Raw genomic sequence first — 129,214 nt, 5'->3', positions numbered from 1 at the left:
TTAGATAATAAATAGTTTCTTTCTAAGGATCGTTTTGTTTTCTGTATGGCCTAAAATTAATTTATTTGCTGTGTATGCATTGCATGACTATCTCAGATGAATCTTCTGTTTGAAAAAATTCCCTTCTAGACAGCCTCTTTATGAAAGACTACAATAATGATTTGTGCATTTTCACTTACCAATGTCTCAAATGTGACTGGACCATTGATGAATTCTGTGTTAAAATAGACTGAATCAAGAAAAAGGGTAACACCTTTCAGTACGTTTTTCTCCCAGTATCCCAAAACCAAACCAAGACTTGTCAGAAGTCTCTCTGCTCTGTTACATCTTGAAGTGGTTTTTTCCCCTTCCCTGTGTTAGAGAAACTTCTTTTTCACAAGTAGCTGGCTGATTCAGACACAGTGTGCTCTAGGGTTTCTGTTTAGAGCTGGACATGGAGAATGGCTGTTCGAGGGTCAGTAAGCCTGAAGTCAGTGGAAATCAAAGAAAGAAAAGAAAGAAATAGAAGAAGGGGAATAAAGGAGAAAGAAAGAAAGATGGAAAGAAAGGAATAGAGGAAAGGAAAGGAAAGGAAAGGAAAGGAAAGGAAAGGAAAGGAAAGGAAAGGAAAGGAAAGGAAAGGAAAGGAAAGGAAAGGAAAGGAAAGGAAAGGAAAGGAAAGGAAAGGAAAGGAAAGGAAAGGAAAAGGAAAGGAAAGGAAAGGAAAGGAGGAAGGAAGGAAGGTCCCATCTTGCAGTGGCTTTTAATCTAATTATGATCTTGAATTGGAAAGCTCCCACCGACTGGATTTGGTCTAAAGGATTTGCTGCTTCTGTTTGCCTTGCATCGAAAGCTGCAGGTAAAAGCTAGAGGGCAGCAGACATCAGCATCTGTGGAGCATGAAGAGGGTACTCATTCGCTCCAGAACCAAGAGAAATCATGTCATTCCCCAATATTTGTTGAAAGGAAAATGGCACCAACCCCACTGCAGAAATCATCCCTGCCCAGGGATTAAGTGGGCTTCTTTTGGCAAGATTACAGCGGAGAAGAGGATGGTAGTAATGAGGAAAAGTGGGTCTTAGTCTTGCTGTTCTTTTATATACAATTCCGGGCAATTCAGCCTTTCCAGTTAACCAGCATGCTGCCCTCTGAGCTTCAATTTTTATAATTTACAGATTGGCAAGAATTTCTGGATGGGCCTTTTCTCCTTGAAAGAGACCTGCTGAAAAAACCTACTGCTTCTCTCAACAGCTGCAGTTTGTTCCTGCATCTGTGTCTTACAAACCCAATTCATTCAAGTGATTGGTTGCTTAACACCCCTTTGCCCTCACCCCATTTTTTTTTACTTAGCAGACCCGCTTGCTTGGAAGTCCCATTTGAATTGTCCCAGAAGGCTGTCATTGCTGATATGTTGTGTTTTGATCTGACAGATGGGAGAAAGCAAAAGCTCTCTCTGCCACAATGCCCTTTGGAAGTTGTCATACCCCTTGTGTTCTCATACCCCTGGTGTGTTCCCATTTGTGCAGGTACCTTCTGATACACAGCTACGAAGCTGTGGGGTCATCTTGGATGATGACTTTCAGGATTTATCCTTTGCAATAATTTAATATCCATTTGGTATAGCAACAGTGCTCACTGTTTAAATTTACTGAGATGTTTTGCTTGGCTTTTATGGTGCTTCTTGTTTTGCTGTTAGTACGTTTTTGCACCCTCATCTTCATGGTATCAGTGGACTGAAAATCTCATTCCCCACCACCATCTCTTTTGGGGTTGATTTGCTGAGAAAACTTATTCCTGCATTGCAGTTACTTGTTTGCAGTATTTTTCTGCATCTGTGCTCTGCAGGTTTTAGATCCTGGATTCAGGTTTCAGATCCTGGATCCAGGTTTCCTGCACTACCATCAACTCTCTTAAGGTAGATGACTTCACACCTACCTCAAAATTCTAGCTGGAGTATAATGATAAACAGTGAAGCTGTTAATCTGTTTAAAGACTAGTAAGAACAACTTATAGTGCTTATTCTTGGGGATTTGGACCTTTATTAATCTCTAGGAGTTCTACTTTGACTTTTGTTTTGCCTTCTGGATTAAAAAACAAACCCTGTCCTCTTAGAAAGTTTTATCTGTGAGCTGTTAAGCATCTGTAACAGCTAGGCCCATCAGTTCATGTAGGAAATATCTGGTATTTGTTAGTACCATGCAAACACAACCAGGTGCACTTTTTATCTCTTAACACCCCTTGCATAAATGACCTTGGAAGAGATGTGCTTGCTTTACAAAGCAGCGTGCTGAAGTACACGCAGTGGGAAGGGAAGTGTTGGAGTGTGTGGTGGCAGGAGCGTGATTTGTGATGGCTGTGCTGCTGAGCAGGGAAACCTGCCCTGAGCAGGAGCCCCTCCAAGAGCCTCTATCCCTCACTGCCTCTTCAATGCTTTGTAAAACAGCAAGATTAGGAATCATATAAAAGTCAATTTGACAACAGTGAAGGCAGCATCTGTCAACTCTATGTCATGGAGGCAAAAAAAATGGTTTTGCAAATTCTCTGCCTGTCTCCTGCTGTAGATGTTGTAGGCCCCAGTCCCTGCTTTGTGAGGGGGAGTGCAGTGCCCTGCCATGTTGGTGGTGCATGGCACCACTGACACTTTTTTTATGAGCAGCTTTTTCCTCACTGGGTCACTGAAAGCAGCCAGTGATGCCTCTTTCTTCCTTCCTCCAAGCAGGGCCAGGTTTGTGCAGCCAGCCTGGAAGCAATTGCTTCTGCAGTTAGCTACAGATACTTGAAGTCAAGCACTTTCCTGCTGATGCCTTGTGGTAAACAACAGCCACTGAGGCACAGCAGAGGTGTTTTTTGGGGTGGTGAGTGAACATCCTTTGGCTGCACCAGGGTTGATCCCAAATGGCACCAAGCACTGTCAGGATCCTTTGTAGCTCAGCATCCCCTCTGAGTTTGCTCCACTGGCTCCAACATGAGTGTGAGGTCCTGGTCACTCCACACCACCCTGCCCTGTGGGTCTGTGACCCAACTCATTCACGGTCCAGCTTCCCTGAACACAGGTGTGGGACTTTGCTCCCTGTATTTTGTGCTGTAAAGCTCGGTTTTAATAAATGTAAATATCCCAAAGACTGCCCAGCACAAAACCAGCACCCTTTCTGCTCTTCCAGTCTGCCAGCTCACAGAGGCAGTTTCTTCCAAGGTTGTCTTTTTTGATGACCATCAGTTGTAATGCAGTGATGTGTGCTGTCAAATGGGCTAACTTGGATATTTCTCTCTTTATGTAACAGAAATTACCTGTCAATTTTTTCTTACTGGCATGTGTTTCCTTTGACAGCCTTGTCCCATGTTTGGTTGACAAGGAGGCAAGAAATCAATTTTGTTTTTTTATTTAGAAATAAATGCATTATTCCTAGAGCCCAGACTAAAATGTAATACATTTGACATTTCCACATAGAGGCATATTACTCCTCACACACACTGCACTTCACAAAGCAAGAGGTGTCTGAGAAGAAGGAAACCAAATGAAAGTGAGGACTCTGGCTAGTACAAGCTTCTGGTGAGCTGTAGTTTCTCAACAACAGCTGTAAAATGGACTGAAGACCAAATCAGTTAGTGAAGGGAAAATACATAAGGAGAGAAGCCTTTATGGGGAAGAAATGGATCTGGGTGGATCCCATATGTATGGTAGGGGAGTTCTGCTCCATGGGACCAACTCCTTGCTGGAGTGGTCCGTGCTTTTCTGTGGTTTTCTTTGCCTTTCTCAGGCTTGTCTCAGTCAGGGCTGTTTTCAGCCATGTCCATCCTTCCCTGCTTCTTTCTAGTCCCCAGGCTCTGCAGGAGAGATCTCCCTTCCCAACAGGCAGCATGGGAAGGAGCAAACATTTCTTTGTTCTGAGTCTGTCCCTTCTGCATCTCTGTGCTAACTTCCCAGAGGCCAGAAAATTGGCCTGCCACTCTGTGGGAGCAGCTTCCCTTGTCTCAGCTGCCTTTTCTCACAGGCTTGCTCTGGAGGAGCAGAATGCTGTGGGCAGGTGGATGAGATGATTTTCTGGCACAGATACAGCTTTGCCAGGTCAGTCCAGCAGGCTCTGCTGAGGTTTGTTGAAGTCTGTGAAGAGGTAATGCCTACAAACCTCATATGAAGTCCAGGGCTGGGAATGCTGCCTGACTTGGCAGAATTGAAACCCTTGAATAAGAGAATGTTCCCTATGCTGTGCTCAGCTGCTGCAGGAGAGGGGGAAACTCAGTCTCTCCCCACATTCCTCTTCTTCTGTGGCTGTGGACAGCTTGTGCTTCCACAGTTGTTCAAAACACAACTTGTCTTTGGGGTGTATTTGCACAGCACAGACGAAAAGCAGACCTGTACTCAAATTAGGGAACTGATTTCCTTGTTAAGATGGGGAAAATTTGTTGCACAGGAGCCACACATTTGTTGGGCATATGCTTCCCTTTATAATCAGTTTAGCTGCAAGCTGGGCAGTGGTGGTATCCTTGATTTATAGCAGACACCAGGTCATTTTTGTTCCTTTCAAGGTTTCCTGAAATTGCTTTGCAACCTCTGCAAAGCTTCAGAGTGCAGAAACATTACGCAGAATTACACAGAGTACTCTGAGCTGAAAGGCCCCCACAAGGATCATTGAGTCCAACCCTTAAGGGAATGGCCCAAACAGGGATTGAACCCACTTGCAGAGGCCTGGTGTGTTTGGATAACCCCTGATACAGCAACAATCCTATGGAACTGTCACAGGCTCTGTGAGATGACGCCACAGCTGAGTTTCTGAGAGCACTCTGAGTCACAGAGCTCACTTGCTTTTGCTGTGGTGAAATGCTGCTCCTTGTCATGGGGGATGATGTTAAATAAGTTCTGGAGGGGGAAAAAGGTTACTTTTATTCTTTCTCTGCCTTTTCTCTCTTACTCTGGCCAGAGTAGCTGTCACTTCTGATACAGCAACTGCACCAACCTCTGCAGGGATGTGAGTGCCTCATGTTGCAACAACACACTGGTGCTGGTTCTTCCATTCCAGGTAAATACACCCTCCCATCTGGCTGGCATTCCTGTCACTTCATACTGGTTTTAGTGATTGCCAGTGGTTTAGTGATGCATCTAAAACCATCTCAGGCTGGTTCACTGTGCTGAATTTGGGCTCTTTGCTAAGGACAGTGGTATTTGATGGAATCTCAGGTGTAGGACACCTGACTTCAGCCCACACTGAAGGCTGACCTTGTGGATACATCCCTGGTTGCCTGCAGGGGACATGCTGGGGTTGAGGGAAAACACTGAATTTCCTCTCCTGCCCTGCCTGTGGGCCCTAGGACAGTGTCCATGAGGGGCCATGGGGAGCGATGGAACCTCTGCAAGGGCTTTACATGGCCTTCATATCTTGGGAAAAAATTGACCCAGCCCTTCTTAAGGGTTATCTATTTTTAAGATTAGCTCACACAGAGGTGCTGTTCAAACTTTAAACAACTTCAGTGTGAGCTCATACAGGCTCATGGCTGACAGTGACACACTGCGGTCGAAGCATCTGGCTCCCTACCAATCCCTGGCAGCCTGGATGAGCCCCTTGGCAGAGATGTTCATCACAGACAGCTTCTGAAAGAGAAATAAATGAATCCATCTGGTGAATTCTGGCTGGGAGAAGGAAAGGGAAACGGAGGGAAAGCAGACAGCATTATCTGTCCTCCACGGCAGGGGAAGGAAGATGAAGTCCAAAAGTGGAGATAGAAGGAGCAGGGACTCATTTTCAAAAAGGAGCAGCATGCAGATGGGGTGATCTGAGGGGAAGATGAGGCAAGTGGGAGGCAGGACAGAGCTGTCAGCCCCACTGTCCTCTCTGAGGACATATGCCACCCCTATCCTGGGTACATACCCTTGGAGTTCTGCTGTTCCAGGGGACCTGGAAGCCCCCAGCCTCTGGGAAGGAAACTGAGATAATGTGTAGGGCAGCTCTGATCCTGGCTATGGGGAACTGAGGACATGGACTCTTGGACGTGTGCAGCCCCAGGAAAAACAAAGCAGTGTTGCTGCTTGGAGCTGCTGCAGGAGGAGATTCCAGCCTCATCTCTGTTAGGTACTTCCCAACCTGGACAGCCATTTTCTGATCCAAAACTGGCTTTCTTAAATACTCTGGAAAACTTAGGCTTTGGTGGCATGCTTGAAGATGTGTGTGGCCCACAGAAGCACTGGATGACATCAGCCTTAACGTTTTGGGTCACCACAGTAGGGTTCCCACAGTAGGGACACTGAGCAGAAGACAGCACTGCTTTTGCTTCCCAGTGTTCTGAGGCTCAGTTTGAGGTTCCATCAGTGACGTCTGGGCAGGCACCAGAGATCTTTGGTCCCTTGATATTCACCCAAATGTTGCAAGCCCTCATCTGCCCTGTCATGAAAAGCACCAAGCCTGCCTCAGCAGTAAACAACAATGCAACAACTGGACTTGAGCCTGTGGAAAATGCTCTGCTTTTCCTGATGGGAAAATCTTTTAACATCTACTGGTACCAAGAGAACAAGTGGTTAAATTTTATGTCTGCTCCCCAACTCCTCAAATGCAAACCTTTTCCCCACTTGCAGTGTTTTCCCCCAATTTTCTTCTGAGTTCCAGGACATCCCCACCAAAGCTCAAGTGCAGCATCACAGGCAACCAGGAGCATATACAACAGTAAACCAGTTTGTACATAGTTCCCTAAAGCAGTGAAATATACTTCTGGATACTAATTGTATCATAGAATTGGCCTATTTTGGCAATGTTAAGCCTGCTCCTAAATCAGATAGGAAGTGGCACCCCAGGGATGCTGGGGCTTGTTCCCATCAGACTCGACAGATCCAGGGCCAAGACCATGTTTGTTGGTTTAACTAATTCAGAGCAGTTTGGGCCATTTTATACCTATTTGCTTTCCCTCTTACTTTGTATAATCCCTTTGTTTGCTGAGACAGCCTTAGGCTTTGTGTTTCCTGTGGGAGTGATGGAGCACAGTGACAAATGGAATTTTAAGGGGAATGACTGTGGGAAGGAAATGTGTCCCTGCACCTCTCTGTTTGCCAGGCCAGCTGCACATGGCCCTTGGAGACAGCATCACTCCAGCAAGTACAAGAGCAGCTTCAAACTTGAAAGCTCTTTGTTCACATGAGTGCAGCAAACCTGTCTAAAACATTCCTTCCTTCCTTCCTTCCTTCCTTCCTTCCTTCCTTCCTTCCTTCCTTCCTTCCTTCCTTCCTTCCTTCCTTCCTTCCTTCCTTCCTTCCTTCCTTCCTTCCTTCCTTCCTTCCTTCTTCCTTCCTTCCTTCCTTCCTTTCCTTCCTTCCTTCCTTCCTTCCTTCCTTCCTTCCTTCCTTCCTTCCTTCCTTCCTTCCTTCCTTCCTTCCTTCCTTCCTTCCTTCCTTCCTTCCTTCCTTCCTTCCTTCCTTCCTTCCTTCCTTCCTTCCTCCTCCCTTCCTCTCCTTCCTCCCTTCCTCCCTTCCTTCCCTTCCTCCCTTCCTCCCTTCCTCCCTTCCTCCCTTCCTCCTCCCTCCCTCCTCCCTCCCTCCCTCCCTTCCTTCCTCCCTTCCTCCCTTCCTCCCTTCCTCCCTCCCTTCCTTCCTTCCTCCCTCCTTCCCTCCCTCCCTCCACCCATCCACCCATCCACCCATCCATCTCAGAGCTCTGTCAAATTTCTGATTTTCTATCCTGTGATTTTCAATGTAACTACATGCATTCTGTAAAAAAGAGACTATCTCACCATGCTTCCCTTTTTATCATCTGGTCTCTGTGCTTTTCTTTTACATCCCTGCCTCATTTTCTCTCTCCTTCTGGTCTGCTTTCTCTTGTATCTTATAGGCTTCGTGGTATGGAAATTACTTCTGAAATACTCAGTGCTATTTTATTTACAGCATCCCTGCTTACACAATCCAGTACTGAATGGCAGAGACAGCAGTGCCAGGCCTGGTTAATGCTAAACACCCCGAACTTCATCTATTTCCTAAACCTTTGTTCTGGTGGGGAGGGAGCATTAACAAGAAGGCACTGCAAGCTCACAGGTGGGATTTTGCTGCCTGTGTTATTCTGCCAGGCGTGCAAGGGGGATACCTTTTAACAGGGATACGACGACTTTCCCAAAAAACCCGACCATTTCAATGGAGTCTGCCAGCAGGGCAGAAGCCTGCTGCTGCAGCACCTGCTGCTGGGCAGGAGCAGCCCAAGCCTGGGGCTCCCTGCAGAAATGCAGGCACTCCATGAGCAGCCTGGGAGCAGCAAGCTGGAGTCCTGGCTGAGAGGGACCTGCCTTGGACACCCAGCACACACAGAGCAGAGCACAGCACTGCCAGGGCTGTCTGTGGCAGGGAGGGCACCCTAGAAAAGCGGGCTCAGGGCAGCAGCCCACCAGGGCATTTCCCTCCTTCCTCCACCAGTCTTGTGCTTCGGGTACCTATGCAATTGCTTTTGGGGAAATTTCTGATGAGCAAGTGTTTCACCCCCAGTGCAATTTAGCAGCAATTGATAAAAGAAAAGCCATTATCAGGAGACTGCAGGCATGCACAAGCAGTTCCATGGCCACATAACTATGTGATAAAGCTTTTTTCCCTGCTTTGGTCTACATACACATACGGAGATTACTGTTCATAATAACTTGTCCAAATCCCCCCCCAAAACCAGCTGTTTCTTTATGATAACTGAACATCTTAATGTCACCTCCCAGCAAAAGCAACCTGACCGAAGCCTTGCAGACAACTGCTCTCCACCGGTATGAAGCTGATAGGAAAAGAAAACCTTATGTGTATTCAGTGAGATAGATTTTTTTCCCTGTCTTTAGATTTTTTTTTAGTTTTTGTTCAGTGATTCAGAGTTACAGACTCTTTAATGGATAACTGGTCATATTTTTAAAACTTGGAGAAGACTTGGGTTCAACTTTGCTGCTGAGATCTCTGAGCTAGCTGTTGAATTCTGTTGAATTTATCTGGGCAGGCTGGCTTGATGGGCTGAGGCTCAATAAGGCCAATGCTGGGTCCTGTATTTTGGCCACAGCAGCCCCGGGCAGTGACACAGGCTTAGGGAAGAGTGGCTGCAAAGTGGCCCAGCAGAAAAGGACCTGGGGGTGCTGGTCAGCAGCAGCTGAACGTGAGCCAGAGTGTGCCCAGGGGGCCAAGAAGGCCAATGGCATCCTGGCCTGGATCAGCAACAGTGTGTCCAGCAGGACCAGGGCAGGGATTGTCCCCTCATACTCAGCACTTGCATGGCTTTACACCTCAAATCCTGTGTCCAGTTCTGGGCCCCTCACTACAAGAAGGACATTGAGTTGCTGGAGCACGTCCAGAGAAGGGCAGTGGAGCTGGTAAAGGCTCTGGAACACAACTCAGGAGCAGCTGAGGGAGATGGAGTGTTTAGCCTATACAAAAGGAGGCTCAGAGGGGATTGTATCACTCTCTACAACTGCCTGAAGGGAGAAGTTAACAGAGAACTAAGGGCAAGCATGGACAGTGATGCTCTCATAAGAGCAGTGCCACATCACTGATTTTGGTCCAGATTTACACCACTAGTGCCAATAATGTAACAAGTAAAATGTACAGAGGCAATGATCCTCCACAGAAAACACTGCTGCACTGCTGCAGCTTCTTCTAGCTCTTCCTCACAACTAATCTCCTTCCTAAGTTGTACAGTTGAAATTTCCCATTAAAATCTTTTGGAGCAGAATTAGTGAGTTGATTTTTGACTTGCAGTGCAGTGTTATGCAGCATGAAGTCCTGGGCATAGTCCAGCACATTTAGTGATGGATCTTGTTTGTGACAAGGCGGGTTTATTTGGTGTATTATTTGCAAATGCAATGCACAATGTGGAGACACACTGCTACCAATTACCAATCACTGCTCATCTATCCTAAGGGAAGTGATCTGGGATATCACAAGTTTTACAACAAGTTGTTAATATATAAGTAAAAGACCTTATTTGATCCTGTGGGATCAAACAGGGCTAAGCCCAGAGACTGCTGTATGCAGCATATGCTTTCCTAAGGAAATTAGTGAAACTGCCCAGGAAAGTCCCCTTCATGATTACAAGACCAAGTGCTAAAAGCATACGCCTCTTCTTCCACGGCTGTTAAGGTTGGTGGGTGATTTTTTTGGCGTGCATCTTCTTGTGAGACTGTGTTTTGTAAAATCTCGTTTATGAGAAAACCATTTTAAAACGGTGAAGGCTGTCTGGGAATTTTACCCATTACACCTCCCAAGAAGTGCTCCTTCATTCTCCGTACTTCGTGGTGCTTGCTGGCTCTGTTACCAAAACTCCAGGTATCCCACAATAAGACAGTTATGAAACACCACATGCCCTAACAAATGTCCATCCTTTTGCGACTGTCCCGAGAGAAGGAAGTTCCCTTCCTTAGGCGAGAATGCCTGAAGAAGCGCGGGCTGCAGCCTCAGAAGCTGGTGGTGTAGTCGTGCCTTGTGCTGGTCTCTGTGTAGCCCCCAGCGTCCTTTGTTCCCGTGAGAGCCCTTTGTGCAGCTCGCCGTGGCAGCAGCAGCCTGCAGGCTGCTGCCCTGTACTTCTTGGAAACGAGGTTGTAGAGGACAGGGTTGATGGATGCGCTCAGGTAGAAAAGCTGCAGGGCGAATATGTTAAAGTACTGGGAGAACAGCATCGTCCTCATGTCCCGGGTGTTTATAAATATGATCCTGCCAATGTGGAAAGGCAACCAGCAAATTACAAAGGCCAGAACCACCACAGCTATAAGACAAAATAACACATGCGGCAGTTAAGGAGTGAGTTAACTTTTCAACCATCCAGTAAACTAAACTTCACATGGCTGATTCTGCAGGTTCTTCTAACTGATAGAAATGATATACAGAAATAATGGCATTAAATTGTTGGAAAAACCATGAAAATGGGAATAGCATCAAGTCTGACTGTTAGTCTTTGAAGTAAAAGGTAAAATTTTAAGCTAAAATGTGAGATGAGGTTTGCTGAGAAAAATGTGAACAACAGTGGAGTAACATCTGTATAAAAATATCAGGCACTACAGAAATCGCCCCTGGTTATGTCTGTAATGCCACATATGAGACAGGAAAACAAAAGTCAGAATGAGGAGTTTTTGTGGAAGCTCCACAGCAGCTCCAATCGCTGCAGAGCTGTTGTTTAACTTGCCTGCATCACCGAAAAAGACCCGGGCTGCACCTCAGTCACCCAAGCTCCCCCAGCATTTGCTCTATTGTGACGGGATAGTATCTAACATAAAGACTTCAAAGTGTAGTTGAGCTATTGATTTTTTTCCACTAAAGCTTTTCATGCATCCCCAGACCATTACTTCTGGAGACAGCTATTTGCCTGGATGGATCTCTAGCCTGAGTCACTTCAGCTGTTTGCCTGGTCCTGTGCTGCATTTTAGGACAATGAGAACAAATACAAACCCTCTTGCGATGGCAGCACAGCAGGAGCAGATGAGGAACAATTACATAAGTGTATTGTTGTATCCATACTTTTAATTATTTTTGTTTATAAATGCATGTAACTAAAACAATCATTTGCAGAGCATCCTCCAAGTTTCTCACAACTTAAATAAAAGGGATGCAGCCAAAGAAAGTTTTGTTCTGAAAAACACCACACATGTAGTGGTGCAGGATCTTTGAGATAAGGGGGCACTGGTCTCATTCAGTGCGTTCTGAGATCATGGATATGGGTGTTTCTGTTGGAAAACCTTGTGCCTACTTCAGTGTAAGTACCTTCCTCAAATAAGTTGGTGAAATTCTCTCAGGTTTATTAGTTTCTTTCCTTTGTGCAATGCTATTTCCATCCAGCTGATTACACTCTCAGTAAAAGAAGTCTCCCATGTGACATGTAAAAACTACACTAAAGGTAGGCAATAATAATAATTGAGGCTTTTTGTTTTATGTTCCATAGTCTATAGCTGTATTTCTTTTTTCTTTCCCTTCAGATTGGTCACTATTTACAAACATTGAACCCCCAAAGCAGACTAAGAACTCTAACTTTCCAGAGTCTGATGCTGGGTTACTGAATGTATGACTAAGAAAGTGAACTAAAATTTATCAGCATCCTACACCTGTAGGAAGTACTTTGGTATTATGGGATTTGTCTCCAAATAGCTCGGAGGGGCTAAGTTACTGTTTTTCAGCTTCCTTGCACAGTCAGTGGATTTACTCCTTGGAGAGCTACAAATGACCACTATGAACTTAGTTTTCAGAAGCAGAAATTTTCTATGCAGAGGTGTTGCTGCCAACTGGAAGAGACTGATGATGTTACCACAGTTTTTCTGAAATTGCAGGATGGTAGCCTGTACTTGATTCTGCTTGGTAAAACTCAGGAATCGAGTATTTCTATGGAAGGCAGTCGTGCTGATGGATGTGCAACGCCACGCGGGTGAAGCCTCAGTCGGGAGGGAGTGAAATCCCTGCCGCGGCATTCCCGGGAGCGTGGCTGGGATGTCCCCCTGTGCTATTCCCTATCCTGAACGGGAGCTTCAGCCCTGCCATGGGCCCCCAGCCCCGGTCCTTGCCCCAGCCACAGCCCGGGGGGATGGCAGCGGGACTCACCCAAGATCCTGACAGTCTGGCGGTGCCCCTTCTCCCGGAGCAGCGAGCTGGGGCCCCGCAGGCGGGTGTTGCTCCGCCACAGCTCGCGGCCAATGCAGCCGTAGAGGACGCTGAGGCAGGTGACGGGCAGCACGAAGTAGCAGGTGGTGACCCAGAACATGGTGGCCAGCAGGCCGGACTGCAGCGCCTGCGGGGTGGGCTTGCACTCGCGGCTGAAGTCAGTGTGGTTGTCGGGCTGCTCCACGCCGACCAGGAAGAAGAAGGGGCTTGCGGAGAGCAAGGCGAAGGCCCAAAGGACGCCGATGGTGGCTTTCACCCGGCGCTTGGTGACGACCACCTTGGCCTTGAGGGGGAAGCAGATGGCGAGGTAGCGCTCCACGGTGAGGGCGGTGATGTGCAGGATGGTGCAGTAGGTGCAGCCCTCGCTCAGGTAGTGCGAGAGGCGGCACAGCAGCTGCCCGAAGATCCAGGGTCGGGAGCGCCACAGGCGGTAGAGGTCGAAGGGCAGCCCCATGAGGATGAGCAGGTCCGAGACGGCCATGCTGCCCAGGTAGAGGTTGGTGGTGGTCTTCATGTCGCGGTAGCTGCGGATGACCAGCACCGTGAGGACGTTGCCCGCCACGCCGACCACGAAGAGCCCCAGGCAGACGGCCGTGATGGGAACGAGCACCCACATGGGCAGCGCCAGGCACAGCCGCTCGTCGCAGGGCGGCCACGGCCACGGCCACTCGGGCTCGCCCTCGCTGCCGTTCCCGCCGCCGCGCCGCATCCCGCCGGGGCCGCGCCGTGCCCGGGGCAGCGCCGCTCCTTCCTCGGGCCCGCCCCGCCCCGCCCGCGGCTGCCCCGCCCGCGCAGGTACCGCGCCCCCGGCCCGCCCCGCGGAACCGGCGCTCAGCCAGCCAGGGAGGGGAGGAGGGACGGGAGAGGGGCGGCCGCGGTGCGCGCACAGGACTGACCACCAGCAGCGAAAAAGAAGGTACTTTTATTGTCCACAGACTCTTAAAGATACTTTGCTACATCGTTTTATGTATTTTCTATCAGACTATACAGGTTCGTCTTCATGGAGCCCGACGTTGTACAACCGTAAAGTGATATGTTTGGTAGTGTATCTATAGCGTTTTAAAAACTTTAGAGTTTCTCTTTTTCTTTTATTTATTTATTTATTTTTGGAATGTACAGTATATGAGGTAAAATTAAGATTACATTAAAAACTGTCTTCAATGCAGTAATATGCACTGAGGCTCAAATGGCAAATACACTATTAAATGACTATCAAAAATAGGAGCTCATTTGAATTTTACTATGAAAAACGTAAGTCACTGCAGGCTGCCTGCAGTAACAAATCTTACCGTTTTAGACATTCAACCATAAGAAATCTCTGGGCTGTGACACGCAACCTCATTTGCACTGCCAAACATGGCACTTTTAAGAAGGTTCTAGAAAACATCAGTTATCGCGGTATCCTGCGGGAAGGTATCAGCCTATACGTACAAATGACAAATTAGAAATAAAATGTAAACATACAGTACATTTTAAAGACAGATCGTTCTTGCCACGTGGAGGCCAAGTTCTTTGCCATTTCTTCTTTTTTTTCTTTAAAAAAAACGAAACTCAGCAACATTATTCTACAGCACAGATCATTGGACGTATAAACAATTACAATACATGCCCGTTCTAATATAAGAGAAATTCTTCAGAGATCTTCAAAGCACAAGACAGAGGTTCCTTTTTTTATTATTATTAAGACTGACAGAAGTGTTTAATACTATTAAAAATGCTAAACTGAACACAACTAGAAGTCATTAATGATCCACTATCTTGTAACTCAAATAAATTAAAAGTAGCTAATTACAAAGTGTATAACAAATAACATAAGTGTGATGAGACAAGGATTTTTTTTAAAGATAGTTTCACTACAAGCTTTGTGTCACTGGCAATCATTGACATCTAGCAAGATGTTCAATGGGATACTTGTTAAAATTCAGTCTGGTCATTCAAGAACTCACAAATGCAAGCTCACAAAACATTGATGAGTTATGCAATTGCAAAGTGCTCTAATGCAACATTAACTACATGCAACCAACAATTTGGTACAGTATCCAAAGAGACATTACATTAAACATTAGGATCTCAAGAAAAAAGCAGCTTTAAGTTTTCTGGTGCAAATTACTACACTTCGTCTTCTGATTTGGTGCCCCAAAGAAAGAGAGAAGAAAAGAAAAAAAGGAAGGGGAAAAAAGAGAAAGAAAGATAGAAACAAAACAAACAAAAAAAGGCAGTGCTTATTTCTGGTGGATATGGCAAGTGAATGTTGGGGAAACAGCAAAAATTCAATAATGAATTTTATCTCAAAATTCTGTTGACTAGCCAAAATCAGAGGGCACAGACATCTGTATAAACTGCATCCAATCAAAGGTCAACTTTGGAAATGTGTTTTCCAATTTAAATAACAAATCTAAGAAGTTCTCTCACACTCTCCCTTCTATATTCAGAAGAAGTAAAAGAGTCATTTTTTTTAAGTAAACACCAAATCCTGGGGGTAAGATAAACCACTTGTGCCATCTCCTTGTAGTCTTTCGAAAACATCTACTTGCAGTGAAGAACTCCACATTTATCAGATAAGAAGCTTCCTTCATGCATACTCTTCCATCCAGTTTATTATTTGCTGCCTGAGAAAAGCCCCTTCTGTTTTTCAGCATAAATCCTGCTTCCCAAATAATTAAGACAAATGAGGAGGTAGAAATACAGCGCTAAATTGCTTTCACAGCATCAGATTAATATTGTGTACAGCACAAGTTTGTTAGTGTAAGTTTTAAATGCGATCTACACATTCTTCCCTGTTATGTTAGCAACCCTTAGAAGTGTGGGCCAGGAAATCACCTTTACACTTGTGTTTACTGGTCAAACCCTTTTCCTTAAACACTGCGTGCCTGCCCCATATCGAGTTTGTACTGCATGAAGGCATATAAAGAAAAGATTATATTTCTGTGGCTTGCATTTTAATAACATGTGTCAGCCTATACCTACGAGTAAGCATATTAAAGTGGCTGAGAAAGTTTGCATCAGTCCCAATGCCGGTGCAAAATGCCTGGTTTTGTAAAAGCAAGAGAACAGAATTACTTTTAGATTATGAGAAAGTAAAATGTAATGGGCAGCATTATAAAATAGATCTCTTTTCTTCACTTTATGACGAAGTACTGAATGATAACAGCAATCAGAATGGAAAAGATAGCAAAAAGTGCAAGGATGACAGCAGCACACACTTGGTCGCTCTGTGACCATTGTGTCCTTGTGGTTTGCACAGTGTCCTTGTTGGTGCTTGCTGGAGGCTCAGTCCTCTGAGAGATGAATAGCACTGGGGCGCTGTAGGGGCCCACCAGGTCCTGGTGAGCCGTGGCCTCTTGGCACTGGCGAATGGCACACGCGCGGAATCGGTATTCACAGTTCAGCTGCAGGCCTGTGTATCGGAACGACCAGTCCGGGCCCTTGTAAATCTGGAAATAAGGGGGGAAAAGGGACACTTCAAGTAAAAAAGTACTGTATACACACATGTATCTTAGTATGGTTTTGCTTATGAAGGTGAAGGTAACTAAAAAGGATGACAACTCACCAGTGTTTTCACCCATGCAAAGAAAAATGGACAAAAAGCTCAAACACACAATTTAAATACCAGATAAAGTCTCCAGTTATTTTGGTGAAACACAAGAACTATGCTTGCTTGTGTGGAGTGATGAGTACACATCAAATAAAGTCTGTCACAAGCCCCAGCCTTCAGGTGTTTTAGTGACCACTCACAATGTGATGCAATATACAATATTGTATCATGGGATTTTAGGCAGTTAACTCCATGTCAAGCCAATTCATTACGTCTAATCCAATCCAATGTACTTTGTTGTAGTTATCTGTATTTAAAATATTATGATTTATCCCAATAAACACTGGATCAGGAAAGCCACAGAGCCCTCTTTGTGATTTTTAATTTCATCATATTCCCAAGACAGAGATAACTTGTGAGGGTGCTTTTCAGAAGTGTCTCAGTTGGCAAGTTAACATGAGTTCACAATGCTTCTGCATGGAATCCCTATTTTAGTGAAATCTAAACTCCAGTTTCTCAAATTAATTAAATTTGCATCTATGTAAAGGTTCTGTGAAAGTCAACAAAACCTCACAGGGGTGCAGTTATAGCTACTTCAATAGTTAGGGAGGATGTGTGAGCAGCACAGTGCAATTTGATTTCTCTCTTTAAACCCCTTCACCCTCCCACCTCCAAATATCTGAATTTGCTTTATTTAACTGGAAGCACGATACAGAAATATCACATCATCAGGAGCTTTCCCTACAGTTACCATACTATTAGACAGTATCCTGAAAATGCACACTAGAAATGTAAAGAAACAGGAAATCCCTTCTGATTCTGCTGTTTGAAGAGCTCTTGCTGCGCCTGAGGCACAGAGTTCTCTGACAAGCTGAGCTTTACTGAAATCTACAACCTAGAGCCTTTTCTCTCTGAGGCAGGGCAGGCCATCAGAAGTGCAGCTTCCTCAAAATTCTGCTAATGTGGCTCATGCATTTGGGAGTGAGCAAACAGGCCACTGACACACACCCTACTCCAGCTATGCCAGCCAGCAGGGGTTACCATCCTCAGCTGCTTGTCCCCAGTGCCTTGCCAGAAGTTGCCTTCCCCTCCAGTGTGTTTCCTGGGCTATTTATACGGTTGCTTCCTAACCCCTTTAAGATCTTTGACTGATGTATACAGCTCAAATAGCACATTATTAACTTATTTTGTCTGTAGCATGGAGGGAGCAGTGACAGGAGCAATTTGGATGACAGATCAGGAAGAAGGAGGAGAGGACAGTGAAGTTTTGGCAGTGAAATAGCAGGGAACAGCTTAGAGCAGACTTCCAGGCAGCTTATTTCTTGTCTGTGTCAAATAAAATTGCCACCATCATGTCTAAGTGTCTTAAAGGCTGTTTTCATACTGTTTACTTCTTGATTGTTCCAATTTTAGTTTCTGCAAATTAGTCTTTTTGTTTTATTCTAATTTACTATGATAGACTGCTCTGCAGAGGCAAAAACAATCACACACCTCAGCCTACTCTGTTACTGCCATATTCAAAGAGCCAACTTCATTATCTTGCCCAGGCCATTTGGCAACACACACTGATAATCAAAGTGTGATTTGACTTGGTGTCTAAGGGCAACACTGACCTCACCTCAGGTACCTAATGTTGCATTTACTATGTGGAAGTTACAAAAAAGACTATCCACATAGCAAGACATCTGGGTTTATGGTTCATCTTTTACTGAAAAATTTCACAAATGGCCATAATAAACACAGTGTTGCACTACAAGTTATGAAAATATTAAGGCCCGTAATCTGCCAAAACACAGGTGAAATTATTATTTTATTTATTATTATATTTAATTTAATTATTAATTAAATAAATATAATAATAAATAAAATAAAATAAATTTAAATAAGGAAATAATAATTTAATTTAATTAATACTTATTATTATTATTTAATTTGAACTATAATAAAATGATAACATACTACAATTAACTGTTTCTGTCCTGGAAGGAAAGTTCCTTAGCTTAATATGAAACAGTTTTCAAGCCTAATTTCATGCCAAATATCAGGCAGTTTAAACTGTGAAGCAAAAAAAACCCAAACTGGGAAGCAAAATTAACACTGAATGCAGGATAATTTGTACCTTGCCATTTCAAACTGCTCCTTTACTCTTAGTGTAAAGAGAACCCTTCGCCCCTTTTCTCCTTAGTGTCAATTCTGTACCATTAGGTAAAAGATTTCTTTTTGTCAGTTGTTCCATCAGTGGATGGCTTCCTCACCACTTGATGTGTCAAGCTGTACTTAGTGAACATCAGTGTAACCCAGAGAGGCTGTAATTTAGTGCAGAATCTCCTTCTGAAATGAGGGAGATGGGTTTAGGAGATATTACCTTATATTATTTAGTAATAAAAAAGTTGACACTGTGACTAAAACCATGCTGGAACACAATAAGCTTTACTAAATCTGATCTCAACTAGTTTTACTAAACTAGTTATCACAAAGAATAATCCAAGAAAACCACAATAACTTAAACACATCATACCTGTTTGAATTCTGAGTCTTTTCCCACCATGACCTGAAGACAGTAGATGACTGGATCACCCTTCATGGGCTGCAGAACCTCCCATGTGATTTCACAAGTGTGATCATTTATTCTCTCTATCCTTGGTGCTGAAGGAAGGAAGGAAGCATGAAAATGACAGCTAGCTCTGCTTTCCCCATCACATGTCATATTCCAATATCTTTAAAATTATATATTCTACCTCCTATCTTATCTCAGAGAAACAAAAGATTCAGATTCAAATTTATTCTTCCTCCAGTGTTTTCTGGAGCAGCAACTAATAATTCATATAGGCCTCTCTTCCTAGTTTAGGTAACACCCAAGAGAAAGCAAATAATGTACTAACTGTAAGTACAAAAATGTACTAACTGTAAGTCTGCATCATATACCAGAAAAACCCCAACAATACTTAAAATTATTCTAAACGTGCTAGAAAGCATTTTCACCTTAACTTGCCACTCTCCTGGTTAGCAGGAGAAGTAAGTACAAACTCCTTAGGTCAAAGAATGCATAAACTCCAAGTTTTCCATATTTGGAGTGAACATTTTAGGCAACTACATGAAAGAAGCCTTCTCCCACTATCCCCACCTGCACTTGAAAAGGGCTTAATATTCTCAATATCCCAAATACAACATAATATCAAAATCAACCTGCTATCCTCCCACCCCTCAAATGAAAAAAGAAGCACTCTTACCTTTCAAGGCAGCTGGAACAGATTTGGGAGTAGTGAAAATATATTCTTGAGAAAGGGGACCTTCACCAGCTTCATTACATGCCTGAATACAAAATTTGTATGATGTTGACTCACTGAGTCTTTGAACTTTGTATGTATGACATGGTCCTCTGTATAAGGATACAAACCTGAAAATGGAATGAGCAGCTGATTTTGAACACAGACAAGGACTTCTGAAGCAGTATTGTCTTGAAATGTGTTCCCATAATTTCCCAGAATCTAATGAAAAGCCCAGAAACACTTATTTCACAGTTAAACAGTGTTCTGGCTGCTATAAAACAGTAAGCTCATTTTCCAGGGGCAAGTTTTTATTTCTCATGTCTTTGAAATAAAAATCTCTTGCAAAAAGAACACTACAAATTCTCTCTTACCAAAAATGTTCTTAAGCATTTTAAGGAACTATTTTGCATTTGAAACAATAAGAAAAGACAGCAGTTGTGTCTCTCAATGAACTGCATTTTTTGCCTGCTTGGCCATCTATTCCTCCAACATCTTTAGCTTTTCAAAATTAGGTAACTAGATTGTAGCTATTTGCCCCTTTTCAACTCTCCCTTACGACACCTAAAAAATGTGCCATGGATCCAGTTGCTTTTGTACATCACTGTTGGAGATGGTCTCATGCAGACCTGCACAGGAGGGCAGAGTCACCCTTGTAGTGCACACCCAATCTGTTTCTGGGAGTTTTGTACACTGGCCACTGTCCTTCATGTGACAATTCTTGCACAAACTGATCATGGCCGCTCTTGTTTGATTTTTAGTCTTGGTGTCCCCAGGACACAGCACAAATTTCTCTCTTCCTGCAGGAGTTGTCATCTACTTTTGGCTTTTTCTTGTCTTTTAGATTAAAACAGATGGTACCTGCACATGATCTAGTCTTTAGGAATGAAAATGAATTTCCTTCCACTTAAATAGTCTAATTTATTTTCCTCCTTACAGCACAGCAATTTCACATAGTGGATCTCTTTTATCTTTTTTTTTCAAGCTAAAGCTGCTCATCATACATGAAACACTTTGTAGCAGGACTGTTTATTTTACCATTTGGGCAAGGGTTCTTTCTGTACCAGCTCAGCTGACATTCTATTTAACATGAGACAAGGAATCCCTCAAAATAAATGGTATCAATTTCCACTAAAATAACTGCATATAAGGCAACAGGGAGTAAAACATTTATCCCTTCTGATATTAAGTATATAAAATTTACAACACTGATTGGACTTGTTACTTTGACAAAATAATTAACCAAAAGTGAGGGAGAAAACTTGCTGGTACAAAATGCAGCATTAAACTCTTCATGTTGAACTGTAAGTAAAAAGCAATGAAGTTTTTTGTCTTGCACTTCTCAGCACAGACCCTAGAGCCCTTCTTGTCTTGCCAGAAGAGATGATCTCCTACATCTGCTGTAAATTCACCAAAGCATAAAGGAATTTTGCCCTTTGCTGCCATCTCCCAAGCATCAGACCACAGCAACACTGGGCAGATTAAAGCAATGCCAAAACCAACCTTCCATTTTTATCCTCCATTTGAAGGTGGTAGTGGATGGAGTCAGTTAATGCTTTTGCAGTTCCCTCTCCCCACTTCAGCTTGAGAGTCTGAGAACTGTATGCAGCACATTCCAGGCGAGGTGGATCTGGGGGGAGAGGCTTTGTTTTCAGTTTTATGGTGTGGCTGAAAGGACCCGCTCCAAGACTATTTAGGGCTTGAATTCGTACCCTAGCATTTGGAAAAAGAGAGAATAAATTAACTTGAAATTAGATTCTAAAAATAACTGTCATTAAATAGAGAAGAATGGTACTATCTACAATAAAGACTTTTATCAATATTGTGCTTTGATAGACTGTCAAGAATATGCAGGTATATCTCTTTCTGTACATTTTGAGGAGCTGGCTTGATTAGAAATAAGAATACTCAAAGTAAATTCACATTAGTGAAATGATTAAAAGCTCTGTGAGTTACTTCAAGATTGGTCCACCTTTCTGACTGTGCAGGCCTCAAACCAAAATTTTGATAGCCCCACTGCAGTGATGAGGGAAGGTCAAAAAGCCCACCCCAAAAAGGGACACCATATCTGTGACTGCTTTATCAGGTGAGATCAAGGATGACTATCAGACATTTTTATGGACTTTTCTGAACAGATCCTATTAGTGTGAAAATAAAGCAATGGTATCCAGCCACCTCTCTTGCTGTATCCACCAGTAACACATCTCTGGGCACTTGCAAACACAAGCCCCCTTGGGTCTGCCTGCAAAGTGTGAGGGGGAAACCAGAAGTCACCAAAGGACACAAAGTTGAGGAAGCTGTAGAACTTGATATCAGGGATAAGGTAGGGTTTTGTTTTTTTCTTCTTGGATACTACAAGGAAGACAATGTACATTAGATTTGTAAGTAAGAATTAAAAGACTTAGCTAAGAAATTTATTTCTGAAATGGAAAAAGCAGAAAACAGAGGCTCTTTACATATTTCAGAGGTAGCCACAGGGAGCAAAGTGTGTCTAATTTAATTTTGCAGACTTAACATTTGCTTGTCCAAAATAGTATCTAGGTAACTGGAAAAAAGTAATCACACTAATTAAATTTTGAAACAGTCAACCATACAACTGCAAAATGTGGAAACACAAATGTGCATGCAGGCTAAAGAATAAACATTTCTCCTTCACTGCAGTAATTTTTAACATTATGCTAATTTATTACAGCCCAGAACTAAGGTTAATACATGCAATTTTTCATTTGCACAAGGAGTTGACAATGTATTCTATTAAAAAAAACTTATGTGGGCAGAAGTATCGACCTATATCTGCAATGGGAATGACTCTTTTTTTCAGTCTACTGACACACAGAGCAACAGCTCTTCAGATTGCCAGCATTATTGTTAAATAATTATAAGGCACAAAGAAACACTGTATTCTCACATAAAAACATAAAACAGTAATTAAGGATTCAGAAAACTGCACAGCCACATGATATCCTAATTATACTGAAATCAGAGTGTGTTAAAAGTCTGACTTCAGTGGGACTGCCATTCTCCTTTTACACTGAGGAAATGTATTTGTAACAGAGATGTAGTGCCTTCAGGAAAAGCTACTGATTTTTGCATTTATATTTTTCAGTAACTCTTGGACTGAACATAAGGGATGATTTCAGCAATCATCCCTTGATGATTCTTCAAAAGAGATGCATAGCTGGCTGATTTTTCAAACTGATACTGTTCATGCTGACTTCCACTTTTTCTGAGATAAGGCACTGTGAGCTGTCATTAGATCAGACTGGGCATAGTCCTTCCTTGGATGGATTTTACCTTTTCAAACAAAGAAGCAACCAGTCCAAAATCAGTTATGAATCTGAATCTGTGATGTGAATTCAGTTAAAATGACACATTACCAGACAGATACAATACTGCAATAAACTAACATAAATTATTTTTTGGAAGAAAATTAAAATAGCACGTCTATTTAGGATGATCATCATTACAAAACTTCTTTTTGCTCCATGGCTGTGCACTAATGTGTCTCTGAGAGTAATAATGAAGACAATAAAAAAACCCAAGGAAACAAAGCATGTGCTCTTGTGGAAGAAACAGTAGGCTGTCAAGTAGCTGTGCATCACATACCTGTAGGTAGTATCTGGCTGTAAGCCATCTAGAAAATAAGTCAGATCCTTCCCAACAGTTATTGGCTGCTTATCTCCAAAGTCTATGCTGTAGCCAAGGATTTCAGATCCATGGTCACAAGGTTCTTCCCAGCTTATAGCAAGGCATGTGGAAGGAGAATAGTGTGGACTTTCAACTTCATCTTCACTTAGTCCACGAAGACAGGTCACAACTGCAGGTACAGAGGCTGGAGTCATACATGCCACTACTTCACTGAAAGGGCCTGCACCTGCAACATTCACTGCCTGCAAATCCAAAGCAGACCATGTTTATACGGCAGAGTCAATTCCTGTTTCCTGATTTCATTAACAGTTTTACATCTTTACCTGAACCCTGCAATAGTATATAGTGGCAGGCAAAAGCCCTTTCACTTCACAGCTGAGCCCAGGCCCACAGTAGGAGATTTGCATGCATCCTTCCACGCCGCCCCACTCCAGTCGATACTCCGTGACATCAGCTCCATTACTCACTGGCACCTTTAAAATGGACAGCAACCATTAGAAGCTAAATATACTGACATAAGAGAAAAAAATCAACAAAACTCACCACATCTATATTTTGTTTTTGTTCTAGAGGAGGCTTACACTCTCATTTCTTTGCTGATTGTTAATTTAGTACAATACAAATAACAGGCAGAATCTGATACAAACTTCAGGAAGTTCAACTAAGACAATTGCAAACACAAAGTCCTGGACTGCTACAAAAAAGTACAGGCTGAGGAGCAACCTATAACAAAAAAAAAAACCTGTGTGTCCTGGAGAGAAAGTTGAATAAGAATCAGCACTGTATGTCTGATGAAGGTTAACTACATATTGGTTGTTTTAGCAAATGAGCAGCAAGAAGGGTAAAAGGAATAATGATTCCCCCCTACTCAGCACTTGGGAGGTTGCATCTCCAGTACCATGTCCTGTCTTGGGATCCCCAAAAGGAGATGGACATTGACAATTACTGCATGACTCTGTAAAACAGACATCTAACATCACTCAAATTAACTCTACCTGAATGTTTTATGGTATTTTTTAAAAAAGGCTTTGCCTTGTAGATGTGTAAGGAGGGCTCCTCTGACATTCCTCCAGTAGGAAGCATGAACACTTCTTTCCAGGTAAAGCAGTTTAATTTTTTTTCTGTACAGTTCTGTAACTCAGATACTTCAGCCCATCTCTAAGCCACTAAAAAGCTGTGTTTAAAGAGTATTCCCAGATAGAATCTTTCTTTTTACAAGCTTAATTTTTATCTATTGCATTTTTTAAAATCAGATATCTAAATACTATGGGTTTATAGGAAGTCTGTGAGGCTTTTGCTACATTATTACTGATGTAATTATATAAAATTAAATCAGATTATAAAACCAAGAAGCGCACAATTAACTATTGTATTATGTGGATACATTGTCTCTGAGGAACTATAACTATGTTAAAGAAAAATTTTAAGAGAGACTGCATCACTCAGAAATGCAGAGCAGCAGCTGTGGCAAAGCTTTTAAACAAAAGAACACAGTAACATCCAGTACCTGCAGCCTGCCCAACTTACTGCTGCCTTATAATGGCATGATGAATGACTAAAGTTTTACCTACTGGATAATTAGGTAAGTCTGCTTACAAATAAAGTGATTAAAACACAGTATTAGACTTTTCAAGCTGAACTCAAAAATGCAGAAGACCATTATGTTAAGACAGGTGTTAGCATGGCACTCTTACCTCCCATGACACCTGAGCACAGGCAGCAGATCTGCACGCCACTTGAGGGGGCTTGCACTGATCTGGGGGTCCAGGTGCTGTAGTTATTTCACATTTTTCTGAGTAAGGTCCAAACTGTTAAAAAGAGAGTTGATACAACTACATTGTAAAAATGAAATTACTACTTTAAATAAAAACAGTTTACCACAGTAGGGACATGTAACTGCAACCTGAAACATTGTATTATTTCTTTATAAAATAAATTTCTGTGGACTGTGGATTCAGGATTTATTTCAGTATCTGACTATTGTCCAGAACAGCTGTAAATTTTTCTTCACTCCAGCAAATGCAATGTGAATAAATTTGACACTTTAAAGGTCTCTTGGGAAAACCAGGGAAGTATTCTATCCAAAGCCTTGTTCTGAAGTTACATGATGGCTGCACTGGAACATAAACCAATTGGTACTGCCTATTTATACCTATGTAAAAGAAATAAAGGATTCAAAAACTGCTGAACAATGAGCCATTCTTTGCAGGGTGGAGGGAAGATAAAAGTTAGGACAGTGCTTTAAAGGCTTAAGCTGCAGACCTCTCCACAAAGTGTCAATGCACCCTGACAGTTTTCAATGGAGTGTACATTATTGAACAAATCAGGACATTGGGTACATAACTAAAAAGCTTGTTCTACAGCAACAATTGATTTAAACACATTTAATACTCCAGAAAGGGAAAATAGTCTTGTATCTGATAGAACATGTACTCAGAAGTTAAACTAAATATAAAAATGGAGAGTCAGGAAACACTAATTATTATGTTCTGAACATCAACAGCTGTAAAAATAAAGGTCAATCAATTTAAAAAGCTGCATACAAAAACAATTTGCTACCTTACTTCACCTGAGAATAGTGAAGTTGTAACAGTGCTTTAATAAAGTACTTAGCATTTCCTAATGATTTCCTAATATTATTTTTCAGATAAAAGACATAATTAGCTATTTTCTCTTCCCTTCATCTAAAAATCCCCTTCATTATAAACTGATGTTTAACTGTCTGTTCCCACACAACAATAAGCTATGTGACCCAAATGATTCCACATTTGGAAATCCTAATTTTAAAATTACTGTTAAATGCTTCATTTGAAATAAAAAATCCTTAATAGTGATTGCAGTCTCAGTAATGAATTTCATTTCAGACTGCCTCCTTACCCCAGCCTTGTTAGCTGCTCTCAGTCTGAAGCTGTACATCCTCCCTGGAAGAAGGCTGCCCACTGTGCATTCAACATCAGAACCCTGGTAAACCTCTCTGTGTTCATCATTTTCTGCCTGAAACATTTCCAGACCATAACAGGTAATGGGTGAACCACCATCTACCTGAGGCGGTCCTAGAAATAAGAAAGACAGAAAAGCTCATTTAATTTTAACATGTAATACATTTGGATCCCTTACAATCTCTAACACTTGCAATAAAATTACCCCAACGCAGCTGAATTTCTCTTGCTCTTGGTCTGCCCTGTAGCCTTGGAGGCTGGCATGGACCAGGAACCACTGCTGGTGTCTGCACCAGTAAGGAATCAGTCACCTAAAAAAGAAAGATAGATTAATGAAGTTATCCAGGCCAAACCAAGAACTATCAGCTATGCCATAAGTAAAGGCAAACACCTCAGTCAGAAACAAGATCATCCCCTTTTTCAATGACATCTTCAAATATGTGAAGATATTGAAGTGATCTAGTATGTATTTCTCATAAGCCATGCTAAAATAATCACACAATATGCAAAATTTGCTTTTGTATTTGGGTACACATGCAAGGACTAGAATTATAAACAATGGCTAATCATCAGTACAACCTAGTACAGATGCTTGAAATATGACTTATTCAATGTAAATTCAATCTATTTTGCATCAGACTGCAGTCTAATGAGTTCTAAACCCTTACTCTAAGGGTTATGTACTTTCCATGGTAAAACCTCTCAGAAAGCAAAGTGGGCAGAAGTGTCAACCAGAAGAAATTAAAAAAAAAGATATTTTAACTTTTTCATTGCTTAGCAATACCTAATGAGCAACAAGTTTCCACCTCTGATTTGAAGTTTGGGCAAAAATTACCTAAGAACATAACACATGCAGCAGATGGCACTGACTGTTCTGGCTGCAGACAGAAGTGAGCAGAGACAATGAGGGGTTATTAGCTTCAGCTTGATACAGAACAAATAGGAAGTTGGAAAGCCTTCAGGTTTACAGAAGAAATGAATCTCAGAATCTCATTTCACAACTGGTTTCTATGTGTGTTCAAGAAAGAGTGGACTGGATGATCTGCTGCTTTTCAGCTCCTTTGAATATATTGTTGCACTGAACAACTGCTGCTACTTAAAAGTTTTGCATATGTTAATGAGAAGCTGCAGAAGAGTTAATTACATCTTCATAGATCTTCTGTTGATTTCTGACACCTTCAGAAAGTATAAGAACTTTCTGGAAATTATTTTCTCTTTGGTACTTAAGGTTAATTCTAAAATCATGGGGTTGGGCTGTAGGGAAGTACAGAACAAAAGGCAGAACAACAATCGCCAAAGACTTGTGGACTGATGACTGGGAAAGCACTGCAAGCCAAGCCAGCATTGAAGGAGTCCAGATTTATTCTTAAGGCAAGGTGGCGGTAGTCAAGGTTATCCTTGCAGGAGACTTCTGTGTGGAGGAAGAGCACATACATTTCATGTCACAAGGCAGGGCTGGGTAGAAATCACACACACCAAGAATGGAAGGCTTTAAGATTTTTGTGAGAGCAGCTTGACAGGAAAGCCCTGCTGGAAGTCTGCAGAGAGCCAGGGCTGGCTTTGTTATACATGTTGCTGAGAAGGCAGAGCAAATACAGCAAGATATTTTGGCACTGGCAGTTGAACTACACCACAGAACTGACAGTGCACATGTGTGTGTGTGCAATGTGTGTGTATAAAGGAGAATAGTATGGCACTGCAAATTGTGTGGGAATACTGAAAAGCATCTAAACATTTTAACTGTGCTTGAGAGAGCAAGGGAAGCATAACCCTGTAAAGCTTGAGTGAAGACTTCTTCCCCTGCCTGCTGGGGTAACTTGGCTACTCAGACAAATAGGAAATATACTAAATTCATAGAATCACAGAATCTTCTGAGCTGGAAGGGATCTACAAGGATCATTAAAGTCCAGCTCTTGGCCCAAGAGAGCCCCAAGAGTCACACTATGTGAGAAACCATTGTCCACTTGCTTCATAAACTCTGCTATGCTTGGTGCTGTGACCAATTCCATGGGGAGCCTTTTCAAATACCCTCCTTAAACTGCTATACTGGGAGAGGCCTTAATAAATAACATTGTATAAATGTATCACATAGGAAAAGTATCTGTTTCTGTAAATAAGACTATCATGTCAAACAAAATATATCAGGAAAGAATACTCAAGTATTTTTCTTTAATAAATGAGCAGAAACTCGAACCACTGTGCAGCAATACTGGAACTTCTCTGATGTTCTAATTATGGCTATTTTGTTAGGCACTTCTGCACAACATTTGCTTAAATATCTAGTAGACCAGATTTTCTTACAGAGAGAATTTTATTTAATAAAAATATTAGCTGATATTACCGTGCTTTGTCCTCCTTCCCCAACACAATATACACGTAAGCGGTAGGAAGAGCCCGGATTCAGCCGGTCACACACATGTTCCCTCGCGGCTCCGCTGTATATTGTATCCCACTTGTTCCCTGAAAGGTTAGGAATAAGCGTGCAGTGAGCCAAAGTGCAATTTGCCACACTTCAGTACCAGCCACAGCAGGTATCCAAATTTCACTAAAATAAGTGTGTGCCTGATGTTTATGAAAAAAAAAATAGAAATTGAGACTGGTTTGAATTTCCTGGAAGATTCTATAATAATACACGTAGATCTGCTGAAGTGAAATAGCTTCCTTATTTGGGATTTACCTTAACTAGAAAAGAACTTACTTGGTCATCAAGCACATTCAACATCATTACCAAATAAACAGGAAAGATACAAAAGTAAAATTTTTCATGGAAAACAAGCTTCAAATTACATTATCATTTTGCAGGCTGTAACTACAGTTTGCAACTGGTGAAGTTTGCTCCTGTGTTCCTGAATGGCCCAGAACAATGTGAAATTCTGATTCCATTATTTGCTACTCTTAAATCAGAAACTCTTGAGCACTCTGTCTTTCTTTTTAAGATATTAAGCAGGGAACCTGGGGACTTTTAATGAAATCTCCAACAACTCGATACACCACAGAATTTAGAAGGCTGGGAATGAAACGTAATGCACAGCTCACTAAATCTGCATGAAAGGCTTGGGCGCATCATTCCAAAGTGGTTTAATGTGGACACGTGACAGAGGGGAAAGCAATAGACAAACAGCCTGAGGGGGCTCCCATCATATCTGGGGGCAGTCCTCTGTCTTAATCTGACACAGCACTGAAGAAGTTTAAACTCTCATTTTTGATGCAACTGTGTTTCTGAACTCAATAAGGCTACTTAACTAGATTTTTAAATAATTTAGCAAGATAGGTTTATGTCCAATTTGGAAATTCTGTCAGTTTCCTTTCTGTATGAAAGAACAGAAAAGCAAATAGCAGAAAGTTACCCCAGATGCGTCATTGTTCTCTTTTAATAGTGATAAATGGAGTACAAGCTTTTCTTTCATCAGCCATGCAGACAACAAAGCTACATGTCCCTGTCTTCTTGCCCTAAAATGTCTCAAGTGTGTCATTTCATTTCCAAAACTGAATAGACCTAATTAGTAAGTTAAACAAAAAGCATCTCTTGCATCACAGAATTTTGTGGCATCTCTCTTTTCTAAATCAGAGAAAAAGAACTTCCTATGTACAAGCATCAATGTGCCTCTATTTTCTTTTTGATGTCAGTCCCTGGCAATAACTTTCCCAGTCATAAAACACATTTTATTTCTTCCCACTTGCACACAGAGACAGGAAAAAATCCCCACACAAGTGAATGCCAACGTATGATCCTAATACTTACCACTTGAGCCTTCAGACATTTCCACAACATATGTATGTATTGCTGCTCCCCCATTGTCTTTTGGTGGATCTATAAAAAACAGCAATATTCCAACTAAGTGAGGTAAGTTAAATGGCTTTATAGCTTTTGGGGAGGATTTCCCAATGGCAAAATCAACAGACAGCTGGAGATGGGTGCTTATTTAGACAGAGAGCATTAGTCCAGGGCAGAAGCAAATCATTCCAAGCCCTGTTGTGTGAAAGCCAGCTCTCAGCCCCTCTGAACACTCCACACAGGAGAAGGGACAAGGGAATCACCCCTGGGAGATGACACAACAAACATTTCAGTCTTAAGTGCCTGAGCATGGATTCAGGGTCACAGACTCTAATGTAATTTGGACCATTATCATATGGATTTGAACATAAAAATATTTTGAAATTTAAGGACAGAATTTCAAAAACCTAGCTATTTTGGGACAGAATAAAATAGTCAAGAGCTCTACACTTAAGACTTATCTCTTAACTTCTAATATATCACTAGAAATTGAGTGCACTATCTCCCCTGGTACAGTATTCATGTACAAGATACAAATTTACAGAGCTTTCTTTGACATATTATCCTAATACTGTTTCTCAAAGATGACTTAGAAAACAGCAAAATTAAAGTAATGTGAAACAACATTTTGAACAAATATAAAGACAGCATTATACTTCAACACAGAAGGGTACTCCTGCCTAAACATCACATTATGCTTGTGCTGGATGAAATTATGTTGGCTCTTAGGCAAGGGTTATGTATCATAAAATGCCAGCTGAATAAAATGAGACTTAGATGGCAGATAGCACTTTTTTGGCTGGAAGGAAATTATTCCAAATGGAAAATAAAATTGTCACGATAATTACCACATAGAAAGAGCATTACTGTTCCAAATAAAGACAATTAACAGTTTTAGATATAAATTGATATTTTAGATTGTTTTTGATACACAAACCAGGTATTTTCAATAACTTAATACATTATGCATCGTACATAAAAGATCAAGTATCAAGTCCTGAGGTAGCAAAGCACTCTGGGAAGATACAAGGCTGGACCTGCTGAGTACTATTTGTACTCTTCAAGTAAGTTTCTTATTACTGATGCTAAAGAATTAAAAGCATTATTAAATGGAAATAGGTGAGAAGTGACAATAAATGTAGTATTTTACTGTTTGATTTTCTGCTAAAGCACTGCATGGCACAGTACTGTTTAACCTTCTCCTATTTTACAGCATAAGGCTAAAAATTCCTGAGCTTAAGGAAAAGTTTCTCAACATCCTTAGCAAATAAAAATTTATCTCTCAAAACCATATAGCTTGAACATACAGATTGAACTTCAATCTTCTCTTTCAACAAGAATCCAGAATGACATGCAACTACTTTTTGTGCCAGGGAGACAGAACTTAGTACATCAATTAACCACACTTTTTGAAGAGTTGCAGTCCTCTGCAATAACAGTCCCTATCACAGTGAGTATATTATTTTTCCCATACAATTAGCTGTACTGCCACACTAAGTATTTTGAGACAGTATTTCTCAGTATAAATGGATCATATTGGCTCAGTTGACTGAAGTGTTACTAAAGTAAAGCCTGACCTTCTGTATAAAAAATATTTTATATATATAATATATATTAAAAATACAGAAGAAATACTCCAATTAGAGCCGGAAAACATTCTTACCCCAGATTATTTTAAAACTCTGTGCATGAATTTTTCCTTTCACTGTGGGTTTTGAAGGTACTCCAGGTTTATCTGGACAAGTAATGTACTCCACTGTCTCACTTGGACTGCTTTTCCCTTCTGAGTTATAAGCAATGACCTGCAAATATATATGAATTACTATAAACACATTGGATAGTGGTATGCTATTCAATGTTTATGGTAAGGACAAATTAATTTATATTGTATATATAGACAGACACATAACAATTAACACAAACTAAAGTTATTATACACATTCATTTTACATTTTCCTTAGTCCCATAGTTAAACAATCACTATACTGAAAATATAAATGCATGCAAATTGCCAGAAAAAACCAAATCGTTAAAAAAATTCCTCCCATGCTAGTACAGCACCTTCTTTTACAAAAATACTGAGATAGAAGTAGTATTTATATGGGTAAGTTGCATTAACAACAGCAAAGGGATTTTTTAAACTCTTCAGTTCCAAGGATCATTATGGCAAAGGTTGTCATGAAAGTCATGTGAAGGACAAGGAATTATATTTGTCAAGGGTAAATTGTGTTTAAACAACCTGAGTGCTTCCATGATGAAACAACTTGCTTAACAAATGGGGGAGAGCTGGGGACATCACCTAGCCTAATTTTAGTTTGATCTCCACAACATCTATGTAGACAAGCTTAAGATAGAACAGATGGACCACAAGATGGCTGTAGAAAACCTGAGAGAATGCCAGGCTCAAAGAGTGTTGGCTAATGGTTTGAAGAAAAATTAGCAGTGGCTCATGAGCGGATTTCCTCAGCAGCCAATCCAATGTCAGATTCTATTCATTATCCTTAGAAATGATCTGGATGACAGGAGTGAGTGATGCTCCCACATTTGCATATAGCACCAAACTAGGAGAAGACAAACATATGCTGGAGGGAAGAGCCACCATACAGACTTTGATAGGCTGAAATATTGCATGAACAAGAACTGGATGAGCTTTGGACAAAGATAGAGTCTTGCACCTGGGATGGAACAATCCCAGCACCAGTGCAGTCTGGGGTCTGACTCTACCCAGTTCTTTTTTCAGCTCTGCTAAGCAGGATATTGGCATTTGAGTAGGAGCAAGCCAAATTAATCAGCAAAGCATACTGGCAGTGGCAAAACCAAATTGTTTCATGGGCTGCATCAGTAAGAATTTACCCAGCAGAACAAAGGATTTAATTATGTCATTTTACTCAGCACTTTTAAAACCATCCTTGGAATACTGTGTCCAGTTTTGGTCCTCCCAGTTCAAGAGACACTGGGAAACTGGAAAGAGTTCAGAAGAGGGACAGCATGATGATCAGAGGATTAGAGAACCTGACATTGGAAAAAAGCTTTGTTTTATTCTGCCTGAGTAAAATGAAGTTTTATTGGGAAGGATCTAATCACAGCCTTCCAACATCTAAGAGACATTTACGGAAAAGATGAAGACATTGCCTTCCAAAGGATCTGTAATGACAGGACAAGAGCCAGCAGACACAAAGTGTGTTAGAGGAAATTCTAGCTGGATATAAGAAAAGAAATTAATTACCATTAGAACAGACAGCCCAAAGAAGTGGTTGAATCATCCTTGCTGGAGTAGTAAAATCTAAGCTCAACAGGGCTGGGACAGGGTTGAACTGCCTAAGATAAGGCCTGGCTTTTTACACAAATTTGACCTAGATGATCACTAAGAGTCCCTTCCAACCTAGATTCTTCTGTGATTCTAGGAAAACAAATTCTTGCTACTCTTTACTTTGTAGTTTAGTTTAGTAAAAAGCTAAACCACCTAGGAAAAAATAAAAAAGGGGAAAAGAAAGAGGTTTTTTCAGCTTTTATATCTGTTTTAAAAATGAGCAGAATCTAAATGATAGCAGTGATGTTAGCAGACTGAGAAGAGGAAATGCAAGCTAACATGTCTCTCAGACATTAAGTCTCCCAATACAGTTTACAGGATTAATAATCATCTGGTTGTCTTTGTGCCCTTACAAATCAAGTTAAACAGGCAGTTAGCATTTACGTATTATAATAAGGTTTCCAATGGTTATAAAGCTTCTTTCAAAAGCCTTAAGGAATATTACTACTAATTAAGTCTTTCCCCTGTATAATAAAAATTAAAGACCTAATCAACATAACATTTGCTTCTCCTTTATGTTCCATGAATGCGTGAACAGACTTCTGTTTATTGTTTTGCTAATAAAAATAGGGTATAAACATTGGAGTTTATTTTAATGAGAAACTTAGGATGTTTAAGCAACTATACATTTACTAGTAATGAGTATAAATCATGTGTAGTATTACTTTCAAAGGAAGACTATGTTCATGTCCTGCAAAAGCTAGTTTCAAGAGAAGTAGCTACTCTTTAGTTCATGTGTAGCCATAATAGTGCTAGAAACATACTGTATATTTGAAATTATTTAAATACTAAGTTATGCAAAAATCGCAACAAAATCATATTCAGAAGTGCAAAATATCATCTGAAAAGGAGTACTTACATGCTTTAGTGTTAACTCAAAACAAATCAACCAATGCTTAAACTATTGCCACTCATATTGCAAAGAGAAGCTGTTCTTCAATAGTTCCCAATTCTTCCTTAAGTATTTTACTTAGTATTCTTCCTTAGTATTTTAGGTATATGTGTGACAACAGCTATCAATATTTTTCACTTGCAGACAGATGAGGTTATTCTGACTCTGCCTCAAATTCCACCAGAAGAAGTGTAAATTGAATATTAGGAAAAATTCCTTCACAGGAAGAGCAGTCAATCATTGGCAAGGCTGCTCAGGGAAGTGGTTGAGTCATCACCCCTGGAGGTATTTTAAAGACGTGCAGATATGTTGCTTAGGGACGTGGTTTAGTGCTGGGTTTAAGAGTTGGACTTGATCTTACAGGTCTTCTTCAACCTAAATGATTCTGCAATTCATACTGTCAGACATGTCTTCAGCTTTGTTCCAAAACCCAAGCAAAGACTCAAGAGTAACTGAGAACATAGAATAGCCCAGGCTGGAAGGGACCTGAAAGATCATCTGGTTCAACCCTTCAGGGGCAAGTGAGCCTAGAGGAGATTATCTAACACACTCTCCAGTCACATCTTGAAATCATCCAGTGGTGAGGATTCCAGTACATTTCTAGGGAGGTTGTTCTAGTGATTACATCTCACTGTAAGAAGAAAATTTCTTTCCTCTACCAAGATGAAACCCCTTCCAGTGCACCTTGCAACTCCTGCCCCCTGCCATCTCAAGGGGGCTTCCTGTGAAGGGAGAACCTCCCTCCTCTCTGTAGGTCAGGCTTTAGGTACTGGCAAACTGTGATGAGGTCCCTCTCAGGCTTCTCCAATGAGCAAATACGTAATTCCTTTAGACTTTCATTAAAGGGCAGGTTCTCCAGCCCTTTTATAATTTTTGTGACTCTCCTTTGGACCAACTCCCACTCTGCCTGTCTTTTGTGAATTGTGCAGATCAGAACTGGACACAGTTCTCCAGGCATGATCTGACACAAGCTGAATACAGGGAAGATCTCTTATCTCTGCTAGCAAGGCCACTGCTGAGTCAGCCCAGGATCCAGTTTGCCTGAAGGTCCCTTTCAGCAAGGTTGCCCCAAGCCTAAAGTGGGCTCCTTGTTTATTCCAGCCCAGGTGCAGAACTTGGCACTTGTCTTTGCTGAACTTCATACTGTTTTTGCTACCTCACTCTTCTAGCCTGTCCAGGTGTTTCTGTAAGATAGCTTTGCCATCTGATGTGTTCATCTGACCACTCTGTGTGGTGTCACCAGCAAACTTGCTGAGGGTGCTTTCAATCCCCTCCTCAAGATCAGTTGTGAAAATGAACAGCATGGGGCCTCCTATCCCTAGGAGCTCCTAATTCAGACAGGCTGCCAGACTGACTAGAAACCATTGATCACCACCCTCTGAGCGTGGCCTGTTGGCCAGTTTTCTATTTGTCTCACGTACCACCTATCCAGTTTGTGTCTTGCCAATTTGGCCAGGGAGAAGGCTGTAGGAAACTGCTGAATGCTTGCTGAAGTTCAGGTAAAGAACATCCCCTGATCTCCTTGGACCAACTGGAAGTGTTACCTTGATGTAGGACATGATCAGTCTAGTCAGCCATCATTTACTTTTGGTGTAGGCTATTCCCAACTGCCTGCTTTGTCTGGTTTGTAGTATTTCCTAGGAAGCCTTTTCCATTTATTTTCCAGGGACTGAAGTAAGATTAATGGGTCTGTAGCTCCCTGGGTCCTCTTTTGGGCCCCTCTTGTAGATGGGGGGTATTACATTTGCCCTCTTTCAGACATGAGGGATATCCCTTGACCTGCACAACTTTTCAAATGTTATAGATAGGAGTCTTGCAGCAATGTCAGCCACTTCTCTTAAGATCCACATACGGACTGTGCCCTTCCAAGACAGCAAACTCCAGCCTTGTCACAGCTACCTTATTGATGCAATCACCTTTCTAAAGTCCTGTACCTTCTCGGTGATATTTTTCATGGAGAACTCCTCACAGCACAGACTTCTTCCTCTGCTTGTTGCTGCTTCTTAGTCAGGGCTCCTTCAAAGCTCTCCCTGACTGAAAAGCCCACCCCCTTTTGTCCTAGTTGCCTTCACGAGCCACAGCTGCTGCCCAATTAAGGACTTTGCAGTTGTAGCCCATTTAGAACAACTAGGATTGGGGCACAGCCACTTACACAATACAGATATTTACTAGGACTCCTACTATACCTTATGCTGTGATCTGGGGTCCAGTTATGCTGGTAAGGCAGAGGCAAAGAAGATACTGAGAACTTCTGCTTTATTGGCATTACTAACTTGCCTCTTTGCCTTGTTTAGGAATGGCCTCTGTATGTATTCCTTGAGCTTCTACTTCTCACATATCTGAAGAAGCATTTTATGTCATTCTTGTTATCTTTGGCCAATTTCAGTTCTAGTTGACCCTAAGCTTTCTTTACTTCAAGTCTGCCTGTCCTGGCGAAGTTCTTGTAGTCCTTGGTGGCTATTTGATCACCTTCCTAGGGCCAGTATGCTTCTTTCTACCTTTTAACCACACCCAAAAGCTCATAGTTTGGCCAATTCTTCCCAAACTAGAAGTTCAGCCCTCAAGCTTATTAGAACAGGCTCTGCACCACAGTAATATGGATGACTTCCTAACAATTTTTTTTTAATCAAGGCTGCTCCTTACCCAAACACCTCCATTGTGTTTACTATCAAAGAACCCATAGCTACAATAAGTAATATCACCCATGAACATGAAGCAAATCAGCCAAATAAAAACCCCTGGCTGTTAAGAACATGTACTTTTAACTTGGAATTTCAAGACACCTGCAACTGTGTTATACCCTTGCAGAGGTTCTTATTGCTTCAGCAGAAAAAATAATCAGGTGTTCAGCTGACAGTTTTAAGAGATTGAAATTGTGAGAAACTATTCTTTTTTCCTTAAAAAAGGCCCTCCCCACTTCTGAGTCAATCTCAAACTTGTCCGGTGTCCAAACATATGAAAAAAATCTTACCCTAAATTTATATTTTGTACTACGCCTCAAATTCTTCACCGTGTAGGTAAGATCATCACCATCATATTTTGGCTTGAAACCATATCCCTGCAGAATTAAAGAGGATTATTTGAAACATTATCTTTGCATACCAGAGGATCTAACATACTTCATACAAATAAATTACTGTTTCAAACTGTAATTATTATGCTTCTCTGACAAAATAATAAGAGCACCTTCATTGTGCAAACGAAATTTTTTTTAAAGCAGTGCAAATTCATTAACCATTTTCCAATCAGGAGAGGAAAAAACATCAGTAAGAAAGACATATACAGTGCCACTGGAAATTTTACCTAACACTTTCAAAGGGTAGAACAATACTGATTTTAAAGCAAATGTTGTTAGTCTGAAATGAATCCAGAGGGACCATACTTCATGATGCAATTGCTTTGCTCCAGCTCTTACAAGGCTTAACTTGCACACACAGATTCACAAATTTATAACCAATTTAAAAGTCTTTGCTGAAATGGGGCTTAATAACACTAAACACAATTAAAAGAAGAAAGCTAGGTGGCCTGGCCACAGCAATGACAAGTCATTAGCTTAATTTCAGAAAATACAATTCCTTGTAGAATATTCTAGCAAAAATAATCATTGCTACACTAATACAATAATGTATCAAACATAGTGAGAATAAGTATTCTAAACTTACTGAGTTCTCATCCTCCATCTCTAATATATATGAGATTCCTTCATCTGATGGTGTTCCTGAGGGTTTTGTCCATTGAAGGGATAACCAAGTAACTCCAGCATTAATCAGCAAAGGACTTGCTGGTGTGGTTGGGGCAGTGCCTGAGGTATGATACAGGACTTCTTCACTAAAATCACTGTTTAAAACAGACAGTATGTAAACTAACTAGACACAATAATTAATAGCTAAAAACCAAAATTCTTACTAAATACAGCTATGACAGTTTCTTGGATATATGCACAATGGAAATTGCAAGCTCTTATATGCATACTTGCCCATGAGTCGGTCAGTAACAAAATATCTGAACAAGGTTAACATGTTCATAATTGAAAGATTCCTTTGTATGATATAATTAAAATGTTTTGCTAGCCAAAACGTTTTGCTTTTTCATATTAACTCAGTATTCTAAAACACTAAAGCTCTATATGCAATAATATACTAACACCACAGTGTCCTTCCTTTTCAAAGTGAAAACATGAAGGCATAAAAACATTTAGGCAAGACTTCAAAACAAACTTTGCTGATGTGTTCTGAGCTTACTATGGTTTCTCTAGAGATCCATAAAATAATAGAACAGTCTCATTCAGTGGTGAGCTACTTTTAGAGATGATAAAAATGAAAGTCTTATTGCAGAAAAAGAAGTAGAGTGTATACCTGTAAATCTCCTGACACAACTGTTACCCTTATCTGATTGAGATTAGAATCACCTTGTGGTGAAAATACAAATTACATATAAAGAGCTACTGTGAAACAGGGGGATGCAAAAGTCAGTGAACAGGTAGCATGCTTGCCCAGATAGCCTGACATGCATCCAGCTACACTAAAAAGGCCCACCTGCTCTGAGCTGGCTTTGCTGCTTTACATCAGATCTGAAGAATCACAAGCCTAAAGCCAGTCTAGTTTTTTTAACCATATGAAACTAATTTAAAAAATGTAATTTTAAACTAAAATCTTAGGATTACCTAAGTAACTATCAGGAAGCCCTGAAAATAAAACCCTCAGTGTAGCTTAAACAAAGATACCAGTAAAATATCTCATGTGTTTTGAACCCCACTTGTCTGAAAAATCTCAATAAAAAGATAACTCAATTTCAATTTCTCTCTTACTCTACCTATATTATAGTGATGCACATGTTATCTTTTTGGTCTGCATTGAGGTATTTTTTGGCATTTAAAGGAAAAAAATCTTACAGACAGCATATTATCAAGAGTGTTGACAGCACAGAAAACAAAGATATTGTCTGTGAGGACTGCCAAAGAGACGTGCAGCAAGAAGGGAAAAAGTAAAAAACAAGAGAAAACTTCCAAATTTGTGGGAACAGTAGTTTATTTTCTTGTAAGAAGTTACAAGCAAGAAAACTTCTGGAATGGAAATCAGGTGATACCTACAATATATTTACTAAAAAAATTAAAATTTTATAGGGAGCCTGAAGAAAGCATGAAGAGAGGTTAGATACAAATAGTATGTGTAACTCTTTTCAAAACAAACTATTGAAGGAGTCACCTTACAAGCAGATATAAGGTAAAAAACCCCACATCTTAAAAAGATTTCATCTCTAAACTTGCCTGAACCACTCCAAAATACACCAAAATGCACTAAGAGTTCCAGCCATAGTCATATTTGAATAACTATTAAACAATTCCCTCAGAAGTACAGTACTATCTCTGAAAAAAAAAATTATTTTTCCAGTTTTCTTTAACCATTATTTCATGTAGGTTAGAATTAAATTTAAACATTATTAACTTAGAGATAAAATATCTGTTCTTCTTGGTAAAATTCTTTAGACAAAATTCTGTCTCCAGATGCCTAATGTTCTCAACACTCTTCATAAGGGATAAACAGGCACTCTACACTAATAAATATTATTTCAAGAGACTTCTTAATTAAATAATACCACAAAGACAATAAAGCACATCTTCACAAGGCTATGAAATACTGATTTAAAAATCTATTCAGTGTGATTAGTTTAAGAAGGGTACTTAACCAATCAGTGTCTTCAAAGCTTACGCTGGAGGAATCTGTAATATGTGCAGCTATTCCTACAGGGTACAGCTACACTCAGATGTAAAAGGGGGACAGGAAGAGAGCCCAAGCACTGGATCCTGCTTAACTGCCAGCTCCCTCCCTGTCTTTATTTTTAACAGTTCCAACTGAATCTCAACAAGACAAACTCCAGGAGCAACTCCAGAGAATAATTAATTCCAGGAACATCATCCAGAAGTTAGTAATGTAATAAAGACTACTGGAGCACACCAAAAGTCATTCTAGTCACTACAGTGTCCTCTGACAACAGCACAAAGCAGGTACTTAAGAAAAGACATAGGAACAGGCACCTTATGCAATGCATTCCCTGAGTACCCTCCAAAGCTTCCTTACTTAGCTTCAGATCCTCTGAGCCAGCTGTATTTTTCACATACCAAATAGTCTGCAGCAAATTCCTTCTGCCCTGCATGAATTATGACCCTGAGTCTGGCTCCCTACTCTTTACACTGTCCTTTAACACTGGCCAGTGAGGCAGTGTTCCTTCAAGCACCTCCTTCTGCCAGATAAAGGAAACATGGCACACATCCTCTATCTCATGCTATAAGACCACTTTAGGGAGCTGCAGCAGACTGTTCATAATATTTGAATTTATAAAAGAAACACAAAAAGCAATTTTGGTGGTGAGAGAAGCTTCATTTTTATGCCCCACAGGAGCTCAAGGTCCAAGTGCTACTAGGTAGCATGGACGCCAGGAGTCTGCTGTAGACGAGATGAGCTCTGGCAGTGTGATTGTTAGCCAGATGCATCTACTTTGCCTGATCACCAAGAAGCCCACTCAAGAACTAATGCACCCAGAAATGTAAGCATAACTTCACAAAACATTTTTTTCCCAAGTTCTTACTTGTATTCTCCACTGAAGTTGCATGTCATTAATTCAAAAATTCAAAACAAAGTTTGGTGCTCTATAACATCTGAAAAGTAGTAATTAAAAGCATGAACCACATATCCTAAGCATTGATAATAAGGGCTAGAACTTCCAAAGAATTCTTTGATATGGCAATGTCATATTCTATCTGTTTCCCAGGGTAATAGGAGACTAACAGACAGATGAGAGGACAATATCCCAATAGCACAAAGGCTATCTGCAAAAAGAATAATCCAATCACATACTGTGATTTAACTAAGCAGTTGGACTAGATGATCACTCTAGATCTCTTCCAACTGAAATATTATATATTTTATATTCCTTTTCAGACCATTTGGACAAAAGACCTTTTTCTTTAAATGCCACCACATGTTTTTCCTAAAGTAGCACACACATGGATGCATATGCTTTCTGTATTTAGGTATGTAATAGCATTTACCTCATTCCCATGTCATTTTTGGCTGCTAGCCTAAAGGTGTACCCCATTGCTGGTGATAGTTTAGTGATCCTGTACTGCTTCTGTTGACCGTAATAACACTGGCAAAACTCTCCATTTCCTTTTCCCTAAAAAGTAATAAGTTAATCATATTATTGACCTTAATACATATGCATCCATCAATTAAAGTACATACAAACATGAAGTAAAATTCTTTTCTGAAATTAAATATAACTCAAGAATCTCCATATGGTGAGGCAGTAGCATATGAAACTTTGTACTAAATTAGCAGTTTTTTCCTTCCTTTCCATTTCCCAGCTCCTTGGGGCTGAAAGAATAAAAGCCATGAATATACTGCACCTCTACCATCTCAGGATAGCTGTCCAGGTAGAGACTGTAAGATCATTGCAGGGCCATAGTTGACCCACCCACTTATTAAAAAAGAATGACTGCTACAAGAGAATGACCTTTCCATGTCAGCTCTTGAATATGGTATTGGACTATGAGTGAAAAAGCCACTATTAAGAATGGCAGAATCATGCAATTAAGACACTTTTATTTTATATCCCCCGAAAAAAATCACTGAGCAGTAACTGTAATTTAATTGCTTCAGGAATTACATTATTGTCACATGCCTCTAATCAGAAATCTTAATTTTCACATAACTTAATGTGCACAGTCACATACAGCTGCTTAAAAAAACCAGAAGACTAAAAATACAATAGAATAACTTGCTTACTTCATCCCATTCTAAAAGGTAACTGTGGATTTTGGAACCATTATCACAAGATGCCTGTAACAGGAAAACAAGGAAATTAGAATTCTGACTCGATACAAGACCTCTTAAAATGCATGTATGGACTAAACCATAAGAAGAACAGTGGAAGACAAGTAATGCTCCCCTTATACAATTGTTTCACTTGCCAAGACATTCCTAGTTTAGTCGCCATACAACAAATGCCTGTTCCATGTTTATGGTTTTTTTCCTAATTTAGTCCTTGAAATGCATTGGGTACTGCACTCAGTAATTTTAACTTGAAAGACTCCTGCTTTTCTGTGAATTCTTCTCTTTTTACTCAAGTCCACACTTAACCCAGTAAATCTATTTCCAATCAGGGAACTGTGACTCAAATTAATAAGTCTGACAAAAATTTTCAGTTTCAATAAAAGGATATTTTATTGATAAATCCACAACAATTCTGATGAGTTTAAAGTATTTCTTTTAAAGGCTGTAAAGCAATCCTTACCTTCCACTGAAGAGTAAGAGAATTTTTGGTCCGATTAGTTATCCTGGGCAGATTTGGAGCATCAGGTTCACAACTTGCTGTGGTAAAACTCTCTGTTTCTGAAGGGCTCCCCTTTACACAGTTGCATTCTACTTGGACTCTAAAGTAAAAGAGAGTCAATAACATTTTGCTTCAAAATCTGTATAGTTTCCAAAGAAAACCAAGCATTTGAAATTAAGTTGCTGCCTTGCTGCTTCATTATTAAAATATCACTGTTATAAATAAATAACTGGGGGAAACATCTTGGTCAATAAAAGCAATAAGAAAGAAAAGAGTTCTTTACTTCGGATGTACATCATTACCATTGGTCGGCTTTAGTCTCACAATTATATTTGAAATATGTCTGTTATTAGCTGTACTTTGGTTGGAAAATAATGGTAGCATTTTGCAGGCTCATTATCTGTTGTAGAGACATAAACTTATATTATGAATAGTTCTTCTGCAAGTGCTTTCGTCAGATGAGCACAACGAAGCTGTTGATGTATTTTCAGAGTATCCTCTGCACTCAAATGAGTGTCCTGCTGAGTGTGTTCACCTTGTCCTTTCCTTTAGTAAGGCTATGAATTAGCTCTCCACATACTTCAAGAGTGAATTTTGCTTCTGTCTCAAAGAGATATGGCTTGTTTTTCAAAAGGCTTGTCTCCGAAAGGAAATACATGACGATCGTCTGGTCTGCCCCTGTCCCCCAAGCCGTGCAGCCATGTCTTGCCTCTTCTTTGGGTCAATGGCACATTACTTTCTTCTTATTCATCTGCTCCTTTGGGAAAAAACCCAAGCCAAAACTCTCCAAAAAACCCATTCCTCTGACTATCAATGTAAGATCTGAGTTGTCAGCTTAAGAAGATACAAAAATCCTGATAATTTTTTGATGCATGAACAGCAAATCACAGTAAATCTGGCTTTAAAGATTTCACAAACAGAGAGAAGACATTCAAACAGTGACTAAAGTTGAACACAAAGTTGTTTGTGCTTGTATATAATTGCAAGGATGTAATATGTCAATTATCTTGGTGGTTGAGTCGTTCCAGTCTTTGTTGATTTTCTGCAGTGTTCATACTGGCAGAATTCTGTTTAGGAAGAGCTTGGATGGCCAAGCCACTGATTCTCATGTTCTGTCTACAAACAACCAGAATTAAGCAAGAAACAATATGAATGCAGCCTGATAGAAGAGCACTTACAAAAAAATTAATTCTATGCACTGACCCTAATGCTCCACGAATTTTTGACTTCAACTTTGTTGGATAAAATATACCTAAAAACACTAAAAACAGGAACAAAATCACAGGTAAACACTTCCATAGGAAAGAGCTTAGAGCCAACTTACCATTCATCCTTCTCCTGACCTTGTGCTCCAGGCAATATAGGGGCTCAAATTAAATGAGGGGTGTGATAAAAACAGACCAACCCTCTTCTGCTTTACGTTTGACAACCAAGACAACACACTGGAAAACAGCTCTGGGAGATGTAGACCCCTTCACACCTTCAAGTGGGAACCTAGCTCTCCTAACTTGAGCAAATGTCAAAAAGGCTATTGTACAAGGCAAATCCTACCCTAAATTCGATGTGGAAGGAGGCAGAACATTGTTAACTGGGACCCTTCTGTTCCCTGTGCTTCCTGCTAGCTGCCTCTAAATTGCTTCCCTTGATCAGTACACAGGGATCCTGGGGTTCTCCACACAGTCAAGAGAGGCAGGACATTCAGTCATGCCTAAGAAGGTACTCTACACTTGCCATTACCACCTGAAAAGGCACTTCTTTTAAGGAGGCCTTCATTTCTGCCTTCACAATGTTATTTCTTTGTAAACTGCTGTATTCACACTATTTTTTTTTCAACCAAGCATCACAGAGTAGTTTGGGCTGGAAGAGACCTTTAAAGGTCAACTTGTCCAAACTCTCCTGCAATAAACAGAAAAACATCTTTAACTAGATCAGGCTGCTTAGAGCCCTGCCCAATCTCTCCCTGAATGGTTTCCAGGGATGGGGCATACACCATCTCTGGGCGAGCTATTCGTCTTTTACCACCCTCAGTGCAAAAAATTACCTCCATATATCTAGTCTAAATCTACCCTCTTTTAGTTCTAAACTATTATCTCTTGTGCTATCACAACAGGCCCTACTAAAATATCTGTCTCCATCTTTCTCACAGGCCCCCTTTAAGTACTGAGATTTTTCCAGGCTGAACAACTTTTGTGGCCCTCCTCCAGAGCTACTCTAGCAGGTGACCATCCTTCTCATGATGGGGATCCCAGTGCTAAACATGGGACTACACACGGGTGGAGAGCAGAAGGGCAGAACCACCTCCCTCACCCTGCTGGCCACGCTCTTTTTGACGCTGCCCAGGACACAACTGGCTTTTTGGGCTGCAAGTGCACATTTTCAGGTCGTGCCCAGCTCTCTATCCACTAGTACCACCGCATCCTTCTTGGTAGGGCTGCTCTCAATTCCTTTATCCTGCAGCCTGTGTTGATACCAGGGCTGCCCAGACCCAAGGGCAGCACCTTGCACTTGGCCTCATTGAACCTCATGAGGTTCCCGTGGCCTCACTGCTCAAGCTTGTCCAGGTCTCTCTGGATGGCATCCCATCCTCCAGGTGTGTCAACTGCACCACTTGGTGGCTGAGACTGCAACTGCTTGGTGTTTTCTGCTGGAAGCTCACTCAATCCCACTGTCCATGTCACTGATGAAGATATTCAAGAGCAGCAGTCCAAGACAGGCCCCTGTGGGACACCACTTGGTGTCACTAATCTCCATCTGGACATTCCATTGACCGCTATTCTGTGAATGTGACTGACCAAACAACTCCTGATCCACCGTGAAGGATGTGTGGGACCATCTCAAAGGTCTTACAGAAGTCCAGACAGCTAACATCTGCAGACTCCTTGTCCATTGAATACAAGTCACTTGTTCATAGGCCACTTGGTTCTTCAGGCAGGACTTGCCCTTGGTGAAGCTGTGCTGGCTGTCCCAAATCACATCCTTGTCCTTCATGCGCCTCAGCATGGCTTTTAGAAGGATCTGTTCTATGATCTTCCCACACACAGAAGTGAGGCTGACAGGTTGGTAGTTCCCACAGTCTTCCTTCCTAACCTTTGAAAAAATTGGTGCAGTGTTTTCCTTTTTCAAGGCACACAGGACTTCACCTGGTTGCCATGATGGAGAGTGGCTTGGCAACTACATTAGCTAAGTCCCTCAGGACTCTGGGATAAATCTCATCTGATGCAGACTTATGCAGGTTCCTCAGATGGTCTCAGACCTGATCTTCTCTCACTGTGGAGGGACTTGCCTTCCTCAGTCCCTGTCCTGCTGCCCATCCACTGGAGAGGTGTGAGAAAAGAAGTCGCCAGTGAAGGCTAAGGCCAAAAGGTTAAGTACCTCAGCCTCTTCCTCACAGTTACCAGTTTTCCAGTTGTGCTCGTTTGGCAGGATACACTTTCTCTGACCTTTGTTTCTGGCTGACAAAGCTATACAAGCCTTGAGTCTTTGCATCCCTTGCCAAGTTCAGCTCCAGATGACCCTCTAATGTTTAAAAAAAAGAGGGAAGAATGACACCTAACCACATCTTCCAAATCCTCTGCTATTTCTTCTGACCTACTGAAGTAGTCAATTCTGCTAGAAGGGCAGAACTACACTGAGCTGGGGGCACATTTTTGTCACGCATATGGGGTCAGGTTTTCTGATCTCCAGGAGCCAAGCAAAAGAGCAAGATATGACTTTCAGGTGGCCAAGCAGGGGGCATCTTCCAGGGCAAGGTACTTTGCTGCTTGTGGATAATTGAAAAGCAGCATCTGTGCCTGGCTCCAAGGACAGAAAAAAGTGACTGTGCTAGCATAAAGAAAAGACCATGAATGTGGAATGAATGTACACCAATCTTGTCTTATATTGTCCAAAATGGACTGAGCGGTCAGCGAAGTCAAAAATGTTGATTGTGACTCAAAAGATGGTGAGAAGTTTTTAAGACCATCTCTGAAGACTTAGGCAAATACACAATGAAACTACTAAAACATTTCCACTGAATTTAATGAAGAGAAAGTGAGATACTCACTTTGCATGGTAATCAGTTGCTGGCCTGAGATCATTTACAGTAACTTTATTTTCTTCTCCACTGGAAAGAGATACAAGTTTGTTTTAAAGACTGCTTCAGAATTTCACACATTTATAAAAAAAGACATTTATCATCTAACTCAACATACCTTCTATGAAATGTATTTGCTAAGAGTTTGTCTTTTGCTAAATATAGCAATGTGTAAATGCATTTATCTCTGAATTTTAGAGGTTTCTTGTGTTATTCCTGTTCTTTTGCCCTGGTGGTTTCGAGGCACTTTTTTGTTTGCTGCTTTCTAAAGAGTAGCAATTATTTTCTTCTTTCCTTAGTAAGACAAGCTGCATGTGCTTCCTTGTATGCTATTACTCAAAAAAAAAACATTGAAGTACTGGAGCACACAGCAGCTCAGCCCAGCCTGGCAAAAACCATGATCTAAAACTCCACCTGACTGCACACACCTACTTGTTAGAGCCTAGGAAACAAAAAAGGCACCAAAATAAGATCTGTTAGTCTGCTTTTGTTGACATCAGCTTATCTTAGCAAAGATAATTTCTCTGCTGCTAGTTTCTTGGATAGGAATACTCAACTTTCAATTGCATGAAATCCATGGAGGGCGACTAAGATAAAACTAGCTAGATACACAGGTTTAAAACTGTTAGAGAACTCTTTATCCTTAATTCTATATTTTACTGTCATATTTCTCCAAATTGCAAAAAAATGACTGAAAACCATTGTGTTAGGAATGAAACAATTGAAGAGTTTTGTTGGCTCTGCTGCTGCTATGAGCTGAGTTCTGTGTGAATTTGCCTTTTTTTTTAATATAATAAGACTGTCTCCTATCAAGATCAATATTAGTGAAGGGAGGGATAACCTTACTGGGAGGAGGAGGAGCATGTGCTGACATAAAATTAACAAACACAATTTATTTTTCTTACTACTTGTATGCCTTACTATGTGAGAACTCAGGGGTGTCTAGTGCAGCTGGTTGAAATACAGCAAAAGTGGCACTAAAATATGCCTCCAACATGTAAAAACAAAATCTTTACATTCCAGTTGATGGCAGAGACTTCAGAATGAATGAAACAAATTCTACTGAAAAAAGGAGCTAATTTCAAACCAGAAGTTTCACAAAACTCCTGATTATTTAACTTTCTGGACAACAAGCAGATTTTTAATGAGGTTTTAAGCCACATATTTCAATGCAGCAGTGGCTAAATAAAAATAGCCAACACCTACATGTACACAGTTTTGTACTTTCCATCTTTTCCAGTACTTGAAATCATCACTTCATAAGTATAAACCTCTGGTGTGTCATTCTTGTCTGTGTCTTCCCCAGTATCACTGGATGGAGGGGACCACATCAGCAGTGCTGTTCTTGCCTGAATATCTGATACCTGTAGAAACACAAAGTTTTGAGATCTCTGCCATTTAAATTCTCTTGTATCTAAATGTTACTTTGCAACAAATGATCAAAGAAGAGAAAGCAAAATCACATACTGTTAGCAAATCAGAGTATTTATACTGACCCAATATCTACTAACTAGTTTTTACAGATGAAATCACGCTGGAAATGCAAGGAATGCAATGAGGAAAACGCAAAGCCAGGCAGGGGGCTGAGGGCAGAGACACCTGTCGGTACATAACGCCACCCAGTGGGCTGCTGAAACAAGGACCAGAGCATGGGCCAGGCACAGGGATGGCAAAGCACATCCCAGGACAGCAGGCACTCCATTAAACCATGCTTCTGGCACCTTTCTCTTGGAATTGACCGGTACCATGACTTTTTTAACACTTTCTTGTGTCTTATGAAATACAGGGAGATGAAGGGATGTTCACAAGGTCCCTGTACATACACATAGAGACAATATCCTGAAGAATTTCTGTGGTCATGTTTGCCTGAGCACCCCACCCAGTGCAAAAAGGCCTGGATAAGAACAGTTGGTGTGACAGAAATAGCAGTATAACCAGTGTGTGTGACCTCTAGCTATCCAACAAGTGGTCCCAGCAGACTAATCATGCTAAAGGGCAATGACCCTCAGGTGGGCTAAATGGAAACAAGAGAATCACAAGGTGCTCCTGAAACAGAGAAGTCATCAGCTTTAGAAGTGCAGAGGTAGCATGAAAATTGGTAATGGGAGAGGTGGGTAAGAGATGCTGGAGAGGAACAGAGCCATGATCAAAATCTGGCCTAACAGTGTGAGAAATTGCCCTGGCAAGCACTGCTGTCTCCATCCAGGCCCGATGGATGCTGTGCACCCCAGTTGGTGCAACAGCATCTTAAGGCACAGCAGGCATGGATTTGCAGCTCAGGTGAGTGCATGTGACCTGGTGGAGAGCCCTCTCAATGGCCTGTGGATTAGCAGACTGTAGGGAACAACAGATTCTAGGGAACAATGCAGTCACTCACAAAGCTATTGAAGCAGCCACGTCTTCCAAAGGAGATACATGACTAGGGGCACCCATACTCCCAAAAGAGTGAGCACTGTCTGAAACCCATATGTGCTGCAAGGGGCTGAGGATGCTCGTATGCTTGAAGGTGAGTGCACAGGTGTGCATGCAGGTTTAGGATCAGTTATGGAAGAATGCCTAGAAATTTGTGGCTGTTCATAAGTATTGCACATCTGCTATTGTGGTTTATATGTTGCACCCTCCTGCTGTTTCCAATAACTTATAAGAGAACTCAAAACACATTTCATTACATGAAATTACTAGTTTTACAATATGATCATAGTGTATGTCTATTTTGGGAATAATTGCTTTTGAAAATCTATTACCAGAGTATCAGAATCAAAAAGCTATCTTGACAACTGGTGCTCTCAAATTGCTACAATCTACTAAAACTAAACTGAATAGGTCAGCTTCAAGAACGAAGCAGAGAGGACATGACTTATTGACAGCAAACAGAAAGGAAGAAAAATCACACTATGTGAGCCTCAGTGTCTTGGAAATAATGTCACTAAACTGTTATGCACTAGCAGAACTGTACATGATATCCTAAAAGGGATCAAATGTTGGTATGACTAAACATGGAAGTTTCTCTTTAAAATCTGGTAAGAAAAATTCCACTACTATCTTGATGCAATCACCAACTAGATTAACACCATCTATAACTGCTGCAGAAAATTCTAGCATTTCTGGAAGTCTCTGGAGTTGTGGGAAGCATCTGACAAAGCTCCCTCCTGGACAATCTTTACCTCACCCTCCTCAGTTGCAGCAAGTGGCAGGAGATCCTGAGGGAAAGAAATTCTCCCTCAGGTTCTCCAAGGACCTACTGTACTTCAGGACTATTAGATTTATTTTAAGATGATCTGTTCCTAGGTTTAGCTACTTTAACAGCTGAATTTTTTCCCTTAGTGTCCAGGCAGTGTCTCTCTTACAACCAGCTGAGCCTACTAATCCTAGCCACCATGGAATTGAACAATAAATCTCTTCCCTTCCTTTTGCAGTTGTTTCTCATGCATTTGGAGACTACTAGCATTTGAGTTTCTCCTCATCTATAAAATGTGATAATTCTCACTGTTCTCCTTATCTCCTACTGATTCACTTTCATTAGTGCTTTGCCCAGAACTGCCCAGAACAGCCCATCTAATACTTTGCTAATGCCAAACTGCCACCTGACAGATTAGATTTCCTTCATACATAGGATATTTTCTACCTCTCTGAGACATAAGGAAAAATAAGTATTTTTGAAGAGCCAAGATTTAAGATCAGAAGAATCCACTACTGTTATGTGCTCTAAGGCACTTGGGAGTGGCTTTTTCAAAAAAACTTGGCATTACTGATTACTTTGTATGCTTATGCAAACAGATGCAATGGATTCTGGTTGCAAGTCTGAACACTATGTGCTTCTGCAAAGCACAGTATAATACTTGGGTCAGGCTCTAGCACTGTGGAAACAAGAGGTGAGCACGTCTTCATTAGCAATCCAGTTTGCCAAAGTGAATCTCCTCATAAAATATGTTACACATGCCTTTTGGGTCAAACAAAAAAACCACTTTTAGCATGTGCAATCTGGACTGCATTCACAGTAACCCAAGATACTTAACTGTGAGTGAGGTGCATCACATGCCATAAGTCCACAAACATACACAGAACCAGAAAATACAATGTTCTCCACAGGGATTTACATGCTGTATAACCAGCCCCCAAATTCACAGCTTTTATTGCCTCTTATTATATATATTCAGCCTTCTGCATCATTCTTCATTTGGCTTTTGCCTTTTCAGGTCTTCTTTCCTGCTTTGTTACTTGGTTAAGAGACATGACAGCTGGTGAAGACTTTGCTCAAACACCAAGGTGCAATCTGCAGAACCACTCCAATTTACATCTGGGTATAAATAATTCAAGACCCCTAAGTAGAAGGCACATCTGGTGTCAGTATCATGTAATCAACTTGACTTAACACTGCCATGTATGAAAGGATGAGGGATCCATATGGGGGAAAGCTAAACAAAGTCAGAAATCCAACAGGAGTTTGGAGGTAGCAAAATTGATGCATCCCATACTGCGTAGAACTGAAAGGTATTTGTGAATGAAAGATCATGACAGAGAACACCACCTGATTTAGATGTGCATCCCTGGACCTGGGCATTGACACATGGGACAGCTCAGGACACGTCACAGCCTTCAGCACTGCTCCTGGCTGTCTGGAGTAGGACATGGTGCAAGCAATGGACACTGTACTGGACAGCACCCTGTATGATCATCTGATTGTATGGCCACCCCACAGCCAGTACTGCCCGTGCCAGCATGGTTCACCCTGGGAACAGAGTACTGATGATCCATCAGCAACCACAATCCTCATAGTAAGTGCTCCAGCCAAAACATTAATAAAAAACCTGCAGGAATATTTCTAATGAGAACTACAAGGAGAAGGTGTGAAAAAAAACAATGTCCTGGTTCATTTCAGGGAAAGTGAGGAAAACATTTCCTTGATGAAACTGCAGGAGGGTGGCTTGAAATCCTGCAAGGCCCAAGTAGGTAACACAGACTCCTATCACATCAGACCACACTCCCCCAAGCTGCAACATCAGCTAGACTTCCATCCTCTCACAGCCCTGACAGTGCCTTGCTTTCCTAAAGCATAAGCCTCCCCAGGTGCTGGAAGCCTGGCTTTCTGCCTTGTGTGCACTCTGAATCTGTAGCAGAGTACCTCTGCCTGTGCTGCCTTCTGAGGCCTGCAGAGATCACTCGTGGCACACAGCTATGTGCAACGACGCTCAAGCAAGAACAAGGTGGGGGGAGGAACCAGGGCGCTTGTCTAAAAGGCACGGGTGGCTGAGGGCAGGAGGAAGTGAAAGAAAACATGGTAAGTACTGGCACTGCTCTGCTTCTTCCTATGTCATCAGCAACACAGCACAAGAACACACCTGTTGATCTGTTCTTCTCACAGTCTCATTCAGAGAGAGTTCAGAGCTCTCCTTGGCAATGCAGTCATTGCTAACATCCCAATTTCAGACAGCTCCCACCTCCCTGCTGCTCAGCCAACAATGACACAGGAGCACTAAAGACATGTCAACCCATCCTGATACTTGGACACAGCAGGACACCAGGTGTTCAGGACACCAGGTGTTCCTCTATACAATCCCTGCTCAGTGCTTTGACAACCACAGAATCACAGAACGGTTGAAGTTGGAAGGGACCCCTGGAGGTTTTCTGCTCCAACTCCCTTGTTTAACCAGGGCCACGTAAAGCCTGCTGCCCAGAGCTATGTCCAGACAGCTTTTCAGCACCTCCAAAGAGGGAGTCCCCACAAACTCTCCGGCCAAGTTGTGCCAGAGCTGACATCCTCACAGTATGGAAGTGTTTCCTGGTGTTCAGAGGGAACCTCCTGTGTTTCATTTTAGGCCCACTGCCTCTGGTTCTGACGCTGGGCACACTGAAAAGAGCCTGGCTCCATCCTCTGTGCACTTGCCTTGCAGATATCTATATACATTGATAAGATCCCCTCTGAGCCTTCACTTCTCCAGGCTAAACAGCCCCAGCTCTCTTGGCCTCTCCTCATCAGGCTGCAAAGAAACATATGAAAGAAGAATCAAGACTAGGGCACTAAACTGGGGCGAAGTTGCCTGGAAAGTGAAGGGAAGAAGGTAGGTAGCAGATGACTGGAGGAAGTAGCTGACTGACTGGACAAACCCATGGCAAGCTCTTCCTGGAGTTTCAGTTGGATGGACTACACTACAATGGGGAACACAGACTGTTTTCACTCAGGCAAGATGGTGGACTCATGATTGTGGTGAAGATTTTTGGAAAAGATGTGCTAATCTTCATAGCAAGGCTGGGACCAGGGAAGGTCCAGAGAACGAAAGAAAAAACCACTGGCCTGCTCTAAAATTCAAAAAACTACTGAATTTGGCAACAATGTTTTAAAGAGTATCTACACAAAAATACGCATCAGTTTTATAAACTGAAAATATGTTGGTAAATTTTCAAGCAGGTAGGTCAGAAGTCCACTGCTGACAGTCACCTTCTGTGGTGAATTTTATTTCCCTCTTCCCTGAAGCTGCCAAAGACTCTTAAAAGAGAAATAAGTCATATTTTTTCTCTACTTTGCAAATAAGGTTTTACAAAACCTCATTTTTGGTGATGCTTGCAAAACCTTGCCAGGTATCTCTCATGCCTAGAGATATGTGGTGTGTAAAATTGCTTCCTGAACAGTTAAGACTAAACAAAGTTGCAGGAAATTGAGAACAGATTCTGCAGTATAATATTATGTTAAGCATCATATTCCATTAAGCAGCATCATTATGCTACTGGCAATGTTACAATCTCTATGTTTAAAAAAAATTCTGTTAAAACTGAGATTCACAGACTAGCCAGGAAGAATTCTGCAGTGTAAGTATCAAGACAATTTTAGTTTCATAAATGTTAATACACTAAAAATTGCTTTGGTTGTTTACAGTATAGTGACTGGAAGTTAAGTGAATTTGCTTTAGTATGGAAAATTAAACACCCCTTAAACTTAAGAGAAAGAAACGGAGGTGCAACTGTGTAAAATAGCAACAGATACATTCTGATTTTATGGAAAGCTTTTGTTACTTACCACTGGCTTGGCTATATTAGAAAGAAGTGCTTCCAGTGCTTTTGTTTCTTCATCCTTTTCTTAAAAAACAAAATCAAAGCAAAAGAGAAGTACCCATGAATATTGTGCAGTAACTTTACAGTGAAACAGCTCTTCAAATTCAACAATTGCACACAGGAGAAAGCATTTATAAAGTAGAACATCTTGCTAACTTGCATTCATCTAGGACAACATGAAACCAAAAAAGCTTCTGAAGAAGTTGTTAATATAAAACTATTTCTAAAGCCCTTCTGTGCTTTATGGAATACAGACAGCCTGGTTATCATTTATTAATGTATAACTTTAAACCAACCGCTGCTCTGGAGAATTTAAGATCTTGGATATTTTCCACAGATTTCTCTTTGGATGTAGATGCAGTCAGGTTACAGTAGTTTAAATATGTTATTACTCATCAGCTGGAAGCCTACTGGCAACACTGCTGGCCTTTCTCAACTGCAAGGGAAACAATCTAAGGTGTTTTCTGCCACCTGAAGGTATAGCTGAGCTTTAGAAAGCATTTATAGTTTACAGAAAGCATTTTATCTGCTTTTCTCACATAATATTTAAATTTTATGACCCCAACCGTGTAAGTCAACAGGCCACTCAGTTTTGAAGGTGCAGCCAGGCATTTTAAATTCATTTAACTGCCTTAAATTAAACACAAAAGAAAAACAAAGCCTGACAAAATTCTTCAAAAAACATAGATCAAATCTATTTTGAACTCTCTGTTTCTAAGATGATTTGTGCTGTTGACACAAATAAAATGCTTTTCTGACTTGTATGACAACTCTAAGTCATTGCCTTCTGTTGCACAAGCCCAAGTCTCAGTACATAATTTTCCCCAATGTCTCCCAAAATAATTTTGAGGAGTGGACGTTCCCATTTTTCATATAAAATACTTCTAAGAAAACACCACCATAATTTTCGTAATGTGTAAACAACAGTACATTTCATCACTTGTGCCTTGTGAAAGTTAGCACACAGATAAACACCAACAAACAGAAAGTAAACTGAAGCTGAAGAGAAAGTAAAGTGCTATTCTGGAACTATAGCAACAAATATTCAGGTTTGGAGCAACAGTTCCCAGCTTCTGATTTTTGGTTGTATCCCAAATGCGACCTTTGGTACTAAGCTTGCCCAGGATATCATCTACACATGTTTTTAACAGCTCTCACAGGTTGAGATTTCCTGGTTCTGATGAGATGTATGCTCTTCACAATTCATTTTGCTTACAGCAATCTAACATACACTGGCACAAAATTATTATCTCAAAGCAAACTTTAGAGAATTGAGAATAATCATGGTTTACTTCCCTTAACATCACCAATTACAGTTCCTTATTCTGAGAACACTGCTCCTGGCTGATGACAAGTCTGACGTTATGTTCACAATCTGAAGGACTATGGCAGAGACCCCAAAGCTGCATAGTGACACATCACTAGACTGGACAATGACTGTATGACTGAGTGAATTCAGTCCATCTATGAGATCACAAGCCTTATGTGGGATCTCAGCACCTCAGGACTGAGGTGCCGAGTCACCGAGACCACCCTTGGGGGGCTCGGGAGTCCTGGAATGTTGCCAGAAGTGTCTGGTGGCTGAACTTTGACCCTACACAGGAGACGACACCTGTATGAGGATAGGAGGATTTCAGCGGAGTGAATGGTGAAGGGATAAGTTAATTAGAGAGTGAAACACAGAGTTCAGGATTTCTGTACAGGGGGGTTTAGAGAAGTAAGATGGAGGAATTGGGGCGTGTCCTGTCCTTCTTCTTCTTCTTCTTCTCCTCCATCTTCTGTGGTGATGTTGGCACTTTGGGATTGGTCATTACTGAAAGTGCACTGGTCAATAAGGGTGAAAGGTATTGGGGAAAAATGATAAATATTGTATACATAACTTTGGGTATAAAGATAGGTGACCGCCCGGAGGGCAGGGGAGTGTGCTCATGGCTGGCTGCTGAGCAGACCTCTGTCGGGCCGAGAGAAAATCTTTTAGATAAACAATTAATAAACACCGAGACCGAGAAAAGATCTGAAGCCTCTTCTTGTCCTTTGAAGCGCGGGCTGCCCAAGGCCACCCCGGGCCTTTCCAGGCCATCCAAACAGCCGAAAATCGGACAGCCTTCCAGTGAAATAAAGATATTAATAATAAGCACACTCCCTATGGTGATGTCTTAAAAAACATGAACAGCCTTTTTCTACAAGGGTCTTTCAACAGTGAGTGGGTAGGGACAGATCAATTTTATGTAACAGCAGTATCTCTTCTACAAAATATTCTTTATCAAGCGGGATGTATATTTTCTGCTTCAGACACTTGATTTTTTCCATGTTTTCTACAGTATTAAGCAGGCCATCAATATTCAGTGATTCCTTAAAATGCAAGCACTCCAAACAAAGCTTTTTGAGATTTATCTTTTTCTTTAAACAGTGTCATGAAGTGCGACTCATAATATTTCCTCAAATTTACATGGAGACTTCTGTACCAGTACTTTTTCTTTTCTTAGGCTCACATTCCCATGGATGAGCAGGTTGATCACCCTTATCTACACTCTACCTAAGTCAGGGCAGTTAGAGGCTGCTACTCAACTTCAAGACTGTCAAAGTGTGGTGTTTTATTTACAAATGTTATGTTCAGCCACTATAATAATAATATCTGATTATTTGTCCAGTCGAGACACTGGACTTGCATCATTTATTATTAATAGGTGTGTATATGCAGTGTTTTTGATAACACCTACCTTCTACTTCTGTGTCTGTCTGAGAATTGCTTTTTCCTTTACCCAAAGACTTGCATTTGGTAGAACCTGTGCTTATTCCAGCTGCATCCTGTCCTTTTGAAAGTCCATTAGGTTCACTTGTAGGAGAAGGACATTTCTGAGGAGATGATGGAGGACTGTTTAACTTATCCTTCTGAGTTCCATGTCGATCTTTTAACTTTTTTTGTAACCTTTCATACGTTTTACTAGACCTTTCATCTCTAAAGTTGGATCTTCCATGAGCAGGCAGAGTATCTAAATGAAGGAAGGAAAAACAAACCATTAAGAACCAAATCTAATGCTAAAATCTACCTAAAAATGCTATGTAAGTTAAATGTGCACCAATGAGTAAAACAATATCTCTACTCCTATTTGAAAACTGAAGTGTTTAACAGGTAAACTGATACACATTAAATAGACTTTAACAACATGTTAGGGAAGAGAATGTAATCTTTCCCTTCCCCTTATTTTCTCCACTTAAAAATTAATTCTTGAAATGTTTCTATGATCTTCCTTGAGCTGTGAGGTACAGGATGAAGTCTATACAGAAAAAATGTGCTCCTTTACAACACTGGAGGAGGTTTGATCTAATGTTGAATAAAAAAATCCATTAAGTTTTGGAATGCAGCTAGAGCTCTAACACTTTACTGATGCTTCAGCAGGAATCAACAGGGAAAACAACCATAAAAGCTTAGAAACACAGAACCTGTGTTCTGTGGGGCAGTGGAAAGACACTACACCACTGAGGACAGCTTGGCCAGGCCTTGTAACAGTAACCCAGGCACTGCTGCAGTAGCACCAAAGTCTCATCTGTAACTCAGAACTGACTCTGGAAAAAAGTCAGTACCAGACTACTGACAGCACTAAACTGCAAACTGGTGAACTCCTCTGTCCAGTTTTAACATTTGTATTCATTTCATCTTTATATTTCAAAACACTTTACAGACTCAAGACTTTATATACCAAGTCTTTCCTCAGTGTAACCCTGCCTATGATAAATGCTGAAAGCTTTTAAAAAAAATCACCATAGAATTTCCTCATCTTTAGGTAAGTTGCATAAGTCAGTCCGAGGAATATATTATTTGTTATTCCTTAAGAGATAAGAAGTACTGAAAATAAAGTCAAATAAGAACTTCCTTTCAAGGATAAAAAGAAAAAAAATTAGAGAATTTCTCCATTTCTGTTTTTTTTTTTAAGTCAGCTAAATTCACAAAAAGTTTGCCAGAGGACTTCTAGATAAGCTTGTGTCTATTTAGAAATGTGATTTTTCACTACCTTTTGAGAGTTCAGTCCTTGTGTCAGGGAACTACTGTGCTCTGTGAGCATCTGGTTGTTTTCTGTGGTTTTTTTTTTTGTTTGTTTGTTTTGCCGTTTTGCCTTAAATTTAGATTCCTGAAATAGGAGCCTAACTGTGGGTTTTGACTTTTGAAAGCTACAGCCAAAGTAAGAGATTCAGAATTAAATATGAAATCTGTAGCAAATACATAAAAAATTACAGTATTAATACTTAACTTTCCTAAAGCCAAAGGCATTTTTCATATACACTGAAAATAAAGCAAAGAATCCCACTTTATGATTATTTTACATTAGCAGTTTAGCAAATTATCACTGAATTCATATTAAAAGTGATATAACCTGGCAGGAAAAATCTAAAAAAATATTATTCCATTAAGAAGCATCATTTTATGTCCTTAATTATCATACCCCAATTTCTTAATTTAGCAAACTAAAAGCAAACAACTGCCATCTACAAGAAATCAGGAAATAAAACTACAAATAAGCACCTGAAGAGCATCTAGTAATGTACCATTATCGAAGTGCAAAAAGAAATAAAGTACAGAAATACTAAGAATTCCAGGAAGATCAAACATTGGTACATTCTTATCTTACCACTTTGCTCACCCTAACTATTTAAGCTCAGCAAATTGATGAAGGCTGTTTTTAGGCTATTTTTGTAGTGTCACAGAATGCTGAAAATTGTGTTTAACCTCCCTCCTCATAGCTTCTAGTTTTCTCTAAAAACAGAAACCTAGAACTGCTTTCTGACAGTCTTTCAAGGTTGGCACCTGCCTTATCTAAAGAAAAGCAAGTCTACCAGAAATGTAAATATTAATCTAACAAACCAGCCCCTGAGTTAGAACACAAATACACTTTGCCTCCAAACCACAGTAAAGGCAGATGTCAACAGCACTACCAAAGATGGCTTTAACCACTTTATTAAATTTAGGTTAGTGGCACCTTTTTACTCCAACTGCACTTCAAAGGGACATTCAATTAAATGCATATAGTTTTATGAAAAATGGACCACTTTTTTCCTTAATACTAAGAATTCCTATTTCGTGTTTCAAACAGGATGTTTGCAAGACATGAAATCTCAGAACAGTCCTCAGGCATGGATTTAAATGCTGAAACATTTAATACACTATAAACACTTTCTGCATCACTTTGCTGGGAAAATCTGTAACTTTTACATGCAAAAAGTAATCTCTAAGTTTAGTGGATCACTGAAGAGACAACCAAATAAATTAAAAGAACTTCTGGAACAATAAGCTTCAGCCAAAGCAAGGCTGGTATCCACATACATTTTTTTACGTATGACTCCCACTGAAGCTGTAAGTCTTGCTTAACAAAGCCCACACAACACCATAACAGATGCTGGAAACAAGCAGAACATTATTGCCTTTGCCAAAACTTGCACTGTTTGATGAGCTACTTACCCACATCCCCATAGACTTGTGAAGTGTGGTACTGTGGAATGTACTGCGTTGCCATGTCACCGGCTCCAGTCACAGGGGAGTATATGTGCCGAGGAGGAGGGGGTATCATGGCTGGAAGAGGAAGGAAGCCGGGCAGGGGGGGATGTGGAGGCCTGTGTATCACTGTGTGACCACCAGGGTGAAACTCTGGAGCCTGGGGAACCACCACAACCCTTCGAACACCATTATCCTCAATAACCTGTACAGGGAGAGACACCACACAAAAGAGAAATGACAGTCTGATAAATATGCTTCTATAGATTCTTAAACACAATCAGGAACAGTAAACTCTTTACATCTGATGAAAATAAAACAGGAAATATCAAGGGGAAAAAAAAGGGACATTAAAGAACTATCTATGTTAAGTGTATTAACTGCAGCAATGCCATTAATGTCTCAACATGGTGGGGAAGAAAACTTAAAAAAAAACCCTGTCTGTAAGAGTATCTAACAAACAACCTGCTATATCTATGGCACGAGCCAAGCTTCTCCTATGGGTCCCATTTCCATCCTCATTCTGCCTCATTCCTCATACACTGCCTGTATACTACACTGCTGCAGAATTTGTTCCACAGCTTAACAACTAGATTGCTCCCTAGAAATGAACTGGTGAACGGACAGACCTCACTCTGCATCATTAGTGAGAGAAAAGCTAAGAAGTGTCTGGTTTTCGCTCTGTCCCCAACTCAGCCCACCACACTGACCCAGGAGACACCAGCCATAGCAGCCCTGCAGTAACCACCACCTGCATCAAGCTGTTAGCATCAAACTACCAGGATGGTAGTCAGCCCTCTCAAAACTCTTTCACAAACCAAGCAGTTCTAAAATTTTTTGTCTTTCTCCTCCCCATATCCTTCTACCTGTAAAGAGGTCTTGAATCCTGAACAAGTCCCATGCTACTCAGAAAACAGGAGCCTTTGTGGCAGCCATCAGCAGACTGTAGGGCAAGGGATTGTGAAAAATTCGCAAATGGGAGATGTGACAGCAGCCTTTGTGTGAGGTACCCAAGTGTGGCCCTTTGCAATGTTGGCCGAAATTCCAAGCAATGGCAGTAGCATGTGCAATCCCATGGTGAGAATCTGTAGGACACAGGGAGCTGAGGTGTGCTGTGCACGGTACCTGCAGCACATCTGGGCTGTGCAGCTCGTGGGGCTCTGGTAGAGAGCAGGCACAAGGGCACAAACTGTACCAAGTGCTGAAGCAGAAAATGCTCAGTAAATGAGGGTGGGTCATCAACTAGACCAGGAACAAGGGTCTGCCCCTGAAGCACCTCACATCATTACCCTCTCTAAATGTTTGTAAATTCACATAAATATATGACTGTTGGTGACACTTAGAGATGATCTTGGCATATTTTGAGTGTATTGTGGTGTCGGTAACTTTAGTGTATGGGATGCCAACAAATAAACTGTTCTTCATTTCCTTGTAAAATGCTGTAGAATAAAGTCACAGCAGAAACTGCAATGGAAGGTTTTAGATGGAATATTTATACAGAAAAAGGGGAGAAGAATGGAGTATCATGACTACATTCAATAGCAGGGGAAAAAGCAACCCTATGCCATAAGTTTTCACTGACATTTGAAATGAGATGGGGACATGTACATGCACACCAATAAACATCCTGGTGCAACAGGAACAGATCAATAGATCAAAACACTTAGTGCCAAGCTGCTTTCAGCTCCACTGTTTAAGGTTAATGGAATCATGCTTGGCTAGATTTAGCCCTGTACCCTAGAGTGAATGCTTCCATCAAGTCCATGACAGAAAGCTGCTTGGAGGATCATTGGTTTTACCATGTCCCCATTAGGGGTTGATGCGCATCCGGTACATCTGGAACAGAGCTTCTGATTTTGTTTTCTCTGCCAGCAATCTAATTTGTACAGCCCCAAATTATCCTGCTAGCTGAACCAATGCAAGGTAAGTGAGATTGGTACAGGAAATTGTTCCAAAACTTCACCACTGTGCTGAGAGAAACAGTGCTGTGGATAGAGTTGCACACTTCTGGTACTGTAGGATATGCATATGCAACGACATCCAGAAGACACAGAAGTGTGTACTCAATAGAGCTGACCCCACTTTACTTAATAGACAGTTGAAAATAATGTTACCTAAGTGAACACAGCTTTAAAAACCATGCATATAATATGACTGTAAGAAATGGCTTATTTTCAGTACACAGAAATTGTTCCTTCTTGGGAAAGGGTAATTAAAGACAATACAATTCAAATCTGTGTAACCATAGCTGTGTGGCATTCTAAAGGCAGAATATAATAGCAGTAAATACAACTAGAACTTCTCCTGTCCTATGAAATTCTCTAAACACTGAAATGTAGTTTTAATTATTTAAGTCCCTTTTGGTTACAAAACCCCCAAAATACTGCAACTTATGATTTTATGAGTAGACTCAGATTATGTAGGAAGCAGCTCCCATTAAAAAGCAAATGAGCTGCTTAGTTTACAACTTGTTTCCTTGGGCTTGCTAATAGCCTAAGTAACTTAGAAATAGTCACCCAATCCATAACAGCAGGGACCTTATGTTTAACAAGCCTGTAACTGTGCTTCCAGATCTAACATCTGCTCAATGGTAGGCCTCTAGCAGACAACTACATAGATAAAAACACTCCAAAAAATAAAAAGCCAGAGCATCACGGTAAGTCTATAATTTTAAGTTTAAAAAGCAAACAAGCTCTCTATTATCCCACTTGTGCGAGCAAAATGTGGTTCTGGCACAGGCCTGTTTGGTTGAGTGAACCAACCAAACATCACTGGAAAACTCACTGCAGACAGTGAATATAGATGGCTTAAGAGAGGATGAATAAAGATGGGCTTTCTTTCAGTTTTACAACTACAGTTCCAAAAGAAGAGGAAGGGAAAAGGAAATCAGCTGATGAATTGCTTTTTAGTTATGTGATATAAGAAAAGTAAATCTTTTATTCAGTGGTTATCCCCAACTTGTAACAGAGGACAGTACACTGTATCACTGCCAAACAGGAACTAAAGCAAGCAGAGGCATAATAGAACTAAATGAAAATGGAGAGACAAAAGATGGTTATGTTGAAGTTCTTCCAGGCTGACAGCTTAGGACATTTAGCTGGTTTCCTATTCAACACAAAATATAGCTGCAGCTGCTGACCTTTAAAAATATATTATACCTGAACAAACCATAGAAGTCTGCTAGGACTGCAGTAAGTCTGGGAAAACTCTTAGCTCTATAATGTTAGACTTTCCCATTTTGCAAGACTGCTATCAAATCTTCTGGCTTGTAAGAGAAGCTCCCATCATAAACCTCAAAGCCTGGTATGTTTTGTCAGTAATAAGCACTTCAGAAGGCTTACAAACTACAGGTTGTCCTGGACTACGGCACTTCTACCCATGAAATCAGCAGATGAGCTCATTCCACCTGCACTCTGAGCTGCACAGATGTGAGGCTCCTTCAGCTCAAAGGTCAGAGTGCTGTGCTAAAACAACACCTGCTTGGATTAACAAACTCCAGTGAAAGTGAATTCCCCTTATGAATGGGCCTCAGCAAGGCCCAGCCCTTCAGCATCTTTGACTCAAATGGTCCTCAAAGGAAGGATAAACTAATTCAAAAAATATTTTTCAGATTGGCACATGTCACACAACTTTTAAAATATGTACTTCATCATATGAAAACAATAAGAAATATAGTAAAATTTCAATTTTCACTTAGCTCTAAACTTCCTTCAGTTCTTTAAAAATTAATTCTAATAGGAATCAGGACTTTTTACTATGACCTGAAGATATATCAACTCTTAGTGATTATTTATAAATAAATATTAATAATAGAAATATAAATATAATACTATAAATATATAAATATAATTTTTCTTCTTGTTTGGGAACTCAACTACAAAGGATACACAGAATCAACTTATCAGTAAACTTCCAAGAGATGAAAAATAAAATCAGAGTAGTAGTTTGCCTGCCCTAACAGCCTTTTCTTTTGCTAGAGGACAATTTTTAAAATGTTGTTTAAATAATTTGTCCAACATCTGCTGACACCGTGGGCTTTTTTGTTGTACTTTATGCATTTCAGTCCCTTCCCAGTGCACACCATTGGATGCACACCAAGTCAGAGGCAGGTTGTTCACAACAACACAATGTCTTGAGAGAGACTTCCATCATGGGGAGTGGCATTCAGCTGCTCCAACTTCCAGATCTGACCTACTAAGCCCTAGACTTGTTCTGCAGGCAAGGGAAAGAAAAAGGCACCATCTAAAAGGCCACACATCTCATCACAACTCACATGTCAGAAATAGCCAAGAGAAATCATCCTTTTAATCTACTTTAAAGGATGGCCAGGTTATCTAGCTCACATTTAATTTCCAGCCATCTAAATTAGGAATTAAACAGCAGTGAAAAATGAGAGCCCCATTTTAAGATAAGTGGTGGAAACACTATTATATGATAACCTAGTCCCAATGGACAGCTGACATTTTTTCCATGTTGTTTGCAGTACTTTTTCAACTGACCTGTTTTTCTCCTTATCTACAGGGAACTTCCCAGACATGAACTATGTACATGTATAAATTATATATATTGTATATATATATTGCTGCCAAGAGAAAATATCCACTAACACAGGAATCAGTACAGGTCCTGCACAAGCAGATATCTGGGTCATGATTGCATTTTATATTCAGAAGGCATCCAGTACATTAGGATTGTGAACTCAGCAAGGAACTGTGCTTGCTACTGTCATGTACATAGTTAATATATAACTGAACAGGCACAGACACAGCATGAGAAGTCTCCCATCTCAGAAATACTGAGAGACATCTCTTATCTCCTTGCTTGATCATACTGACTGAAATCTAACAAATTATTTTATTGAATTAGCAATTATGGTTCCAGTTCCAAAATTTGCATGAAAAGAAATAAATTAAGAAGAAAGTGAAGTGACATACCTGTGGGGCATATCCAGGAGGCACATAAATAGTAGGCACTGAACCATTTGGGGACATCATTGGAACCTGAGCAGGACCTAAGTGGGTTACAGAAATATTCAGTACAGCACCATTTAATAATTTGAGGAAGCTAAAAGAACATACTGTGTTGCAAAGTCTCAGTGAAAAATATACAAGATAACATGGATAAACAAAGGCAATGAACTGTACAGATAAAATTATAGCAAAGGGCACTCTTTGAAATCTAAAAAACAGTTGAACAAAACCAGAAACAAGCTAAAAAAAAATCCCCAGCAGATATTTCTTCCATCTCTGTCAATAAGCTCACAGAAGAGCTCATGTAAAAACTAAAAACTCAACAGATTACAAAAGAAATACTCCAAGACAAAAGACAATAGAAGAGACTATAAAACAGAAACCAACAAAAATATTTGAAACAAGCTGCTGAAACCAGATAATATTTAGTTAAGAGTTACAAAATGGCTCTTTTTTACTATGGTCTTACCAACTAAAGTAGTGTCAGTACCACAATAAGTGGTCAGACATGAACTTAAGGTCCCAGGGAAAAGTCAGTGTATTTACCAACTAGTAAGTCTGTTCCAACTAATGGGAGAAGTCAGGACACCATGGTGATCCTTGTACCATGCAAACCATAAAAGAAGGAGCTTACACACACTTAGATAAAGATGACACAGTGGGAATGTGGTAAGGTGGCATTTGTAGATAAAGTTGTGTCTAGAAAATCAGATATCTTCAAAGAGCACAGGGATGCTGTCAAATACTTGGGATTTTCAAAAAGCTTTTGACAATGTCTCTCAAAGACTCTTAAAGAAGTAATGCTGCCTTTGGTTAAAAAGGGAGAAGGTCTTTCCATTAACAACTGATTGGAGAACAGGAAACTAAGAGAAGTAAATGATCATCTTTCAAAGTTCTTTGAGTGACCAAGAAAAGTGTCCCACAGGCACTCAAAGAACCTGTTCTGCATATTAGACAAAGCTTCCAGAAAAGAAAATGAACAGCAAGGCGATAAATTGTTGCTATGTTCTCAGAGAGCAGTAAAGGATCTCACAGTACTCACTGATCAGATGACAAAAACCCAGAAGGAATAATGTTATTAAGTGCAAAGTGATGCATCTGGATAACACCAGAAGTGTTTCTTTACAGCGATAAGCCATAAATCAGATGTAAACAAACACACAATGCAGCTGTTACATGGATTTCTAAAGAAATACCCAGCCAAGGGTTGTTTAGTGGTATTCGCAGAAAGAAAGAGAACATTAAAAAATCATTACTAGCAGAACAGGGAACAAGCAGAAAACATCATTATGCTGTGGTATAAACTCATGCTGTACCTCCAATCCTTGAGCAATGTTTTTGACTCCACCTTTCAAAAAGAACACACAGGACTAGAAAAGGACAAAAAAATGTTTACAGCGGCTTTCTGCCGGTTTATCAGGAAAGATTCAAGAGACCAGGAATTCAGGATTCTTCCACCAGAAGATGGTTTAAGGGCTGGCAGCAGAGAAACAGTAAAAGATCTATTTAAAAAAAAAAAACCTAAAAATGGAAAGATAGATAATTTATAGTTTCTCATTTGCAAGAAACAGAGATAGTAAACTAATTCACCAGGTAAATTTTAAAACATATAAGGGAATTTTTCATAAAACGCACAGCTAAATTGTGTAACTCCTTGCTTTAAGAACAGTGTAGAAACTAAAGATTAGGTTCAGTTTCGGAGAAGTAATCCATCAAGAGCTGTAAAAAATATAAGCACTACTTTTGTTTAATGAACAATGAAGTTTCTTCTGTGTGCCTGCCCTATCCCTGTGCTGTGCTCTTTAGTATTTGATACTGGTACAGGCTCAAGAGGGATGTCCTTACATTACTGTGCTTTAAATACACAGGGGAACTAACACTGAATTTTAATAATGAAAGAAATGCTGAAACACGGTATAATTTGAACAAGTTTTGTGACAAGATAAAAATGTTGGACACTGTAGGCTGCACTCTGCAAATTTCCAATTCAGTAAACTGAAGCTAGCAAAAGTACCAATCCAATTTACGAAGTTTCAGTAATACTTTTGAAAGGGCATTCATAGTTTCTCCTTAATGTTTTTTAAAACTCTGTTAGATCTGCAAATGGAAAGTACTGAGTAAATGCAAATTACAGTAAATAAGATTAGAACACCTCACTGATACATATGGACTTGACAGAAAAATAAAGGTACCTCTGTCTGAAAGCAAAGAGCAGGGAAAAGCAATGAAAAGTGCTCCTTAGAAAAGCAGCATGCAATCCAACTTGATTGCATGTATTATAGGAACTTCTTTAGAATAAGACACAGAAGTTTGCAAATATGCTATCTAAAAAGAATCACAGCTTTATTCATTAAAATACTAACCCACAACAGGGGGAGGGGGTGAAGAGACTTTTTAGGAACAAGGTTTTCAATGAATTATTCACCGAACTGTGCAACAGCAAAGAATATAAAGACTACAGTGAGCTATAAATTGAGAACTGAACATTCTTCCAGTGTTTTGGCTCATCTGAAACTCAAAAATGTTTCAGCAAAAGTTTCTCCTGAATATGAAGTGCTAAAAAAAAATGAAAGTGAAGTAAAAATCAGCAAGAGAACTTAAAATAGTGCATTACCTTACTACAATAAATTCAAAAAGGTCAAAAATAATGGAAGCACACTTATTTTAAGTTGCCATTGAAATAAATAATGGTTTAAATTCTTACATAAGAAGGTGGATTTTATACACCTTGTATCTTGCATTGCTTACCTGCAGTTTTTCTATAATGAGTACAAAACACTGACACTTCCATTAAACTCACAATTTAAAACTATGTAATTTCCAAGTAAAAGGAAAATTAAGACCACATTTACTTGAACTTCTTACAGAACAGCATGTCCTTGGGGGATGACGAAACTCACACAGGCAAGCGGTTTCTTTGAGAACTGGTGATTATCTGTATTTGGCTTTTTTGTTTTGTTTTGCTTTAAACATCTAGAGGATATTGTTTAACAACCTTTTCAAGGTTTACTTATTTAGCACTTTAATCTCTCTAACAAACACAGAGCAGTTATCTCCCATCCAGTACAAAGGTTGATTCACAAAGCCATTTTCAGTATACCATAATCTAGCAGTCACAAAAGTAAAGGCATAAACTGAGTGCGTGAACCTAAAAAAGTATTGCACTGTTAGAATAGAGTCAAATAAGTCGTTTCAAAATTTGCATCCCATCTTTTGCACTTTAAAGTACCAAAATTAGCAAAAACATATTTGAATATTCAAGAACTCTAATTTACTTCTGATTAGATTTCCAAGTGGCTGTGAAATGAAATTTCTAGGCGGACATCCAAGAAAATGATAAGCATGGGACAAAAAGTCGGCAGACTTCACAGGTGTTTTGAATGAGCATTGTGCTTTACAGCAAGATTACTGATTTCTTGATAGGAAGCATATTACAACCTGCAAAAGCTTATCTGAAGATAAAATTATACTATGCTATAAAAACGTGTATTGTTTTTTCTTCACTAATGTGAAGATCTCAGCTCTCTTGTGGTGTAATACACTATAGGAGGAATTTTCACGTTTTTAGGTATTGGCTGGAGTGCTGCATGACAAAACCAGTGTGTTTTACCATGAGGTGAGAGTTATTATAAAGTACCAGCAAACAACAGCATCAGGAGTTCATGTTAAGGAAACATCTAATTTTCCATTGCACATAAAGAGAACTGATTTAATCCAAATCACTGTATAATGAATGTTGATGACTTTGTTGTTGGTAAGGGGAGGTCTCATATCTTTGATACATTTTCAGATGTACAAGTTCTCTTACATAGTAAGTGGAAAAGAAACAATGTGGGAGTGGAAACAAGCACATAACTGGTTTATTACTGAAAAATGTCTCATCAAACTCACTAAGGGTTGATTTACTGGAACTGAACCCAAGACACAGATGCTTCACCACAGTCTCGATTTATTATTGTCCTAAAATCCCACCAAGGAGGAATACCTCCTTCCCCTAGCAATAGCTGATGAACTTCCCCAACGTGTCCATTTGAGCAGACTATAAAAACCTCATTATGCTCATTACAGGCACCATAAACATGCAGCAAAATTACCAGCACTGCATCATCGCTAGGATCGTGACAAGCGGATTTAAACACAGCAACACCTGAAAGGCTGAGGATACCGCCACCGCTCTCCTAGCACATACACATTCTTTTTATTTCAACCATGAAGCATCGCTGTATTTTAAGCGGCTCACGAAAACCCAGGCGAAGGTGCCCACACCGGATTCCGAGCGCCGGGCAGGGAATGCTCTTCCGGGGCACTCCGCGCCCGGCCCTGCGCTTCAGCACCGGCTCCTGCGGCCTCCCAGGGCTGCCCGTCCTGCTCCCCTCACGGCTCCGGGGCCCCCGCGGCCCCCGGCACCGCAGCCACACCCCTCCGAGAGCGCCGCACCGACACAGGGGCCTGGCAGCGCTCCCACTCCTGCCCACAGATATTGATTTTTTTTTCCTGACCATTGCAGATGTCCCCCATGCGCCGCTGCCGCACAAGCGCGGAGGCCGCCGGCCCGCAAGGTGTCGTGTTTCACCGCGGCGGCCGAACCGGGCAGGCGGGAGTCCTTACCGCTCATTTCGGGCCGGGCCGGGCCGGGCCGGCGGCTGCTCCCGGCGCGCCGCGGCTGCGGGCGGGGCGGGGCGGGGCGGGGCGGGGCGGCTCCCTCAGGTGCGCGGCCGGACCCGCTCCGTTCCGCTCCGCCCCGCGGCCTCTCCGCGCCCTGCGCCCCGCCCCGCCCGCGCCGCCGCTTCAAGGGCCCGCGCCCCGCTGAGAGCCGCGTCCTCTGGCAGCCCGCGGGGTCCCTGCTCCGCTCTGTACTGTAATCTGCCGACTGTCATGCCTGCCGTGATCCCAGTCATTCAGCTGAAAGCTTTTACATTAATGAGCATAATTAAGTGCTAAAGAATTACTTAGGCCCAGGCCTTCCAGAGGATTTTCCTTGAGCTGACCTGCTAATCAGTTTACACTTAAGAAAGGGGGTGCACAAACAGACCTGGTTGCAAACAAACACTTTCCGGCCCAGCGTTTGGAGAGCTGCAATGACTTTGATAGTAATCTATGTGGATACTGCGGCTCATGAACACTGCTATACTTAGCATTAGTCTAATGTGAACGGTGATGAATCACTGCTATCCCCAGGAGGAAATAGCATTCAGGATTTACTGCAGCACATTAGGTTAACTATGGCTCTATAACCGAACACCCACACTTTGACATCACACAGGCGATGATATGCATCACTGACGCAAGCGCTGACAGGATCAAACACAAAGGCCACAGCAGCAGAAACAATAGAGCGCCAGCTGACGTAGCAGCACACCCCTCTAACACTGATGGGCTGCAGTAAATCAATAGTCCCAGATGCCACAAACAGTTGCACCGCTCTAAGACTTCAAAGTTTTATTTTGGGTTCCCAACAGCTACAACTAATTAAAAAATCCAGCAGTAACAACCACCACCAATTGGTCTACATTTGTCCTGTAAGCCGTGCCTGGAAAATACTTCCAAATTAATACTTTAACTTAACCTCAACATCTATACACATACTAGGTGCAACACAATAAAAGCAAGTAATAAGAAAACAAGAAAGCAAGTGCAGAACTTACTGTTTGGCCTAAGCTGGAGAAGAAGCACAAGAAGGAACTGGGATCACTGCAAGGACACAGGTGATCAGAAGACTTCAGCTGGCAGTGCTCTCAATTTAACGTATCCCTTATGCTCTAAATTCATCCTGACAAAACAATCCCTTCCCTTCCCCCATCCATCTGTCTACTTTTGCCATCAAGGCTGGGGAACAGCAGCTGACAAAGCCTCAACATCAATTGAAATGTATTAACTGACTAGGAAAAAAAAGAAAGGAAACCTATCAGTAGACAGCAGGCTGGCAAACAAAAGGAAAAGCGGAAGGTAAAACATTATCATAGTTCCTTTCAAAAGTGGGGGGCAGGGGGAGCATCAGTTTCTTTTACAGAGACTTTGGAATAATGGATAAAAGAGCAGAAAGCTATGAAGCCTAACTCGAGTATTTCTAAAGATTACATCCTAATGAGATCCTGATCTTTCCCATGAAACCACACATACATATTCACAAGAAAATCCCTTCTCAGGCAAAGTGCAGAGATGACAGGTTCCTATAGCACTTTATCACTAATGCAGCTATCAGTTTTCTTTTATAATGGCCTGATATACTTTCAAAGGAAAAAGGTGACAATGGTTTCTATGTTCAAATGTTAAAAGTACTTTTATTTCATCTGTTTCTAAACAATGACCATGATGCAATTTTGTAATTAAAAAAACCCCTGCAAGTCCATGCCTTTGAATAGCACAAACTTCATAAGACAATGTCACACTTGGGAATGTGCAGAAGAATGACTGTAGTCGTTTGAGATACTACAATAATAAGACTTTTTATACCTACTTTCTGAAGCAACTCTGTGCCACAGTGAAGAATTCTACTTCACTAAAAAAAAGTAACATTGCTTCAAAGATGTTAATGTGGAAATACAACACACACTTTGTACTGTGCAGCCCAGGCTAAATTACTCTCTTTATTTTGCCAGCTTAGGGCAATGATTTACTAACTATATGGAAGAGTTAGGTCAAAAAATTGTTCACTCCCTCAAAGAGTTCCAATTTAAATATTGGGTGAACCATAAATTGCTGCATTTCAGAGGGAGTCAAATGTGATATACCATGCAGAGAGACTTTGATAAAAATGTTATTATTCTTAGCAGGAAAAATAATCTGCACTCATTCTAATCTATCTGCACTGCATATAGCTTAGCTTTTTCTTCAAGGAGAGCCTAATTTCCTAGCACTGATGCTGAGCAGTGCAGATCTGCAACTTTTTCAGGCTTAAATTTAGTATTTGTACATGCTGCTTAACCATGTTGCACTTGATGCATAACATTCAGAATAATCTACAATTTAATCATCTAACAGTTGTTACCACTAGAATTGGTATTTTTCTAATCAGGTGGGTTTGGTTTTTTTTTCTCATATAGCACTGCAGACCAGGAAGTTAAAAAGTTAAGCACTGCTACTGACAGCTGCTAGTGGTTAAGAGTGAAAAGAACAAGTTGGCAGTTCTTGGTGTGTAGACAGTGTCTTCTACAAAAGACTGTGTTGATCCAGAGGAGACAGATCTTGGAAGGAACAAGCATTAACTTCAACTTCCTCCCCCTGCCTGCCTGATTGTGCTAAGAATAGTACTACATAGTATAATTACTTATAAAAGCCTTTTCATCATCCTGGTATTCAACTTTTTACACTAATGAGGTATTTTATTTACTTACCTGGCTACATTGGCTTGAAACTAGAATGCAGGATTATCTGGCACATTCTGCTGTCTCAGCTGGCACCCAAAGAAGTCTCCTTTCCCATGTGCAAATTTCTTAACATTACTCCTTCCCAAATTATTATGCACACACACACACAGATCTGTGTATATATATATACAAATATACATAAAATTACTTGAATATGATTTACTGAATATTACTTATACAAATCTTATGTATTGATTAAGAAAATCAACAGCATTCATATAAATGCTGGAACAATTTTACCAGATTCTAAGGTGAGGTCTTTTAAAATGATGGACAAGAGGGAAGAGTCCATGGATATAAAACAAAGAAAAAAATCATCCATTTGTGCAAACTGGGATTAATGTGTCATATACAGCATGAGAAAACACAGCAAAAAGTCCTATCAGAAAAGGCTGTCAAGAAGAAATTCAGTGCCCAAGTCAAATTTTTATTTCTAATCAAGGCAGACATCTCTAAAGGCATCCTACTCTGAGCCTCTGGAATCTACTAATAACAAGTACTTTCATTTGAAAACCTTTGGGTTGTCTAGGTTTCAATCTAATTATATAAATGAATACAATGCAGATTCATATAGCCCATTTAAAATAAAACCACAGTAGAACAAAAGTTATTACTATTATTATAAACAGCTGAAATCCTCCTAATATGTCAAATAAATACAAAACAACTTTCTTTAATGAGACCAGTTTGGGAGTAATCATTCCAACTAGAAGATATAAAACTAAGTTAGTAGGATGTGGGGTATTTCAGCTTTCCAGAAATCCCATAATCCTGGATTCTATATGATTTAGCAGAAGAAGGAAAAATAGGTAAATCTAGAAAGACATTGGCTCCACCACTAGAGTTCAAGGGTGCAAAACCAGGCTTAAATCTTTTTCTCAGTATAAGGTAAAAAGTTAATGTCAACTGCTGATTTCTAAAAACCCTCCCACCCAACAGCTGTCTCACTGAAATTTTACTCTCAGATGTGGTTCTTTAATTAGGTGAGTCTGCTCTTCTGATCAGATGAAAAGATTACTTGTAACAATACTAAGTAGTGGAAAGAGTTTGGTCCTACAGCCCTACCTCTCTTCACACTCACTGTATACAATTATTTTTATGTCTCCATGTGAGGTGTTCACTTGAGTTCACCAACAAAGTTTCTGGCAACTCTGCAGTTCCACAAACAAATGTTCAGATGTTGCTTTCTTAACCATGAAATAGATTTTGAAGTAACACTTCATTACACAGTTTTGTTTCAAATCATGAGTGGAGATAACAATCCATGAAGCTGACAATTCAAAAGATGACATTTGTGATGAGAAATCATTCTATCATGCCACAAGCTGTGGCATGGGAACAAGACCCAGACAAATGATACAGAATCATACGGCAAAAGAGAGATTTAAGACCAAACTGAAAACATCTGATGTCATCCACCTTACACTTTGCAGCATCTAAAGCAAACACTTAGCTTCAGCAGCGTGATTCACTGACTGCCTCCAGAGGACAAGTCTCTGCTTCTGCACATTCATCACAGCTTGCTCCTCTTTAGGAGAGTGCTATGAACACCAAATGAAGAAATAACCTGGGTCACTTCTGCTGGAGATGGATCACTAGAAACTGGAATGGAACACACTTAACTCATTTAATCCAAGAGCTTCTAAGTGGAAAATTCAGAGCCAGCCTTTAAAACAGGAAGAACCCAGGACTTCACTTAAATCATAGAGGAATCCCCATTACATCAACAAAAAAAGGCAGCTTGCTTTCCCATATATTTTCGCTCTATCTAGAATCTTTTTTTTCTGAGGTGAAGATGCCCACCTCCAAAAGACAACAAAAGAAAAGGCCAACTCAGAATTTCCCAGAGCCTCATGACTAAGGGACACTGCTGGAATCAGGGAGCTACAGGTTTAGATTCTGTGGTATTTGCAGAGTTCAGATTTGGTTTTGATTGTGGGCAAGTGCTTTAAACAATTTCCTGCTGATGATACTGTTTTCATTTCAGAACAAACTTAATACAACCCAAGTAGACAAGCAGCCTTTCTTTTTGGAGAGACAGAAAGGCATCATTTATATACTGTTTCTATACTGTCTCTGCCTTTGATGTCTGTCCCCTGACTGTCTCCTGTGGCCTCATGTTTTGAAGCATTAGAGGCATGCAGGGAATTCCACAGTCAAAACAGGAGAAGCAATGGATTCAGCATGCTTCCTTGGATTAAATCATTATTTAGTGGGTGACCTGGGCTGCATCTGAGACTTCTGCAGCTAAATCTAAGTTACAACTAAGGTGGAATCCAAGCATCTTAAACATCACCCCTTGCAATCACAATTCTTCCCACAGACATATTTTTCTCTGTCTTTTCACTAGTGACAAGCCTATAAATGCAGATACAATAGGGGATGCTCTGAAGACAGTGGAAATAAAAGTTTGACCGAAAAACTACTGTTCTTGAACACTGTTATCATTACAATCGACATGATAAGTACTTAAACACTTAGATTAAGATTTTTGGTTCTGCTAATGACTTAAGGTCCACATAAAAGAATTTTCATGTCCATAAAGCTTTGCAGAAATTTGATCCCAAATTAATTAACCCCAAACCAGGATACACATTTAAAAAAGCTAAGTCTGACTGACATGATATTGTCAGTCAGACTTGGCAACACAGAAAGGTGCCATGCTTGCTGCAAACATCTGCAGCCCCTTCTGCAGTGAAATGCTTCTACTATTGACAAATCCCTTAACACTATCAGCCAATTTGCACTGCAAACCTCACAATTTACTGCTCAAAGCGATGTGAAAATGGTTTTCAGGGTCTGCAATCTAACTAACAGAGACTTTAAAATCTGTATGTTTTAAACTTGTTTTGGAATTTGAAGTTTAAATTTTTTGGTATTTTATGTGACAGACTCCTTGATTCTGTCAATGAACTCTTTACACATCACCTAAACGAGGCATTATTTTCTACAAATCTCAAGCAAGTTACACATACGAGAAGCATGTGAGCTCAAATACTAAGAGCATCTATAGCAAAGGCTTCTCTTGATAAAAAGCTTTCAGCAATGTTAATAAACATGCATTACCAGAAAGAAAGTATCTGGGAAAGCAGTAAGCTGGAAACAAAGCAGAAACAAAGACAAGCCTATATCATTGCAGTGTTCTCTTCAAATTCAATTTGCTTTGTAACCAAATACGTTTTGGAAAGTAACAGACCCACTGCTTTGGCATCCAAAATGAACCTGGAGCCAGAAAGAACTGTGTAAGGAATCTACTTACCTGTGCCAAACAAGAGGCCAGGGATGAAACAACTAACTTGGCTCAGACGTATAACAGTTGTCATTCCAAACCAGAAGAAAGGAAAAACGACACATGCATACAGTGGAGTTCCTTACCATACATTATGTATGGATCAATATATCCCTCCATGAAGGAGCTGAGACAAGAAAATTGCTAAATAGCTGCAAAGTAAATGTGCCCTTTGTGCAGAAATCTTTTTATTGCTTCACTATTGTCTGGATGCAGGAGATGAAAATTTTCTGTTGTTGAACCATGAAGGCTCAAGGCCTGAAAAACACTTCATGAATCAAGTCTATTCACCTGCAATTGTAATTTCACTCCTCTCTCCCATTATCATACATCAAGATCCACCATGAATGGATTCTATGTAGAAGCATGAAAACCAATAGCAAAGCAGTTCTTTTATCCATATGTCTCCCTACTGGACTGCTCTTCTGGAGCACCACTCTCCTATGCAGCCAAGTTTCTTGTAATTATATAAAAGTATTTCACAGCCACTTGATAGCCAACTGGACTCTAGACTAGCTCTGGCATTAATTATTTTTTTTAAATCCCTGTTGTTTTCTAGCCAATCATTTTTTAGCCAAGCAGATCAAACTCTTCTGCTTTCTTTTTATATTTTCTCCTGAATATCCTAACACTTTGTATTCACAACACCTGGAGTCAGCTTCATTTCATCTTTTGCAAACATGAGTTATCAAATTACAGTTGAAATCTCAGCAGAATCCTGTAAACATCCCCAGCTATACTAACAACAACTGTCCTGATGCATTTTATGATCACACTAAGCTTTACAGATACATTATACTGGAGATAATATTTATCTTGTGACTCAAATAGATAGCTTGCCTGCTTCTTTTTCCTCCTTATCAAGTTTCAAGTGAGATCCCCATCCATAATTTATTAATCTTATGCACAACCTTGCATAGTATATAACTGCATTTCACCCAGTTCAGGGTACCATTCAAACAACACTCCTTTGGACAACTACTGCATATTCTTGTTAATCTTTTACCACTTCTGGAATACAGATCTCCTGTGCCATAGAGCTGTCTGGATGATCAGCTTTGCTGAAATACCAAGTATTTCTAGAATGTCTTGTTAGCTAAAAGACACCCGAGTGCATTGATTACTGAGTGATTAAGGAGGAATATATTTACATCCTAGGCTGGCTGTGTATCATGATTTAGCATTCAATCCTTTCCTAATTCATGCACAATTTAGAACTGTTAACAAAAATAAAGAGGTTATACTGAGTCTGCTGAAGTTCTTTGGAAATAGTGATCAAAAACATTCTGTGCTATGCTTTCAAGGAACAGACAACATGCAGGTACCTGCAATTCATTACACCTGCATTTTCTACTCCTGTCTGCTTCCCTCCAAAACAACATCCTAAATAGATGTTGTTTTAGTATATATGTTTTAGTGTAATAGTAACCTTACCCAACATTAAGCCTATTTTTCTATGTGGAATGTTCCCCAGCACCTCAGACCTTTTTTCCATCTCTCTGAAGCTGCACAGAAATGTTTACTGTACTACTTGCCCAGACCCAGCAGCACCACACAAGAAGATGATCCAGTACATTTATGTGCTTCTGAAAATAACTCTAAACCCAATACCCTTCTGTTTAACTACTGTCACCAACATGAGACTAGATTCTTTCCCATCAAAAATAATGGATCTGTTTTTCACTTGAGAGGACAAGGCTCAGTAACGAAAAAAAAAAATGACAACACACTGAAATTCTATGAACATAATGCACAATTGGAAAGCTATTGTAGAGAAATCAGTGCTCTGTATGGCGTTTGAAAGACCTGACAGAGGATGAACAAAGAAAGCTGTGTGGGCATAATAACAATCTACTATGTGTCATATCTTTGCTGGAAAGTGATGCAAGGAAACTTTGAAGTGTATATAGCTGCAATTAAAAGAAAAGATAGGGTATTTCCAAGGTACATTTTCCTCCTGTTCAAGCAATTTTCATTTTCAGAAGCATTAAAAGGGTGTAGTAAGGATAAAACAGTATCTTTTATAAATATTTTATTGAAAATGCTGCATACTTATGTCAGATTTACAACCTGTGTAGAAATGCACTAACACACATAGGCCACAAGTGAAAAAGTGATCAAACCATCAATAATTAATCTCAAAACCCTCATGCTGAACAGTGCTCTTGTATCCCTTTGTAGTACAAATCAGGGAAATGAACGGAAGTTGGTCTCACACTAGCCAGTCCTCTACACCTCTGATCAATATTTGTTGATATTCACTCTTATTTTTCAGCTCTCTTGGCAGGTGATTTTTAAAACTCATTCATGTTGGAAGAACTTGAACTGGTTCCAGTTGTTTAGACTGCCCTTGTAACTTACTAAATATTTTCACTCATTAATGCATTGCATAACCACCAGATGCTCCCCAAAACTGCACCACCAGCAGTATGAAACTAATGGGAGATAGTCACTCTGCTTTTGACCCCTATTCAGAAAAAAAGTCTCTTTCAGAAAAAACAAAGTTTAGCTTCTCAAATTCCCAAACTCACCTTGGGCATTATTTAGGCACCCCAAGGATCTGTCTGTAAGCTTTATTTGTGTGTGCTATCTCTTGAAAAATAAGAGTAAAAACTAGATAAGATTTCAGATTTAACTAAATTTTAAATCTAGGTAAGAGTCAAAGTCCCTTTTTTTTTTTTGTATATCTAATCTGATTCAAAATCTTTGCCTGATCACAAAACAAGAAACAAGATACAAAGTATATGGAAAGCATAACTAAAAGATAAATGCATACTTAAGTATGTATCAAATAATTTTCCAAATCTGCCTGCTGCTTAAGAGCTTTACTGAGACATCTCTTGGCTGCATAAACCAAAAGAGTTAACTCTGTCCACAGAGTGATGCCTTTCAGAGTACAAACTCTTGAAGTCTAAAGCAGCTGAGGATACAATACAATAGCATTTCACTTAAATGCTATCTTTCAAGAGACAACTTGTTGGCAAAATAGAGAAGAAAAGAAAGGCTGACCACTCTCTGTATATTAACTCCTTTTAAGAATTAATGAGCAATAATATTTACTACTGGTTTTGCATTTATAGTTCTTACTGCAGCTCTTTCTTCAGCTGCCTTCAAAGGCACATGCATCCAACCTCTGAACTGTAAAGACCATTCAAGGGAAACACATTATACATAGTATTTATGAAAATGGCCCCTATATAGAGCATCAAAGCAAAAGGGTAAGTGGAACCATTGAGGAATGGTCTACTGGAAAAACAAATGGAGAACGAGCAAAGGAGATAAACCATATCCTCACTGAACAGCTGATTAATCAAAAGGCAAGGAAGGTGTCATAAGCTTCTCTAGAAGCTCCAGTACCATTAACCTGAGACCCATCTACCACTTACTGGATGCTATACAGTCACTTGAAAAAATCTCAAGCTCTTTGAATGATGTCCTAGAGCACCTGCCCTAGACAACTGATTTTCCTAGGACAACTAGAAAGCCCTCTGTAGTGTGAGAAAGAGCTTCTCTCTGGCATAAAAAACAAGAACAGCAGTGTGGATAGCTGTATTCACTTCCAGTGAATTTGGCTGTTCCAACTTTGAAACCTCTTATGATTACACTGTTTCTTAATGGCTTTAAGTGGCTGAACTTACTTGTAACCAGTCTTTAACTCACATTACACAGGAGCTGTTTATATTTGTGCACAGCTAGCCTATATGTAATGACCTTGGTTATCTTCTGTCTCTTCTTCCTTTCCCTCATTTGGATAATAAACTGCTTTAGATGTAAAACAGATTGCTGCATGTCTGCAAAAGGAAGAAGGGGAACTTACATTACCATAATTTTAAATCAAGTTGAAGAAGAGTGACATGATCATGTAAGTCATGCAAGCTGACAAAACCTCAGCCATTTCACAGACAGTCAAAAAAAGACAGCTATTAATTTACTGTTAATAACACATGCACAGCGACATCTATCAAGCCATGTGCTGCTGATTCATCTCTTACTACAAAACAAAACAAAAAAGCAAAACCAAGAACAGAGTTAAAAATCCCTGGATTCAAAGTTGCAACATTTAGTTAGATATTACATTCTTGCAAGAACATACAACACATTAGCCTTGCACAGGTGAAAATGAAAGAAAGGGAGACTAACTTCCTGGCTACCCAACAACTTGGCATCAGAGAAGGCACCGAGGCAGAGCAATGCCAGCTTGTTGTCATGGGTGTGGGTCTGGGCATGTATGAGGAACTGGCTTTGTTTTGAGGAATTCTGGAAAAACAATGGCCATGAGAGCTGCTCCACAACTATGAAGCCTCTGTTCCTTCCTAGTGTGTCTGCAACCCTTCACAACTACCAAGGGCCTGACAGTGGCAGTGGCACAAAATAAGGCAGCCATGACTACAAGTGGGCAAGAGTAAACCAAAGTCAATTCAAAGCTATTTCTTACTAATAGTAATTCTGTGATAGAAGTTTGAATAGTTTAACAGCTACAACTATACTTCAAGAATTCAGCAATACAACTTGAATTGCACAGGGTGGGACTATAAGGAACTCTCCTGAGGTCTCATCTAACAATGCACAGCATTTTCCAACAGATGACACACCAGCCTGTATTCGTACTGCACATAGTTGCGAAAGAGGATCCAGCAAAAGTCCTTTATGCACAAAGTTCTAGCCTTTCCATTTTCATGAAACCCAGCACAAAGTCCATTTATAAACACTGTTTGAGTTTCTACAAAATAAAAGCCCTATTTGTTTTTAAATAATCAGATAATGAAATTAAGGAACTTCTTCCACTCTTTAATATTAGCAATTTTCATGAATCTTTATTATTTTAGTTAATCAGATTGCATCCAATTAAGATAAAGTTTAAGCTATCAGTTTAAGTTATGCTAAATGTTTGTACATTAAGTGAAAATACCAAGTAAAATGCCCACAGCTCTAGTTTTTTTAATTTAATTCAAACTGCTTACATTAGACAAACTTTCTACTCAGAGAAAACTACTAACTACATCTACTTACTCTTACAAGAACAGATCCTACCAGTTTCCCCCTCATAAAGCAAGTAATATAGGGCTATTTCTTTCCCATCAACAGCATAGTCAGAGAAGAAATCAGATTAACTGATTGCAGTGCCCTGGGAATATTCTAATATTGCCAGACACAAACCTGTCAAGCCTAGCATGCTTCATACAAGGCTCATCCAACAGATTCCACACTGAGGCAATAACAGCACCTGTATCTCAGCAGCTTGAGTTAATACTTCACAGCCTTGGGGCTAGACATGTCTGACTAGAGTAATGGAAACCAAGTTTTAGGGGCATTCTCCAGCTGCAACGTAGGGCTGTAAATTCATTCCCAACATGCACCTCCAAGAACCAGTACCATCCTTGTAAAATGTGATGTGAGATGCTCATGGAAATGGATGAGTTCAAAGAGTTCAGGTGCTTGAGGACAAAGACATTCACTGAGGGTACAACTGTGAATCAACACACCTAAATGAGGCACTTTCAGGATGTAGCCTTATTTATTTCAGCTTATAATAGCCAAGCTTTAGTTACAAAATGGAGACATCTCATTTAGGTATCTAAAATTATATGTCTCTGTGCAAGTTAGGACTTCAAACTCCCGTTATAGCAAGTGGAGACCTACTTGGTACAGACAGTGGAGCCTGGAGAGCTATTGAGTGCAAACTGATGTCAGCTGAAAAGCACTGAGTGCACTATACCTAGTGACTAAATCTTCACTAGTTTCAATGGGAGCTCAGATCCAAGGCCACATATAGAAACACACATTTAGACACCTAAAATTAGATGACTTCACTATGCAGCTGAAGCACTGAGATTTCAAACAAAATGTCTCCAGAACCTTCCTACAGTCAGGCTGAGTTTGCAGTGGAGTCAAAAAAAGGAATAAAGGAGAAGATTAAAGAAGATACAAGGGAAGATTAATTGATCTGAATATACCGGAAAAATCAAACAAAGGAAAAGAACAACCTGACTGAACACTTTACAATGAATATAGAATTTTATGATCTTACATATCATGAATGAAATAAGATAGAACAAAAGTTTAAAAATATCTATTAGAAGAAAGAGAAATAACCAAGGCAATAAATATTAGGCATGTTTTGTCCATATAAAGATATTGACTCTCTTTAACACATTTTAAACAGAAATGAATGGCGGAAAACTGTTTTTCCTAAGACGCACTACAGTCAACATCTGAGAGATATGAATTAATGCATTCCCTTTTTTTCTTTAATTTGCTACTGCAGAAGAGGATAAAACAAGTCTAGTTTGCTTTTCAATCAAACTTTTACCAAATTCAATTTGTTCTGGGAATAGAATGTTTTAGAAGTCTAGTATTTATAACACTAACAAAGTAGGCATAACAGTAATGTGAGCTGCTCTGGCAGAAAAGCAGCATGATAAAGTAAGTTTTTCCAATAACAGCTTCTTGTGTCATCCCTGCCTGCTTCTTTAATGGCTCAATGAGACTGGGACCACAAAGACCTGGTCAGTCATCAGAATTAATGGAGGACAAGGTCAGGCAGTTCCCAGAGAAGGCTGAGGGAGCTCTGTTACGAGGTTAATTCTCATGGTCACTCTCAGAGCAGACAGGGGCCAATCCAAAGGAGAGAATTCTGGATTGCTGTGTTTTATTCTTGTCCAGAGAACGACCTTGTTTTGCACTACTTTGAAATTTTCATTAAGGTAGCACAACAAATTTGAAAGATGGTCGTGACTCTAGAAGACTGCCTCTGCCCTGCTGCAAGAGGGCCTACAGACCCAAGGAGATGTGTATGACCCCAGCTTTAACTCAGCACTTGTTCTAGAAGAGCTACAGCAGCAGGGCTTACAGGCAAGTTTTACCTGCCAATAGTACTTGACTTATGAACTGAACTTATGCTACGTGTCAAAGCCAACGCATGAGCATTCCACATGTGCTGCAGTGAGGGCTTAGATACATCATTTCTTTACCTCACCAGAAGGGTGTCACAGACATATTTTATGAAAAATCCTTTCGTTAGGATCTCTTCTCCTGAGAAGCTTCAGCTTCTCCATGTTTTGCTGCTTTAGAATGTGATTTGGAGAATTGTTTACCCAGCATGTGAAATTATTTTTACTTGATGACCAATGACAGCCACCTGTGTCAAGGCTGTGAGCAGTCACAAGATTTTATTATCATTCCATTCCCTTTCCTTGCTAGCCTTCTGATGAAATAATTTCTTCTATTCTTTAGTGTAGTTTTAATATATAATGTTCTTTTAATATAATATATATAATAAAATAATAAATCACCCTTCTGAAACATGAAGTCAAAATTTTCATCTCTTCCCTTGTCCTGGGACCCCTGCAAACACCGCTACATTTAGTGAGCCCCAAGTGAAGAACATTGCCATAGAAGGGTATTTGCCATATTTCAATCCAATTTTTAGGCTAACCTACCAGCAAAAGGTAGAATGGTTAAGTCTTCAACAATATTTGCAAGGGCATTCATGCACCCTGTTTATCAATCTAAGCTATAAAAAGACAGCTCCTACTTAAAATTATTTTGGAATGAGACAGCTCCAAATCAAGCTGCTCCAACCACGCTTTGTGACCACTTTCCCTCATCATCTTGTTTCAATACAAAATGGAATTATGTATCCTCTGCAGTCATACTCCCACATAGTTGGCCAATACTAATATTATTTTTAGTTTGAGTGCAGATATCTAGAAATAGAAAAACTTTAATTTTAAAAAAAATTGTGTATATTGAAGGTCATTCCCAAAAAGAGGTGCTTTAGAGTTAGTACTCCTACAGACTCAGCTCCGACCCTCTGCACAGACATCCTTAACCAATAATTAATTAGCTGCAAATCACTGTAGCTTGCTCTGACCCCATATTTTCAGTTGATTTGTCTTAGCTTCCCTCAATGCCTTTTATAAAGGTCCTCTAAATATTTCCAGTGGAGATCCTAAAATTAATATGTAGAAAAGGAAGTTAATCTAAGTATCCATATCCAGTTTCAGTCTTACATAATATCTTTAGTCTTCTACATAGAAGGAATGGAGATGACAACTGAAATAATTTACCATTTAGGGTGAGGTTGTTTTGAGGGGTTTTTTAGATTTTTTTTTTTTTAATTAACTGATTCATAAATACTTAGATCTATTTTCAGAAGGCTACTGTGGAGAAAAGCTGCAAATCATCATTAAAGATGAAAAGGAAAGCAAATAAACTTACACATGTTTTCATGCAGCATTTCAGTATTTAGAAATGAGAAACACATAAATGGAAACAAGGATGAAAAATCAGTTTCTTCTCAGGCTACAGAAAGAAAAAGAGCACCCAGAGCAGCTTCTCTGGCTGGCTTCAGTAAGCTGTTCTTAATAGAAGCAGGAAAACCAATGCACTAGATCTCTGTAATACACACCTGAGTTTACTTGTAAGGGGTCCATTACTCAGGCTATTAAGCTACCTAGAAGACTAGATGTGCTCTAGGAAAGAACTCTTGTTAATAGTGTTTTACTGCTTTTGCTAGTTTGTTCCATTACTAGAGCTGTGTATTTAAATAAATGTTCTTTTATTCCTAAACTTTACCCAGTGTGAACGTGGATACTGAGTAATTTCACAAACAAGATATGGCATTTCTAGAGGTGATGTCACCCTTTAAGTCTATAAATGTGACCACTGCTGTAGTGCCAGGTATTTTTGCATTATAAAATCACCAGAGAATGACAGCACACACTTCCTCCGCTTACCACAGTGGTTTAGGATTTGATAGTAAGCTATGGTGGTCTTGTGAGGGAAGCATCTCCCAATGACCATTAGCAACTAACAAAGTCCCATTCTTAGGGGTCTGTGGCAACTCATACAGAATTTATGACAGGTCTTTAACAACTTCCAATATTAAAATAAAACTCAACACCAAAGGACAAGATGATATTTGAACAAGATAAATGTAGGGGGCTTTGCTTCAAATGTACTTAAATAGCAGTTACTTTCAGATTTTTAAGATGCTCAGTCTGGCTGCTGTAACAGTATCTGCAAACAATCAAAACCACACCAAGCCTGACAGCAGAAAAGAGTAGAAAGTAGATTAAAAGCTGCCCTGCAGAAAACTTGGGGATACTGGTGGATGAAAAACTAGGCACAAGCTGGCAATGTGCACTCACAGCCCAGACAGCCAACTCTATCTTGGGCTGCATCACAGGCACTGTGTCCAGCAGGATGAGGGAGGGGATTCTCCTCCTACCTCGAGTCCTGGGCTCCTCAGCACAAGACAGACATGGACTTGAAGAGGGTCCAGAGGAGAGCCAAAAAAATGGTCAAAAGGTTGGAGCATTTCTCCAGTGAAGACAGGCTGAGAGTTGGGCTTGTTCAGCCTCAAGAAGAGAAAATGCTGGGCATACCTTATTGCAGCCTTTGATTATATAAAGGGGTTTATAAAGCAGATGGAGAAAGACGTTTTATCAGGGTGTATTGTTACAGATCAAGAGGCAGCACTTTAAACTGAAAGAGAGGAGGCTTAGATTGGATATAAGAAAGAAATTTTCATGAGGGTGGTGAGGCATGGTCAGGAGTTGCTCAGAGAATTGTGGATGCCCCATCTCTGGAAGTGCTCCAGGCCAGACAGGATGGGGCTCTCAGCAACTTGGTCTAGTGGAAGGTGTCCCTCCCCATGGCAGAGGAGTTGGAAATAGATGACCATTGAAGGTCTCTTCCAACCCAAACCATTCTGTGATTCTGTATGAGTTTTATTCTCAAAATTTTTTGGGTAATGGACAGGTTTGGTTTTGCAAAGCTCAAGCTGATCTTAGAACGAACTGAAGTTTGTGTTTCACTGCTGTAGTCTCAGAACTGATGTATCTTCTTTTCCTCTTTAATTCCTTGAAAACACTTTTCAGAAGAATCTTATTTCTTATTTCAAAGAGAAAAAATCAGGTTAAGCTTGCTTAACTTTCATTCCAGAGCCTAACCTTAACACCAATACTTCATTTAATTTCAAAGCATGAAGTATTTATGACTCATTCTAATTTACATAAGTCTTCTTATTCTATTATGAAAATGGCAATTTTCCTTTGCAGAGACATATAGAACATGGTCTCTCTTATTGTGTCAAGTAACATTTAATAGCCTTTAGCGGTAACTTGGGACTGTTACAAAATGTCCTCGAGATGAGTCATCTTCATTCATTTATTCTGCAATAGGAAGAATTCATGAATGAGTGATCTGCAGTAATTCACTTCTACAAAGAGAGCCCATTCATACATTTCAAACCTGGTTTTCTGAATCACTGTAATATAACTGATTACTTCATATTAACAGAAGAAAATTTTGGCTTAAGGAAAGTTTCCACAGAAGTCCAGTATATGAGAAATTTCTAGTATATGAGAAAATTTTTGTAGGATATGAGAAAATTTTCATATATTTAAAAGACCTCTTTTGAAAAGAAACATTTTGGTCTAACACATGGTTACACAGACAGATGTTCCTATCTACCTAGTAAGGAATGCATGGTATTTTTGTAAAGTTAGGGACTGACAAATGGTTTAAATTGAAGCTGCATCGAGGGGGAGCACAAGTTGTCACTATCAGACAAATCACTAGGCAGGCAAAGAAAATATTTTATAATATCTGAAAAATATGGTCATTGGCACACAGAAGTGCTCAATCAAAACAGTATTTAAGTCAAAATACAGACAACAGAAACCCAACTATGATCCAAGACTCGTAACTACAGAAATACAAAGTAACCATGCTTCTTATTCTACAGAAATAAAGAATAAAATAAATGTTATTTTAATTCATTAAAAGATCACCAGAATAAAGCAATGGAATTCACTAAAGATCAAGAGTCTCCCTTAACCATCACTGCTCTCCTGCCATACTTAGGCGATTTCAAACCAGGAGTTATTCTTAAGAGTCTTTTCACTCAATATTATTCACTCAGTATTCCACTGCCATGGAAGAGGACTATAGTAAGAAGCTGCTTCTCACTTAATGTGGTTCCAAACCAGTCAAAGCTTTACAGACCACCTGTGAGAGCAGACATGTGGCAAGTCAGTACAAAGACCCGCATGCAAATGCAGCATTTTCTTCAGAAGCGTAGTTCACAGAAAACACATTGCGTGCTTCTCCATTAATTAGTGCTTTAAGTTTTCATTACTTCATTTACTCAAGGACAGCTCTAAACAGCCACTTTATTCCTTTCCTTTCTCCTGAAGAGATGCTAACTCTCATCATTTTTAGGTTGAGAAATTTTACCCTATGTACAGTTTTGCCAAAGCAAGGACAGTTCTCTTTAAAAATAGAATAGATGACAAGAGCAGCATGAAGATTGACAGTGCATCTGAATGTCTCCAACAGGCAAATATTTGATGCAAAAAACCACAATTAACATTATGGTTAGATTTATTAACAATCCACATTGACTTCAGCAGATAGTATAGTATCAAGGTGAATTGACCAGCAATAAAGCCCAAGAGAGATTTAGAATTATCCAAGGAAGCATGACTTACCAAATCAAACGAATCTATCTGACTACCTGCACTGTTATCTGGGATCCACAAGCAGCTCGTTACTTCTCAACTTCCACTCTTTCATTTTAGTACTATATTTACATAATTTCAATTTTTTATATCATACATCACTGAAAAAACTGCATATGTGTTCTTTGCAGAGACTTTTAAGTCAGAGAATTTAGGAGACTTTTAAGTCAGAGCCATCTTCATGCTTGCTTTTTAAATAAAAACATCTTTGTACATTTATCCAAAGCATTCTCATTATGTATTTCCACATCTATAACTATGATTTCACTTAACAATTGAGTGCATACAGTAAAGAAAAAAATCAAGGAACTGATGTGAGCTTGCTTTCTTTCTTACTTTCAAGACAATGCACTAGACTCCTGCAGCTGTAACCCATTTTGCAGACTGATAATCCATTTTGTAGACAAGTCAAGGGCAAACTATGTCTGAGAAGTTGTGGCAGAACAAAAAAGGAAGGACCAACACAAAATTACTCTCTATAGTTTACACTATCTAAAATAGTTTGTTTTATACAAATCTCTGCACAGAAATAACCACAGAGCAGACACTCCTCATGAGCTGCAATACATATAATGAAAAAGAAACAGCATCAATTACTAAGGGAATTTCTTCTTTAAGGAAGATAGACCAAACAACCCAAAAGGTAGAAAGATCCATTGGTACAGCACTCAAAACCACAGATATGTCTCACAAGTGGCAAGAATTGACCAGAAAAGCAGTATTCAAAAGATCAAGTACAACTCAGGTTCTGTATGAATATTACTGAATTTACACACATGAAAAATAACTTTATGCCCCCTATTTTACTACCAACTATAATCCACAATTTCATCTTCAGGAAGGGGGAAAGACAAGAAGAATATCGATGTAACAGGAGGTTTGCAAAAGCTGTGGTACTGATTTGAGATGTAGTTTTCCAGTTTGCAGTGCCATTTTTCAAGAAGTTGTAAAGACTGTACCTCAGCTTACACTTAGTGAGTCCCAGAAACAATCATCTAGTAACTTGCTCATGCTCACTTTCACATATAAAAGATGAAGAAATCCACAGCTGAATCAATAGCAATAGCAAGCTGCCTGCTCCAAAAGTAAGAGGCACCAGGCAGGGATAAAAGCTGTACCATGGAAGGTTAGAAGCATATCTGTAAGGATATGATGTTAGTATTTTTGTAGTTCATTAAACAATTCCTGCTTTGAAGATAATCGTGCCAGGAAAGTATCAATTCATTCTCCACCAATAAAACCATTTGGTAAATCAAAAATTAAAACCAAACATGTAATACATGCTACTTCTCCCAGTATTTTATGCAATAGAAGCAAAATATATCTTATCTGTTCTTTGACTTGAATTGCAATACAAAACTAATTTTATCTCTCTCAGTACTGTCAAGTAATTATTACATACCAGTTTTCAAGTAAGCTGTATAGAATGGAGAGCTGCAACACTGATCCATTGGTGGATCAAAGGATGCAAGAATACCATGCAACCAGCACAAAATCTTGAAATATGGTGCTAACAGACATGTAAACTTTAAGAACTGCCAGTATAAACTTAATCTAAGGCCTTCTTAGAATCAGTTGTTTTGTAGCCAAAGGACCTGCCTATGACACTGGAAAGCAGACCTTTCAGCTCTTTTCAGACTGGAGAGAAGAGGGAAAGGAGCTGGAAAATGTTTGCCTCAAATTCCCAGAACAGTATCTGTTGGAGCTGGGCCAACATCCGGGGGGTGGGGAAATCCAGGTAGGATTCACTGGCCCAGATGATGACAAGGAAAAATGTGACCCCATAGCTGAATCTGTGGATACCCTCTTACGTGACAGTAAAATGGTGCTCTGTGCAGCAGCAATAGCTGATTGCTCATTTCTCACAGTACCTTCTGGATACACTAAACTGGTAGTTCTGGTCATTCAGAATAGAAAACAACATCCAAACTGACCATTGCATAAGCGGATGCTATGGTTAGATGAAACATTTGTATTTTGAAACTGCACTTGCTAGAACTCAGAAATAATGCCATTTGGCTCCTAGAGATAATGAGAAACTGGGTGGGATAACTGATAGGGAAACAACATCCACATGATAGCAAAGAATAAAAAAAACCTAAATTCAAGCCATATTAACAGTTTAAGCTTTTAATTTGAAGTCTGTGATATAAATGAGCTTAGTCAAAAGTTGCTACAACAGCCTTTCCGAGCTTGCTTCGCAATCTGAAAATGCTCCTCCCTTTTCCTCCCCACGAAATTTAATTTCATCTAATATAACATATGAAAAAGTATTTGGTTTATGGTAGTAAAAGCTAAATCCCAATGATCCTTAGCACATAATCTTTTAGGTCTTTAAACAGCTCTTGTATTTAAAATAAATTCTGTCCTTCTTTTACTTTCACCACAAATTGCCTTTTATTAATCCTGACTCAGACTCAGAAAATATGAAAATAAATTTATCAACTTTACCTGTAATGCACTGAAACTGTCCATCTTCTCTTCTTATTGTAAATGCTTCCCCTGGATTAACTTGCACAAGAATAACCTTAAAAATAAAAGAGTGTTTACAACCATTACACAAGAATACGTTACAGAAGTTTTGTATGCGCAAAAAAAAAAGTTTTACTGGGAAAAAAAGCAATTTTTTTTTCTGGTTAGTAAATACATTATTTTTCACTTCACACTTCTTGCTGTCTTCATTCCACAGAGAAATAGATAAGAGCAAGAACAAGCACAGATATTTTTAAACAAACATTTTTCAAAGAATGAAGGAGAGAATAACAACTAAGTAAAACAGTACCTGTACAAATTTTATTTTCTCAATCGCTTGGTATAATTAAAAAGCTATTTGTACAGCTTAAATTATTTCAACAAATTGTATTAACTTCAACATTAATCAAACCATTACATAAACTTTCAGAAGGTAGCCTAGAATTCCCAGAGCTTGACATCAACCACTTGACAAACAGTTTTCAACACAAGGAAAATACTGTGTCATGTCCCTCTTCATATGACCCAAGCATATTTGTACATTCATTAATGATAAAAAAATCAGAAGTCATGACAAAGTAAGTGTACCAGACGCCCAGCATGAAACAGTATGTATAATTTTATTTGTGGAAAGCTGGTTATCCCAATTTTGTAAACCCAAGCAATGCAGAAATGATACCAAAGCACACAGCAGCCAAAATAAACAAAGAAAGTTTGTACCAAAGCAGAAGCCTGTCACCATTTTAGATTTCTGTACTTTTATTTGAAACCTACCCTTCTGTGAGGAAAAGAAGTTTGTTAACATGAAAAACCTAGCTAAAATTATGAACAAAGGAGAAAAAAACTTTAAAAAGTAGAAAAGCAGGTGCATTTTATAATTTCCTTTCTGGACAGAATGTTCTTCAGTCTTGCTTGCACACATCTAAATAGAGCCTATGTCCTCCTCCCTCTACAAATCAGTAGGAAACAAATCTTTAGAAACACAACTCCTGAGTATTATGGCCAAAAATTTACTTTGTCAAATTGCTAAAAGAAAAGAATATCTTTCATGTTTACAAAAACACAACCAACCAACCAAAACTCCCCAGAACCAGAAACTTGAGTGTTACTCATTTTAGGAATACCAGAGACAAAGGAAAGGATAAGAAAATAGCAGAAATCATATTAATTCCTCCCTTTCTGGTGGAGCAATTTCACAAATTAAAGATGGCAAGTTCTAACACTAACATATTGACGAGATATGACAGACATTCACATTTTCAAGCTTGGGCTGTTAGTCAACACTGATTAGCTCAGCTTTGAACAAGCAATTTAAAAATACTATCTTGTTTCACATGTTTTTTCTAGAAGCTTTGGCTGTTTGAGAAAAAATAATGAACTGTATCAATATTTACATTTTTATCAAGCTATTACATCTTCCAGATCTTCTGAAGTGTGGCTCAATGTAAAATTCAGTTAGCATTCATAATATAATCTAAACAAGATGATTTTAGTAATGAATTTCAAAGAAGACCTAAAGGTCTTCAGAAAATACTGTATTGCCAGAGTTTATTTTGAAGTGTTTGAAGGTAGCATTTTAACAACTGGCTATCATCACCTTCAGAATGTGATGAAGAAGAGAAATACGAATAGATGAGTTCTTATATTTTCTTTTTTGGACTCCCCAAGCAGGCACAACTTTTTCAAGACATATTTCATTGATATACTCTTCCCTCTGCTACAATTGAAAATTTTAGCTTGACGTTTAGACTGGTATAAAAGTACCTAAAAGCTTCATGGTACATGAGAGTGTCTCTCCATCTGTTATGTGTGGGCTGGATAGCTACATTTGCCCATCTCTTTTGGCTGATTTAGGTGCCCAAACTCCTGGGAGGAGCCATTCTGGCTACAGCTGCCATGTCAATCTGTACCATTCCCAGCTCAATATTCCTGGTTGCCATCACATGAACTGTGAGAAGCAGAAATGCTTTATGGTGATGCCTGGCCCTTGGTTCCTGCTTTTAAAGTAACAGGGAATGTGGGTTGACTGTATTCCCAGTTGTCCCTATTTATCCTGTGTGAGTGCCTGAGGTTGGTAATCTGGGTAATAATGCTGCTGTAGGACATTGCTGGCTTTCCTCCCCCAAACCTCTTGCTGCAGGCCATCCAAACCTGAGGTCCAGCTGGCAGAGAGGATTTGAGCATGGGAACACACACACTGGCCCAACTGCAGCAAGTGGGCCCTGTGCCTCCTGGTCCTGTGTTAAATCAGCTTCTCCTGTGTGAGAGGAGAAAAAAAATCTTTGTTGCTCACTTCACAGCTGCTCCAAGAAGCTGAAGGCTCAGCATGGCAGCCATGGTCCAACAGTGAGATAGGCACTGGCCAGCAGCAGCAACAGGTCAACTGATGGAGTCCAGCACCATTCTGACAGTCAGGATGCCATCAGATTTTCACATCTCTGATGACATCTAACTGCCAACCCAAAGGGTAGGAGACTCACCAACTTCATGCAGTTTAATTGGATCTCAGTTCCCAGAAACAGGAAACAGAATGTCTTTTGTCAATGGACAATTAGCCTACTTGATGCCTGATTGTATTTCACCGACTCCCACTTTCAGCCTTGCTTTTATGTAGTGCATTCACATTTTTATTTTACAACCATCACAAGGTAGGCTGTGTATCCTGTCAGGTGTGCCAAAAGAGATTCTGAATCAAGGTTGAAATTTCAGAAGTTTCAAGAACTGCTAGCATGAACAGTCTTTATGTTGGGGCAGTGTATGACCAAAAGGGGTTTCTGGACCAACCTTATCACAGTTGAACCCCATGGAGTGATCACAGCTTTGAGAAGGGAATTCCTGACACTCTGCACCTCAGCAGACATGATTTGAAGTAAGAAAAATTAAAGTTATGCATGGAGAGAGATTGGTAACTTTCTGGTCAGAAGAGATAGTACAAAAGACTGACAGTCACTCACAGCAATTCCCCCTTATCTAATTGAAGTCTGCAGCACATAATCAAGGATGCAAGAAAATTTATCTAAAGGAAAATGCAACATGGATTTTACATAGCATCATGTTCTAGGTAAAAAAAAAAAAAAAAAAAAAGAGAGAGAGAAAAATAAATCTATGAGTTGTTTATTTATAGCTCTTTCATCTCGTTTGAGGTGCCCTTGTGCAGGCTTGCACACCCCATCTGCCAACATGTTATTTCATGCACCCTGGCATCAGTACTTCTGAAAACTGAATATTCTGCATCTTGACCTCCTTCCTCTTCTGGGCAAAACATTCAAATTAGCTTGAACTAAGAGAAAAGTTTTGTAAAAATCTGATGGTCCAGCCTTTCTTCCTGTCCCTCAATCTTTTTGTGACAAATTCTGTTGCTTTACTCACAGCACCCAAAGTTCTGCTACCCAAAGGCTGACATGCATTCTACCCTTAGCCTGCTCCTCTAAGGTAACGATGATACTCAGATAAAAACCTCATTTGTGATGAGTCAGTCTCAGTGGGAGGCACCTTTAGCATGGGCACTTTTCAAGGGCTATTTCTCTTACTAAATCAACAAAACACCAATTGAGAACTTCACAATCTTAACAAAATAATGTGAACTTAGGATACTGAACTCTTGATACAAATTCCAGAATCATACAGGCACTTTTAAAGCACAACCAACTATAATGGAACCTAATAAAATTTACAAGTGCAATTTCTGAATGCGATCAGCATTTTGACAATGTATTTTTGTCTCAAATCATGTTAAGTCATTGCCATTAAGAAATGAGTACTAGGTCAACTAGTTCTATGTCATTTCCACTGTGCCTATAAATTGTTTCCTTTAAACAGTTGTTTAATGATGATCCACATGATCTCAATACAGTTCCTGATGAAAAACAATACAAAATCTCTTTCCAGAGATTAGCATACAAGTTGACAATACAAGAGTGCAGATACACACTTATGTTAAAAGCAGTTCTTGCATAAATAAAAAAGTGGCCACTGAATGGCTGAAGTTTGAAATACCTGAAACATCAGTTGTCAAAACTGTTAGTTTTAGAAGTAAAATTTCACACTTTTCAATGGTACTTAATTTTTTTCTATATAGGCTACTTTAGAAAATAAATCCAAACCAAATGAACAACATAATAAGCTTTGTAGTAGTTTAAATTTAATTGCCCGGATTGGCACAGACCTCCTAAAAAAAAAAAAAGCCTTCTAACAAAACTAATAATGCTATGTATTAGAAAGCTCAGTGTGTATTTCCTGAAACTGCTGTTTGAACTCAAGCAGAAGCTGAAGCCAAGCAAGAACATAGGAAATGACCTGATGGTCTGGGTCAGCAGCCCATCTAGGCAAGCACTTTGACTCTAATATACCAACTGAGAAGCTGTTCAAGAAGAGTGTGTGAGCCAGGCCACTTTCTGCAGTCCATCTTTCCTACTGTCCATATGTTTGCCTAAACTCTTTGACTTCACTTACAATTTGAATTGCCTCCACAACCTCCTATGGCAGTAAGAAAATTTCAGAAACTTTCTAGACATTTTAAAACCATCTCCTACTAATTACATATTCCCCAGCTTCTCTGCTATGGGATTTGCTGAAAAACAGTTCTGAATAAATTTCATCCACCTCCTTCAATATTTTTAAAGTCTTGGCATTTCCCATCTCCTTGTACCTAGTCTGCAAACCAAGGAGTTTATATATTCCTGATCTCTCCTGGGAGAACTGCTACATTGTCTTGACCACATCAGTGATACCTAAAGCCACATTCACATTAGCAAAGTAAGCAGTATTTGGGAACATTCCCAGATGCTGGAACAGTCACCTGCAATAATGAACATGCTATAGTAGTCCTGAGCATAACACAGGTCCATAAAGATCTGAAAACTGTTCCTGAGATCACTCTTACCAGGCAGTTTGCAATTTTAGTAAACTGACTTGTTTCACGACACAGTCTCAGTCTAGATGAACGTTCAGAGCACATTAAAAGTACTAATATGTAAACAATTACAGTCAGTATCCTGAAGAAGCACTACAATATTATGCCTTTTTGAAGGACTACATAAGGGACGCACTCTAGAGTAGTTTTGAAAATCTATTCTTCACCTTAAATCACAATTTGAACTTGGCAGATGCGGCAAATAGATTTTTAGAATACAATAATTCTCTCCCTAAAGAATTCCAAATTGAATATAATTTTGTTGCAACTCAAGTAGTATAATCACATCCTACAGAGATATGTAACACTGACTTGCACATACTATCATTAACAGATATAATTATTTTTAAATTATTATATCATAATATATCATACAGGATTTATTACTACATCAGTGTGAGCAGCATAGAAAGTATTTAGATCTTGCATCTAAAGAATCAATGGAAGTACAAATGTTCAAAGAGAAGAATACTCAATGTTACTTATTTTTATTCAGTAAAACTCTTCGCTTTCTGCAAGAGAAAATACAGGATGTTTCTGCAGACTGAAGCAGGAAAGGAGTTTAATGTCTTTTTTCAAGTCCTCAGCTTGTTTCTAACACAAAAGAAATGAATTTGATAAAAAAGGCTGGAGTCATAAAGAAACCCCTGAAAGAATGCAAGTAACAAAAGGTGGAAGAGAAAGCTGTGTGAGGCAGAGCTGCAGCCACCTTGACTCAGCAGGCTGCTCCAAAGAAAGGAAGAACTTAAGACCAAATGTTAACACTTACCTCCATAAAGGTCTAGAAGTAATTTTTATCAGCAAGAAGCAGAGGCTGCAGAAGCCAAAATAAGATCCTTCGAGGTATTTCACTCTGCCAATATGGTCATGGCAGTGTCTTTCAAAGGCAAAAAAGCAACAATACAAAACACAGCTGATTTCTATCTTACTAATCTTTGTCACTAGGTATACAGAATACTTTCATAAGCACCCTAAGATTTTGCTCGTGCTGGATGAATACACGGTTAACTTACTTCTTCACTGGAGCACAGTGAGGGCAGAGTGGAATTTAAACTACAGAGCTAGCTAATCTTGTTTCGGATATGTTTGTTTGCACAATAATTAAGGCCCAAAAGCCCATTACCTCCACTGAAATAACAATTAAAACCAACCCTTCATTCTGTAAGATACACACTTCTACAGGCTTCTCTACTTGAACGTCCATCCTCCCTCCTAACAGAAGTAGTGATGTACCAGAAGACTGACAGGTTTCAAAATAATTTCAGCCTGACAGAAAAGAAAGGCAGCATTAGACTTGTGGCACCGTCACTAATATGTATTTACATTGCAACTTGAAGGAAAAAGCTTCCCTGCTACTTTCAGTGGAAAAAAAAGTGACTAACTATAAATAGCCTTGCACAATTAATAACTGGTCTCTGTCAGGTGGTTAGTAAGAAAGATGGAAACATAAACCTATGGACATTATTGTAAAATACTAATATCAAAATTGGATTAATTCTGAAAAGCACCCAAGATGAGGTGAAAGACTTGCAGAGCAGAAAAACAAAAACAGATTAGGACTAATCCCTAAGCATTAACATCTTCACTGTTTTAAGGCAACATCTTTCCATAGAAGAAACAGTAAATACAATTATAAGTCCAAACTATTTCTGTCCCCGTGGAAGAAAAAAAATCTGATAAGTAAATAATAAAATAAATCAAAGAGCTCTAAAAGCTAACTTCAAAAGATCTCACAGCAAGTTTGACACATTTCTCTTCTGCTCACCATTATATGCGCAAAAGCGGGTCTCAAATAAAATTTGAAAGGCTAAAGAGCAAAGCTTCCTCCCCAAATAAACACACACCATACAGCCAATCAAACACTAGTGCCTCAAAATTATTTTGTCATTTCTATCAATTACATACATGCAGTGGACCTATAAGGCAAAAGAAATTTTATTTGATAAAAAAATCTACATATTCAAAATATTAATAATACTCTAAGTTTATTGTTTAGGTTCTAAAAATTTGAATTTAGTTCAAAGTAAAAAAAAAAACCAAAACCACCAAAACCCAGAAAAATCCACAACAAAATAACTCAACATCCCCAGTAAAATGATTGTGTTTAGAAGTATACTAGATACTCTTTTACAGAGACACAAAACAAAACAAATCCAGAATTAAGACATGTATTAACCTTCTCCTTCACACTGCTCTATACAGTTATGAGGACCTTCCTAATTCGGAGAATTTTCTGCAGATCAGATTTGAATATGGTTTATGGAAGAGAGTTTAACTTACCCCTACCAAAGCATAATGATCTTAAATATTACACATTTTAGAGCCTATGCTCAAATAATACCTGTATTTCTGACAGGACAGGACTGACTGAAACAGTTTCTGATTCTTCTAGGCCAGCACAAATATCAAGAGAATCAAGTCAGATACAATAAAACTTTGTTTGCAAGTTTGGTATTTACAGCCAAATTTTCAAATCGTTCCTAGCACGTAACAATCTGTCTTGTCAAAATAAATGCTTTTAAAGCATCAAAAGATTCTCTATCAGTAAAAGAAGCTATTAGCTACTGAATGTAAAATATCATTTAAAAAATTAGCTTTCCTAATAATTATAGGTTTACTGCAAAACAGCTAAGTATTAGCTGAAAAACTGAAACTATAATTTAGATTTACTGGGATACGGGAGAAAGGTTTTTGTATCTGCAATAAAGGAAAATAAATAATCAAGCTTGTTCTGTCTCCAGAATATCTTGGCTCTCAAACCCATCCTTCGGTACCAAGGACTATCAGCTTCCTAAAGGGGAAAAAAAAAAGGTTAATTTTTAAAATCCTGACTGAGACTAAAGAAATCAAGATACATTAAACATTTGTGTCCTGTGTGAAGTCGTGGGATAAGCCCACATGAGAACTGTTCTCTCCATAGGTTAGCACTGTCTACAGCCACAAAGGCAAGAAAACTAAAGGAACCAGACTGAATTTCAGTGTAAAAGTGCATTTTGAATGCTTCTCTCTCCCCAGCCACCCAGAACCTCACTCTGAAGGGGGAAGAAACTGAAAGAGTTACTTTGTATCTTCCTGTAAAAGAAGTTAGATATGCTTTGTGAATTTACATATTTTTCCAGAATGAGTGAAATCTGGGACAAATTTTCCAACCAAGCAAAAAGCCTCTGAACATATATAACTAGAATGCTAATATATCATAACAAACAAAATATATCATAACAAACAAAATATATCATAACAAACAAACAAACAAACAAACAAACAAACAAAGCAATCCTTTAGAAACAAAGCTGATTCCTAGCCTGGCATACACGTTAAAATACCAAAAAATGTGGGAAGTAAGATGTGAAGGAAAAAGTGGAAGGGGGAGGGAAGCTAGAACATGGTACAATAATTTTAGTCATTATTAATATTATATATGAAACCTGAAGAAGTAAGAGTATGTTGCATTACAAACTGTGGTTAAAGCACACTTAAATGTAACTACATAGTAAGAGACTGCTCCTGTACAAGGAAGACTACAAAACAATATTACTAAAAAGCAGAGTTCTGTTTTTCCCTCATTCTGGAGTGGCTTGGGGGAATGTGTGTTTTTTTTGGGGTTATGGGGAGTTTTGGGGTTTTTTCTACAAACAAACTTCCTAAAAAGCAAGGAGGTAAGTGTTCCAAAATGTTTGCTTGGAGATTTAAAACCGTAATTTAAAGATAATAGAATCACAAACCACTTCTATACTAGCAGAAACAATACTATTTTGTGACATGTTTTACTAGGAAATAGAAGAGTATTTCAGGCTTGGGTTTGGTCTTTTGTTTTGTTTTGTTTATTATTAATCTTAAAACATCTATATTTAGCATTATATGGTTATAGATGCTGAGTCAGTAGCAAAAGATTGTCAGCAATCACAAATAATGGAAAGACTTCACCAAAATCGTATTTCTAAATGCACTGCTAAAACAAATCAACAGGAAAAAAAAAAAGACAGCAAGCAGTGGTTTGTCTAAAAATACTGCAACTGAAATTAGCTCAGCAGTACTCATGAGAAGATTTTTACCCAAAAGGACAAAGGTAGATTAATTCTTGAATATTTTTCAAATTTAGGAAAACATCGTAGCTATACTCTTGGTCATTCTGACTTCAAAAAATTTTAAAACACTGAACCTGTTAAGAGGGTGGTACAGTCAAGCTCTTTGTAAGATGTACACTGTATCTTTAACAATCTGCCTGCAACAAGATTATAAAAGGGTGTATTTCTAGAAAAGACACAACTTCCAGGCAGAGCCACATTTATGCTCTGTCATTAGGGCACGTATTCAGAACAATTACATTTTTCTCCACTAACAGTTGCAATCAAGATGTTAATTAGTGACATGCTTTATCTCATAACCCATTTCAAAAGCCTTAGCACTTTGACTTACTGTTGCTCGCATCCTTTTATTTCTCTCATTCAACTGGTGCTACCACAGTGACAAAGGATGAAGGAAGATTCAACAGGCACCACTCCGGCTGCTCCAATCTGTTCCATTCACTCAGGACTGAGGTAATCTTCGGGGATGTGTGGAACACTGCCCCCCCTCCTGTCAACAGGGCACCTAAACCTGAACGCCACGCAGCAGGATCTCCCTTCACCTTCCTCTAGAGCTGTGCATCCGCCAAGCGTGTGGAGGCAGGATGTGAAAGGTAGGATCAATTAACAATATAGTCAGCAATACCTACCTCAAGCCTTCCTTCCTATCAAATTAGCCAACGTACAGTGAGCTTCCTGCTGTACATGAATGTATCATGTCACCATAGCAACTAAATCAACAAATAGCTGCTGCAGCATCTGCTTCTGGATCATCTAACGTCAGTCAACAGAAGGTTCAGGTTTAAGAGAACAAAGCTTCCAAATATATGCTGTTTTATAACTGCATTTTTAATTTAGCCTCCTGATTCCCAGATAGGCTGTACTAACTCAGGATGAACCAACTTCTGACTTTATAATCTGTGGTACAGTTTATGACTTCATTTCTCAAGTAAGCCAGAAAGAAGAGAGGAAAAAAAATACTCTGTAAAAGAATAAAAAGAAATAGCAAAGAAATAATCAGCTGGACTCTAATGCACTCCCTCAAACACTTTATACCATGCGTTTACTAAGAGACATGAAAAGAAAGGAGTATGTTTCTGAAGTGTGCTATATAATTTACATAGGTCTGCCCTAAATAATATTATAGTCAGAAATATCTTTTATTAAATATTAATATAAAAGACATTTCAGATAGCTGGCAAATATGGTTTCCCTCTATTAGTCTCCACTTCAGAGCTAAACTGAAGACATCCAGTATTGTTTTCTGGAAACCTCACATCTGTGGTTTTTAATCCCAACAACAGCAGGGGACCACTGGCACACCCTCACCTGAAGAGAGACAGTTACACAGAGAAAAACACACATCCCTCTCTTCTTGTGAGAAATTACTTCAAATACCACTTGTGAACCATTGGTTTAAGTCCTAACCCATAGGCAGACAAGATATAGAAAACTGCTTTGAAATTGTCTTGGTATTCAGAATGCAGCAACATGAGATTACAGATTAAATGTCATCTAAGGTATAAAAATTCTAACATTACTAACATCTAATGTCTTCAAATGTAATAAGTAAGTGTACAAAGACACAGACATCTTTATGTAAAAAGACTCAAAGCCATAGCCTATTTAAAATAAAGTAACTTTCCTTTCTTTTAACTTCAAGTCCTATTCCTACCATTTGATCAGCATGAAATTATTTACTAAGTAAAAGCTTCCCAGGCAAAAAGTACCAGTTATCCATATCCAGTATCATTTTATTAATAAAACCACCTACTTTTAGTTTTCAAAGCAGATGTTTTTCCACCCATCTTTTGTTACAATGAAAATCATTACATCTAGGTTGGCTCCATGGAGTGTGGTCCAGTGAGCAAGGAAAACTAGATGCAGACGCAAGATATTAACACTGCTGTGGCTCCCACACCAACTTACTGTATTTGTGCCTTTGTCACCTCACCTATGCCAGAATTTTCATTTGTAAGGCTTGTCCAACAGTAATTATAAGTTTCTACATGCTACTAGGTCAAAAAATACTGAAGACTTGAGTGTTTTTATTCATTAGTAGCACAGAAATTGCCAGATGGAATCACATCTGTGGTTGAGCTAAGGTGATGTCAGTTACAAATACAGCACAAGTTGTTTTTCCATTGACTGTATGTTCAAAATCTGCTGCTTATATCATAACAAGGCTAATGAGGCTATGAACTACTCTCTTCCATAATCAAGCCCACTATCACTGAAAAAACATATTAAATGGAAAAATGCAAAAGATGTAACAGGCCTTACAGAGAGTATATGATTATTAAATAGGAACTTCTGACATCAGTAATAAAAGCTAAATTAAAACAGTACCTTAAATTGTTTTAAATTGCCAAAGGCTTATGAATTTCATGAAGTGTTACTTCCAAGTACTTCTTTCTTGAAGTCATCTTTCAAAAGATCTGCCTCCCATCTTCTTTTAAACTTAATAAAAGCTTCCTCTCTCCACATGTACATTCACTACTACCCAATAAAGAATTTTGAAAAATTTAGATTAAGCTTTGTACCACACCAATTCATAGCAGACTCAGCACACAACATAGCCATCTTATCAATAAGGCAATATTAGAATTTTCTTTTTTACTTTAAATGATCTACTGGTTTTAGGATCAATGACAGACAAAAACAGGCTTCCCATCATTATTTATAGAAGTGCCCTATAGACTTTGATCTTTGTCCAAGTAACGTGAAGCAACACTCTTCCACTGTATTTTTTTGAGCAAATTCCATTTTACAGGTTTCCTATGACTAGACAATTCTCTACCCTAGCATCTGCTATTACTGACTATAAGGATCTAAGTGCTCTAGATATGGAGTTTAAAACTTTCTTCATGAAGAAGAGTAAAGACATGGGCAGTAAAGGGCATCAACAAATCTTGGATTTCAGGATGAGGGAGGAAAGCCATACAGAATTGTTACATAATATGTTGCAATAGCAATTTACGCGCTTGGGATTTTGAAAAAAAAGCAAATACAATCCAAACAATTTCAGCTTACATAGACAGTAGCTGTTTATTTGGTAAAAAGGGAGTGAAAGAAGCCATCTTTCCACTGACATGCTTCTAAGGCCTGTATTTTCAGAGGACATCAAGTAATTCTGCATCATTTTTCTAAAAGGCAGCTGACAGATAATAAAATCAGTAAACATTAAATCTTTAACCATTGCTACAAGATATTGTCAGCACCGCTGATTGTGCTAAGATGACAGAATATCCCTAGGAGCAACTGGAAACAGGGAGATTGGAAAGATGCTGAAACTGTTCATTGGCACTGGCATTCAAAAACTACAGATGTCAATAAACTTTCATTGCTCTTTGTAGAAAGGCAGGTTGGAAAGATTCAAGAATTGGGGATTTTTTTTTCCTATAAAACAAATTTATTTGTGAAAAGTTTTAAAAATTCTTACTGTACTTGTGCTTCTCCTCCTTCTTTTCATGTAGAAGATTATCAGTGAAAAAAGGTGACCACTGAGAAGGGGAGACGAAGATGATTACTAGCCTTGTTTTGTAAAAATACAAAGTTTTTTGAGAAGAACCAGTAAAAGATAAATGTTAAGTTCTGCACTGAATGTCAGTGATAAACGTTCAAGACTTGTTAGTGTCCACATATAACAGTCCAATCAGTGAACATTCCACAGTGTCTGTCTCATTCTTTAGTATTAAGAAATAATTACAAATCTGATCTACTTGCTTCTTCTTTGTCTCCTCTCTTTCACATTCTCAGTTCTCACAGCTTGCCTAAGCAAAGTTTTATTTGCCTCATTTACAGCAAACCCAGTCTGTCTCATTAGCATTTCCACAGTCTGTGGTTAGCAGATAGCGCACAGAAAATTTGCTGCTTAAAATAATACCACTATTATATCTTTAAATCAGCAAAAGTATAAACATGAGGATAACAGCAGTGTTTCAAGGAATCTGGATAATGCGACAGACAAACATTTAGGCTTCAAAGTTTTAAGCTAATCCATGTTTACAGGGAATTAGAAGGAAGCAGTGTTAGGGCAGTCACTGAACTCTGGAACTTTCTGAGGCATCTGGTCACGGTCTATGGTTAGACACATCAACCTCTAAAAATAAAAACTGTAATACTTCAATCAGATCATTCTCATTTCATGATTTGCTGTTTGAAGCCCCAAGGAATTCAGCTTCATGATGCTAAGCGGAAGTGGATGGGAAACAGAGCTCACACTGCACAGTAAATGGGTAGCAACGGCTAACTAAGGTTTCAGCTAATACTTCACAGGGGCCAGTGCCCTCTCGAGGCATCCTCCCTGATCAATCTGCCTATTTGCAACAGTCCAAATGTATTATGGACTGGAAGAGAATTTTATATTTCCCAGCATTGCTTCTGACAGCTCAGAATCCTGTTTGCTGATATAGCAACTTAAAAGTCCATAACATTTAAGACTGATGGATGTGTTTATTTTTTTTACTCTAAATACAGTATAAAAGGAAGCACCAAAGGAAGAACAGTGTTTTCTAGTTATTAAAAATAGCATTTACTTAAAAAAATTCCAATGTTAAAAAATCCAATATCACTTCTAAAGAAGCCTTTTTTACCATGAAAAAGTAGCCTATATACCCAGTTTTGTGTAAATATGGGCACCAACGTATATCAAAACAGTGTGACAATACAAACTTGAGCTGGAAGAGAAATTAAAAGTTATATCTCAATTAGATCAGATTGGAATGACTTAGTCAGTAATGGACCAAGGACTTGGTGGAAGAAATCTCTACAACCCCAATCCTTTCCCATGTATTTTATCCTCTACTTCAAAAAGAGAGGGAGAAAAAACAAAGCCAACTGCCATTTTTTGCTATAGAATGTAAACTACAGTCTGAGTTCTGTTTCTAGAGAATGTCATTCTGCCTGCTCTATAAAGTGGATAATTCTGTAACATAGAGAGGCCTCACAGACTTTGCCCACTTATGGCAAAGTCTCAATCTCTAGGAAATAGAATATGACAGACTTCTTTAGTGGGAAGGGACCTGTGATGATAATCTAGTCCAATTGCCTGATTGATTGAGGGCTGACAAAGTTGATGTTAAGGGCATTGTCCAAATGCCTCTTAAAATACTGACAGGTTTGGGACTTTGGCTACAACTCTAGAAAGCCTGTTCCAGCATTTGACCACTGGCTCAGTTAAGAAATGCTTCCTAGGGAAAAACCAAGTTTCAGCTAGCAGAGGGTGTACCTCAGATAACTTATTTGCCAAGAGTGTAATTCTCATGTATTTTAAGAATGGATTTGAAGGAACATAGGTAAGCACTTGGGTGACTTTGCAGGTCTTGGAGTCTGCCATTCAGGTCATGGCTTACTCAGCTTTAAGAGTCCCATATCACAGGGGAAGGGAGAGATGGGGACATGCCTGGGTCCTGGACACTGTTCAGGCACAACTATATTCTTCCAAACTTTATTGATGGATGAGCACACAGACCCAGCAACCAGACCCATTTGCAGCAGACTGCACAGAAAAATGAAGCTACTTCAATGCTTACAGCTCCAGGCAATTTGCACCTTCTCACCTCATAAAAAGAGAGAGAGAACAAAAAAGTACAGATCTTTAGTCACCTTTGTACACCATGAAAGGCATCATCTTCTGGACATGCTTATTTCTCCCCATTGACTGTATTAGCAACCTATGGTGACTAACTGACTTCAAATTCAATTTTCATGTGTCATCCAATTCTCCCAAATGTCAGTTTCTGAAGAGTTTAATTCAACAGGGGCTGAATCCCTCAAGTATCTTGGGAGGAATCCACTGTATCAGAGACCAAAATTAATCTAGGATTCATATCATGCACATGAAAACAGACATTTTACAGAGAAAGGACAATTACTGAAAAGCTTTATGAGGGCGCTTCATTCCACGAATGTTCATAGCAAATAGAAACAGAAAAGGCTATGAACTACACAGCCTTCACTCTTGTTTCTACATTTATTTTAAAACAGAAAATATTAAAATAAACATATCTGAATGGTAGTATAAATTGTGCAATAAATCTGGTGCTGCTTTCTTCTCAACAAAAGCAGCATAGTATTCATACATTACTACATATCAAAGAATTTTTAATCCTCACTTTCTGCTGAGGATTCTCCCTTCTTCTAGGAAATTTAAAGTAAGTTTTCAATGCACCTGCAATCAAAGATACAGTTTAAATAAATTGGAAAAAAATCGGATCTCTAAGGCACAAAAAAAATTTACACTTAACTAAGAAAAACTTCACCCTTTCTAAATAAAAAACATGATTAAGGCAGATTGAGAAAGTCTCTACTAATCCTGAGTCATCAAAACTCACATATTTTTAGCTTTCCTTTGTGATTTTTTTTTTAATCGTAGCCAACAAGCAGTTAAAAACTTCCATGGAAAAGATTTTTCTGTATAAGGAATGTCTCATATACATTTGATAATGTATTTTGCAGCGATGGTTGCTACACAAAAGTACTAATCAATCCTGAGGAAAAATCCAGGTTGGTAATGAGGTTCCATAAGCTGGCACTGAAGCACTGCATGCCTGAGAGTTCCAACGACTCCACTGAACACACTTCTGCTGTGTTCAGTGCTATGAAGTCACTGAACAATGGAAGAATAATTGTCAACTAAAACAAACTTCAATGAACCTCCAAAATGAGAAATTACACATATTTGCTAATTCAAGAGAGCCAAAGGGGAAGTACAAAAGAAAAAAAAACAACAACAAAAGGCAAAAGGACAGAAGCAGCCATGCCCATACTCTGTTCTGTGAAATCAAAGCACAGATAAAAGAAAGGAAAAGAGCACAATATGGAAAGTGATGGAAAGTGAGAACAGTTATAACACTATATGTTGTTAAACAACTTTTAACACGAAGTTTTTTTTCTTGTTGAGGAAAAAGATCATGAAACATATTGCAGTTCTAGGCTTGATTTTCAGCAGCAAGATGAAACCAAAGCAAGCTGGAACTTGATAATGTACCATATGGTTTTCAGAAGCAGAAGTGCCAGAACAAAAACCTAGGAAACTCATTTAGCAATCTAGTCTAGATTTATATTTCCCAACACCATCTTCACCATTATATTTTGCTGTAATGCCACATATGTAAACAATCTGAAAGCCAAAAAAGAGGATTACCTAATTTGTTTTATAGCCATCTATTACTCTGCTGACTGAAGGCATCCTCCTATGACAAGAGGTGAATAATAACAACTTCAATATCAGAAGTTTAAATATTTAAAGAAGAAACTGGTTTTAGGAACACTAACTTGTAGATTTGATGTTAAATACCTACTTTAACCCACACACAATATACACACACACAACACATATAGACATACAGAGTGGGATTTTTGGAAAACTCACCAAAACATCTAAATTTCTCAGTAAAACTTGGAGGATAAGCATCCAACCTCCCAAGCTAAAAGTGTTACTTTGCCCCTATACCTTGCAAAAAATAAAGTCAGCTAAAGGTCAAACACTATGTCCCATTCCCCAGAGAAAAGCAAATGGTTAATAAGCTCTTTGAGAGTGCTATCTATATTTTCTGGTAATAAAGGACACATAGGTCATACAGGAATGTCTCACTTTGCAACTGCTAGCTTTAATGGGAAGGTACTGTGAGGGTCCAGAACTCCTTGGCTGCTGCACACTTGTGTCAGCAATTTACTGATTTGTTTTGGAATAGCACTGGGTGCTGTAGCAACTTTCCAAAACAATTTAACATAAGTGTGTTAAAGTACTTTGAACTCTTGCCTCTTATTTTCCTCTCCTTCCACCAAATCAGGACTCACATAATCAAGCACATCCTTCCTGTCCAGCCTCAGCAAAAATCACTAAAGCATCACTGCACTAGCTACTCTTACGTGAAAAACCCTCAAGCATTTCTGTCCTCATACCATGTCTTCCCAGTTTCACTTGGTTTCTATCATAGATCCTATTCCATTCTCCATTCTCCACCTTACTCAGCATCAAGACATAAGAAGTACATTACCCCCTCATGCTGAACACAGTGATAGGAAGGTGTAAAATCAAGCAGTACTTCTGTGCTTAACAGAGGAGGAGGAGCCAGCAGGCTTGGTCTCTGCCTTTTCTTTTCACTGGTTTTATCCTATGAAACTAACAGTAGTCCCTTGTTCTGTGGGATAGGGAACCAGGCCATCTCCCACAACAGCACTGAGTGACATACAAACATCCACACAGTTTAAGGTTCCCATGTTTTCTGACTGAATGTTCACACATTCCTCTAACTTTGTGGATTGTTTTGTTTTAAAACATGGTGGAAAGTTACAGCTTTAACCTGATCAGACACTTCCGCTGTTTGAAGCATATGACCTTTCATCTTAACATGTTCAAATATTTGTACTGCTATTTCACATTTACACAGCTAGCAGAACTTCAAGTATTTGAAATAGATTATCTTGAAGATATGAACTGTTCCAGAAAAGTACAGAATGGTCTGTATCTGTCTGGTAACTCAGTTATGCAGTAAAAACAACCTAAGTCACCATAATTACAAGAGTTAATTCTGGGAAAGTGTAAGAAGGGGTAAATTGATTTTAAAAAAATCCTCAGATGTTTTACAGCTGAATAAAAAACTTTCAAGTTTAGTATACAGTTAGCTAGTCTAACATAGAAAATACCATCATAGAAGCAAAGTAGTTAAATAAGGAATCTCCTACTGGTTTTCAGAAGCAAAATACTTAAATAATCAATTTTCTACTGGTTTTCAATACCTTTTAAATCAGGACTGACTAAAACTAATTAGTTCAGCTACAGACCAACTTATACGCTATGAACACAGAAGAAAATATCCATTTCTTTACATGGACAATGCAGCTTTGAATTTTGATTGCAGGAATACAAATTTTGTCAGCTCTACAGGTTAAGTTATATTTTATGCAATCCAACACCAATGCTGTTACAAAATAAACTGGAGAAGTACTTTTCATACACCAAGGAAGGAACCACTATAAAATGTGTGTACTGTAGCTAAGTAAAAGGACTTACAGAAAAATTAGTAACTCCATCATAAAGGCAAAAGTCCTCTTCCTTCTTATAGTTTCAAAGTTCAAGGGAAAACAAAGGAATACAATGAACTAATATCCAAGTTTAACATTAAAAAAAAGACTCAACACTACATGTTTTGTACTTGAATACATCTTACTTTCAAATGCAGTATCTACCCCTTTCATAAGTACCATATAAAACAAACATACATGATTTTAAGACTCTTTTAAATAAATAAGCAGCTGCCTTTCTGTGGCTTAAGTCTTAACTGGGCAACCTTGAGACACAACACAGTCCCTGCCATTCTGGATTTCCCATATTTCAGATATACAAAGTATTTTCTACCTACTGATGGCTTTTAAATCACCAGATGCAAAAAGGGTTTCCACAGAAGTTTCCTGCCACTGAACAAACACACATTGTGGTGTATAACTTCCAGTTATCATGAAATGGGATTAGGAAAGAAAATTACTTTCTTTACTGATGACCAATGCCCAATGAAAATTCTCATTTTAAAAATATACGCGATTACTACCAGTCCCACTTTAGACAGTAGTCGTAACGAGCTGCCTTTTGTTTTAAATGAAAAAGGACAACAACAGCATACATGTTGTTTTTTCCATTAGAAGATTAACACAAACTCCCACAGATTGATTTATTTGAAGAAATACTTTGCTTTTTTCCAGTTTTAATCTTCCTTGGCAGGAGAAAGAGACAACATTTTAAAGAAAATAGTTATCTAAAAGAACTTTAAACTCACATATGACTCAAAATCTTGCATGATTACATCATAAGCTTGACAGAACAGCCTGAGAGTCTTATCTTTATGGAGGGCAGAACAAGTAACTCAGTATCAACTATGTTGAAAGGTCATGGTGAAAAGGGGAAGTTCCCAAGGATTAGAAAAAAGCAAACACCAATGCAATCTTCCAAAAAGGGCAAGGAGGAGGACCCAGGGAGCTAGACACTGGTCAATATCACCTTTAGCTCTGGGAAGATGAGTGGACAAAGCTTTCTAGAAGCCATTTCCAAATGCATTAAAGACAAAAAGGTGATTTGGGGTAGTCACTATGGATTCACAAAGGGTAAATAATGCCAGACAATCCTGGATGGCCTTCCAGAGTGAAATTACTAGGTTGGTGGATGAGGGGAAAGCATAGCTAATGCTTACCATGACTTCAGCAAGCTTTTGACACTTTTGAATAACATAGAAACTGATGATGCACAGACAGAGCATAGGCACCAAGGCAGACTGAAAACTGGACCAAATGCCAGTCTTGAAATGCTGTAATCAGCAGTGCAAAGTCGAGCAGGCAGCCATCCACTGGTCACCTACTGCAGTGGCTGACACTGGGGCAGACAAGGACTACAATCTTCTTTAAAGATCTGGATGATGGGACAAAGTACATCATGAGCAAGTGACACAAATCTGGGTGAAGCAGCTGATGCACTAGATACTTGCACGGCCATCACAAAATACAAATTCAACAGTGTCCAGGCAGACACCAACATACAAAAGCAAGTCTCACCATTCAAGCTACCCATTGTAGGCAAGTATCAGTCTGGAGACCAGTTATCAGCATATGTTGTGCCTCAGCTACTATGTTCTACCATAGGGAAAGGTTTATTTGCCTTAATAAGGTCATGCAGTAATATAAATATATAACTTCCAAACTCAAACACAATCATGGCTTGACAACTTGGCAGCTGTTTGGTCCCATTCTTCCATGAAGAAGTTCTTCCACAACACAGCTTTTCTGCTTCATACTTCTTACAAATCTTATCTCTGCACCAGTTCTGCCTTCACCTCAATCTCTAACACACATGTATGCCTAAAGCTCCACAAATATACTCCAGAGGAAGGATTACTATCTTTTACAATGTCAACATGTCACTGATGTGTTGGAAGGAAAAAAATATATATTGAAGTTTCCTTACCTGTTGTGCTCCATCTCCACTAACAATAGGGGAAGTCAGAAGAGGGATTTCACTACTTATAATTGAAGTGGTATCCAGTAACGGTGGATGTTCTGCCATCATTGATGGTACACTAATTCACAAGATCACCTGCAAAGGAAAGTTACTCAGATGGTTAAACTATATCAATATTTCTGAATAATTATCCTTAAACCTTGTCTCACTTTAGAAATAGCAACAACAACAACAGAAGATTATGAAATTAGATACCTTAACAAAGTATGTTTCCTCAACAAGCAGCAACCTCACAACCCTCAAGAGGAGTTTTTGTCAGCTGGTACAAGCCTCAGTTACATAGAGAGGGTGGTTTACACCCCCTCTAGCGGCTGAACCTCAGAAGAAGACAGATCACTACCCTGGAGCTAACAAAACTGTATCTTTAAACTTTGTATCAAACCAAGGCTTCAGCAAACGGGCACTGCTGACAAAATGCCTACCGAGTTAAAAAGAAAAAAAAAAAAAAAAAAGAAAAACCGCATTTGCTTTAGAACCTACATGTATAGTGTTCTTGTTTATGTGACTGGTAAAAAACCAAGATATATTAACAGGGACACTTACTTCTTTTCTTTTTTACTAATCAACCCACTTTTCCTACTATTATGGATAAACACTTTAGGGACAATTTATTACTAGGAAATGTCCGAGTGAGGCACAAATAAATAAATAATAATAAAATATTATTAATTCTGCACGATCTGACATATCATCATTTAAAAATTTATTAGATCCAGAAATAAAGCCGTGTCACTTTGATAACCAGTGGCCCTTTAATCAGCAGCTAAAACTTGGGGAGGAAGGGAAGAGATAATGCCCACACACACAATTGTAATCCTCATAACCATACTACAAAAAACCCTCACTTGCACACATTGAAAAGTTACAAGAAACCTGATAACAAGAAAAAGAGCCACAGAGGCAAGAGGCCCATGAAAGCAGTGATACACTTAATCCGAGGAATATCACATAACAAGGTTACAGAAAGCAGGATTCAGCCCAGCATTCCTTTCAATTATATTAACAAGTCACAAGGAACATGTTTTTGATATTTTACATCTTAGTGCTATATCAAGACTGGATGGAAGAATTAAGACCAAAAAAGCTGAAGATTACCATTTTCCCATGTTGGAAATAAGTACTGCAAGTCTAAGCAGCTGCTTTTGAAATTGCATTTAATTTTGTTTAAAAAATATCACTAAATTACATTAGTTTACTATAGTGGTCTTAACTCAATCCCAGCTAGACCTAGTACACTTAGCCCTTGAAATAAAAAAAGAATTAGATCAACAAGAATTGAGAAACTGATATTTCTTAACAAAACAGAAAGACAGATGGAAAGAATTCACTAGGGGCGAACGGCACATTCAGAATTCCCACAAGTCAATCCCATTTTGCATCTGGAAACAGTGCTTTACATCAAATATAGACATAAGGATTAGGCTGAGAAGAAGCTTGTACAGTATTTCTAAAGCAGAGTCGCTTCTCTCAGCCAGTACTTACAGTAGCCTGGTAAAAAAAAGTAAATACAATTTTAGAGTTATACAGCCTGACAGCCAGCAGTATTCCAGGCTTTTCTAAGTTTTGTCTTGGTATCATCTGGCTACTGAAACTCCCTACAAACTTCTAGTTCAGATATACTGTCTACTCATAAACACAGACATGTACTAGTTGCAGCATTAACTTCAAATGAAAAAATACCTGATGGTAATGGAAAAATGGAAGGAGTGATAATGGAATAAAGCCAGCTTAATGACCTAACTTCAGTACCAAGCTCTAGAGATATCTGGTTAACCAGTACAGCTTATTACTCAAAAGCACAGCCTAAAACTTCACCCCAGCCAATGGGCTGCTTTCACTTGCTTGCCCCTCGAGGGTAGATGTTGTAGCTCTGCTGTGGGCTGAAACCTGTAATACAGTGCTCTCAGTACAAGAGGACTCGCACATTAACAAAACACTACAGGCCTCTTGTACAGATTTTTTTCCTACTATCCAGCCTAAACTTCTCCTGGTGCAACCTGAGGACATTTCCTCTTGCACTATCACCTGTTACCTGGGAGAAGGGACTCACCCCAATCTGGCTTCATCCTCCTTTTAGGCAGCTGTAGAGGGTGATAATGTCTCCCCTGAGCCTCCTTTTCTCCAGACTAAACACCCCCAACTCTCTCAGCAGACCCTTCCCCAGCTCCTTGCCCTTCTCTGCTCCCGCACCTCAGAGTCCTTGTAGAGAGGGGCCCAGAACTAGACACAGGGCTGAGGTGTGCCCTCAGCAGTGCCAACAGGGGCACAATCCCTGCCCTGTCCTGCTGTCCGCATTGCTGATCCAGGCCAGGATGCCATTGGCCTTCTTGGCCACCTGGGCACACTCTGGCTCAGTTGCTGTTGACCAGCACCCCCGGCTTCTCTTCCACCAAGCAGCTTTCCATTCCCTGCACAGCTGTTAAATGTTTTTATTTGTATGAAATTAGGTTCCCACGGGCACCCAAGTGCTTAGGTCAGTACTCTACCTTCAGCGCCCAGTCTTTAGTGCCTTAACTGGGACACAGCTAAATTCCATGTCTGAATTCAAGCATTTGATTTATTCTGGAGACAGAACACACTGCTCACTGATAAACCCTGACAGGAGGTACTATGTAGAATGTTATTCCTGACACCCTCTACAACAATAATAGAAGTGCTACCTGTCAGTCTGTGTAATCAATCTAGGAAAAAAAAATGTTTCCTTGACAATACAATATTAGATTTCTCTGCAATGTCACTGAACTAGTCTCAAAGGCTAAAGGTTTAAACTTCACACCAATGTGGGTCTATACCACACGTTCATCAAAGCCTTTCCCCCATCAGCAGTTGGGAGGCAGCAATCCATACAAGCCAGTGCACATAATACAGTCACACAGTAAGATGTGGCATGTTCACCTACTGCAGTTGCCTTCTTGTTTTGCTGTGAGGACAAAGAAAGACACCCATTTGAAAAGACAGAATGTGTGGCAGAAGGAGAAGTCTGCTAAAATGGACAAAAGGTTGGCATCAAGACAAACAGAAGTGCTCAATTAACACATCTTGGAAATAAATTATATCACATTCAATGCAAGGACCTCAAGTGTGTGCAGACAGAGCCTTTAGACCAGCAGATCCTTGCATTCAAGACCTCTTGAAGACATTTACCTAGACCTTTGAAAAAGACTTGCAAAATACTTGGGTCCTAGGAAAGTCTCAGAGGTCTGGAAAAAAAGTAGAAGTTTGAAGTTTGCATTAAACACTGTGTTGTAAAAGGGACAATCCAGTCCTGTTAGCAAACGATACTTTGAGGCCAACAATGGATGTTATTTGTAAAGAAATAAAATACAATTAAGATTGATTGAAAAAATCTTGTCCAATTAACTTCAAACAAATCTTCTGCTGATGGATATTGCTGAAAAAGGTACTAATAAGTGGACTGGAAAAACAACCTTAAAATCTTAATTGGCATTGGAGATCATTTCTCTTCAACAGAAAAACAGAACAGATGGATTAAAACTGAATGGACAGTCCTTAAACATTAACAGTAAATACAGAGTTGTTGAGCCATGTGAGTTTCCAATAGCAAGGGAAGGTATCAGTTCTCAGCTTCTCATTACAGAACATGTTTTTAACTTGCCTCCCAGAAAAAAATTAAAAAAAGGAAGTCGAAAGGATGTCTGGAAATGACAAGCAATGACAGTGATAAGAGACTGAGTCATTTCAGTCAACTAAAATGGCATGAATAGTTTAAAAAGTTAGGCATAGCAAAAAGTATTAATGTATAAAGCTAAAACTGCTCTTTCTAAAACTAAAAAGAATGAACACAATCCTGTGAAGGGTTGATTCCGACAAGGACAGAATAATAAAAGTGGACAGTCAAACACAAGCTTGCCAAAAGGCTTTATCAGTTATATCAACAGGTCTACCTCCCTTAGCAACATGGAGGGGAGGATGTTTTTCCTGCCTCTGGCTACAAATACCTACCATCTCTACTGGAATAACTTTACAAGCTTTGTCTCCAATTTTCTGACTTGAAATTGCTGCTAACTGTTCCAAGTGTGAGCAACAGCTTCTTCAACATATTGTTCCATACTGAAAATACTGAAAGCAAAGTATATGCACACTGTAATTTCAGCCTTAATCCTCATAAAATTGCCCCAGATGATGTAACTGTCCTCCAACCCCATCCAGTTTCTAGATATACTCAGGACTTAATGAGAGCTCAAGAAAAACAACTTGCATTCAGACAACAGGTAAGGTTCAGCCTGCAGAACCACTACAAACAATTCACTAGCCTATCATCAGATTTCCTGCACTATTGAAAACTTTGATGCAGCAGCCTTCAGAAGGGGTAAAATAACATGTGGGATGAACCAAAGGATTTATTTAAGGCCTACTCACTACACCATTCTTGTGGACATTAACAGGGACCAGACAAGGAAGAGGACACATTAGATGAACAGAGAGATAATTCTCAGTTGCTAAGCACAGAAGCAGCTGAGAAGTAATTTGCTACTGGTGGAGCATTAAATGCATGCTTATTTACAAATCTACACTGCTTTATGCACAGCAACAACTGCTGCATGAACAACTATTTCATTTCTTGTCTTGCTACTGCATATACTGAACTAGTAGCAGACATTTAAAGCCAATTCAGGACTGCAAACTCAGTCTACACTGAATCTGCCCCGAGTCTGTTCTACAATTCAAGGAAAGTACAGCATCTCTTGAGATTACAATCAAATTGTGCAGGTTAATGCTTTGTACTAGACTTATATTTCAAGTGGGCTATTGCCCACGACCCCCACCTGAACTGCTGTTTGAAAATACCTTGAAAGAGTTTTCTGAAGCCTATCAAAGCTGAAACAAAGCAAGGGTATATAAACTTACTGGATGTGATCTGTTTAGACTCCAGGACTTACGCCTGAGGAACCTTTAAGGAATGAATTACACTAACAAGGCAAAAGGCTAAATGATGTTAAAGCTCACAAACTGCGTTCGACTCCATAGTTCAGTAAGCAAGTTTGCCTTCCTGAACTGCAATGACAATTTAACTCAATCCTTAAATGCCTTCAGATTTGGTCCTTTAGTGTTTCTGTGGCACTACCCTCAAGTGGTAAAGCACAATACATTACTTTTTACACAGTCAGTTGTTCACTGAGGGTTAAGGAGTGTTGTAAGGCTGAGATCATTGGGCAGTGCATTCAGTGCATTTCCTCTGCACATGCAAAGGATCAGCATTTCTCCAAGAGACTAGCAGCTGACCTCAAGGATAGTCTCTGAAAAACACATCAGCATTGTATCAGCTGGATCACCAAGGTAAAACAACACGAGTCAGCAGCACGTGCCCTGCAGCAATGAAGGCATATGAGGCTGTATTAGCAGACAAGTACACCAATGGGCTGAAGGAGGTGATTATTCCCTGCTACTCAGTGGTAACAAGCTGGAACCTGGAATACCATGTTCTGTTTTCTATTCTCAGCACCTCCTCCTCCTCCCAGTATAAGAGAGATGCCACAAAGACTGTTCCTGGGCTTGGGCCCATGAAAGACAGGGAGAAGCTAAGAGCACTAGAGTAGCTAGGGGTCACCTGCTAGCTGGATACCACTGCCTGAAGGATGGTGGTTAAGAATCTTAAATCTTCCTGGAGGTGTGCTGCAAAAGCACAAGTGTTTGGACAATGCTCTCAGGCATGACTCCTGAGGAGTCCTGGGCAGTCCAGGAGTTGGACTCTAGGATCATGACAGGTCCCTTCCAACTTAGCATATTCTATGATTCTGTGATGGGCACGCACTGCACCATTGGAAATGCTGTCTGTCCACAAAGATTTAAAAAAAGGTATAGTGACAATGAGAGTGGTGCAGCACTGGCATACCTTGCTCTGAGAAGCTGCAAAATTCTTAATCCTGTAGATCAGTAGTCTCTAAAGAGGGGTAAACACACTCCAGTACAAGACAAACTCTTGGCATACAAGAAGAAAATATTTTTTGTAAATAAAAAAAAAAAACAACCTTTTAAACACTGGTTTTCATCTCTATCTTATCCTCTTTTTTTTTGCATATGCTTTATAGTGTAAATATATCAATAAAGTAGCATATGCATATAATTTAAAAGATTACACATATTGGAGGTGCATGCTTAATATATTCTTTACTTACAAGGTGCATGACCAAAAAATTGGAGACCAGTGCTGTAGAAAATCAAAACCTGACCATGTAAGGTCCTAACAAAGGGCTGGAAAAGGCAATCTCCAAAGACCCTGACAAGTAGAATTCTCCTATGAATTCCAGAATATTAGTCAAACAAAATTCAACACTTAATGCCAAAGCTGAATGGTTCAGAGTAGGTCAGAACCCAGAGAGAGGACCACAGCTTGACTCCAAGCTCTTAAAAGCTATCAGATTCTCAATTCAAATTTCAAAGCAACCATGATGATGCTAATCACAACTCAAACTTGGACACCTAAGGCTCAAACTTTGGAAGACATACACATAATGGTCCATAACAGAACTGCTTTATAATCTGGCCTTTCTCCTAAAAGAGGAAGGCTGCATTACAGGAAAGTTTCAAATTAAAAAGTTACACTTTCACATGGACATCCTACACAAACAAGCTTTCCAGTTCAGCTGGGATATAGGCACTACCATGATAAATGTAGTCATATCTAGTGACAGTGCTATGTACAAGAAAAACATATGGACCATTCCTTTCCTAGAGATTCACTGCTTCTGGTTATTGAGTTTGATACAAAATATAATTAATTCATTTATTCACAACTAGAGGACTTACAAGGCCACTCTCCACAGTACTATCACTGGTGCCTACTGAAGGAGAAACTTGTATTGCTGCTTTTTTCCTCAGTTTTTATGATTTACAGAGTACTGCTTCTCTACCTACCTACCTACGTATCATCACAATGCTTACAGCAACTTAATACTCTTTCAATTTGAATTCTGTCAAATCTAGTGAACAACAGACACAAACTTTTATTATTCCAGAGAGCTGTTCAGAAGAGCTACAACACAAGGACAGAAGTTTAAGCAGGGACAAGACAAAAGCACCTAACACAAAAGAGTGCAGTGTAAGAAACTGGCTTAATGAAATCAATACTAAATGTTTCCAAACTGCATGTTGCTGTCACAGAAGAAGTAACAAACTCAGGGCTTCTCCACAATTTCTTTGTCAGAACTGCAGTTTCATACATGCTTCAAGCAGTATCATATTACAGCTGCCAATTCCAGGTTGCTGTAAGGTGCGCTTTCCCAGTGGGTTCAGCACAGCAGAGCAGGTGTGCATTCCTTCGTCACCTGGGCCTTCATGCAGCCACACTCCCCTAGGAACCACAGGCAAGGCCCATCCTCCAGCCCAGATAACTTACAGTAAGAAATAAAAGCTTCTCTGAATAGGAGGCAATACTTAGGTTTTGCCAAAGACCAAGGAATGTATTTACAGAACCTAAAAACCATAAAACCATCACCCAATCCTAATGCATTCAGTGCTTTAATTCTGCCTTCTCCAACATGGAGACAGCAGATGCACTTGAAAAACAAACATCTTTCAAGAGGCTGAAGCAAAAAAGCCAATTCCTTCCAATCTGTCAAACTGGCCATCCAGTTCAGAACTTATGAGACAAGAGTGGACAAACAGAAGCGCCCAAGACGTACAAATATGCTAAAATCAGGAAAATTCTAGAATATTCCAATGCAGCCCTAGGGTGAAAAGGAAAGAACAAAGAATATACAACAGATGTTAGTAATATCACTTAATGCACTACTGGAAAAAGCTCAGATAGAGTGATGCAGCTGGTGTAGAAACATATTAGAATATAATTACCCAGAGATCCATAAGGTTGTAGCTGAGCTATTAAAGTTATGAAGCATGCTGAAGAGTTTTGTGTTTGTTTTTAAGAATCAGAACTGAGCAGAAGGATTTTAATTTCTCTCCCTCCCTGTACATTTACCACATTTTCCAGTCAAAGAGTTTCAGATGTGGCAATTACAGTACACCAACTTTTAAAGTTCTGAACTAAATGTTTCAATTAATATGCAATTTATTTAAAATATACACTTTGTTCCTGATAAAGTATTTTTCCTGTTTCAAAAATGTTTTCCTGGGACACCTGATAAAATACTTTCCAATGCAACAGAGGAGGGATTTTTTTTGTTAGAAGGGTGTTGCGGGGAACATTTTTTCTTTCACTAATTTGTCAACCTCCTTTTAAGTACAATGAAATTCCCTTCAGTGCTGGTCATAATACTAAAATCGCAGCTAGGCAATACAGGAAAATTATAAAAATAGTATTGTTGCATGAAGTGAATCAACAATGTCAAAGTCTGACAGCCACTTAGGAGTGAAGACATGCCAAAGGTTTTAATAAGCACTGGACGTTCCTATCAAAAAAAAAAAAAAAGAATATACAACATCTACCATCAATATGGAAATACTTCAAGTGTTGTCACAGATGCTCACTCATCGTAATTTTCAAAGACTGAGAAACACGATCCACAACTCTGTTCATATTTATGTTCATATGTTACCACCAGAAGATGAACACTGAAAGGTATAAAATTAATGCAGTAGTCTTGTGAAGGAAACACTGACTGTGAGCAAATGCAAGTGCACATCAACAGCCAAACAGTTCCCAGCTCTGACTCATGCCCAATAGTCAGCCCCGATCTACTCGGAGCGAGAATGGCCAAGCCCCACAACAGCAAACCTTAGCATTGCAGGCGTTTGCTATAGCAATGAACACTTAGGTGTGCTAGAGTAAATGAATGTCAGGTTACCTCCATACCCCAGACTATAAACTGCAATGATTTAGGGGCAGCTTCAAATGCAGTTCATGCACTCATGCCATGGGTACTATAACCTGTGTAAGAATGCATAGTAGATAATTGGAAATACCCCAGCTGTTCAAGTTTAATGCATTTGTATTCATAAGCCAGCAGTTTTTGAATCTGAGCCAAAGAGGCTAAGTTTTTAATAGTAGCTGATGTAGGAAACTAAACTTTTGAAGGTGAAGACTACATAGAGGAAAGCTAGACAGTTATAAACCAGTCATCCATAAAGGCACAATATGTTCATGGACACTGACTAGCTCAGCTTGCCCAGCACAAGTGCTGAAGGCTTGACTGTACACAGCAAGACCAGGGCAACCAAAACTACTTCAAAACAGCACATTCTGGTTTTAAATGTTGTTGTCATTATTATGTTATTTTAAAAATGTCCACAATCCTTATCTGGATGAAGTACATGTAACTTGAAGCTGTTGCATATGAAGAATTCAGTACTTCCCACTTATTTGCCCATTCCTCCTATACCTTCAAAGAAGTCTAAGCTTCTAGTAAGGAGTAAGTGCAAAATAATACAAATTGGAATTACCTGTTAATTTTATTTGGAACTACTTTGATAGTGAGCACTTTACAATCAAAGAGCAAATTGTCAGCAGCCAGGTGCAAACCCATACCTGGTCTTTAGCAGGCACATAAATCCAATGCACTGGCACACACAGGGTAAAATTCTGTGACCTACTTGGTCTTGGAGAACATCTTCAATTTAGATACTCATGGGAATCAGCTCCAAAAAGAAATGAGGAGAATGAACTGCATACTATATTTTTTGCACCACTTGTAAAAAATCAGCAATGCAATTCCACTATTTTTATGCTACACTGATCTAAACTGTTTTGTTTTACACTCTTGTAACTCTCAAGAATTTCCTTAAACCCTCCTAGTTTTACTTTTATACCAGCAAAATTAGATTCTTCTAAGCTTCTGCCAGGACTGGATTTCCTTCAGTTTATTTTCTGAAAATCACATGGCTTCAAAACCAACTTGGCCTTTCCCACTTAACTGTTACTTTTGCCTCCATTTCTGTTTAATAACATGCTTAGTTTTTGAGCAAACAAGAAAATTCAATGCCAAGAATCAAGCTACTTCCTCATTTGTCATTGACTCCCTTTTCTCAGAGGCTGTGAGTAGCAACGAGAAATTTCCAAAATCATTTTTCATATGATACCTTTAAGGCAAACTAAAAACACGGATACATTTTTATTAATAAAATAATAAGACCTGCAACTGGTCAGTGAGATAAATTTATTGCAGAGACAGCTGCTGGTGTTGGAGCTACAAAGAGTGCATGACTCAAGCAGAATGAACAGCTTTTAAAGAACTCTTATGAAACAGCTTTTTCCTGCTCATTCTGAAAAATGAAAACCGTGCTATCCAAATGTAAGGTGACGTAGGATCAATGAAGCTACAAGTCTAAGAGACTTTAAAACTTCTCTCCACTGATTATTTTGGAAAAGCTGTAGATCTCTGCTTCCATAAGGAACAGAACAATAACAGAACATGATAAATCAAGACAGACATACAAAAACTACTTCCCGAGAGCAAAAATTCACCAAAAAAGCTCTTTTGAGCCTAACAATCACATTTGAAGGGCGTTCTCTTATCGAGAATTTAAACTCTTGTACATCAGTTCTGCTAAATCATTCTAGCAGGTCCCACTTGCACCACTGCAAGCAACTGGTCAACAAAGTGAGTTAGACTGTAGGACAGATGCAGTTTAAAATTAATCATATAAAAACTGACCAGTTTCAACACAGAAGCTTCCTGATTGACTTTACACAAAAAATGTGCAAATACACAAGTGAACGTGAAATGTAAGAGTAAACAGAGAGGAAGTGCTTGTACCCCATAGGAAAAAAAAAAAAGGCACAACAGTCAATCAGGGCCTCAACTGAATGCAACTCTTGAAGTCTGAATGTGCTACTCATTCAAGGGTTCTCCACCACAGGAGTATCTCTAACTACTGTAGCGGAAGAGCAGCAAAACAACAGCAGGTTTCTCAGGTGATATTAGCAACCTCCTCTCCCAAGTTCCACACCATCCTCCCCATCCTCCTAGAAAAGTTTTAGTTAATCAAAACACCATGGGACCAACTAGTTTGATTGCCCAATCAAGTCAGGAGGACAAAACTGCTCTCAGCTTCCTCTTTTACTTATGAAGTTGCAACATTGAATAGCTGTCAATTTGTTATCAACAATAGTCACAAAGTCAAAAACAGATCTGTTTTGCGCTGTATTGCCATGATGTACATACTTAAATGCACGGGCTACTTTTAAGTTCTATTACTTTATTTATGGTAACTTAACCTCACCATTGAAAAGCCACCATTGAGCAGAATGTACAGATAAACTAATATTCTTAAATGGGGGCAGTCAAGTTATCAGCAAGCCTGAACAAATTAAAACAAAATACATTTCAGCTGCATCTGTGATTAATCATTGCCAACAGTCACTGCTCACTTCCACAGTTTCTTTCAGTCCTAACTTCTTAGTACTTAATTTCAATATCTTCAATCCACTTTCGTAATAGACTAAAAGGGGGAATACTTGTCTTACAGCATTGTCCTCCCAGTTTACATTTTGATAGACTCGACAGAATTTGCAGAAGCATGGTAACACTTGTGTTTTATGACATTTATTCTTACTGCAGAAATTCCCCTAACAGTCCATCAATATGTATTTTGAAATATTACTGCATAGTTACAGTCACAGCTCTCTCTCATTGCCAGGACATTGCAAATCACCAAAGTTTGTGCTGAACCTTCTTATCCATTCAGTTTCTGCTTACAGATTAGTTTCCAGATACCTGCACACTTTTTGCAGACCATTACTACTTGATTTGCTATCCCTACCTAAAATGTGTTCTTCTGCCACAGAGCAAAATTACTCAACTTGCTATTCTGTTGTCTCCATTTCCTTCTGTGAAGTTATCTAGTAGATAAAGTTCTTTCAGTTAAAAGGACAACAAACTACAAAAAACCAAAACCTTGCAGTTTAAAAACAGGAACTTAGAGAAGAAGGATTCCTTTTATAATCAAAGGAGTAATACCTGGAATGGAGTATGCTACATTAGTGAGGGGAAATGAGACAACAGCTGGACAGCAGCCCATGCCCATGCTTGTAGGATCCTGTATGCCACAGACACTGGGTCTGTACACTGGGGAAACTCAGCCCCATTTACAAGGGACCATTTACACTTGTGAACTGCAGAGGTTTTTTTACTTTTTACTGCTGGTAATAGTAAAGCTCAAGGATTGCTAAGTTCTTTTTCACTTCAAGTTATTCAAAATCAAAAGCAAATGAGAACTGAGCTTCACAGACTTAAATTCAACCAAGGTATAAAAAACTCAAAGCAGATTCAAAAAGAACTGTTATGCAGAAGATAAAGTTGACATTCCTGCCCTGCATATTCCTTTTCACTTCCAGCTACCTATCCATACCTGTCACAGTATGAATCCTTCTGGACCTTATTGAAGACATTTATTACGTCTTAGAAAGTGCTGTGCTCTTCTTAAAGCCTATTAACGGCTAATAAAAATTACTTCTACTGGTCAAAATGGGATTGCAAACTTGTAGATAATTTGATTTTTGACAACTTGTTATGCCCCAAGTCATTCAATATATAGTAAGGTACAATGTTTTCTACTGTCTATAAATGCAGAATTTTGCAGTGTATCTGCTCATGTGTCCTAAATGCTTTGGAACAACTCTGGCAGCAAAACTGGGGGGAGGTAATCCATAGGCATATTCAGTGCTCCTGATTAACTTCTGTGGACTGGTGTTGGAGTGGTGTTTGATGCCCAAGGTACTACACCAAAAGACAGGATACCAAGGTTAGCCTAAGTGATGTTTTGACTGCAGAACAGCATGAGCAGAAGGTCCACGTATCCTGAAAAAGTAAAAACTTAGAGAGACAAAAATGTAAATTCTGTTAAGAATACTGGTTCAGTATTGGTAGGTCTGGTGAGACTGAAGCCAACAAATGTGCTTGCCTAGACCTAAACAGTGAAAGTTTACTTGGAGCCAGGAACAAAGAGGGCTAAGCAGGTCCAGTATATCTCAGTTTGAAATGAGCTGTGAAGACATCACAAATGAACATGGTGCTGAAGTTTTAATCAAGTATTTAGAAAATAAAAGGATATTTCACTCTTGAGCTACTGCAATTCTGAATACAAAAGCTAAAACAATACATTCAAGAAGAGTAATAACACAGTGCTCTACACAACTGTGCCACCAAAGTGAAGACCAACAGTTTCTGCAGCATGTGTTGTAACCAAGACAGATTATCAATACAACCAAGAAAAAGTGCATAACCTAACAAGTGACATGGTGGACATGAAGAGTCCACCATGAAAGGAACAGCTAAAAATTCTATTTCACTATTGACAAAAGAGCATAGCAAATGCTATTTTAATTTACATTTCATTGAAGTCATCTAGGACAGGTTAGCAGAAAGTCTGCAGATTTTCAGTGGTTACAGGCTCAAGAGTGTGTCAGCAGCTGGAATAGGACCAGATTCCTGGGGGGCAAACAAAATTACTTCGAAAATTTTTTTCCATCTGAAACCAAAAGCAAATTAATTGGAAAAATTAAAGATGACAACCTACAAGAAACATGTATTAGTTTTAAGTGTTACAGACATTTCCTAAACATCCTGCTACCTCATCAGCCCTACAAAATACACACCTGAGGATGACAGTCCAAAATACTACTGGACATAAACACAACCATTAAACTTCATGAATAGAGAAGATTAAAAAAATGGCTGATAGTGTTTTTCTATTGACATCAAGTGAACACCAGCATTAAGAAAGCTCAAAGTTTACTGTATATAGCAAAGAACAAGCAAAAAACTAGTCATTTCTGTAGCTCGGGAAACATTGGCCCCATGAGCAAAATAAACATTGTTCATGTTTGCTGAACAGAAAAAGCAGTATACTCATTCCAAACTATTACTGCTTTCCTGAAATACAGACAGTATCTTTTAGTTAAACTAAAAACTTGACAGTCCAAGTCAAATCCATTTTTAGTGAGATCTGGTCCTACAGGAGAAACCTCAGCTCTCAATTCAACTCATGCACTCTAAATTGTAGTGAAGTTGAATTTTACTACAAATTGCCTGGGAATTTCCCCAAGCCAACAGTCTTAAAGAAATCAATGGTAAAATATAGAAGTGTTATTGACACCTACAACAGAGAGAATCCAATGCATATCCTAGATAACAGAAATGCATTGATGGAACATGACATTATCTGTAGACATTTTAGCAGAGATTGAACTAAAATCCCACGGCAATTAGACAGTGGAGGTGAAAAAGAGATACAAAGTTGCTAGAAGACTAAGAAGAAGAAGAAGAAGAAGAAGAAGAAGAAGAAGAAGAAGATAAGAATTCCTGAGGCTGCAGAAGGCATTGACAAGGAGCATCAATGGTGCAGAAAACTGTCTAGGAAGTAGGCCTGCATCCTCAGAAAATGTGTTCTCTGGTGTCTGCCTGTCTGGGAACGAGCAAGGCTGCATGCTTGCCAGTTCAACCCAAAAAGGGGGACGGGGCTGGGTTCCAGGATTTGCCACTGGCAGAGCCACAAAGAGACAATCAGAACAGCAGCACACAACACCTTCCCAGCATTCTGCATTTCTAGAGACCAACATAAGTACAACAGCATACACCACTGCAGAAGTGACCTGCCAGCAAGGGAAAGTGTGGGATCATCTCAAAGCATCCAGATGTTAAAGCCATCTAGGAGAAAGTACTGACAGGGATGAAAATGTGAACCTCTTGTGAAGTCAGGCTTTAAGAGTTTTTCTCAAGTCCTAAGACAGAACACTGCAGAAACATGTTGAATTAAGCACTTAAAGCTGCAATAACCATTCTAAGGATCTCTTTGAGATCTTCAGCCAAAATGATCATCAGCATAACACCGAGTTAGCCGATGGAGGTCCAAATTCAAGTAAAATTAAATGGCCACAAGGCAAAGGTTAACAAAGAAAAGCATCGTAAGATGCACAGGACTCAGAGCCCAAAGCAAATGAGTTACTAGTCCAAATCATAATCCAAGTTTCTGCAGCTCTATTACATCACTGCCTATAAAAATCTAAAGCTTTTGAGTTTTAAGTTCACAAACTAGGAGAAACTTCAACTTGAAAAAGGTAGAAATGCCATTAATGGACTGAAATCAGGCAATTGGTGCTGGGTGTAATGACCTGACCCTCATGAAACTCATACACCCAGAGCTTGTCATACAGCAAAAAGCCTCAGAAGAGCTCCATTTGCCCTGAGAAAAACCTGAGACACTCCCCTATTTCTGCTGTAATATTATCATCTACAGTGGTCTGCCTGTGACTGCTCCAAGCTGATTGCTCACCCTCTGACCAAGTGAGCCAAGCAACAGATCACCGAGTCCTGGCCTTCCTGAGGACAAGGATCTCTGTCTCTCTTAACCAGGGCTTCATCTGCTGAAAATCCAGTGCCCCTGTGGAACTCACACAGCACCTCAACTTCCTCCCCCAAAGTCACCAGAAAAATCATTCTGGTGAATAATTTTGAATGAATCATTTGTAGTTTGCAAAACAACTCCCAGATTCAATACATGTGTGACAAGATAACTTGTGTACACAGAGTGAATCTAGATTAGATGCCATGTTTTCAAACTTGACCAGCACCTTTCTTGCTCCCTCATGCTTAGTAGAAACACTGGCTGTCAAGAACTCTATCCAATTTGCCAACATTGAATGCTAGAGATACTCAGCTACTTCTGACTTTCACATGTGTGTACAGTTTTCTCCCTACCTGACAGCTTGCTACTTCCCCATTCATCATGTGATTAAATTTCATAATTATTTGAGATCATTTCCTTAAAAAAAAGGCAGAAAAAAAATGTAACTGATCATCCTCTCTGAATTTTAAGGACCACTGATTTGCTGTGACTCATACTATTTCACAACACAGAAAATAAACACATCTACGGATGCAGATTCACATCAGTTAAATTTCTATGCTGTATAAAGCAGAAAGTTTCCCATTGCCATAACAACAAAATAGCTTCTTAAAAGCAGAAAGCTTAGCAAGACTGGCTCCTATAGCTTCTAAGACAGAAGCTGCCAAGTACTCAGCAACAAAAAATTTAGACATTTTAAGTCTCCTTGAAAATTTAAGGCGTTTCTAATCAGGTATGTATTTGATCAAATGCAGACTGAAATTCTAAAAACAAAGAACATTTCACAGAAATTACTTCGTAACGCGAAATGTTCTAGAATAACACTTGACATGCAAGGTGGCTAATAAAATGCCTTTGACAGGGTTAAACAAATGACTAACACGTCTTGAGGTGCCATTTATAACATTTTCTCCTACCAAACACATTTTCTCTTGTTTCTGCTGCTTAATTTCTTTACTTCGCACAATAAAAAACAGCTGAAAAGTTTCATTTTTGCTTTTAGTTGGTTTCACTTTCTAAGTTGCCTGGAAGCAACGAAAAGTTTCTGTTTAGCTTGGGCGACATTCAGGGAGGGGGGAATCGGGAGCAAATCTGGCTGAAAGAATAATGCCTTTGCTAGGAGTCGGCAAGATGACTATTACCGTGTTTTCGGGAAGACTTTTATCTACATAGAGACGCTCAATCCCTTTAGCTGGGCGTTATGAGGGAACCTTTACAGCTTAGGCGGAGGGCAACAACAACAATAACAACAACAACAACGAGAAAGAGGTGTCGAGCACCACCGCTGCCTTCTCCTCCCCGCCTGTCACAGCCGGCTCAGCTGTTCTGGTCGCGCTCCGCATCTGCTTCTTTCTCCGGCTCACCCTCCGCCTCCTCCCGCGGCCGCCGCGCCGCAGCCCGGCGCTGACAGCGGGCGGATCCCCGCGCCCCGGCCGGCAGAGGCACCTCCGAGCCACGGAGGGGAGGCAGGGAGGGAGACACAAAGTTTCTTTCGCGGGGCTCCGTCGGAGGCGCCGGCTCCCGATCCTGCCCGGCGGGGAGCGCCGCTCCTCAGGCACCGGGGCAGGCAGCGGCGCCGCCCCCGTCCCCTCGCACCCCTCCGGCCGCCCCGCGGAGGGGAAGGCGGCGGTTCGCCATCAGCGCCTACTCACCGCCATGGCCCCGCGGCTCTCCCGGCTAACGGTCCGCGCTCCGCCGCCAGCGGGCAGCGGCGCCGAGGCGGGGAGCGCCAGGGGGAGTTCCCGATGGCGCAGCTCGGGCAGGGGCGGCGCTTCCCCCACCCCTTTGCCCGCCCACTCGAGGTACCTGCCCTCCGGCCGCCGCCGCTCCGCCGCCTCTTCCTGCCCTCCCCGCGGCTGTCACTGCCCCCCGCTCCCGCCGCCGCCCCCGCCCCGCCGCCTCAGCGCTGCCCGCCGCCTCGCCCGCCGCCGCGCGGCCGCCATCTTTGGGGAGAGCTGGGGGGGCCGCGAGGGGGCAGTTGGCTCTGGCGCGCAGTGCGCCTGCGCGGAGTCCTCCCGTGCGGGTGGGCGGGGGCGTAGACCGGAGGGACGGGCGGGGCCATGGTGTGTGGGCGTGGCTTGTGTATGGAGAGGGCGTGGTCTATTGGAGGGCGTGGCCGGCGGGGGCGCGAGGGGGTCCGTGGGGTCGGTGTCGGTCGTTCCGGGGCCTTGACCTCGGCCTGTACCGGCGTCTGGGGTCAGGGCTTGCTTGTGTAAACCCTGCTTAGAAATAAAAAAAAGTCTCTACATTATCAGCCCTGTGTTCAGCACAAACCCAAAACACAGCCCTATCCCAGCCACACCCAGCACATATTCCACCCCATATTCCGTACTATTTACACCATGGCCAGACCTGACACTATTGAATACAACTTCATTAGCCACCATCCTACTTCACACAGTTTGATACAATACACAGCTGTTATTCTGTTAGTCAATGGACCACCCTTGCAAACTGCCCATAAAATGTCCTTTGAGTTCATGTAGTCCATGACTTTGGGTTCCATCAGTTATGGTAGTCACTGGGGGTGGCAGAAGTGTGTTTTGTGGAGATACTGGGCACCAATGCCACCTCACTGGTGCACGTGCACTGCTTCTTGTAAGGATTCTTCTCCATTGTTTTATGTGGTTTCTGCAGTAGTAATTCCTGTAATGTGCAACTCAAGCCATGGGACTTGCTCAAGCTGGGCTCTTGCTGGGTGGAGTGAAGGGTAGGAAGGGTTGTCTGTTTCCTATACAGGCATTATCACGGTGAAAGTCAAAGGGCAGATGCTGAGCAGGGCAGGACTGTGGACACCTGAGGTGTCCCCCTGCCTGCTGACCAAGCATGTTGTGTCCAACATCAGAGAGGAAAGGGGAAGAAATGTGCTTTTCCAGGCACTTGCGCAGGGAGGAACTATTTTCCCTCAACACCTGCAATGATCAGCTGGTGTCCTGAATGCTAATTTGTGATTATCCTTTGCTTAATGTTTGTCCTTTCTGCTGTTACGGATCACAATTATTTTACTACAGTGTTTGGCTTAATGACCTTCTGCAGCAGTGGGCCAAACTGAACAAGATATTTTATAAAGTGGTTTTGTTAATTTGCCTTAAAGCTCTCTGTTACTAATTTACTAAGTTCCTATTTCTCTTGCATTTCAGCAGTGTGCATATAATTTTGATAGCTTCACAGCAGGCAGAAGGTAGCTCCTATCAACAAAGGATGCACCAACCAATGTTTGGTCATTGCCTGGTTCCTCCCTTTCTCAAATGTAGAATTTTGATGGTGAATAGCATACTAGACTGTGATATCTCAGATCTCAAAAACTAGAGAGACTTGGGACGGATCAATATTTGGATGAGCTACCTCGTTAGATACTGCGGAAAATGCTGCTGGTGATTCATTCAGCACCATTCTTCTGTCTATGAGTCAGGGCTGAACAAATGCCACTGCACAGCATTAGTGGGTCCTACCATTCAGGGGCACAAACTGGAGATTTTTGCCAGTTACAACTGTTGGAAAATCCCTGATTTTCCTGCCTTATTCCAGTTTCAGTACGGCTTTCCAGAACTTGCCAGCAGTTGTGGCAGAATACAGCAAAGGGTTTCTACAGTTCCTTTTGTCAGGCACCACTCACTGGTGGCAGTGGGGACAAGAACAGCAGGGGCACCGTGGCCATGGGCACCACTGTAGGCAGCCACAGATCCTGGCTTTGTGTCAGTGTCCAGTTTGAATTCATGATGCAGCACCGATTGTACGTGCCCCACTGCTGAGAGCCCTGGGAGGGAGCGTCCTTCATTCCTCCTCCTGGCCTCCCAGCCATTCCTTCCTTCATTCCTCCTCCTTCCCAGCCATTCATCCCTTCATTCCTCCTCCTTCCCAGCCATTCATCCCTTCATTCCTGCTCCTGGCTTCCCAGCCATTCCTTCCTTCATTCCTCCTCCTTCCCAGCCATTCATCCCTTCATTCCTCCTCCTGGCTTGCCAGCCATTCATCCCTTCATTCCTCCTCCTGGCTTCCCAGGGCTGCTTCGCCTGCACTTCTCTTGCAGGTAAAATCAAGAAATCTGTGCTGTGTTTTGGGTGCAGGCACAGAGCTGGGACAGGGGATGGATGAGAGTGTTTAGGGTTCTTCTCCCCATCCAAATGCTGGTCCTGATGGTGTGTAAGTTTGCATTACACAAAAGTCCTTCACCTTTTCTTTCCTTTTTAGCTCACAGGTGTATAAATAAGTGTCTATGAAATTCCATTTTCTGCTGGAAACTTGGTTAAAGTCACCTAGAAATCATTCTGAATAATATTAAAAGTGGATGGAAGGCATTGGGAACCAGTATAAGGACCTCTTTGTCTCTCTGTAGGGGCTTGTGAATAAATGGATTTTTCTAAACCAAAACGAAACAAGATTGGAATTATTTACAAACCTAAGTTGCCTATATGGCTCTCAGGTATAGATTAGATGATTGACCTTGCTTTCATCCACTCTAGAACTTCCCAGAAGGACACATTCAGGACAGAATTTCTTTATAGTAATGTACCAGATACACATCCAAGTGCTAATGATGGGCATTTATGAAATTGATATTGTAGCTAAATCCAGCAGAGAAGAGGTGAGGAAATACAAAAATGTATTGCAGAGTACCCTCTTAACATACAGTTGTGGGTATCGTAATACCCTCCTTCTCTGGCTCTCACTTTTTCAGTCAAACCAAGTTAGTTTCCAGACAACTGAGAAGAATTGGTGCTACAACAGCCATTATTTCAAGTTTACATTGAGTTGTATTTATCCAGCAAAATCTGGTGCTGGGACCAGAACTGAGCAACTCGTGATAGCTTTAAAACCTACATCACTTGATCCAATCCTCCAATTCTCTCCATCCTTGCAGGGAGCCTCATCCCTGGAAACATTTAAGTCTAGGTTGGATTGAGCTCTAATAAGCCTGATCTAGTTGATGTCCCTGCTCATTGCAGGGGAGTGGACCAGGTGTTTAAAGATCCCTTCAAACCAAACTATTCTATGAAGCATTCAATAGTTAAATGGGGAAAACAACCAGTTCCAAAGTTAAAATAATGTGGCTTAAGTTGGAGCGTTCAGCAAGTTTCTCACACATAGCATGTACCTCCATAGTGAACAGCCCATTTTCACTCTTGGGCTGAATTTACAATCACCTGTAGCACCTCTGCCAGGGGGGAGAATGGTGACCTCTTCGTAGTGGCAGCTCTGCTGCTGTCACAACTTCTGAGCCTGTAAGGGCAGTGGTAGCCAAATGTAGATCGGCAGACTTGCAGTCAGACTTCACAGTGTCTTTACAATCAGGTTTGTCATCTAAACTTCACCTGAAGACACTAGTGAGAACATTTATCCTGGTCCCACAGGCCAGAGGAGAGCAGTTTGGATGGACTGTGGGCTAGGAAAACATGAGTTCAGAAGCACTGCTGCCTTCCACCAGACAAGGAACAATTAAAGAAATACAGCTGGTGCTTATTTTCTAAAACAAGTAACTAATGTTACTTG

The 129,214-nt window shown here is 39.8% G+C and overlaps 2 protein-coding genes across 5 annotated transcripts; both read right to left on the bottom strand.

Annotated features, from left to right (window-relative positions):
* Positions 1 to 9,990: 9,990 nt before the first annotated feature.
* Positions 9,991 to 13,256, bottom strand: MLNR (motilin receptor). The gene is made up of 2 exons (XM_064726563.1): positions 12,488 to 13,256; positions 9,991 to 10,667 (listed from the first exon to the last, which is right to left on the bottom strand). Exons 1-2 carry the CDS (start codon positions 13,254 to 13,256, stop codon positions 10,360 to 10,362), a joined length of 1,077 nt encoding a protein of 358 aa, XP_064582633.1. The 3' UTR covers positions 9,991 to 10,359.
* A 194-nt stretch (positions 13,257 to 13,450) lies between these two features.
* Positions 13,451 to 125,590, bottom strand: FNDC3A (fibronectin type III domain containing 3A). 4 transcript variants are annotated; one of them, XM_064714873.1, is made up of 26 exons: positions 125,531 to 125,590; positions 108,410 to 108,538; positions 88,456 to 88,531; positions 63,785 to 63,861; positions 58,818 to 59,055; positions 56,083 to 56,355; positions 53,328 to 53,386; positions 47,522 to 47,679; positions 46,286 to 46,345; positions 42,205 to 42,343; positions 41,697 to 41,750; positions 40,961 to 41,085; positions 37,575 to 37,749; positions 36,884 to 36,970; positions 31,374 to 31,512; positions 29,678 to 29,746; positions 28,277 to 28,395; positions 26,141 to 26,246; positions 25,874 to 26,049; positions 24,691 to 24,804; positions 23,320 to 23,469; positions 22,955 to 23,238; positions 20,852 to 21,061; positions 19,313 to 19,479; positions 18,601 to 18,728; positions 13,451 to 15,981 (listed from the first exon to the last, which is right to left on the bottom strand). In XM_064714873.1, exons 2-26 carry the CDS (start codon positions 108,509 to 108,511, stop codon positions 15,667 to 15,669), a joined length of 3,600 nt encoding a protein of 1,199 aa, XP_064570943.1. In that variant the 5' UTR covers positions 108,512 to 108,538; positions 125,531 to 125,590; the 3' UTR covers positions 13,451 to 15,666. The 4 variants fall into 4 exon arrangements, with proteins under 4 accessions (XP_064570943.1, XP_064570935.1, XP_064570951.1 ...); XM_064714865.1 differs by lacking the exon at positions 125,531 to 125,590 and adding an exon at positions 125,377 to 125,494; XM_064714881.1 differs by lacking the exons at positions 108,410 to 108,538; positions 125,531 to 125,590 and adding an exon at positions 97,805 to 98,088.
* Positions 125,591 to 129,214: the final 3,624 nt, after the last annotated feature.

Source organism: Zonotrichia leucophrys, chromosome 1 (genome assembly GCF_028769735.1).
Source record: "Zonotrichia leucophrys gambelii isolate GWCS_2022_RI chromosome 1, RI_Zleu_2.0, whole genome shotgun sequence".
Taxonomy (NCBI): Eukaryota; Metazoa; Chordata; class Aves; order Passeriformes; family Passerellidae; genus Zonotrichia; species Zonotrichia leucophrys.
Note: the sequence above shows the minus strand (reverse complement) of the source record. Positions and strands in the feature narration are given on the sequence as shown.

Excerpts from the sequence above, each read along its gene's own strand:
- MLNR (XM_064726563.1), bottom strand. The coding sequence starts at position 13,256 with ATGCGGCGCGGCGGCGGGAACGGCAGCGAGGGCGAGCCCGAGTGGCCG. Across the intron at positions 10,668-12,487 it reads CCAGACTGTCAGGATCTTGG|CTGTGGTGGTTCTGGCCTTT; the intron begins GTGAGTCCCGCT and ends TTTGTCTTATAG.
- FNDC3A (XM_064714873.1), bottom strand. The coding sequence starts at position 108,511 with ATGATGGCAGAACATCCACCGTTACTGGATACCACTTCAATTATAAGT. Across the intron at positions 42,344-46,285 it reads GCAACTGATTACCATGCAAA|AGTCCAAGTAGAATGCAACT; the intron begins GTGAGTATCTCA and ends CTTTTACTTTAG. Across the intron at positions 15,982-18,600 it reads AAGACTCAGAATTCAAACAG|ATTTACAAGGGCCCGGACTG; the intron begins GTATGATGTGTT and ends CCTTATTTCCAG.